This window comes from Schistocerca serialis, chromosome 8 (assembly GCF_023864345.2).
Source record: "Schistocerca serialis cubense isolate TAMUIC-IGC-003099 chromosome 8, iqSchSeri2.2, whole genome shotgun sequence".
NCBI classification, from domain to species: domain Eukaryota; kingdom Metazoa; phylum Arthropoda; class Insecta; order Orthoptera; family Acrididae; genus Schistocerca; species Schistocerca serialis.
This window is the reverse complement of record NC_064645.1, coordinates 23518052-23662230: the sequence shown is the minus strand read 5'-3', so window position 1 is coordinate 23662230 and position 144179 is coordinate 23518052. Positions and strand designations below refer to the sequence as shown.

Sequence of the window (144179 nt, the reverse complement as noted above, 5' to 3'; positions counted from 1 at the left end):
TTTTCCCCTTTCTCTGCTGTATATCTTGGACACAAAATTTCCATGAACAGTTTTTTTCGTTTTTTTTTTTGTGGTTTTAGGGCGCACAACTTCAATGGTCATTAGCGCCCAGACTACGTTAAGAATGCACCGCGAGGCACAAGTTTAAAACAACAACTAAAAGGGAAAACACGATAAAAGACAGACTGACAGGCATAGGATTAAAAAAACAGCATAATTAAATGTCCTTAGAGAGGTTTGTCAAGTTGATAAAACGAAGAACGCAAGCAGCTGCTCTTGGGTCATCTGCTAAAATGACATCTAGAGTACATGGCAGGCCAAGATCAAGACGCAGTGTGTTAAAATCCGGACAGGACGTTAAAATGTGGCGGACCGTCAGCAATTGCCCACATGGGCAGAACGGCGCCGGCGCAGCCGTCAGCAGATGGTGATGGCTGAACCGGCAGTGTCCAATTCATAACCAGGCCAAAACGACCTCCCGCCGAGAAGGGCGGGAGGAGGACGTCCAAGCCGCGGGAAGAGGTTTCAAGGCCCGAAGCTTGTTGTCCGTAAGTGCAGCCCAATCGGCATGCCACAGCGATAAAATGCGCCGACAAATTACCCTGCTACAATCTGATGAAGGGACACAACAAGAAGCTGTCCGAGGCTGGACGACCGCAGCCTTAGCCGCAGCATCTGCAGCTTCGTTCCCAGGGATACCGACATGGCCAGGAACCCACATAAAGCTAACCGGAGAAACGACGTCCACCAGCTGCTGAAGAGAGCGTTGGATCCGGTGCACAAAAGGGTGAACCGGATACGGATCACTGAGGCTCTGGATGGCGCTCAGGGAATCGTAGCAGATGACATAAGCAGAATGTCGGTGGCGGCAGATGTAAAGAACAGCCTGGTAGAGGGCAAAGAGCTCAGCTGTGAAGACCGAACAATGGGCATGGAGCCGGTATTTGAAACTTTGTGCCCCGACAAAGGAACACCCGACCCCGTCATTGGTCTTTGAGCCATCTGTATAAAGGAAGGTCATATTAATGAACTTCGAACAAAGTTCGACAAAACGGGAGTGGTAGACCGAACCGGGGGTAACCTCTTTTGGGAGCGAGCTGAGGTCAAGGTGAACGCGAACCTGAGCCTGGAGCCAAGGTGGCGTGTGGCTCTCACCCACTCGAAAGGTTGCAGGGAGTGAAAAATTAAGGTGTTGAAGGAGGCGACGAAAGTGAACTCCAGGGGGTAGCAGGGCAGAGCCATACAACCCGTATTGACGGTCGAGAGAGTCATCAAAAAAGGAACGATAAGACGGGTGGTCGGGCATTGACAGTAGCCGACAGGCATACCGACAAAGCAGTATATCGCGCCGGTAGGTGAGTGGCAATTCACCAGCGTCAGCATGAAGACTCTACGGGACTAGTATAAAATGCTCCGATCGCAAATCTTAAACCCCGATGTTGTATGGAGTTGAGGCGGCGTAAGATGGATGGCCGTGCAGAGGAGTATACGAAGCTCCCATAATCCAGCTTGGAGCGGACGATCGACCGATATAGACGAAGTAGGACGGTTCGATCCGCTCCCCACGACATACCCCTGAGAACACGGAGGACATTTAAAGAACGGGTACAACGGGCAGCCAAATATGACACATGTGGAGACCAGCTAAGTTTCCTGTCAAATGTAAGACCTAAAAATTTTGTTGTCTCCATGAATGGGAGAGCAACGGGACCAAGTCGTAAGGATGGTGGGAGAAACTCTTTGTAGCGCCAGAAGTTAATACAGACCATCTTCTCGGCAGAAAAACAGAAGCCATTGGCGACACTCCAGGAGTAAAGACGGTCAAGAGAGCGCTGAAGACAGCGCTCCCGGACACGTGTACGCTGCGCACTGCAATAGATGGTAAAGTCGTCCACGAAAAGGGAGCCTGATACATCAGCTGGGAGGCAATCCATTATTGGATTGATCGCTATGGCGAAGAGAGCGACGCTCAAAACTGAGCCCTGTGGCACCCGATTCTCCTGGCGAAAGGTGTGACAGGACAGAACCCACACGTACCCTGAACTGTCGATCCATTAAAAAGGAACGAATAAAAAGAGGGAGGTGACCGCGAAGACCCCATGTATGCATGGTGCGGAGAATGCCCGCCCTCCAACAGGTGTCTTAAGCCTTCTCCAAATCAAAGAACACAGCCGCGGTCGGGCGCTTCCGCAAGAAGTTATTCATAATGAAGGTCAACAAGGTAACCAGATGGTCAACAGCAGAGCGGCACCTACGAAATCCACATTGTACATTGGTAAGTAGGCGTCAAGACTCGAGCAGCCAAACCAAACGAGAGTTTACCATTCGCTCCATCACTTTACAGACACAGCTGGTAAGCGAGATGGGTCGATAACTGGAAGGCAAGTGCTTGTCCTTCCCCGGCTTAGGAATCGGGACAACAATAGACTCGCGCCAGCATGCGGGAACATGTCCCTCAGTCCAGATGCGATTGTAAGTACGAAGAAGAAAACCTTTACCCGCAGGAGAAAGGTTCTTCAGCATCTGAATATGCTGAGAATAAGGCCCTGGAGTGGAGGACCGTGACCGGGCAAGTGAGTTTTCGAGTTCCTGCATGGTGAATGGGGCATTATAACTTTCACGATTCGAGGAGCGGAAGTTAGGTGGCCTAGCCTCCTTTGCCCGTTTGCGGGGGAGGAAGGCAGGGTGGTAATGAGCGGAGCTCGAAACCTCTGCGAAAAAGCGGCCGAAGGCATTGGAGACATCCTCCGGGGCCACAAGGACGTCATTCGCGACCATCAAGCCAGAAACTGGTGAGTGGACCTTAGTGCCAGATAGCCGGCGCAGGCTACCCCAGAGAACAGAAGGAGTAAAACTGTTGAAGGTGCTTGTGAAAGCAGCCCAGCTGGCTTTCTTGCTTTCTTTAATAATAAGACGACACTGCACGTAATCGTTTATAAGTGATACAATTCGCCACTGTAGGGTGGCGTTTAAAGGTGCGTAAAGCACGTCGTCGAGAACGTAAAGCGTCTCTACATGCTGCGGTCCACCAGGGGACCAGTACGCGACGTGGAGAAGAAGTAGGATGAGGGATGGAATATTCAGCAGCAGTGAGAATGACTTCTGTGAGGTGGGCGACCTGACGATCGCAGCTTGTGAAGGTTTGATCCTGAAAGGTCATCCTGGAAGAGAAGAGCCCCCAGTCTGCTTTGGAGATGTTCCAACTAGATGAGCACGGGGAGGGGGTATGCTGCAGGATATGGATAACACACGGGAAGTGGTCGCTCGAATATGTATCAGAAAGTGCATACCACTCAAACCGGCGTGCAAGTTGGGGAGTACATATAGAGGTCTAAATGGGAATAGGTGTGAGATGTGTCCGAAAGAAAAGTAGGGGCGCCAGTATTGAGGCAGACAAGAGTGAGCTGGTTGAAAAGGTCTGCTAACAGGGAGCCCCTCGGGCAGGATGCTGGAGAGCCCCAAAGGGGATGGTGGGCATTGAAGTCTCCAGTTAACAAAAATGGGGCAGGTAGCAGAGCAATAAGCTGCATCATGTCTGCCCTGGTAACGGCAGATGACGATGGAGTGTAAACGGTACAAATGGAAAATGTAAAAGTGGGGAGAGTAATGCGGATGGCAACTGGCTGCAGGCCGGTTTTTTTTTTTGTAGTTTTAGGGCGCAAAACTTCTATGGTCATTAGCGCCCAGCCCGTGACGTAGGAAACAGGAAAAAAACGAAATTTAAAATCAGCAGCAATGGGAACAAAGTCATAAAATTTGAGAAACTAAAGGCAGAAGGAATGCTTAAAAATCCACTATAGAAAGGGGTTGGTTGTCCCCAAAAAAAAGCTTCAAATGACTGACGTCATTTCACTGTCACTAATAAACTGTAGAACGCGGTCAGCTGAGCGCGTGTCATCTGCTAAAATCAACGATAGATCAGGCGACAGCAGTAGACTGGAGCGTAACGGATTAAAATAGGGGCATTCAATTAAAAGGTGTCTGACCGTCCACAGCTAAGAGCAGTGGGGACAGAGTGGGGGAGGAGCACCGCTTAAAAGATGTCGATGGCTAAAAAGAGTGTCCTATCCGGAGTCTAGCTAAAATTACCTCTTCCCGACGACGCGTTCGGGAGGAAGAGGTCCAAGCGCAAGGAAGGGCTTTCACTTCCCGCAATTTATTATGGGGAAGTGTTGACCAATGCGCATGCCATAAATGAGCAACTTGGCGACATAAACCGCTCTGTAGATCGGTAAAGGGAAGAGACTGAATAGCTGGCCGAGGAAGAGAGACTGCAGCCTTGGCCGCTATATCGGCCGCCTCATTCCTACAGATACCAGCGTGTCCCGGGAGCCAGAGGAACGCCACTGAGACGCCCCCCAGGTGGAGCAAGCGCAGACAGCCCTGAATCCGGTGGACCAGAGGGTGCACAGGGTAAAGAGCTTGGAGACTTAGGAGAGAGCTGAGAGAATCTGAGCAGATTACGTACTGTATCCGCTGATGGCGGCGGATGTAGTGGACAGCCTGGAGAACAGCGTAAAGCTCCGCAGTATAAACCGAACACTGGTCGGGCAGCCGAAAGTGATTTGGGGTGTCGCCAACAATATAGGCACTCCCTACACCTAACGATGTTTTCGAGCCGTCGGTGTAAATAAATGTGGCGTCCGTCATTTGTGCACATAGAGCAGCAAATGCCCGACGGTAAACAAGTGTAGGGGTACCACTCTTGGGAAATTGACATAGGTCTCTGAGCAAGTCGATCCAGGGACGGAGCCAAGGCGGTGCTGTACCGCAAGATGTCAAGAAGGTTTTAGGAAAGCGGAAGGAAACAGAATGGAGCAGTTGACGGAAGCGGACTCCCGGGGGTAGTAGGGAGGAGGAGCGGCCTGCATACCTGACATCAAAGGAGGCGTCGAAAAAAAGGCACTAAGGCGCGATAGAGGCAGAGAAGGACCACTCGGTCCGCTCCCCAAGAGGTACCATTCAGGACACGGAGGGTGTTAAGGGAACGCAGACAGCGAGCCGAAAGATAGGAAACGTGGGAGGACCAGCACAGTTTTCTGTCAAACATAAGACCCAAGAATTTAGCGACGTCGGAAAACGGAAGGTTGACAGGACCTAGATGTAAGGAGGGCGGAAGAAACTCCTTACGTCGCCAAAAATTAACACAAACGGTCTTACTGGGTGAGAAACGGGAGCCGGTTTCGATGCTCCACGAGTGGAGGCGATCGAGACATCCTTGAAGACGTCTTTCAAGAAGGCTGGTCCGTTGAGAGCTGTAGTAGATCGCAAAATCGTCCACAAAGAGGGAGCCCGAGACATCAGGAAGGAGACAATCCATAATTGGATTAATGGCGATGGCAAACAGTACAACACTGAGCACGGAGCCCTGGGGTACCCCGTTTTCTTGGGAGAAAGTACGGGAGAGAGTGGTGTTCACCCACACCCTAAATGTGCGCTCTGCCATAAATTCGCGAAGAAAAAGGGGCAGCCGGCCTCGAAAGCCCCAAGAGAACAGTGTACGGAGGATGCCTGTCCTCCAACAGGTATCGTACGCTCTCTCCAGATCAAAAAATATTGCTACCGTTTGGCGTTTCCGGAGAAAATTGTTCATGATATAAGTGGAGAGAGCAACAAGATGGTCAACGGCAGAACGATGCTTTCGGAATCCGCATTGGGCTGGTGTTAAAAGACTGCGGGATTAAGGCCACCAAGCTAAACGGTAATTCACCATACGCTCCAAAACCTTACAGACACTACTCTTGAGAGAAATGGGGCGATAGCTAGAGGGGAGATGTTTGTCCTTTCCAGGTTTCGGAACGGGAACGACAATAGCTTCCCGCCATCGCCTGGGAAAGGTACTGTCGGTCCAAATTCGATTATAAAGGCGAAGGAGATAACGCAGGCTATGGGTTGATAAATGCAGCAACATTTGGACATGGATACCATCCGGTCCTGGGGCGAAGGAGCGAGAAGAAGAGAGGGCATGTTGGAGTTCCCGCATGGAGAAAACAGTATTGTAGCTTTCGTGATTTTGAGAGGAGAAAGCGAGATGTCGCACTTCCACTGCACGTTTCTTCGGGAGAAACGCTGGCGATTAATTTGAAGAGCTCGAAATCTCAGCAAACTGCTGACCCAATGAGTTAGAAATTGCGACGGGGTCCACTAAGGTATCATGCGCGACAGTGAGCCCAGAGACCGGGGAGAACCTAGGCGCGCCTGAGAACCGTCGAAGCCGACTCCAAACTTCCGAGGAGGGAGTGAAGGTGTTAAATGAGCTAATAAAGAATTTCCAGCTTGCCTTCTTGCTATCGCGGATGACGCGACGGCATCGCGCACGGAGCTGCTTATATCTGATACAGTTGGCCAAAGTTGGATGGTGACGGAAAATGCGAAGAGCACGTCGCCGCTCATGTATTGCGTCACGGCATGCCTCGTTCCACCAAGGAACTGGGGGGCGCCGGGGCAATTCGGAGGTGCGTGGTATTGAACGTTCCGCAGCTGTGAGAATAACGTCGGTAACATGTGGGACCTCATCGTCGACGCTGGGAAAGCGACGGTCATCGAATGTCGCTAGAGACGAAAAAAGTGTCCAGTCGGCTTGGGCAAACTTCCAGCGTCGCGAGTGCATATATGGCAGTTGAGGCTGCAGTCTAAGAACACATGGAACGTGGTCACTCGAGTGTGTATCATCAAGGGCGAACCATTCGAAGCGCCGAGCTAGCGGAACAGTACCGACCGCAAGGTCCAAATGACAAATTTGTCGTGGAGGCAGACAAAAATGTGGGGACCCCAGTGTTGAGGCAGACTAGATCCGCTTGGTGGAAGACGTCTAGCAATAGTGAGCCACGTGGACAAGGATGTGGAGATCCCCAAAGCGGGTGGTGGGCATTGAGGTCCCCAACCAGCAAATAGGGGGGTGGAAGCTGATGAAGAAGATGAAGAAGATGAAGGAGATCAGCTCGTGCCATTGGTGTGGACGATGGAATGTATACCGTACAAAGAGAGAACGTGTATCCAGAAAGGGAAAGACGGATGGCGACAGCTTGGAAGGAAGTGTTTAAGGGGATTGGGTGATAATGGAGAGTATCATGGAGCAGAATCATGAGTCCATGGGCTGGAGTGCCTTCAACAGAGGGGAGGTCATATCGGACGGACTGAAAATGAGGGAGAACAAAGCGATCATGGGGACGCAGCTTTGTTTCCTGAAGACAAAAGATGACCGGCGAGTAGGATCGTAAGAGGATTGACAATTCATCCCGATTGGCTCGAATGCCGCGGATATTCCAGTGGATAATGGACATAGGGTGAACAGAAAATGGAGGAACGTGACCAAGGGTGCTGTCAACTCAACGACTGCTCAGAGCTTGCGACCGACAGCATGGAATGGCATTCAGTCGAAGGCAGAAGATCCTGATCCATAGGTTGGTCAGGAGCAGCTCCTGCCACCAACGATCAGCCAGTTGACCAGCCACCAGCAGTGCGCCTCGGCGACACAGAAGATGGCCGAGGGCGATTTCCGCCAGGTGGTGCTGTAGATGGGACACGCCTTGGCGGAGAAGGAGAGGAACTGTGTTTCTTCGTTGCCTTCTTGGAAGTATGATGTTTAGATGAAGGAGGAACCGATGGTTGTGAAGTTGAGGTACGTAAAAACTCTTCACGAGAATGCTCTTTTTTCGAAGACTTTGCGTCTGACTTTTGGGCTCGAGATTTAGCAGAACCCGACGAAGGGTGAGCCATAGAGTGGGCAGGCGAAAGTGGTGAGGTTGAACGGGCGATCTTTGCGCTGGCCGATCTGACGACCGTGGTACTAAAGGTGAGGTCGCAATTCTGCGTGGCCGCCTCCTTTGTTGGCCGAGGAGAAGCAAGGACAGTGCTGTATTTGCCTTTCTGAGGCATGGTGGGCTGTCGACTGGCGAGTAACTTTCGAGCAGCAAAGGTCGACACCTTTTCCTTCACTGATTTCCTGGATGAGCTTTTTGTCCTTAAAAACGGGGCAATCTCGAGAGGAAGCAGCGTGGTCACCCATACAGTTGATGCAGCGAGTGGATGGAGGTGGACAAGAACCCTCATGGGCATCCTTGCCACATGTAACACATTTGGCCGAATTGGAACAGGACTGGCTGGTGTGATTGAACCGCTGACATCGATAGCAACGCGTCGGGTTTGGGACATAAGGGCGAACGGAAATGATCTCATAGCCTGCTTTGATTTTTGATGGGAGTTGACCTTTGTCAAATGTCAAGAAGACAGTGCGGATTGGAATGATGTTCGAGTCAACCCTTTTCATAACCCGATGAACAGCCGTGACGCCCTGGTCAGACAGGTAGTGCTGAATTTCTTCGTCAGACAATCCATCGAGGGAGCGTGTATAAACGACTCCACGCGAGGAATTTCAGGTACGGTACAGTTCCACCCGGACAGGGAAGGTGTGGAGCAGAGAAGTACGCAGCAATTTTTGAGCCTGGAGGGCACTGTGTGTTTCTAACAACAGGTTGCCATTCCGTAATCTGGAACAAGACTTTACAGGACCCGCAATTGCGTCGACACCTTTCTGAATAATGAAAGGGTTGACCGTGGAAAAGTCGTGACCTTCGTCAGACCGAGAAACAACAAAGAACTGTGGCAACGATGGAAGAACCGTCTGTGGCTGAGACTCAGTGAACTTACGTTTGTGAGCAGACATAGTGGAAGGTGAGGAAACCATTGCGGAAGAATCCCCCATGATTACCGGCGTCTCCGATGGCGCGCTCCTCCCTTGTGGGGGCCCTCACCAGATGTTCGGCTACCAGCGGTGCGGCCAGGCGAAACGGATGACGGCCTGGGGCGGCAACCGCTGGGTGGCGCAGGCGAAGAAATGCGCCGTGGCGGAGAAGGAGAACTGTGCTTCCTATGAGCCTTCTTGGAAGGACGTTTGGTGAAAGTACCGGTCGAAGGCTGGGAGGTCGAGGTACGTAGGAAGTCTGCACGGGACGGTTCCTTCTTGAAGGCCCGTGCATCGGACTTCTGGGTCTTCGTCTTGGCAGAAGCTGATGAAGGTGCTTGTGGCTGAGGGGTGACAGGAGGAAGAGGAGACGTTGACCGGGCGATCTTAGCACTGGCCGAACGGACGACCGTGGTGCTGAAGGTCAGATCGCATGTCTGGGTTGCCACCTCCCTGGTAGTCCGAATAAAGGCGAGGACACTACTGTATTTCCCCGCTGGGAGCAGCGTGGCCTTCCTACTAGCCAATAGCTTGCGAGCAGCCGAGGTGGACACTTTCACTTTGACCTGAATATCTTGGATACAGCGTTTTTCCTTATAGACGGCACAGTCGCGGGAGGATGCGGCATGGTCACCCTGACAGTTCAGTTCACACAACGAGGAGACGGAGGTGGACAGTCACCCTCATGGGCATCCCTGCCACAAGTGACACATTTAGCCGCATTGGAACAAGACTGTGGAGTGTGATTGAAACGCTGACACTGGTAGCAGCGCGTAGGTGTCGGGACATAGGGGCGAACAGAAATAACCTCGTAGCCCGCCTTGATGCGCGATGGCAGCTTAACACTATCGAAGGTCAAGAAAAGTGTCTGGGTCGGTACAAGGTCATTGTTGACCTTTTTCATGACCCTATGGACAGCCGTCACGCCCTGCTCAGCGAGGAATGATTGAATCTCCTCATCAGTTAATCCGTCGAGGGAGCTAGTATAGACCACACCACGAGACGAATTCAAAGTTCGGTGAGCCTCCACCCGCACAGGGAACGGGTACAGGAGTGTGGCCCGAAGCAGTTTTTGTGCCTGAAAGGCGCTCTCAGTTTCTAGTAATAAGGTACCGTTATGCAACCTGGTACAAGATTTGACAGATCCGGCTATGGCATCTACACCCTTCTGGATAACGAAAGGGTTGACAGAGGAAAAATCCTTTCCGTCCTCAGATCGAGAAACGACAAGGAACTGTGAGGCAGGCGGTAGTACTTTTGTCACTGGTGGCTGGCCACGTTTCCGTTTTTGGGCAGAAGTCGAGACAGATGGACTGAAATCCATTGCGGAGGAATCCCCCATGATTGCCAGCGTCTCCGATGGCGCGCTCCTTCCTTGTGGGGACCCTCTCAGAGGGCACTCCCGCCTTAGGTGAATGTTTACACCTCAGGTCACACCTCCCGAGAAACAGACGGAGGGACCAATCGGCATGCTCAGAAGGTATCAGCTCAGGCAGTCACCCCTCCCCGGGCCTGGCCTTTACCAGGGGGTACGCGCGTGCCTTACATGTCTACCCAGGGCGGGGAATTACGCGTTACCCCGTCACCGGCTATGCGTGCGAACGCGTGGGTCGGCCTTCAGGCACGCACAGGGAGGAAGGAAGAAGAGGAAAAAGGAGAGAGAGAGAGAGAGAGAGAGAGAGAGAGAGAGAGAGAGAGAGAGAGAGAGAGAGAGAGGACAGACTGTCTCAAACGCCGAGAAGGAGACCAGAGGGGGCAAGGAGAAGAAGGCAAGGAGAAGAAGGCAATGAGAAGAAGGCAAGGAGAAGAAGGCAAGGAGAAGAAGGCAAGGAGAAGAAGGCAAGGAGAAGAAGGCAAGGAGAAGAAGGCAAGGAGAAGAAGGCAAGGAGAAGAAGGCAAGGAGAAGAAGGCAAGGAGAAGAAGGCAAGGAGAAGAAGGCAAGGAGAAGAAGGCAAGGAGAAGAAGGCAAGGAGAAGAAGGCAAGGAGAAGAAGGCAAGGAGAAGAAGGCAAGGAGAAGAAGGCAAGGAGAAGAAGGCAAGGAGAAGAAGGCAAGGAGAAGAAGGCAAGGAGAAGAAGGCAAGGAGAAGAAGGCAAGGAGAAGAAGGCAAGGAGAAGAAGGCAAGGAGAAGAAGGCAAGGAGAAGAAGGCAAGGAGAAGAAGGCAAGGAGAAGAAGGCAAGGAGAAGAAGGCAAGGAGAAGAAGGCAAGGAGAAGAAGGCAAGGAGAAGAAGGCAAGGAGAAGAAGGCAAGGAGAAGAAGGCAAGGAGAAGAAGGCAAGGAGAAGAAGGCAAGGAGAAGAAGGCAAGGAGAAGAAGGCAAGGAGAAGAAGGCAAGGAGAAGAAGGCAAGGAGAAGAAGGCAAGGAGAAGAAGGCAAGGAGAAGAAGGCAAGGAGAAGAAGGCAAGGAGAAGAAGGCAAGGAGAAGAAGGCAAGGAGAAGAAGGCAAGGAGAAGAAGGCAAGGAGAAGAAGGCAAGGAGAAGAAGGCAAGGAGAAGAAGGCAAGGAGAAGAAGGCAAGGAGAAGAAGGCAAGGAGAAGAAGGCAAGGAGAAGAAGGCAAGGAGAAGAAGGCAAGGAGAAGAAGGCAAGGAGAAGAAGGCAAGGAGAAGAAGGCAAGGAGAAGAAGGCAAGGAGAAGAAGGCAAGGAGAAGAAGGCAAGGAGAAGAAGGCAAGGAGAAGAAGGCAAGGAGAAGAAGGCAAGGAGAAGAAGGCAAGGAGAAGAAGGCAAGGAGAAGAAGGCAAGGAGAAGAAGGCAAGGAGAAGAAGGCAAGGAGAAGAAGGCAAGGAGAAGAAGGCAAGGAGAAGAAGGCAAGGAGAAGAAGGCAAGGAGAAGAAGGCAAGGAGAAGAAGGCAAGGAGAAGAAGGCAAGGAGAAGAAGGCAAGGAGAAGAAGGCAAGGAGAAGAAGGCAAGGAGAAGAAGGCAAGGAGAAGAAGGCAAGGAGAAGAAGGCAAGGAGAAGAAGGCAAGGAGAAGAAGGCAAGGAGAAGAAGGCAAGGAGAAGAAGGCAAGGAGAAGAAGGCAAGGAGAAGAAGGCAAGGAGAAGAAGGCAAGGAGAAGAAGGCAAGGAGAAGAAGGCAAGGAGAAGAAGGCAAGGAGAAGAAGGCAAGGAGAAGAAGGCAAGGAGAAGAAGGCAAGGAGAAGAAGGCAAGGAGAAGAAGGCAAGGAGAAGAAGGCAAGGAGAAGAAGGCAAGGAGAAGAAGGCAAGGAGAAGAAGGCAAGGAGAAGAAGGCAAGGAGAAGAAGGCAAGGAGAAGAAGGCAAGGAGAAGAGTAAGGAAGACAGTGAGGTGGAAAAGAGCAAAGAAAGGAACCAAACAAAGGAAGGAAGAAACGAGAAGTGAAAAAGCAAAATGACCGCAAATAGAGGTCGTGGAACCGTCCGTCTCCAGACGCAGGTGCTAACGACCCCCTTGAGGGGGTGGGACTCCTTTTAGTCGCCTCTTACGACAGGCAGGAATACCTCGGGCCTATTCTAATCCCCGGACCCGCAGGGGGGGATGTTGTTAGTGACCGGAGTTTGTGGTAAACTACTTTTCTTAGGTTGCCTTCCACGTATGGCAAAACTGATGCAAACTCATGACAAGTCAATTTGAAATGAACTTCGTACCCCTCTATCATATTGTTGATCAGTATGTTCAATACATCCTTATCCTCTCAGTTCAAAAGTTTGTAATATATTGCTAGCTACTTTCCTGCTCTCAGTGATGGATTGGGAGAGGGTTTTAAGGTAGAGCATTAGAATGGCTACTATGGTTTCTGGAGAGATAAATAAATGAACTAAACCAACTGCAGTGAAAGCTGTAGCTTACATTATGTTTTATTAGTAATAGCTAACTACAAACTCTTATGTATATTTCTGTCTATTTTACAACCTTTGAATGCATAATGCCTTGCTACACCAAGAAGAAATGCAGATGATAAATGGGTATTCATTGAACAAATATATTTACTGGAACTGACATGCGATTACGTTTTCACACAATTTGGGTACATAGATCGTGAGAAATTAGTTCTCAGTACAACCACCTCTGGCCATAATAATGGCCTTGATATGCCTGGGCTTTGGGTTAAACAGAGCTTGGATCGCATGTACAGGTACAGTTGCCCATGCAGCTTGAACACAATACCACAGTTCATCAAGAGTAGTAACTGGCATATTGTGACGAGTCAGTCGCTCGGCCACCATTGACCAGACGTTTTCAATTGGTGGGAGATCTGGAGAATGTGCTGGCCAGGGCAGCAGTTTCACATTTTATGTATCCAGAAAGGTCCGTACAGGACCTGCAACATGCGGTCGTGCATTATCGTGCTGAAATATAGCGTTTCACAGGGTTCGAATGAAGGGTAAAGCCATGGATCTTAACACATCTGAAATGTGATGTCCACTGGTCAAAGTGCCATCAATGCAAACAAGAGGTGACCGAGATGTGTAACCAATGGCACCCCATACCATCACGCCGGGTGATACGCCAGTATGGTGATGCAAAATACACATTTCCAATGTGCATTCACTGCGATGTCGCTGAACACGGATGCGACCATCATGATGCTGTAAACAGAATCTGGATTCATCTGAGAAAATTATGTTTTGCCATTCGTGCACCCAGTTGCTCCTGTCTGTGATTCAGTGTCAAGGGTAACTGCAGCCATGGTCTCCAAGCTGATAGTCCATGCTGCTGCAAAGGTCATTGAACTGTTCATGCAGGTAGTAGTTGTCTTGCGAACGTCCCCATCTGTTGACTCAGGGTTCGAGACATGGCTGCACAATCCATTACAGCCATGCGGATAAGACGCATTTCATCTTGACTGCTAGTGATACGAGGCCATTGGGATACAGTACGGCATTCTGTATTACCCTCCTGAACACACCGTTCCATATTCTGCTAACAGTCATTCCATCTCTACCAACGTGAGCAGCAATGTAGCGATACGATAAACCACAGTCATGATAGGCTACAATCCGACCTTTATCAAAGTCGGAAACGTGTTGGTATGCCTTTCTCCTCCTTACACGAGGCATCATCACAACGTTTCGCCAGTCAACTGCTGTTTGTGTACGAGAAATTGGTTGGAAACTTTCCTCACGTCAACACGTTGTAGGTGTCGCCACCTGCGCCAACCTTGTGTGAATGCTCTGTAAAACTAATCATTTGCATATCACACCATCTTCTTCCTCTCGGTTAAATTTCATGTCTGTAGTACATCATCTTCGTGGTGTAGCAATTTTAATGGTCAGTAATGTATGTTATTGTACATGTGTGCACTTTCACAAAAGTGTCCCACACTTCTAGTAACAAATGTGATATCTACATAGTTGTAACAAAAGTTATTCGTGGTACAAGAAGATGACCATTGATTAAAAGTGAAACAAACATACAGCTTTATTTCAGGTGTAGAGTTGGAAAGCAAGGTAAATTGTGGCCTCTACACCTATGTTGCACCCCAATTTGTCTAAACTGAATGCCTGGATGCATTGAAACGGCTTTTTCATTAAGTTTACTGTGCCAATGATGTGAACCCACAAATCATACACAAGTTTGCTATTTTTGCATGGTGCCTCCCTCGAGGAAAGGGGTCAGTCAACTTTAAGAGGAACAGGAATATTCAATACCATGATATTCCATTTGTCATTCATGTTGTGGTTCATTGCAAAGGATTGCCAGTTCCAGTTCCCTGACGTGCACCATCATTGAGCATTGATAACAATGACTCTGAACTGACACAGACAAAAAAGTGTGATCATCCACCAATGACAGTCACCATAGTCACCAGGAAACCACAAAATCCTGTAATGTGACCTCAATGATCTGATTAGGGATTTAGATCTTCCAAAGCATAATGCTGAACTGTTGGCATTATGACTGCAGCAGTGGAATCTCCTTGCTGACTTGGGAAGGCAAGCCAACATTACATTCTGCAGTGACTGAATTTGTTTGATGTCCTGAACATCATATAAATAGGAAAAGTGGAGACCTTTTTTATAGACAAACCTGAAGGCACTGCTGTTACCCAATATTAACAAAAGGCCATCCACCGATATTCATTATAAACTACATTAATAACAATAAGCACTAACTCTGTAAGTGGGACAGGCAGACATGATAAAAACAACATACAGGGAATGGCCTCCATGAGCAGTTCTGGTGCCTTGGTCAAAAAATATTGGCAAAGAAGCTCTAGTGAATCCAAACAATATTGTTCTCCAATCACTGAACATTACACGGACTTGACAGCATTCAGTAAGGCTGTGCACAGGAATGAAGCAGGATTTCAGCACTTGTGTGAGAAGTTTCCATGACTAAGAACAGAAAATATCTGAAAGTGGATATTCATTGGTTCACAGATATGCCAGCTGTTGAGGGTAACACACTGAGTCCACTACCCCCGATCAGCTCCACGAATGGCGTTGCTCTTGGCAAACAGGAGACCTGAAAATTACGTGGTCATTATGGATGAACTCATTCATGCTTTAAAGTCACTGGCTGCAACATGGCACTGGAGATGCACTTCCTTTACTTCCACTTTGATGTGTTCCTAGAGAACTGTGGTGTATTAAGTGATGAGCACAGAGAACAGTACTATCACAACTTTTCTCTCATGGAACAGCAGTACACTGGATTGTGGGCTATGGCTATGTTGGCCACTACTAACAAGGGGAAGACAAAGAAGCGGCACAAATAAACTAGATAAGTTCAATTAATGTAGACACTAATCAGCGAGAGCACTATGCCCTCCTACCAAATAACTGGTATGTCCATCTTTGGCACAGGTAACCACAGCTATGCATTGTGACGTGGAAGCAATGTGGCCTTTAGACGGTTGCTGGAGGGAGTTGGCACCACATCTGCATGAACAAGTCACCTTATTCCTGTAAATTAGGAGGTGAGGAGGGGCACGAACTCTGACACCACGTCCTTTCACCTCACAGATGTGTTCTGTTTAGTTGTGGGCCCAGTGCATGAATTGGAACTCACCAATGTGTTCCTCTAGCCATTCCATCACACTCCTGCCATTGTGACATGGCACACTGTCATACTGGAAAATACCACTCCCACTGGCAAACTTGACTGTCATGAAGTAGTGCACATGGTCTGCAATAAGTGTGTGACACTCCTTGGCTGTCATGGTACCTTGCATGAAAGCAAAGGCAAAACTGAACCAAACTTCAGTGATTCCCTTAAAGAAGGAAGGAAACTGTCAAAAGACTAGTTTTGTAAACAGCTTCCTAATGGACAAAAGGTGTGCTGATTTTGGTTAGCATAGAGTAAATTAAAAAATTTAAAAAATTAAAAATGGTTTGTTTTGCAAATCATGCAAAATATTTAACAATAACTTATTTGAGCAAACTCTCTTATGGTTAAGGAAGTGTTGAAGGTTACACAAAACAATTCCAGAGTAAAAAAACGAATTGAGCCCCAAAAAATTGTTTTGCTCATGGTGAACATTAGAGGCATCTCTACGTACTGGTTGCATTAAACAGTTGCAACAACAAATATCAGATAAGAAGGATTGTAAATCAGTTTTAGTTGTCACTGCCAGTATGATTCTGTATTTGGCATAACAGGGCACCCATATTAAAGCTTTAGATGAAATAGCTTGACACTGGTGCTCCAAGTTAAAGGAAGTTCTTAAGCACCATCAACAATGTCTCATCACACCAAACTGAGGGAGCTGTAAGGTTGTCACAAAAAAAATGTCAAGTCAACTACTTGTCATATGGCATCCAAGATGAGTTTTTGGAAACAATTATATGCAAAATAAGGAATAAATAGTAAGTAATAAACAAAATACTTTTCAATCATGTTTGTTTGGACTCCTAATGGAAGTAATGTTTAGCACATATCACAAATTATCAGATATGTGAGATTCAATGGAACAGGTGCAGAGATTTGGAAAAGTGCCATTGAAACTTTTTAGCAATTTCTGGAAAGACAGGGCAGGCTCTCTCTGAAGTAATATTGTAGAAAATCAGGAATGATGGGCCAGGATTAAAAAACTATCAAGGCCCAATCTTATAACAAGGGGGCTAATATTACTGGAAAGTGCAAAGGTATTCAGCCTCATTGACACGCAGATAAGTGCATCATGTGAGGTAGAAACTTATTTTGGAATACTAAACATCTTCCATTTGCTCTTCGTATTGTCTAATAACTATTGGGAGATTTAGCTCTGATGATACAATATTTAGAAGAATGATTTAAAAATTTAAAATACATATTAACTATTTCTTTGTTGCTGTGTGGGTGTATTTTTATTTGTTTATCACTAGTTGAATGATCCACCCAAAGAGAAGTTCACACCATTTACTTTTAGGAATTTGTAGGAATTTAACTAAGGCTCAAGTCTAACTTCAAGCATTACTTTTTTCCTTCAATAATGGAATGCTTATGTACAGACAATATTGGTATTTGAAAATTAGAGCTTATGTTACTCAGTATTTATTCTTTTATTTTACATCAAATATTTTGCATTGTTTAAAAAATGCAGATCAGGATAGTTGATTTGTAAGTTAAGCCTAGGTATGTTTTCTTTTATTTATTTTTTGCTTTATAATTACTTTCTATATATTTACATCTACGTCTCTGTTACAAACGATGGCATCAAGCAAACTACCAGGTAAAAATGCAATACGGAAAACAACTAATGATTTGAAGCTCCTGTATACAAACCATCACAGTACAACAGTTAAAAATAATGCCTATAATGGCCAGAAGTGTGTTAATAATTCAAACACAGTTCCAAGTGAAAATACTGATCAAAAGTGTGTACACCATTCAAACATTTTCCCTGTTTCTCAAGAACTGCCTACCAAAGCGAGTAAAAGAAATAACCTCTCAACAAAATTCATAAAAAAACAGTCTTGTATGCACAAATAAGTTCAGTGTTTTATCAGAAGACCGCAGCAATTTTGTTAACATTGAAAATGAGCATTACATCCAACAGGAAAATCGAATTAAAATGTTAAAATGGCAAACAGTAAAATCAAAATCACTGGCAATCATAGGCAGCAGGCAAAGAAATGCAATGTGCTTTTTCTAGCAGACAATGACAGGAGAAAGCTAGCTACTATTTTACAGGAAGTGAATTCAGATGTGTGTGCAACTGGCATTCTGAAACCCAGCACGATGACCAAAAATGTTACTGAAGGTTTCTCAGAACACATGAACACTCTGAGAAAGAGTGACATCTTTGTTTGCATGGCAAGTGTCAACGACGTAGCTCATAATGAAGCCAGAAAGTGCATAACAGGTTTGAGGGATTTTTTAAACGTAAATATGATGAAAAACACTGTTGTTGTGATACCTCAGACAACCTCATGTATAATGCATGTGTGAATAAAGTAATTTCCAAAACCAACACTAGAATAAAAAACAATTATGCTCGACTTCCCCAAAGTGCAATGTAGTAGATATTAACAGACTGGTGAGAAATATGCACACTGAACATGGTGAGCCTCTAAATTGCCATGATAAAAAACTTCACTGTCACGAGATAAGCAAAATTGTAAATGAAATTCAAGAACACAACTGCAGTTTTAAAAGACTATTTCTGGCATTTTTTAGGCAATACAACGTTACAGGGGACGGAAGGGTAGAAACCACTTTAGAGGAAAACTGCAGCAAAGTAATTAATTCAGAAAACTTGTTTTAGATCAATCAATGGAAATTAATGAACATGCAAGACCTTGTGACATCAAAATACCTTTCTGTGCAGATAATGTTCTCCTTCTACATATAAATGTACAATCTCTTCGTGATAAAATCAATGAACTGCAGTACTGGCTTGATAAAATTGACTGCAGTATATTGTGTAACAGTGAACACTGGATGAAAGAGTATGAAATAGACTTGTGTGTTCCTCTGGGATATTTGCTAGTTACTAGCAATTGCAGAAGGATCACTTCACATGGAGTCTCCATCTACGTTAAAAGAAAATTAGATTTAGATTAATCAGTAGTAGATCTTAGCAAAATGTGCCTTTAAGGCATATTTGAAGTAGCAGGTATGGTAATACACGCACAAAAAATTGTAATTGTGTCAGTGTATCGAACTCCAAGATCTGATGAAATAATGTAGTAGATACTCTTGAATGTGATGTAATAGAATCAGCAATATCAGATCATGCAGGACTATGTCGTCGAATCGAAAATTCAAAACACTAAAGAAAGACAAGGGACATAGACTACTAGGAGAATCCAATGTAAACAACATGACTAATGTGTTACCGGAAATTGACTGGTCTCATAAAATTAATAATAATAAGGCAACTGATAAATGCTTTACTATTTTCCTCACAGAAATTAAGCACATTGTAGGAAAGTCATGCCCCACTGTAACCAAAAGACAATATCCTAATAATACACATAAGCAATGTCCTAACAAGTGGCTCACTTCAAAACTTACCGAACTTAGGATACTACTTCTAATTCTGAAGGATAAGTCTAATAAAAGTGATCGAGACAAGACAAATTACATAAATATGAGAAAACTTACAAATCAGAAATAAAAGGGGCTAAGTGCAACACAAATGATGAATACATTTCGAAGTTCAAATATAAATGTAAAGCAGCCTGGAATGTCATAAAACAGGAAATTAATAACATCAATAAAGAAAACATCCCAATAGACTGTGATACACTCAATCATTTTGTTAATTGTGCCACTAAAACTCCACTCAATAATTCTACCATAGATGCAAAAGCACTACTCATCCATACGAAACACATTAGTGAGAAATTTACTTGGACCCCTATCACTGTAAATGACATTTGCAAATCAATAAACAAACAAACAATTCCAAAACAGAAGACTATTATAGACTCAGTAATTTCATCATAAAGCATATAAGAAAGGAAATCAGCTTCCTGTTTTTTCCCCTTTTTGACGTGAACTGAAATTAGTTTTCTCATCTTTCCACTGTAGTTTTTCCTATCTCATTTTTCCTAAGAATGAGCACCTCTCTCACTCTGTGTCTCTGTCTTTGTGTGTGTGTGTGTGTGTGTGTGTGTGTGTGTGTGTGTGTGTGTGTGTGTGTGTATATATATATATATATATATAGACATCGTGAGCTACTGTTCTACAGTGGGGCCACCAACCAAATTGAAAATATTACGTTATAATTGAAAAGTGAGTAACTCTAGGTCTCTTCTATAATTCACTCAATTTCCTACGAATCGTGAACAAGGGAAGACCGACATAAGCAGGTGCGAAACATGGTACCATTGGCTTCTACGACGTGTGGTCAAAAAGTAATGGTAATTTTTGGTTTCCTTAAAGAATGTTTATTTTTTGATCAACTCAACCTTGTGCCCTTCAGAGCACACCCCTTCAGAACACATATGCGCCAGCCCTTGTTCCAATCTTGGAAGCACATCTCCAGCTCCCTTTTCCTTACACCGTTCACCTCCGATTTTATCTGATCAGTGGTGGCAAAACGTCGTTTTATGGTTCTCTTCCGCCCCGGAAATAGAAGTCTCATGGGGCCACGCCAAGTGAAAACGCTTCTTGAGGAAACTATCGATTTTTTGCCAAAAAATCACGTATTCCTTATTGACCATACGACGCATTGTAATCGAATAGATCAGTGAAAGGAACCCGCACATGTGATCGTGATTGAATTTTTTTTTCAATGTTTGCTCTTCAGGCTGTTTGCATTGGGACGGTCTGGCTCCTATACCCATTTTTCGTCACCTGTTTAATCTTCTTTAGAAGTTTTGTATCGTCGACTTCTTTCACCAACTCCTGAGCGATGTCAAAGCGACGTTGCTTTTGGCCGAAGTTCAATTTTGGAAAAACTTTGCTGCTAAACGTTTCATGCCTAAAACTCCAGAGGGAAAAAAAAAAGCATGAGCCGAAGGATATGCCGACGTCGTTAGAAACCTCTCTGATCGTAATTCGACTGTTTTCCAGAACCATTTTCTTTACTTCTTCCACATGTCTAATTTATGTGCTAGGTAGTCCAACACTGTCTTCGTCTTCATTGTCTTCTCGACGCTCTTTGTAACACTTATCCCACTCGTAAACTCTTGTCTTACTCATGGGAGACTCGCAGTCAATATTTCGGATGCGGTGCTGCACTTTATTCCTGTTTTCAAGCAAAATTTAATGCAAATTCTGTGATACATCTTCAAAAGCAAAAATTCGCCCAGCACTCCAAAAGACGTGTAATCTTTTGGATTGTCATCAAACTAAACATTCAAAATAGTGACGTACATCAGGATCATGTCTAACAACAAGACAACAGAGTTTGAAAACCGTATGTCTACAGCCAGCGAAATTAAAAAATTCGTTATTTTTTATCACACCGCATATAGGGGGCTAATTCTTCGAAGGTAGAAGATACATTAGCACAACTCTCTGAACATGAGAATAAATATGGCCATGTGCTTAGAAAAAAGAAAGCCATTTGCCGCTGGTTTGGGTAAATTAACCATTTACGTTAGCTCGGTTACGAGGCAGCAGATGTAATACAGAACGGCCTTTCGGAGGTTGTGTCGAATCCCTATGCAGCATCATTTTTTTATTTTGCAGATAGGCCGAAATAATGCTCACTGCATCATATTTACGAGTATTGATATTTTGATCAAGGCATGAAAAGCAAGGGCAAAGGAAAATTAGGAATTGGAAATAAACTTCCAGGAAGGTATATGCAATTAGATACTTCATTTTACAGTTTATTTACACGTGTTCTGGTGATATTCAACGTGAAAAGAGGGATGCAGTAATTGTCTCGGTACCTTCTACGAGTCATACACGCCACATTTTTTACAAATTGGGCTACATGGTTGCCTTAAAGTTTCTGTAGACACACGAACTTTTACATTCATCGCACAGTTTGCCAACAAAGTGTTACCAATTATTTCGCCCAATTTTGATGAAGATAGTTCGTGATGGGGAATTTTGTTTTAGGATTTGTTTGAGGGCGGAGAAACAACTGAGGTCATAAGAGCCCGTGATGTTGAATGAAACATATTTTGATGTAGCCTTCTCGGTCTACGATTTCTTTTTCACTCTGGATTGGCCGATTTTAGCTCACTGGGGACACAGTGAGCGTGTGCATTTGCTGAGCGCTGTTAAATGCCAAAATTAAACTAATGGAGTACTAAGTCCTGTAGACTTTAACTACGATTCTTTCTTGGTAAGTAATTTGCAGTGCCAAATTTTCCTTTGTCTCCTTTTCATGCCTTCCATGATAATAAACAAGATACATTGTGCATTATTCCGGTTGTTTTGCAGTGCCAGCAACTTTTCATATGAAGACTCGACCCTGCGACTCTCTGATTACCTTCCGCTGTGCCAATCGTTACATGAAACGTACGTTAACAGACGGCTGATGCATCGGCCGACCTGCGCTAAAAATGCAATTTCTTCTGAACACTTGGCCATAGGGAGTTCCTCCCCCTGTTTCACTGATTGAGCACCGTATATACCATAAATTTGGGAGGAATCGAATGACTATGGGCGGTCCCCTGATATTGTATTACAGTCAGATTACGTCATCTGAACAAATATAAACCCTCGAAGCAAACGAACAACAAAAATTTAGATTTAGCGAACAGAATAAAGGGAAAATTTTAATTGCGTATTCACTGTTGATACGCTTTATTATTCCAAGAACCGTACAAAAAATTTCAAGAATGTATAGTCTACGGTTTATTGTTGAGATCCACCTGAATGAGTGTATCGACTGCAATTGAAAACAGAAATCCGTTTCGTGTTACCAAACATTTTTATTTGAAGGGTTGACTGCCCCAAAAATCAAAACAGATTCTGCACTGCAATTTAAAACGGCTTACTTTTGGATTAATGAATTTAAACGCGGTCAGATAAACACCGTAGACGTCGTGCGCTCCATCATCAAACTGTCACCACAGAGTAACCCCCCCCCCCCCCCCCCCCGGACAAATATCCACGATACGGTAATGCAAGGCTGTCGAATAAGAATTGCTGACTGATAGGTATCTGAACTGAGCGAGTGCGTAGTATTCTGCACTGCGAGTTGACTACGAAGAAACTGTAAGAGATGGGTGGCTCGATTTGCTCACTGTTGAACAAAAGCACATCCGGCACAATATTTCAACATAATGTCTGGCGATATCTTATCAGAATCCGCGAGGCTTTTTACGCAGATTTGTGACTATTGATCAAACATGAAACGATCAGACCATTATACTCCAGAGTGGAAACGTTGGAAATAGGCTAAGGTGTTAGCCGGTGTTTTTTGTGAATCCCAAGGAATAATCTTCATAGGTTACTTCGTGAAAGAATCAAGGCTGGACCCTGTTACGGTTCATTGCTGGATCGTTTGAAACTTCTGTTGGCTGAATAAAGATCAAGGTTGGCAGGCAAAACGCGTTGTTTCACCAGGCCAGTGCACCATTCCCAAGTACCGGTGCTGAATATGCTGGAAGTGCACGAATTGGGGCAAAGTCTGGTGACTAAATCCAGTTCGAAGCCCAACTGACTTCTTCCTGTTTCGAAACTTCAAACTCTGGCTTGCTCGGAAGAAATTTAAATCAAATGAAGTGAGTTGCAGTCGACGAGTATTTTGAACGGTTTGACAGAATATATCTTTCCGCTGTGATCAATAAGTTGGAGGATCGCTGGACCAAGTGCACATCTCTCACAGGAAACTGTCGAGAAGTAAGGTGAACTGTTTACGAAAAAAAAACAGTTTTTATTTTCTTTGCCAGACCGATCAAACCACTATCATATACAACAATACACTGCGTGTAAGCGATGATCTTTTACAACGTGCTATCACTGAAAAATATGCAGCTACACCAATAATTTCTAATAATCAATATTTTTTGGTCTTCATTGACAGAATGGTTGTTATGCACCGGCTTGCCTGTGTACTTCAAAATGTACAAGAGATGTTTATGTAAATTTCGTCTCGCAAGATCGCTCAAGGCAAACAAACATAGCCTTCGACATTTTGTGCTCGAAACTCAAGTTGACATTTGTTTCATCACCGAAACACGGTTAAAACCGAACGAATAGTTCGCACTCCAGGGCTACTTGTCATTAGAGAAGACAGACGACGCGGTGCAGCGTGGTTCGTAAAACAAGACAGCCACTTTTGCGTTGTCAATCCGGGAACTCGGCATGACCCACTGCAAACGGTGGGTATCCCTCTGCCGACCAACTACCTCCCTCTGAATTTGATCTCTGTACTCGAAGCACCTAATGAAAGGCTCTCCAGACAGCAGTTAACAACGACCACTGGCTCCCAGGTGGCTGTAACGGCCACCGTGCACTGCGGCGCTGCAGAAATGCCAACGCAACGGGGAAAAATGCTAGTGGATGTACTGGACTGGGAAAACCTTGCCGTACTAAATGACGGCTCACCCAAACGAACAGTCCGACCAAATGAAGTTCTGACGGCAGTGGCCTTTAGCACAGCATCAACTGCACTGTGTACCACGGCGACAGGTCCGGATCCATTGCCTATTCAAATTATGATAAACGCACAATCTACGGAGACTGTCAACCTCGCAATCACCGGGAAATTGAACACACAAAGTCAATTAGAACTTACTCGAAGTACTACTGGAAGAAAACGTGGGATCTATCACTTTTACTGAGAATCGTGAAAGATACTGTGAGGTCTTTGCGTCGCTTATCGATGAAGCAGGGGTAGTCTCGGCACCTGGAAAACTACATATGCCGACAACTAGTCACCCGTCACCCCGATTGCGTTCCTTAAGGACTGCGTCAGATTCTGAATCGCACAAAGAGGCATTAAGAAAATACAAAAATATCTCTAATGATAAAAGCTTCTTGTCCTTAAGAAAGCACAAGCTGCAGCACAAATATTCACGTACAAAAACCGAAAATCGAGAATTTCTGCACTCCATCCGGCGAAGAATCTGCATTAACCTGGATCTGGAATGTAACACAGAACATTAAAATCTGTCAGACAACAGACATCCGACTTTAAGAATCGTTTCTGTGTACGACAGCTAGTTTTCGGACGCAAAAGATTAAAATCCCCTTACTGAAAACATGTAGCGTGTCCCCAGCCACAAGTCGGGAAAAAGATCTGATAAAAACGAGTCAGATCTGCCTTTCATCATCATACTGTGTTCGACGAAGGTAATGGAAAAGATTAATACGGCGCTTAGAATGGCGGTGTGAAAACAAGCTATTACCGGGAATCAACTTTGATTTCGAAAAGGAAAGGGGACAACTGAAACCCTTTTACTGTTCTTGACATACAGCTAAATTTCTCTCTGGCTGATTATATGATATTGCGTTGATAGGTTTCATTAGAGCATACGACAACGTCTTCTTGTCAACCCTTTGAGAAAAAACTGTAGAAACTCCAGATTCCAAAACCACTCGTGCATAACGTATGCTTTCTGAGCAATAGGAAGGCAATCATTTTACAACACAGAATTACACTGGTACCAACAAAACTAGCAGAAGGCTCCCCTTTTACTGTCTCTATACCGCAGACCTTCACGACCGCTCTGCCAGTCTTTTACAATATTACAGTACGCAGGTGACGTATGCATATATTTTGAGGCCAGTACTCTTCAGTCCTGCCATCCGAAAATGCACGCCGCGGTCGTACGTGTACACGAGTGAAGTGCAGGAAGTGGCCTCGGAATCTGATAGCAAGTCCTCTCTTTCGATCTCTACTAATCACAGGATTCCACTTCCCGTAACGGTGCAACTGCGACGACACTTTTCCAGTTGCGAAAGCAACTAAATATCTTGGGACGATTGATGATAAGCTTATATGGGCTCTTCGTAACTGACACGTAGTTACGAGATGAGAAAACGCCTACGACTGGACTACGGTGGGGCTGTGATCAGCAGCAGGCAGCACGCTTCAAAGACCTGTCCCCCTGTCCCCCTGTCCCCCTGTCCCCGAGCACTATGGGACTTAACATCTGAGGTTATCAGTCCCCTAGAACTTTGAACTACTTAAACCGACTGAAGCGCCTAGCGTCGTGATGGTATCGATGAATGGCCCCCCTTGGATACCTGAAATTAAAAAAGTAGATGCCCGTGTAAAGCAAATATTTCTACATGGAGCTAATGGAGCTAGTACACATATGAAAAGCTCCCTCACAAAGATATGATACCCATGCTCACGAAACGGTTGTCTTCGGACTGGTAAGAGGAATGGTCGCAGACATCTAAAATCAAAGGCGACCACTACTCGTTAGTTCATGCGACAGTTCCGCGAGTTCCGTGGTATCATAGAAAACAAATATCAATGAGCTTCACAACAATTACAGTACGGCTGCAATTTAATCATTGGAAGTTCAAAAAACACTTGTATCGGTTGGACATAAGCGTCATCCAACCACAATTCTAGAATGTCCTCGGGGCACTTGTCACATCAACGTCCTTTCAAGTAATTTTCGGGGTCTTTGTCATGTGTTCCCAAGCAGCCTCCGAACCTCGGTAACATCTAACGCTGTAGCAACGTATAAACTACCGCACGAGTTCGACAGCAGTGGCGACACGAAGGTACAGCTCCCAGCTGCTAATTAATGCTTCGTGTACTTAGAATGCCAGAGGAAGACGAAAGCTCAATTAACTGACGGTATCCCCGTGTGCTACTCTGCAGGACATGGAATACTCAGTCTCTGAATTCATGTCACTGTGTACTTTCTATGTGTACTTGTCTGAATACTGGTGTATCTATGCGTGTAGCTGTAATGCGCAACTCCAGTTCTTGTGAACTGTTTTGTTCTGTGTAGATTGTACTTACAGACCTGTACAAACATTCAGTTTGTAATATTAGTAATTTTCGCCTCACAAACATTAATATACGCTCAATAGTAAACGCCTGATGGCCTAAAGTTATCGAACAACTGTAAAGTAAAAGAAATGAATCATCGCATAGCAGCGACAGAATCTATTATTCTTTATCTTTGCCATTCTTGCGCGGTGCCAGTAAATCTATGTACATGTATCGATTAATGGTATAAAAAAGAATTCTGTTGTTTCAAGACAAATGAGGCTTTTGGCGCCTCACCTTTTACTGTTTGTATTCCATGAGAGGCGGACGCGTACTTGCTGCGTTCCACAACTGTATTTTATATTTGATGTGAAAATATTGAGTGAATATGCTAATTGTTATTTTTTCCAATCAGAAAAGATGTAGTTTCTTGTAACTGATATCTAACAGACAGCATCAAGAGGACATTTTGACTGTTATGTATAAAGTATTTAACCACAATGGTCATCTATTGTAATTTAATATGAAAAGGTACGTAGCATTAAAAAAAAACGTGTGTTAAAGATAAGTGTGCTTATTTTCGTAGATTAACCTTGATGAGTCCATCTCCTTATTTACTTAACTGTTAATTATTTTGTGTTACTTCATCATCAGAAATTACGATCACGCTGATGGGCCGAACGCAGCATGAGGCAGAAGGAACATCGTTTTCCTATTATTTCTGAACCAACTTTTTTTAATTGTGTAGTGTTGCATTTCTTTTAAAGTCTATAAATCTTCTGGTCCCTTAGTGTTGTTCCGGGTATGACTGTATCGCGACTATAAAAATGCACAGAAATGGTAATGTTTCTTCCGAGCGATCTCAAATATATGTATCAATATGCTGCTCTTATTCAGGTATTTAATGGTCAACGTATGTTATTATAATAGCGTAATAAATCCCTGATTCTGTTGCCAAGTGGCCCACCAAAATATTCACTTTTTCGACATTAAAAAGTAACAATTCTTTTTATTATTTGTCCCCCAAGAGCCACTCTACACTTGGCACCCGAACAGGGACTTGATCAAAAATCATTTCATGTATGTGTTTTTTAATTTTTCAGTGCTTGTTCTAATAACTTTCATTTTTTCATGAGGATGCAATTCAACCGAGAAAGAGAAGTGGGAAAACCTTTTAATTAATTCAGAAGAACGATTGATGAAATTACCAAAAAACGCGAGTATCCAGCTGTATCATTATCAAGACAGCCATAGTAAGTCAAATTTTTATACGCAGTAGCCAAGATTTCGTAGTGACGTGGCATCTTTCGAGTTGATCAGAACGTAAACCTGTCTTTCCTTGCCTTGAAACAGCTTTATTTCAATTTGTCCATAGTCCATTCTTACGTAGTTAAATTCAGTGAAAGTGTAACATTGTTGTCAGTGCATAAAAAAAATTACGATATGGCGGATAACTACGCTCAAAACTTGTAAAACGTGTGATATTTCATTTGTTTGTAATTAGTAGGAACCATCTTGTCTTCTTGGCGTAAATGAACGTCAGTTGTTACTTAGAGTTAAAATTTCATCTTAGGTCCCAGTAAGCCATAGCACTACGTCACAGACAAACGACTGACAAACAGTATCTGTAGCATTTTGACATTTGACAAATAATCCACGACCATGGCTGACGGTAAACAGCGCACACAAACAAAACCAGACGACAGCGGTGATGCGAATGGACCTCACTATCCATTACGATCACGCGCGATAGGTACACGAGCGGAGGCAGAAGCAGCCTCGACCGAAGTTTTAGAAGCTGGTCCTAGTGTGCAAACTATTCCCGCTTTTGAAAAAAATGACTTGGCTGCAATGATCGAAGCAATAATGGAACGGAAGTTCGAATGCCAAAAACAGGAAAGATTAGATGAAAAGGTGCGCGAAGAAAAAGAGAAGGCCGAAAGACGGCATAATAAAAATCTGGTCCTTACAAATCTGTGCAACTCGGTAAAAGAAGACAAATTCAGTAAAAACAGAAATAAATTCGGTAAAAACAGACAAATTCAGTAAAAACAGATCTGTAAACGGAGATAAATGACCTAAATACACGGTTAAATTCAGTAAAGGCCGAACTAAATTTAAATACTCTGTGTGTAATGTCCAAAGCCAAATCAGTAGTCAGATTACGATCATGAGGCTAGAAATTGACACACAAGTAGAGTCAAAAATAGAGGATGTTTCAAAACGGTTAGATGAAAAAATCGAAGCAGCCAAGGGAGAGATAAATTCAAAAGTGATAGAATATCAGAAACAAGCTGCGATCTTAAAAGAAGATTATACTGCAATCTCTGATGAGGTCAAAGGAGTTAAAACCGCAGTAGACACGATCGAGAATGTTGTTGTTGATCTTTCCAAACAGATTGAGACTCTTAATGTAGAGGATCAAATAAAGAATACTGTTAAGGCACATGCTGAAGCATTGTCCGACCACTACCAAGAGTGGATTAAAAACAAAAACGGATTCATAGAAAACAAGGTCAAGAACGAACTCAGGGAAACGGTCAAAAACGTGGCCTTTGAAATATTGGCAGCCCCTGGAAAAACAGGAGACACGGTGATGTCAGAATTAGGCCAGATAAGACGAACGTTAGCTCAAGATTTACCTGATTGGCGTCAACAGATAGTTGATGAAGTTCGTACACTAAAATGTCAAGTTGAAAATTCCCCACCTCCCGTGTCAGGAAACTGGAATAATTCACCACGAAGTAATTAACAACAGCAAGTACATTACCGTTCACCATTTGATAACGCTCAAACTCATAGTTATATAGAAGCACAAGTTAACCAGACTACCAGCCCACCCACTTGTCAGTTTGATGCAGGAGGAAAGCGTGATCAAACGTCGTATTTTTCCGACCTTTCACCCACTGAAAAGGAATTCATCCTATAGTGTTCCTCCGAAATTTTTCGGGAATTTTCCCGAATAGCTGGAGTGACCGCCAGCGAATTCAATTCGTTAGTGGATTTATCGTAGGCGATGCTGCCTTATGGGGAACCGAAATGGTCGACTCTTGTAAAAGTTACAAAGAGTTTGAACAGATGTTTTTAGCTAAATTCTGGAGTTCTGGTGTGCAGCAGCGTCTGAGAAAAGAGGTTTACAACGCCGAAGTGTTTAACAGTAAGCGCGGTAGTTTGAGAAGATATTTTGAAAAGTATTTAGCGAAAATCAAGTTCTGGGATTCGCCGATCACCGCCAAAGACGTTATTATGATTCTAAAAACTAAGCTACCGATTGCGATCAGAGAAAAGTTAGTAAACGTGTCTGAGGACGATACGGACACTTTCTTATCTGTGTTAGACTCGTTAGATCTGATTTACGAGGACGCTAGAGTTGATGTTGGCAACGCCCACTTCAGTGCAGGCGGCCAGCACAATACAGAATACGTAGGCAACAATGGTGGCCGAGCGAAAGCGCGTCACAGCCACAGCCAGTACCAACCCCACAACTGTTTCAAAAATAAACACACTACGTACTCCAACAGCAAATACAAAAATAAGTACAATAACGGCCAGAGATACAATCCAATATATAATTGGTCACCACCTCAGTACGAAAATGCACATTATAACACACAGCCCCAGCAATATGGAAACACGCAACCGATCAACGGGAATTATCAAAACGATCAGTCTTACGATTCAAATCGACAGTGGAAAAGAAATAAATGGCATAATCAAGGTGGAGACCAATGTACACCTTTCACTAACGGTTACAATCAACACAAGCCACAGCAAAATACTTTTCAGCCACAAGCGAACGGACCTTCGGGAACTCTGAAGCCTAAACGCCCGCATAATACGCAAATTTATTATGTGCAAGCGAATACGCCAGGACAACAAAATCCGTTTCCAACCGAGTTCGTACCACAAAACCAACACCAGTTCCAGACGGAAGAAACTTTAAGAAATATAAATCAGCAGGAAAGTAAGCGTCGAGCGGAAAATTAAAAGCAGCACCTTTGAGCCTCCTAGAGGATGCTGCAAGTTTGAATGGGGGCACCCTGTCCCTTAGTCCACACGAAATTAAAGCAATTAGGTATGACCAAGAGACAAACTTACGGGATGATCTAGTAGCAGACACTGAGACTAAAGACAATGATGACGTATGGGACGAACAAGTTCAAGCTTCCATAAGAGTATCAATTGCCAACATACCAGTAAAAGCCATTGTAGATACAGGAGCTAATATAAATGTCTTATCTTTATGTTTATTTAAGCAAATATCCTCTGTATGCAAAGTTTTATCACTTCCAATTCAAGGTTGCACCGTATCGGGAGCAATTGGTCCACTAACACAACGTGTAAATCTTCAGACTCAGCTTCAAATCCAGATAGAGTATTTCAGTAACGTGCATTTTTCTTATTGTTAAAAACCTATCAGTGCCATGTATCCTGAGTATGGAATTCTTCAGGCAGACGAAAGCTAAAATTGACATCGAGTGTGGAATCTGTACTCTAGTAGCGAGCCAGCAACAAGTAACTGTAAATTTGTTAAGAAGTAAGGTGAAGACAAACTTTGGGGTGCTTCAAATAGCAGTACGGCCATGGACTAAAAGACAACAGTACAGTCAGACAGAAGACATGACAGATCTTGAAAGTGTTAATGACGATGAGTATAAAGACCTAATTCCCGGTCAGAATGAATTATACGGTAAAGCTAGTGAGTCCATTGAATTATCCAAACAGAAGGATGAGCTTTACAATTTGTTAACAGATTACGTTCAAGTATTTTCTAAGAAACCTCGACTAATAAAAGGCTTTGAATATCGAATGGATGTCCTGCCCCATTCAACCTACTGTAGAACAAGCTATTCCATTCCATATGCGAGACGCGAAGCTGTCAAGTGCGAGATCAAGAAAATGTTACGCTGGAATGTGATAGAAGTATCTCATTCACCTTATTCGAGTCCTTTATTGTCTGTGCTAAAATCAGATGGTAGCGTAAGGCTAGTCCTAGATGCAAGATTAATCAATAAAATTATAGTACCCATAAGAACGAGACCAGAGGCTCTTGAAGAGCATCTGCAGAAGTTTCATGGAGTTAAGTATTTGAGTACCCTTGATTTGAAAAGCAGTTACTGGCAAGTAAAACTTGCGCAGGAGTCTAGGAAGTACACTGCGTTTATATTTGCAGGTAGATCTTACCATTTCAAAGTTGTACCGTTTGGACTAAATGTGAGTTCCGGAATTTTTATTTCTACCCTTGACTATGTACTAGGTCCTGAACTTTTAGATGAGGTAACAGTATGTGGATGATGTTCTTGTAGCATCGAAAAATTTGGAAGATCATGTGGCCCTTCTGCAAAAGAAATTTCAACGATTCAGAGAGTATGGTGTTACAGCAAATCTTAAGAAATCCAAGTTTGGAAAAAGTGAAATTAAAATTTTAGGACACATCATCACCCCTGAAGGAATTAAACCCGACTCGGAAAAATTGTCTGCTATAAAAAACTTTCCAACCCCTGTTACAAAAAGGCAACAGAGGATTTATCGGTCTTGTCATTTTTCAGACGTTTTGTTCCCAATCAGGTATTGAACAATCCCGCTCTTCACAACCTTTTAAAAAAGAATTCACATTGGAATTGGACGCCGGAATGCCAAGACGGATTTAAGAAAATTAAAGACAGTCTGGTTAACAGTAACATTCTCCATCCTCAGATGGAGAAGGAATTTTGTATTACTGCAGACGCTTCCTTTGTGGGTATCGGCGCTTGTCTTTTCCAGATTCAATTAGTAAATGAACACGAGCAAATCCAAGTGATCAGCTTTGCGAGTCGAGTGTTATCAGAGTGTGAGAAGTCTTATTCGGTTACGGAGTTGGAGGCACTTGCCGTAATATGGGCTTTTAGGCGATTTAACTATTATATCTATGGAAGAAAAATTAAAGTCTATTCAGACCATCAAGCCTTATCATTCCCCCTTAAATGCAAGTTGCAACACCCTCGTCTTACTCGATAGTGCTTATTCCTGCAGGAATATGACTGACATTGTATATATAAAAGGTAAAGATAATGCTATAGCAGACGCACTTTCTCGCTCACCTGAGGGCTTACTAGAAACCAGCGAACTGGTGGAACAAATGTCTAATTATAAAGTTTTGTTAATGAAAGATCCAATTCACAGAAAGTATTTTCTTCAGTTATGTAGGCAGATTCAGATTCTTCAAAATACAGATCCAAAATGGAAAAAGGTTAGACAAATTCTTCACGAAAATCCAGCCCACAAGTTGTCCAAGTTTTATAAAGTTCATAACCAAGTGCTATTTCATAAGACGTCTGAGTCATCTGAGAGGTGGTGTGTTTGCATCCCTCGAAATTTCATTGAACATCTGTGGTACACTCACATTTCATGGGGTCACTACGGACCAGAAAAATGTAAAAGGAAAATCTCGACTTACTGTTATGTTCCGAATCTACACCAGAGAATTCATAAATTATTGAGAAACTGTGTCATCTGTCAAAAGGCAAAATCCTTAAACATTTCCACTTCAATTCCATTAAATCCAATAGTTGCTGAAAGGCTAAACCAGCTTCTTAGTATTGATTTAGCAGGTCCACTACCCACCGGTAGGGGAGGCGCTAAATACTTAGTAGCAATCCTGGACAATTTTTCTAAGCACATAAGACTGTACGCAGTAAAATCTTCTTGTGCAAATCCAATAATTCGTCGCATTGAAAATGATTATTTCCCACGATTCAGGGTTCCAGAATCAATCTTGTCTGATAATGCTTCAAATTTCACATCACGCCCATGGCGTGCATTTCTTGCTCGCCATGGAATCAAACAAATTTTGATATCCCTGTTTCGACCGCAATCGAATCCGACAGAAAGAATCTTCAAAGAATTTAACAGATTTATAAGGACGTACATTCCGAATAAGGAATCTAAGTGGGTAGACTTCGTAACACCATTCGAACAGATTGTAAACCACCTTCCTCATCTGTCGACCGGATTCACGCCACATGAGAATGTCAAGATCAAAAGAGAGGAATGAATGGATAGACCCCCTTCCAAAGTTACAGGACAACGAATTGGACCTAGACGCAAAAATCAGGCAAGCTCTCATATCATTGACAACGTATGCTAACCTCCGAAAAAAGGCATTTGATAAGAAGGTAAACAGAGTTATAGATTTCAAAGAAGGAGAAAAGGTATTGGTCAGGACTCACTTTAAACCATCCCTGTTGTTAAAGAAGAATCGTAAGTGGCAACACATTTATGAAGGTCCCTTTGTGATAATGAAGAAACCACACATTGGTAGCTATGTGTTATCTGACCCTGCCACGAATAAAATCAAAGGATTGTTCCACCATCAAGATTTAAGAAAATTTTATAACGCCAGGAATTAAGTTAATTTAAGCTGTAAGAAAATTCTAAGGTATTGGAGATCAGGATTAACCAATGAGTAACAAGAACGGAACTGAACTGACTACGGACGTTAACCGGTGCTGAAAGGAAACCTTATGTATTAAAACAACGCGTCTGGAAAATGAAATACAGAATAAGTTGTAGACAAGGATTTACATGAATAATCTTTATGCAAACAGGAGGACATGTCCTAGAGGCGATTTTCAATTTTAGTTATAAGTTAGTATGTAAGGAAAATGATGTACTCGAGAGGTATTAATTAGCCCCGAGGTACTAAAATGAGGAAAGAGGAAGGAGCGAACAATGCACTTCTCTCACTAAATAGTAATATGAAAATGATGATTATATGTGCTTAGTATTAGTAAGTGAAATTTAATCGAGGACAAATTAATGACTTGTTTTTAAAGGAAATACTTAAACGTCCAGACAAAAGAGGAAAGTTGTGAGAAAGATTCGATTCCATGAGGTTATTCCCTATTTTCAAAGGTGACGTAAATAAGGCACCACCTGTTAGCGTAAAACAGTCGGTAGATTTAACTTGTAAATTCCAGCACAGTGCTGTGCCAGCGATAAAATAACATCTCTTTGAAGTGAACAGATACCTAGGATTAAGCATGAACAGATTGATAACGCAGAGCAATTGTTCTAAAAAGGCCTGACGTTAACCTTAAGTAAAAGCGTGATGGAATAAAAAGGAAGTTTATTATATAACGCAAAGTAAGACGAGTCCAGACTAGAAACAAGCCGAGTAAAAGAACATATGAGTAACATGGTTTATTATGCCAACTTCAACTTCACGGTACTATTGAGCATTAGCGATACTGCAAATTCACAAGCTAGCATTACATAGAATAAGGATCTCGCCCAAGCTTCACAGGTAGCGACAGCAGCAAACAACAACACTCTAGTGAGAGGCTTATATATATAAATAATTAATACCCAAATGCGTAATGTATAAACTTGACTTAGTCTAAGATATGAGCAAAGAGTAGTAAGCAAGCTGCAGCAAGATACATATTAGATATAAATGCTTGAAGTGATAGATTTTATTTTAAGTGTGCACTGCAATATTTATAGTTTTCTGTGATTATGTGATTATTGAATCCCTTTCCTAAGTGCAAATCCTTTAAGATCCTTGATCCTATCCACTCCTCAGGATCAACTTGTAAAGATGCACGTGTGCTTGGGAAGTGAGGCACTACATATAAAAATGAGTAGGTTCGCGACGCGCATATTGCTTTTGTAATGCGCAAGCTAAATTAAATTTTCGACCTGGTTGAGGAGTAATTTAAATTCTGTCGACGATCAGCGAGTAGGCCCGCTTTTCCCACCTTTCTTTTTTCGACTGTTTGTATTTCTACACGAAACTCAGAGGCGGAATTGCTATTTTCAAATCTGTCCTCGAACTTTCTTTAAAGACAAGCACATACGAAAAAACTTTTGACATAAATGAAGCTCCCCTCACAAGTCACTAAATAAGACGAGCACTAAAAAAATGTATTGGTCCTACAAAATGAATAAGCAAGCGTGATAAAGATTACTATGAATGAAATTAATTTGTAAAGGAGATTGGAATGTATTTGGTCAAAGAAAAAGGACTTATAATAGCCTACCTGTGACCGTAGGCATAAATAAAAAAAAAGACTAATTAAGAAACAATTGTTTTGATTCAAAGTGGTCAATTAGATTATTTATCGATTTAAATGAACTCTTGTAAATATTAGTATGTAAATCAACTTGTAAACACCGTGTGATGTTATGACGCGAGAATTTCTGTTAATACACCGTTCACGCAGACGCTCACCACAGTGCAAGTGAAGTTTTAAAGTTCGACGATTTTCAGTGGCAGTATTCTACTGCACCATATGTGTGAAAATTTCGTTGATGTGTGCAGTGTGTAATAATCAGTGTCATTCCACACATGCAGTTGCAGCGGTAGCTACCACTCACCTGTGGATCCGTAACTGGATAGTGGACAGGAAGTGACGTGAGGCAGTTTCGGTGGCAGAAGCTCCCTCCAGCAATCTAAAAAGCACAAAGTCACGATCCGCCGAACAAAAGCGACGCACGGCACCTCAAGCGCGAAATCATCGCTCTGCAAGAAAGCTCCGGTCACGTGCGCGCGCACAGACTGAATTTCAAGATTGCTCGCAACAGTGGAGGCGACAGCCACCATGTGACGAAATAATGTAAACGTACAACCGCCAACGCAGTTGCTGTGCGCTACATTCTGTAGCAAAAACATTCACACCCAGTACTGAAAACCTTTTTGTATGTATCATATACCTTCTGAGAGACTCTAAAATAGAGAAGTTAGCATAATTATTATAATGACTGATTGTGCACAGAGACAAGTCACAAGATCACCTCTGAACACCGTTGAAATGTAAACTTTGACGAGAGGTCACGATACGAATGAAAATAAGCACACAAAAATACGTCAAAGGATCCGATCCTTCCTATATCCCATTCCACATGTATATAAAATTAGTTTTGTAAGCTATTCTAATATAAGATATTTTATCTGTTTCATATGTGAAATAATTCGGAGAGCCACACTCGAGCCCTGAAAGTGAAAGATATGGACTTCCTTGTCGAAGCCATCACCAGTGGCCGCTCTACAATCCAAGTCTATCATAAATAGTGTTTGTGCGACGAAAATAAATGTATAATTAAGTGCGACGACGGACAAGGCAATCAATCGACAAGACGATGACAATATAATGAATACTGTCAAAACAGAAAGTTGTGTACCTGTTGTGATAGTCAAATTACTTTTGCAACGATGAAAAATGAAGTGACTATTTCCTTATAAATTTTGTAAATGTGTACTTATAGCCTTAATTTTAAGAATCACCAAGATAGACTGAATCCATACAAACACTGATAGGAACACAGAACAAATTCACAATGATCCACCGTCAGTAATTACAAATTGAAACGTTAATTCTTTTATTATGGAATGAATATGAAATGAGACTTTTAATAACCTGTATGTTACATCCGAAAATTACAAATATTCCAATGGGCATGAGGATGAAAGTGATACCTTCGGTATTCCTCCCTCCTCATGGGAGGCAGTGTAATATTAGTAATTTTCGTCTCACAAACATTAATATACGCTCAATAGTGAACGCCTGATGGCCTAAAGTTATCGAACAATTGTAAAAGAAATGAATCATCGGATAGCAGCGACAGAATCTATTATTCTTTATCTTTGCCGTTCTTGCGCGGTGCCAGTAAATCTATGTACATGTATCGAATAATGGTATAAAAAAGAATTCTGTTGTTTCAAGACAAATGAGGCTTTTGGCGCCTCACCTTTTACTGTTTGTATTCCATGAGAGGCGGACGCGTACTTGCTGCGTTCCACAACTGTATTTTATATTTGATGTGAAAATATTGAGTGAATATGCTAATTGTTATTTTTTCCAATCAGAAAAGATGTAGTTTCTTGTAACTGATATCTAACAGACAGCATCAAGAGGACATTTTGACTGTTATGTATAAAGTATTTAACCACAATGGTCATCTATTGTAATTTAATATGAAAAGGTACGTAGCATTAAAAAAAAACGTGTGTTAAAGATAAGTGTGCTTATTTTCGTAGATTAACCTTGATGAGTCCATCTCCTTATTTACTTAACTGTTAATTATTTTGTGTTACTTCATCATCAGAAATTACGATCACGCTGATGGGCCGAACGCAGCATGAGGCAGAAGGAACATTATCGTTTTCCTATTATTTCTGAACCAAATTTTTTAATTGTGTAGTGTTGCATTTCTTTTAAAGTCTATAAATCTTCTGGTCCCTTAGTGTTGTTCCGGGTATGACTGTATCGCGACTATAAAAATGCACAGAAATGGTAATGTTTCTTCAGAGCGATCTCAAATATATGTATCAATAGGCTGCTCTTATTCAGATATTTAATGGTCAACGTATGTTGTTATAATAGCGTAATAAATCCCTGATTCTGTTGCCAAGTGGCCCACCAAAATATTCACTTTTCCGACATTAAAAAAGTAACAATTCTTTTTATTTTTTGTCCCCCAAGAACAACGCTACAAGTTCTCTATCCGAAGCTTCTAAAACAATTCGAGGACAGACAAAGAAAATTTTACTGTTGATTTAGATATATAGGCATTAATGGGAACTGACCTTGGAATATCTCAAATGTGTACCATAGGCGATTTATCATTTCTTGTGTTACCAGTAGGATTTTTATAGTATACTAGCACCATGTGTTTAGTCATTTTCGTCCTGTTCACTTGTTTTCGTGTCTTGCTTGTAAATCTCTTTTTATGTCGAATCCTACCTCTGTTAATCCCATGTTATATCGTACTCTGACACGAATTCAAATAATGTCCAGCACCAACTGTCTAAACTAACTGTAATACCATTTCCTGTACTTGGTTGGCTGTATGGGCACGTTCCAAAAGCCAAGAAATTAGAAAAATTATAAAGTTACGGCTCTTGTACTGTCGGCTTTATTCAATTCACTCACTTGCTGCGGGAACATGCAGGGATCAGGTAATGTTCTATCATTCTGCAATGCACTTGTGTGGGCCTAAAACCTCCACTAGTCTGCTGGTCATTTGTGAACGGTGGAAAGCTCCCGGCAAACGCCAAATCCAACGTAAAGCAATTTTATTGCACTTTCAAGGTTTTCGATTCAGTCAGTTCCGTATAACATGACCTTTACAAAAGATCTTCCGCAGATTTATGGTGTAATGCAGGTATAAGGGTGGCACACAATGCGAGAGTAACCTAACCACAATGTGTGAAACCCGTGAGCGACGAGATGGGTCTCTCTCTCTCTCTCTCTCTCTCTCTCTCTCTCTCTCTCTCTCTCTGTGTACGTCATTCGCACCGACTACAGGCTAATACACATTTATTTAAATGGAGACTGTATTTTCCAGAAAACATTCACTGAGGACACATTTTACATTGACGACGAAGCAATTGTGGAGCAAGTAGTACACTTAAGGAATAGAAAGGCAGTTTCAAGTTGAGACGCTTTTGAGTATGTCGCAAAAGCAACTGGTGCGAGGACTGGCGGCACCAGCACGGAGGCACGTGGCTGTGTGCCAGTCCACAAGCGGGCTACTGGTTATCCATCGGCACTTGGCTACAGGCGGTTCATACAGAACTCTGATGCACCGCTAGTCAACTGTAGGTATGAAACGTTTGCAACAGTCTTGCAAGGGCTCGTGCAATTTATTAGTTTAGTTTGAAAAGCCAATCAAATCTCTATGTAGATATTTTTTGCAGAGCAAAAGTACAGCGAGAGAACTACGACTTCATATATGCGACTCATTTAAAAGATTTCTGGGACACTAAGAGCAATTACAAAACGCCCGGAATAAAAGAACAGTTGACAAGCTGGTGTATATAAAGGGGGAAACATGTGAAGATGCTTCAGGAAAGTTCAGAAATGTAAAAAATCTACGCTACATACATTTACGGTTCACTGCTGCAGTTAAGCAGAAAATTGTAGCACCAGGACTGTCCTCTGTCAGCTGGACAGCTTCAGGTACAATACAACCTGTGTACCTGGCCGGAGATGCACCTACCACATTTATGAAATTTGTTCATCTCTCTCTCGTGCGCCCCCTTCTACGTTCCGGTACGTCAACAAATCGCGTCTGTCTCGAACACGCGCCATTTTTTCTGCCTGACACGAAACACAGCGCTCCGGCTAGCCGGCTCGCAGCGGGCGTTCTCCGCCGTCGTCGGGTGACGGCGGCAACACCTCGGGAACCGCCTGCGTCGTCCCCCTCACGCGGAAATGTTGCGGAGCCATACCGCAAAAAGGCCGCGTGTTGCATCCACATTGCTGCACTCTTACCGGAAAAACGGTTTCGGACGGACACACTGCCGTGAAATACGGGCCGTGGAAGCTTCCTCTGAACACCGAACGCTGCCCAGGGATAGTCCCGATACAAACTATCACGACAGTGACGCGTCCGCAACTGTGTACTCATTCGCACTACACAAGTCGGCAAATGTTACAACGATCTCTCTATAACTGTGTTTAAACGGCAAGTATCAAACAGTAACGACGACGCTACGATATTTTATATGCGCCCAAGAAAATATTAATTTACTTAATACGTATACGCGTAATTGATAGTCGGAATTAGAAATGATACCAGCGAGTACATAGATAATTCTTATTTCTCATCAGAGTACACGTGAAAGGTGAGTGGAACTGGATGAACGGGACAGGTCGCAGCCCATACGCTAGTAAGGGAACTACAGGCTGAAGGTGAGAAGCGAGCCGGGACATTTCTCCGACTGACGAGCGGCGAGTGCGGTTTCTTTTAGACTCAGTTCGTAACGAGACAAAAGTGAGACGAGCAGTGACGGTTACCTGCCGCTTCATTGCGAAAGCTGGGACAACCTCACCTTACAATATTTAATCACTTCACAAGAACCGTCCATTTGAATGTACTGCTTTCCACTAACAATTAGCACGTTTCACGTGATTCGTGCGGCTAGCTACAGTACCCGTGTTTGCACAATCGGTAGGATGATCAAAGAAGCAGCTGCGGGGATCTGAAAGCCGAGTATCTGCACGCAGTAATGTCAACATCTAAGCAAGCCATTTGACTGGAAAAGAAATAAAGCTCCCTATTTATAATGAATTCGAACGCCGGTAATTCCTCATCGTCATTTTTGAAAGTTACTGTTCTATATTCGCTTTGTCGAGTAATACGTGTTCATTACTCTTTCAGCTACGATCAAAATACAAAAAATTTACGGCTAAACATGCGTAACAGATTTCTGAAAACGCAGTTGCACTACATGAACTTCCTGAAAATAATTAAATCTTACTGAGAGTTCTTTCTCATCGAGAATGGCGGTTTGTTACTTTTCCAACAAAGCACATAGGACTGGCCACAGAGACGGCGCCTACTCGTCACCACAGATTTCGTCTACATTTATGGTGTATGCAGGGCTTGGCCTGAAAGGAAAAGCACAGAAGTGCGAGATAGAGATGGTCAAGCGTTTAGAAAAAAGAAAACAGGATGCACTCTGCTACTGCAACTCTGTGACGTCTTTCTTATTGCAAGGTAAAGAATTTGATCAAAAAGCTACAAAACTGCTCTTACCTCACCGCGTGACAAAAATACACCACGTTCCGAGAATGTTGCATCTTTGCGCATCACCAGCTATACTCGCCAATATTTGGCGAAATGATACGTTACGCGCCAAACTGTGCGGTGAGAGAACCTTTCACGAATGTAGACCGAGTCTGCTTCGCTGTAGAAACTTTAAAGTAACTGTGTGGCGTTAAAATGAGGCGTTCGTAACGTGTGCAAGATACTGAGAAAATAAGTGCTACCTCGTTTTTACGACGAGTATCACCTCAGCAAGTGTGAATCAGTAACTGTACAGTAGTGAAGTATTCAGTTTTTTATACCGAGTTCTCGTGTACGCCTTACAATCCTTTCCTGGAAGCGTGCTTGCAGTGCCACATGGTACACTGCTTTCTCTTGTCACGCCTTTTATGAAGATATTAAATACAATATATTGACCTTCACTTCGGTTTATTTGCAGTGCAAGTAACGTAAAATTTAAAGGAAAAATACTGTTTCACATACGAACCCAGCCCCGCGACCCTACGATTACCGTTCTGTACTACATACATCGTCCGACCCGCACCAAAAATGCTTTTTTTTCTGAACGTTCGGTGATCTGGACCTCCCATCTCCGTCACTTTAATTTCTGGGCACGTTCTGCATACGTCACGTATCTGAACGAAATCTGATGTCTCTGTCGGTCCATTACGGCCGGGAGACAGTTCAATAAACGTTACCTACAGCCGTATACTTTACGTTATTTTATTTACTTTCGAACAACCAGTTTCGGCAATTCATTTTGCCATCTTCAGGCCCAATACGCATTTTTCGAACGAACGAGCTTATCGTATAGCGCTATAAAACTGGAGACCGTGAATCCCAATCGTCGTGCAACAGGTTCGACGAAAGCGTGACACCGACAACTGAAGTATACGGCTGTCGTGAAAGTTTATCGAATTGGAAAGTCGGTGAGCAGCCGGCGCGGTGCCCTTGTCATTGCGGCGGCAGATTTCGAGAGAAGCTGGAATTTCCCCCTCCGTCTCGGCGCGCTGCGCGGAAAAGCACGATGAGAGAACAAGCTCGACAAACAGTGCGAGCTTTTTATAAATGTAAACGGTGGCGTAGAACTGTTCTTTTCGAAATGACAGATTCAAACTACGAATATATTTGCGTTGACTTTGGTTGCAATGGGTGAATATCTGGCAGAGGGGTCTTTTCTAACAGTCCTTTGTTTAAGGAGCTTCACCACTGAACTATTCTCCTGTCAAACGCCTCAGGAGTATTCCAGTTCCATGAATTATAGTCAGGGATGATACTTCCGAAGTTAAGTCTTTCTTGCTAAAGCCAGGCCCTTTTAGACGTCAACCAGTACCAGAGCGCGTTTTCAACTGCCGGCTCTAGTGAAAACAGCTTTGGCATCTTAGTTATCAGGTTAAGGGTATTCAGAAAGCCATTGCACTTTGATGCTGTGTCTGGGTTAAACACTCCTGACTACATGCGCAGTTCATAACTTCTTACTGGTTCGAAACGAGTCCTCTTGTATGGCTAAGGGGATGCGTGACTGACGATTCGATAAACAGAGATCTCGTGCCAAATCCCCAGCGTGATGAAGGTAATACAGAAAAGTTTGTTTTTCCTCTGCAACGAGGGAAACTAAATAACGCGGCAGCATCCCGAAAAGATGGGAGAGGGCGCTTTCAGGAACTGTTTCATTGCTATTAAAAGTGAACAGTGTTGTCAGCCAGCCAAGAGCTGCAAGCTTTCTGGCAATAATGGCTTTCGGGTGACAAACAAGGCCAAATCCTCCTGTGATTTTTGTCTTGTGTTTATCTACTTTCTCGGTTTCTTATATTATTCAGTTCATCATCGGTCTCACAATGGGAGCAAAATGAGGTTTAGCGTGTTTACTACCAATACCGACCCTGTCCTCAGTGTAGTTTAAATAAAATGAAATGCGATAATTCGCGAACTGTGTAGCTGTCTCTGAAATGCCCCGTAGAAAACAAAAATTCTTCTCCAACTACCTCCTGAGCTTCATTTCCTTCCTTATGCAGAGTCAATAAAAGAACCGCAAATTAACGCAAAACAATTATGGACTTATCGGCGTACCATAGAGAGCAATACAAATTTTTACGGCATTGTTATGCTATATGCTGAAAGTTTAAGCTATCCTCTGATTTATTTCCAAACATGTTATAGTTTCTTAAGGAAAGTCGTTGTCCTGCGTACGCTGTTTTAGTTTTTAAACAAACGCGATTAATCGCTATTAGCTAATTTTGCCACATTAGTCATTTTCTAGCTACCTGGTTGTCACATGACGGAAGTTACTGCAGCTTCAAGAAGAGAAATGAGCTAGAAATGCATGTAAAACATTCTACGAACCGCCATGACGGCGAGAAACTGTGGTCACATATCTTGGACACATTTGTGTGAAGGAAGCTCGGTCTAACCGCATCTTTAACTCGCCTACGAAAGCGGTGGTGACTGGCACAACCTGCAAATAGATCACTATATAGCACAGTCCACATAAGAATATGTAAAAATATTAATTGAATGTGATATCACCGTCAACTGAAGTTACAAATTTCACAGATGTTAAATCCGTGTGTGTGAAGTCATGAACTGCAGCCCAGCCCTTATACGGGTCTGCCGCTGTTCCACCACACACCGCATTAAAATCCATTGGATCGCACTTCAAACAGACCGTCCTACCAGTAACACGCAACTTTACGATTCTTCCTGCCACATGCATTATACGATTCCCAGACGCGTGGGAATTCCTCTCTTTACAATGTGTCCGTACCTCCATCCGTAGTTTACCAAAGTATTTTGTCTTAGTTTCGCATATCTCTTATATAAACACTTCAATTACGAGATTTTCTGCGTAACAGTTCAGGCATACGTAGTAATAAGCTTTTCTTTTGTTTAAGCTTTTATATATCTCTCACGACACACTCTTGCATTTAAATTCGCTGAAATGGGTCATTTAATTTTCAGACATTGACAGTGTCATGTGAAATTTTATTTGAAATGCGAGCTAAAGAAGTTTAATGTGCTTTTGACTGGCACAGCGACAAATACCAGTCGTTCCGACGTGAAACCACGGTTTTACTAATTTTTAATTACCAGTAGCTTTGGCAAGAATTCACCGATGCTGTGGCAAGACAGACCTTGTACAGATGCAATCCATTTTATCTACAGGTTCGATGACATAATTAAGCAGACTGGTTCCAATTACAATGTACTTTAAGACTAACATTGATGTCAGCTCCAGCGAATTACCTATCACGAAACTCAGCTTTATTAACTTGATACAGTCGTTACAATATGCCTTCCTTGAACACCAGGGTCTCAGCTTCTAGATCTACCTGCATGCATTACGCAATAATTATCAAGATTGCTGGTAACACTTGTTAAATAATGTGGACTTCCCATTACTCAACAGGTAGAATACAGAACAGCTCCTACAAAATAACAAGAACTTTTGAAATGTAACAAGCTTTTGAATAACAGTAAGATCGACTCTCCCTCTAACATTAAGATAGATAATGAGGGATTGGATACACTATCACGCGGAAGGGTAAGATACACGAGATGAGCTTTACACCGCCGCGCGGATTGAGACGCTATGTCACTGATTGCGAGGCCCCTCCCGCCGGAGGATCGAGTTCTCCCTGGAGTACGGGTGTGTGTATGTTGTTCTTAGCGTAAGTTGAAGTAGTGTGTCAGCCTAGGAATTCACACACTTTAACATTTTCTGAGCTTTACACCATTCCTGTGACATACTGATTCGTGATACTCATTAAAGAAGTGCCGACAGAGCCGACACACACTGAGTAGAAGGAATGACAAATTCAGACTTCCAGCCAACCTTGTTAAATATGGGCAAAATAGTCGTGACCTAGATGTCCTGTACAAAACAATGAAACTGCCTAATATCTACTAAAAATTTAACAGTGCAAAACGCTTAAAGCAGAAGTTTCTAACCTTGGGAAACAATGCTAACATTAACGAAATACTGGAATCCACTAACGCAAGCGAACCGTTGTTAAAACTGATTGGGAATCTGGAGGCAGCAAACTATTATGCCTAGTACAGTACGGCAGTATGATAAAAGAAGCAATATGTACCCATTTTGATAAGCATTTCATATCACCAACAGAAAATGCAATACCGGCTATTGACATCCACCAAGATTACCACATCGTATCACTCAAAACCGTGAAGTTCAAATTTGACGAGGTCAAGGAGAAATAAATAAGCAAGGTACTCTTAACATTAAAAAACAAATACTCGGATGGTATGTCGAGCCCTGAAGAAAATGCATGGAAGGAACCACCAATTTACCTCGAATTGTATTAAGGAAAACATCTTAGTAGCCTAAAAGTAAGCAGGTAAATCAGTGCATAAGAGGCAAGTAACCTACAACAAGGCTTCAAACTACAGCCCATTATCATTGTTCCCTACCTTGGGCTTTCTGCTCATTTTACAAAAAAAAAAATGCAGCATGGCTTTAGGAAAGCCTGTAGACCATCCTGGATGAAGGAATGAGGAGAACAGGTATAATACTACATCTTTCCAAAGCCTCTAATTTAGTCAGTCGTGGGCTGCTCATGAACAAATTTAAGGCATACAACATCAAAGACTCGTCTATGCAGTCGCTGCCTACTACTACTACTACAATAATGTGTGAGTTCTTCCGCTCACATCTGGTAAGCTACGCTGATGACACCACCCTTTTACTTCACCAGCAAAGCTGAAATATTACAGTCGCTTGAAACTGAAGGAGTGACAGAAGCAATCACGTATTTTCTACATTGAAACCTGAATCCTGAAGTCAGTCAAACTCTGCTACTAACATTAAAATAACTTTCTCTGATGACTATGAAATAATGTATGTGATATTACGTAAGAAGACAAAGGTAACTAATTTCTTTGAGTCCATCTGAACAAAAATCTTCGTAAGGTAAACCACATTTATTCTGTATGCGGAAAAATTAGCAGTAGCTTCCATCTGATAAGCGAATTGGCAAAAGCAGTTCCAGCTCAAACCTGAAACATGGAATCATTTCTTAATTACGGTATTTAAGCGTGGGGCTGCGTAGCAGTCCTACACCTGAATACAATGGTGATATTTTAGAGAAGAGCAAAGAGGTTAATGCACATACCAGGGTCCGGAGAATCCTCGTGGGAAATCGTTGTCTGCCAAATATTTAACAATGTATTCCTTATATCTGTGTTAAGTTACTATAGTTCTTTGTGAATAGTAAAAACAGAGCATGCAAGTTCAGTGATATTCATAATTACGACACTAGAAGTAAAGGATGGCAAGTTCATGCAGAGGAGAAAATTAAATGTAACAACACACTATACATTAATGAGTATGAATGGTTCAACAAGCTGCCACACACTGTAAAAACCTGTGAAACAAACATGTTCCACAGAGAGTTAGCTTTCCTAGTAAACAGGCGTCTGCACTCAGTGAATTCTAAGCTGTAGGCCCTCGACTGCAGTATGTAATATAAAAAGATGAATGTATTATGTATCGCTACCGTATGTAAGTACTATTTATAAAAATTGATCCCTCAACTAACGCATGACGTTTCGAAAAGTGACCAGCTTAATGACGCTAACAGCACTTACTCTAACCAATACCACATCGACAGAAGTTTAGAGGAATGATTTCTGAACCATTCCGGCTTCAGACTAAGTGACAGCTGTTACTCTTCAAATGTGCACTGGAGTATGTTACGGGCGAATGGTACAAAGATAATCAAAAGAAAAGAATTGCATGTGCAACAAATTCAGCAAGTCTAAGCGGCTTGGGACTTGGCAATGCTCTTCCTCACCTAACGAACAATACTCAAGATACCATACAAGTTAAATCGCTACGAGAAACAGCACAGAAAATTGGTCTGAGCGTCATTTGAAAAACAACGTTAGGCTGACTTATCTGAATTGCAAATAAAATTACAATATAATAACAGGGAATCGAAACTAGGTTAAAGTTACGTATTGGACACCTTCCCTCCCCTGAAATCGTGGCCATGGTGACAAGGATTTGTAGCACAGTCCTTAGTCTGGGTTACGTTCTAAGATGGCAAAGCAAAGTAATGTGGAAGTAGGAAATATGGTTGTGGTAACATATTGACAAGACGCAAAGACTAATATATACATCTGTGCCATATAGAAAAATGGATGGAGCGGTCCAATACGCACCTTTTACGCAGAACTGTAGATAAATTTTAATATTTAGATGAAATCGTAATAAACAAATGAGAACGGAAAATGACAAAATAGAATAACTGAAGAAAGAAAAATACACTTCTAAAAAAACAATAAAAGACCTGTCTATATATGCTAAACAAACGCTATGAAACAGTTTCACAACCAGAAATAACATATGCAGCTGAAAAATATTCAGAGCTAACAGCAGAAATGGACCGAGGACACAAAGAATAATTAGTAAACACACAAACAATAGCAAGTAAATGGGCAATCAAAAATATACATACACCACACACAAAATCATTGGAGAATAGATCCAAATGAAACCATATAAAAAAAATAGAGCCATCAACGAGCACAATCAATAAGAACCGCGTATCATTTTCTGGACATCTCACGAGAACACCAGAGAACAGAATTTGTACAAAAGTAATAGAAAAGTTGTGGAACAGTAAGAGTAATATTAAATGGCTCACATAAATTAAGGAAGATACAAGAATTCCAAATTTTAGAATTAAAAAAATTACGGGAAGACAGGCAAAGCAGACTGCAAACTGAGATCATGATAACTACGGCAAGACTCATCTCACAAGAAGAAAAAGTATCCGAAAGAATGGAGAAATATTGACCACACGGGTGACTAAAACATCGTTTGTGTAACAAATTTTAACACTTTGTACAACCACTGTGTTATTAATCGCCTTGTTGAATTATTACTGAACAGTTATTGCAGAAGACCGACAAATTCTATAAACCTTTGTAAATTTAATGGGGGTAGTTCAATGAAGTCTAAAATAATAGTAATAAAAACGAAATAGCCGATGAAGCCGGTCGAATATGGAAATAATTCGTGTAATCTCAAATTTTTGTGCAGTGGCAGAAGAGAGTGCAATGAGCAATGTACTAAACATTCTGACAAGGGGGAGGATGAAGGAGCGAGCGTGAGGAAGGGAGTGTAGTCAGCCTTTCTGTAGCAACACGAGAACAGACCACTAGCAGAAATGCGTACCATTAAAAAATTAAACAGCATGAAATACACTACAAAAATGTTGTATTCATTTTTCTTGTCTCTGTTTGCACGGAAAGAGCGAGAGAATGTTGAAAAATCTCGCGTGATGAGCAGGCTATGTAGCTTAGGTGTTTCGTGTAGGCCCATCTGACTGAGGTTAAAGCGCGGTATTGCCGGCACACTCCTCTACCCTACCCCCCCCCCCCCCCCCCCATATCTTCGTTGTGTGGTGACAGACCGATCCGTTTCACAAAACGAGCTGTAGGTTAGGTTCCAAGGTCACAATTTGATAGAGAGCTGGCGTAATCGACGAATTTTAAAGGCAGATAGAGGTTGTAACAAATGACCGGTAGCGAAACCCCGTGTTTATATCCGCTCCATACTGAAAAATGGAACAGGTTGCAGTAAGTAACATTTACCGGTAAAGAGGCAGTTCCCGTGCTTGGTTCACCGGAAGTCGAATTGTTCGTCTCGACTTGACGTACACCACTGTAGTACGTTGTGTAAGCTACCGTTTACAGTTTACACCCTGCGGACCCCGCAATATGCTAGGCGTCCGCGAAAGGGAGGGGCGGTTACGGGAGAGGCATTACAGAATTCTCACTCGTTTACCACCGACTGCGCTTGAGAGGCTTAACAAAATCCAAATTATCAAGTCACTGTTTAAGCCGTAATATTTCCCATCACGGACGACAATACTACAACTACGTTGTAGTAAGGATGTTCCTAACCTGACTAATTATCCGCTCAGGCGTAAGATTAAATTTTTTGATGGGTAGAAAATAAAGGTTCTGCCATATCTAAATCACGAAAATAAATTACTACTATTATTGTTACTATTATAAATACAGCAAGTTTCTAATACTGAGTAGTTCCAACATTTTTTCAAATACTAGCATTAATGAATGACATACTGGTAGTTATTAGTTTAATAAAACACTTACAAAAATGAAATACAATTTAACTTTCGTGATTTTAAACAAAATTGTTCAAAGAAAATTTGTATGGTTAGTCTCTAATGTGGCTGCTGATGTATGAGGTGGGGGGGAGAGGAGTTACTAACATCAGTTTGCATTCGTGGGTAACATAGTTCTGAGATGAATTCTTTGCTAATAGAAAGTCTGCACCCCAGATTCTAGTAACTACTCGAGACGGTGACATTTTCCTATCACTGGGTAATTCAGGCTATGGGGGCGATGATCAACGTCAGTGGAACGTTACGGCACCTCTCAGCATATCCGTGTCCAAACAAGTTGCGTTATGCAACCAGTGGCCACACAGCTGTCCAAACAAGTTACGATAGGTAATCAAAGTCCACGGAAGCACTCGAACGAGCGAGGTGGCGCAGTTGTTAGCACGCTGGACTCTCATTCAGGAGGACAACGGTTCAAACCCGCGTCCTGCCACCAAGTTTTAGGTTATCTGTGGTTTCCCGACATTGCTCCAGGCAAATGCCGGCATGATTCCTTTGAAAGGGCACGGCCGATTTCCTTCCCCATCCTTGACACAATCCGAGCTTGTGCTCCGTCTCTAATGATCTCTATGTCGGTGGGCCACTAAACCTAATCTTCCTTCCTTCCAGAAGAACTATTGCACCTCTGTCACATGCTTCGGGCAGAATAACAGTGAATGAATGAAAGAAGCGTGTTCAGGGCGGTAGGGCCCCTTGAAGTCTCCCAGTCTGCTGGCGCAACATTGCCAACCTCGTTGTAGTGAAAGAAGGGAACGAGAACCGTCAAAGAGAAGATAGGATTTCGGATGGCACTGCAACAGAAATGAACCATAGTCCTCCTTCGCTCTTATTTATTAGTGGCAAGACCGCGAAATTCGTAAGGGCAGTTTACATTTATTTCCGCGCTTGCGCTGTGATAAATTCGTTCGCCTTCCACATCCACACTACCCAGCGCGTACTGCCTCCTACGATATCCCTCCCCGCCGCCCGTGTGGCCGCGCGGTTGTAGGCGCTACAGTCTGGATCCGCTCGACCGCTACGGTCGCAGGTTCGAATCCTGCCTCGGGCATGGATTTGTGTGGTGTCCTTAGGTTAGTTAGGTTTAAGTAGTTCTAAGTTCTAGGGGACTGATGACCACAGCACTTAAGTCGCATAGTGCTCAGATCCATTTGATACCCCTCCCCCCTCCACCGCGTTCGATCCGCCACTACATTTCATTAGGCTATAATGCCCTAAAATAAACATTGATGTCCGTTCCCTGCCTTTTCCCGAAAAGCTGAAAAAATATTAAGCCACGTTTACTCTGTTTCGAAACTTCCGTTCTCTCAGCCTTCAACACAGACCTTTGGAGTTGGATGGTTAAGAAATTGGAAGTCGAATGACGGAAAGAAAATCTCTAAACCAAAAATAAACAGCGCAGCCACTGCCAACTAAACAAACAAAAATATCAACCATTATCGAATCTGAACTGTCAAAAGAATATCTTAAAATGTACTTTGTTTTTTATACTAAATGTCCAAGAAAACGTTCGCAATGAAACCGCTATTAAGCGTCTCAGAAGGAAGTTTTAATGAGTGAGGAATCTAGACATTGCTCGATTTCCTTTTTTCTATTCATCACACGTTCAAAACATCAACTAATATGTGTACTCTGTCACTTGGGCTAAGAAATTTAGCTATTCCCAGAATTCCCATATTCCATTGGGAATTTGAAAACAGTGCAGACGACAATTTACAAGAAATATAAGTGAGTTCACTTACTGTGGCTGCTAGCTCCAACACCACCACCAGCAACAACATTCACTCCAAACACCACACTCCAAAGAAAAAAAAAAAAACTTCAGCAGCGAAACCAAGCACTTCTATACTCCAGCACCTGAGTAAAGCAAGAAGAATGAGTCACAGCTCTTCCTTCCGTCGGTCGTAGCCGTCAGCCTGATCACGTGACTCGCCAGCAGCGCCTCTCGTGGCGCCTCACTCTCCGACCGTCCGACAAATTGGCCGACCCGTGTGTCGGTGTTTTGACCGACCGACCGACTGGCGAACTTTCACTGTCGGGCGCGTCGCACCACTCGACAGCCGACCCAACAGACTGTGTCGAGTGTAGCGCGATCGTGCCAACCGCCCTACTAAAATTCATGTTTTGACACAGGGCGCGAAATTGAATACTGTTCTAATATACGTGTCGATGTCCAAGGTGGATCAAGGTTTAAGGACAGAGGTTTTAAAGAAATTTGCTGATGTATGCGCAGCACGTGGTGCGAGGAGTATAGCTATGAAATGAAGCACTTGTTTAATTTTTTAACGAACACATAAGGGTTTCTCTATGTGCAACACGACGTTAAGTCTGTCGGCCATCTTTACTTCTGTTTTTAGGTTTTATTTCCGATATTTACAGGAAATGGAATCTAAAAACCGAAATATCGACATTCCTTGGACGTTAATTCATAAAATGTACTTGCTTCATTGTTGTCAGTATTGAAAAAGTCGAGCCTATATCCACGCCATCTACTATGTAGAGCAGAGGGTGGGATTAATTTTTTTTACAATTCTAACAGTTGCTAAATGCTTCATTTCTAACGCATCTGTTGTACTTTTTAGATGACGCGCGCCGCCACCATGTGTAGTCTTTGTTCTTCGAATATAAAACGAGTCTCTGAGATTTGCAGGTTATCTTGTTTTAATTGATAATGTTTTTACGAACGTCTTTTGTTTTATTTATTTTGCCGTACCACGATGTATTTTCTCAGTCAATTATAAATGACGTTGCACATTTCAGAAATAATTTTAGTTAATAACTGTGGCGATAGAAAAGCACTGAATTTTACGTCTGCTGCCATTGGCGAGAAATCGTAATATACGTAGCTAACAGTCTCTCCTCGGAGTTTACAATCTCTCTCAGAACTGCATTATTTTTCCTTAAGAATGGTTTTAAGATGTTCAGCAGTTCCGAAATGCACGATTCACCCATTCATAAATAATACTAAAATTATCGGCTCCCAGCCTGAAGGTGGGTGGGTGAATTTCTGCCCTTGCGTTCGCCACTTTTTTTCCTTTTTACCTTTAAAACTGCGAAAGCAAACCCCGTTTTTGTTTCTGTGAAAAACCGAGCGGGATCTCGTAGGACATAAACTCAATGAACTAAAGATAAAATAAATTTCGACAATAGGCCCGCAATAGAATCTCTGATTGCAGTCGGTCGGGACGCGTGTAGGCTGTCACGGAATTGGTCTTCTGTCAGCCGACAAATTGGTGCGTGTGTAGGGGCCTCGTATACGCCTTAATCTACGCAAATATTGTTCGTTTATACTTGAAGCAATGACAAATGCGACTTCCCTGCTTTCCCACGCTGAGATGCCTCTGTTTCCTTTGCCTGGTCTCTGATGACAGCCAAAGCAGCCGGATAAATGTTTTCGTCCTGGCACAAATTTTAATTGTCCGCAGATCATGGTCGTGCGGTAGCATTCTCGCTTCCCACGCCCGGGTTCCCGGGTTCGATTCCAGGCGGGGTCAGGGATTTTCTCTGCCTCGTGATGTCTGGGTGTTGTGTGATGTCGTTAGGTTTAAGTAGTTCTAAGTTCTAGGGGACTGATGACCATAGATGTTAAGTCCGATAGTGCTCAGAGCCATTTGAACCATTTGAACAAATTTTAATTACTTCCGGATGAACGATGGAGAATCGTTCGCAAAGTATGGCGCACAGGTTCTTAGTGACACCAAGTTCCGTGGCCAAATTGTGGTATCCATAGATCTGGGCAAATATTAATTCCAATTTCGTAGTTGGAGGAGTAGGAGGTTAAAGTTTAACGTCCTGTCTACAACGAGACGTAGCACAAGCTCGGACTATGGAAGGATGGAGTAGGATAGTCGGCCGTGCCCTATTAAAGGAACCATCCCGGCATTTGCAGTAACCAGTTTAGGCAAATCATGGAAAACCAATATCTGAATGGCTGGGCGCAGGTTTGAACTGTCAACCTACCGATTGCGAGTTCAGTGTCCTAACCACTGCGTTATCTCGCACGATAATTTCGTAGTAGTTTCAAGAAACGGTTCTGAGGCTACAAGCAAACCGCGACAGAACGTGCTCAGCTGCCCAACCGAGCTTGTCTCAAACATTGCCAGTAATTCTCCAGTGGGTGTGGCCAGTGAGCTGTCGTAATGTCTCCATCGCTATACTACATACTTGGCAAGGTACAGTATCCAAATCCTTCAACGCTGCAGTCAGAAGCCCGTTATGAGATATCGGAATCTGCTGCTGCGAAATCTTGTTTTTCGAGCCCTTTCTCTCATTCAATTATTCTCAGAGACTCATTGTCAGTAAAGGATCCTACACATGCTCCGGTTTATCGTCCGAACGATAAACTGTGCGTGTGAAGATTGTTGGCCGACCGACCGACTAATTGTACGTGAGTAGGCTTGTCGGTCATAAGACCGACCGATGTTTCGTTGCGGTCGGTTGGTTAGGTACGACCAGCAAACAGCAGCAAGGCCCGCCCCACGGCCCCATTCCGCCTACAAATTACGTGGTGTGTAGTCTGTCGTGCAAACCGCAAGACAACAGTTCCTTTGCACTCACTACGCGCGGGATTTAATGCCGTCCAAATGCGGCTAACGTGACAGTGTGCGAGGCAGACGAAATTTTGATAACACAGTTTCTGGAAATTTTTCGAGACGTCTGTGGGACGCGTCGTGCGAGGAGTATAGCAATAGAGTTGCAAGAAATGAAGCGATTCTTTCAATTTTAACGAATCCATAATGGTCTCATGTATCAACCAGAGAAAATAAAAGATACACACCTTTGTGAATAACTGTCAGTCGTCTGTCTGTTTGAAATTAAGTCTGAAAACCAAAACAGACACAGATTAGATTTTTATTTCATTCCCGATACGTATCGAAATTAGAACCAAAAATTCGAATTATAGACAATCGGCGGACTTTTATTCATGAAATACCCTCGGTTCGAAGTGTTACAAAAATCCAACATATCGCCATCCCTCCTGCTTTGACTGGCAAACTGAAGGGCTTTCCCCAAGTTCTAACAGCTGCTGAGTGCTTCATTTTTTATAAATACGTTGCTGAATTTATTACATAATGTGCGCCGCTCCTATTTGCAGTGTACCTTCTTATAATTTGAAATGAGTTTCTTGAACTTACAGGGGATATCATTAATATTACATAAGTACATAAGTTGATAAAGTTTCCACGAACATAATTTATTTAATTTTCGTTTTGATCTTGCTTTATCACGACATTTGTTCTCAGGCAACTATGAATCACCTCGCAGGATTCCAGAATCGTTTCAGATAATAACTGTGGGGGCCACTCGCGCTGCATCTGAGGTCCACGTAACTTCCGCCAGTGGCCAGAAATCGTGATGTACCTATCGTTTGACGACGTTAAGAAGCTCCGAAAAGCATTTTTCATCCAATCTTAAATAACTCCGAAAATCTTCGTGTCCCAGCTCCATAAGTAACACAGCGTAGGTGCATTTCATGCATTGCATTATCCATTTGTTTGCCCACAGCTTTTATCATGGCTTTTTTCTGGTCTTGTTAGTTCGAAAACAGCCAAGCCACATCCGAATTCTTTTCCTGTTGGATACTAAGCGGTATCTCATAGAACAGAACGTCACAACCAGCGCTAGGAGCCGGGCGGCGCACAAGTAATTGAGTGTAGTCGGCCAGAACGTGCGTTGTGTAGACCACCCTGAAATCTGTCTGTCGGTCGATAAAGTGTGTGTGTGTGGAGAAAAACGTTTAAAGAACTGTGGCTCACGTTTAAAAGAAAAGTTGACCAAGCATTTGATCGATATGTAGGTAGTGGAACATTTGATGATCGGGCAGGCTAGTCCTGCATGGCCGAGTAATCGAGCACAGAATGCGAGCCGTGCTGAGCACAGCCTACCCGCACATCCTGCCCGCACTGTTTGCAGTGGCCGAGCGTAGAGGCCGTGGCCGAGTCCCGCACAATGTTTGACTCCAAAAATGTTAAACGCGTCTTTATCCCTGCGCGATTACCTCTAGCGCAGGCTTCTCATTCGTGGTGTGTTCGTAATCACGCAGAGTGAGGAAGTGCAGTAACAAGTAATACTGAAACCAATGCGTAAACGTAGAAGAAATAGGAGAGTCTAAAAAGCGAATTAAGGAATAAATATCTGTTGTAAACTAAAACAGAAAGTCTACAGAATATGTGTCGTGCGTAAACTGATCGACGTTACTGTGTTTCTAGTCGAGAACAACTCATTTAAACAAATACTGTTGTAAGACATCCCACTCTGATACATCTTCAGAAATGTAGGTAGTAGTAAAAAACAACAGCGAAGTTTGTTGCAATGTGTGCTAAAGAGATGACACCTTTCAGACGTTAGAGGTGTTTCTGATGAAGGTTTCAAACAAATAGACCAAGAATTAATTCATATGAGTGCACTTTATCGAGAAGTCAGCGTTTCAGACGTTATGTCAACTATTTCTGCTGTAAGTAGACAAGTCAAAGAAGGGGCTTCTTGCAGCCCGAAACCGAATAAGGCCTTCTGCTATTAAGCAAGTTATTAATAAGAAATTGTCTACGACAGTTGATATGCGGACTGGTTCGTATGAAAGGTGCATTACTTGACACTTACAGCATATTACATAAACACAGATTGGTCTCTTTTGAATAATGTTTTATTTATAACCGAATTCCCGGACGTTAAGCTGACGGACGTTAATACTATGAAAGACCCGCAAGAGAGGATGACTGATACGAAAATTTCGCCAGACATGTTGCATAGTTTTGTTTTTGTCTCCGACCAGGGTCCCAATACAATAAGAACTTTGGAAAATCACGAAAGCCTCCTCTGTAGTGCTCATTGTACAACAGCACTCAGCCACATTTGCGATGTTAAATGATAGAAAGAAAAGTTTCTTCTGTTCGTGCTTGGAGCCAAAGTTCCGCACACGCTGGTACAGTTTGTGCACTATGCTAGAGTCCGTGCACACACTGTGTTATGAATTTGCTGCTTTAGTGAAGGATAAGAATTACACTTACAGATTACAGGGGTATGAGAATGAAGCCCCTCGTGAACCATGGACCTTGCCGTCGGTGGGGAGTCTTGCGTGCCTCAGCGGTACAGATGACCGTACCGTAGGTGCAACCACAACGGATGGGTATCTGTTGAGAGGCCAGACAAACGTGTGGTTCCTGAAGAGGGGCAGCAGCCTCTTCAGTAGTTGCAGGGGCAACAGTCTGGATGATTGACTGATCTGGCCTTGTAACATTAACCAAAACGGCCTTGCTGAGCTGGTACTGTGAACGGCTGAAAGCAAGGGGAAACTACAGCCGTAATTTTTCCCGAGGACATGCAGCTTTACTGTATGGTTAAATGATGATGGCGTCCTCTTGGGTAAAATATTCCGGAGATACAATAGTCCCTCATTCGAAGGTCCGGGCGGGGACTACTGAAGAGGACGCCGTTATCAGAAGAAAGGAAACTGCCTTCTACGGATCGGAGCGTGCAATGTCAGATCCCTTAATAGGGCAGGTAGATTAGAAAATTTAAAAAGGGAAATGGAGAGGTTTAAGTTAGCTATAGTGGGAATTAGTGATGTTCGGTGGCAGGAGGAACCAGACTTTTGGTCAGGTGAATACAGGGTTATGAATACAAAATCAGATAGGGGTAATGCAGGGGTAGGTTTAATAATGAATATAAAATAGGAGTGCGGGTAAGCTACTACAAACAGCATAGTGAACGCATTATTGTGGCCAAGATAGATACGAAGCCCACGCCTACTATAGTAGTACAAGTTTATAAGCCAACTAGCTCTGCAGATGATGAAGAACTTGATGAAATATATGATGAGATAAACGAAATTATTCAATTAGTGAAGGGAGACGAAAATTTAAAAGTCATGGATGACTGGAATTCGATAGTAGGAAAAGGAAGAGAAGGAAACGTGGTAGGTGAATGTGGATTGGGGGTAAGAAATAAAAAAGGAAGCCGCCTGGTAGAATTTTGCACAGAGCATAACTTAATCATAGCTAACACTTGGTTCAAGAATCATAAAAGAAGGTTGTACACATGGAAGAAGCCTGGAGATACTAGGAGGTATCAGATGGATTATACAATGGTAAGACAGAGATTTAGGAGCCAGGTTTTAAATTGTAAAACATTTCCAGGGGCAGATGTGGATTCTGACCACAATCCATTGGTTATGAACTGTAGATTAAAACTGAAGAAACTGCAACAAGGTGGGAATTTAAGGAGATGGGACCTGGATAAACAGAGTTTCAGGAAGAGCATAAGAGAACAATTGACAGGAATGGGGGAAAGAAATATAGTAGAAGAAGAATGGGTAGATTTGAGGGATGAAGTAGTGAAGGCAGCAGAGGATCAAGTAGGTAATAAGACGAGGGCTAGTAGAAATCTTTCTGTAACAGAAGAAGTATTGAATTTAATTGATAAGAGGAGGAAATATAAAAATGCAGTAAATGAAGCAGGCAAAAAGGAATACAAACGTCTAAAAAATGATATCGACAGGAAGTGCAAAAGTGCTAAGCAGGCATGGCTAGAGGACAAATGTAAGGATGTAGAGGCTTACCTTGCTAGAGGTAAGATAAGTACTGCCTACAGCAAAATTAAAGAGACCTTTGGAAAAAAGGGAACCACTTGTATGAATATCAAGAGCTCAGATGGAAACCCAGTTCTAAGCAACGAAGGGAAAGCAGAAAGGTGGAAGGAGTATATAGAGGGCCTATACAAGGGCGATGTACTTAAGGGCAATATTATGGAAATGGAAGAGGATGTAGACGAAGCTGAAGTTGGAGATATGATACTGCGTGAAGAGTTCGACAGAGCACTGAAAGACCTGAGCCGAAACAAGGCACCGATAGTCGACAACATTCCATTAGAACTACTGACAGCCTTGGGAGAGCCAGTCCTGACAAACCTCTACCGTCTGGTGAGCAAGATGTATGAGACAGGCGAAATATCCTCAGACTTCAAGAAGAATATAATAATTCCAATCCCAAAGAAAGCAGTTGTTGACAGATGTGAAAATTACCGACTATCAGTTTAATCGGTCACAGCTGCAAAATACTAACACAAATTCGTTACAGACGAATGGAAAACCTACTAGATGCCGACCTCGGGGAAGACAGTTTTAATTCCGTAGAAATATTGCAATACGTGAGGCAATACTGACTTTACGACTTATCTTAGAAGAAACATTAAGGAAAGGCAAACCTACGTTTCTAGCATTAGTTGACTTTGAGAAAGCGTAGGACAATGTTGACTGTAACACTCTCTTTCAATTTCTGAAGGTGAAATAAAGGGAGTGAAAGACTATTTACAATTCGTACAGAAAGCAGATGTCAGTTACAAGAGTCGAGGGGCATGAAAGGGAAGCAGTGGTTGGAAAGGGAGTGAGACAGGGTTGTAGCCTCTCCCCAATGCTATTCAATCTGTATATTGAGCAAGCAGTAAAGGAAACAAAAGAAAAGTTCGGAATAGGTATTAAAATCCATGGAGAAGAAATAAAAACTTTGAGGTCCGCTGATGACATTATAATTCTGTCAGAGACAGCAAAGGACTTGGAAGAGCAGTTGAACGGAATGGACAGTGTCTTGAAAGGAGGGTATAAGACGAACATCAAGGAAAGCAAAACAAGGATAAAGGAATGTAGCCGAATGAAATCGGGTGATGCTGAGAGAATTAGTTTAGGAAATGAGATGCTTAAAGTAGTAAATGAGTTTTGCTATTTGGGGAGCAAAACGATGGTCGAAGTAGAGAGGATATAAAACGTAGACCGGCAATGTCAAGAAAAGGATTGCTGAAGAAGAAAAATTTATTAACATCAAGTATAGATTTAAGTGTCAGGAAGTCATTTCTCAAAGTACTTGTATGGAGTGTAGCCATGTATGGAAGTGAAATATGGACGATAATTAGTTTGGACAAGAAGAAAATAGAAGCTATCGAAATGTGGTACTATAGGAGATTGCTGAAGATTATATGGGTAGATCACATAACTAATGAAGAGATGTTGAATAGAATTGGGGAGAAGAGTTGTTTGTGGCACAACTTGACAAGAAGAAGGGACCGGTTGGTAGGACATGTTCTGAGGCATCAAGGGATCGCAAATTTAGCATTGGAGGGCAGCGTGGAGGGTAAAAATCGTAGACAGAGACCAAGAGATGAATACACTAAGCAGATTCAGAAGGGTGTAGGTTGCAGAAGGTACTGGGAGATGAAGAAGCTTGCACAGGATAGAGTAGCATGTAGAGCTGCATCAAACCAGTCTCAGGACTGAAGACCACAACAACAACAACGAGAATCAATTTGCAGGAAGTATTGCAGGAGGCACATATGAATTAGAAGGCAAAAAGTAATCTACAATCCAGTTAGTTCTTCTTTGCTTTTACAAACTGCAGAAAATCTGCAGCGTCAAAGAAGTGAATGTGAGGTAGCTGAATTACTGCAGTTACAAGTTCTGTTTCATCACGATACGACGAAAAAATAGATTCGTAATTAACTAGTGCAGCTGATTATTTGGCAGACATGTATTTCTTAAGAAGAGGAACAAGGGATTAAAAATGAGGTCCTGACTTTTCACGTCCAACCGTAAAATTGCTACATTCGTTTTGCTGTGTTATGTTGCCTCAATATGTTTAACACAAATGAAAAATACGAACTTCTTGGCACTGTGTGACGAATGTGTGGAAGCAGTTCAGGTGCAACGTGCAACAATAAACGTAGTCATTTTGTGTAGTTGGTGTATAGTCTCTCGTAGCGAAACGAAGAAGAGGGCGCAAATTAAAGTACAGATGCTCCCAGAGTCACAGAGTCAGGCAGCAGTAGCCGCTCGCGAAACAAGCAGCGAATTTTATATCATCATCTGTGTGTTTTAATAGTTTACTTTCCTGTGATTCTGGGTGTTTATCTAATATTTAATAGGCACAGTTCTCGTGTTTTCGTTTGCGTCGGAAAGCAAATCGATTTTGTGACATATTACAAGTTCCTAATCGGGGGCGAATTATTTAGTTTCACCTGAGTGCATCGGTAGTTATGTTTTTGAATCTCTGCGTGTTAATCTAATTTATTAGACAGAGTTGCTGCGTTTTCGTCTGGGTCTACAGTAGAGTTGCGCAGCACGTGTCGATAGTCCGTTTATGTGCATACTTAAATTTTCCACAGTCTTTAGTATGGACAGGGACTACGATTGTTCTGTGCGGATGTGAGCCGATTTGGCGACACTTAGCTCTGTGACGGCTCTTCGGTTACACAGCCTGAGGCAGCAGTGGATGGGCACCACTGTTGAGGGCCGGCCGTGGGGATCCGACGGACGTCCAGGCGAGTCCTCCCATCGGTCCTCCCCGGTGGACAGCCCAGTTACTGCTCGCACTGAGGTCGATCCCTCACCTGTGGTCGAGTGGGAGGTCGCCCCGGGCTAGCAGGCCTCACGTAAGGCCTGCCCGGTCTGTCTGACAAACAGGTTCCACGTGCTGTCTGTCGCTGAGCCACATGCTGTCGCCTGTCCTGTTTCAGAGGAAACCTCTCGGCCTGCAAGATCTGGTGGGATTGTTGGTAGTTGCGAGCTCCGACGGTATGATCGTTATGGGGCCCCTCGGGGACATGGCTGCCATGAAGGGAAAGAAAACCAATGTGCACTCAGTGTGCAAACCGGGTGGAGTCATTCCAGATGTGGAATGGGTCCTCCTGGATGTACAGGGTGCAGCCAACTGCAGGTGGTGGCTCACGTCGGTACCAATGATGTGTGTCACTTTGGATCAGAAGAGATTCTCTCTTGTTTCGGCTAACAAAAATGGTAAAGGCTGCCAGTCTTGCTTACAAGATGAAAGCAGAGCTGACCATCTGCAGCATAGTCGATAGGACAGATTGCAGACATCTGGTACAGAGTTGAGTGAAGGGTCTCAATCAGAGGCTCAGACGGTTCTGCGACGGTTCATCGACTTGCGCCAGATGGTGGTTGAGTTTCGGGTTCTACTTCAGGTGCCCGCTATACGCAGGAGGCGGCTACACAGGTAGCAGGGGCTGTGTGGCGTGGACTGGGCGGTTTTTTCGGCTAGAGGGTCTCGGGAAAACACAAGACGGCTTCAGTCACAAAGGGTGCAGGCCGAACACAGGGGGAACGTAGATACAGGAACCATCAGTATAACAGTTGTAATTTGTTGGGAAAGTACCAGAGCTCCAAGCACTAATAGAAAGCACTGATGCTCAAATCGTTATAGGCACTGAAAGTTGGCTAAAGCCGGAGGTAAGCTAGGCCGAAATTTTTGCGAAGAACCTAACGGTGATCCGAAAGGATAGGCTAAACACGGTTGGCGGTGGCGTGTTTGTTACTGTTAGAAGTAGTTTATCTTGTCTCGAAATTGAAGTAGATACTTCCTCTGAGTTAGTATGGGCGGAGGTCATTGTTGGCAACCGGAATAAAATAATTGGGTTCTTTTGCCGACCTCCCAATTCAGATGATTCAGTTGCTGAAACGTTCACAGAAAACTTGAGTCTGATTTCAAACACGTACATGACTCTACGACTACAGTCGGAGGTGACTTTAATTTGCCATCGATATGTTGGCGGAAATACATGTTTCATTCCGGAGGTACGCATAAAACATCATCCGAAATTGTGCTAAACGCATTCTCTGAAAATTATCTCGAGCAGCTAGTTATGAGCCCTCGCGAATAGTAAACGGTTGTGAAAACACACTTGACATTTTAGCAACAAATCATCCTGAGTTAATAACGAGCATCAAAACTGATACACGGATTAGTGAACACAGGGTTGTCGTAGCGAGACTGAATATTGTAACCCCCAAAACCTTCAGAAATAAAGAAAGATAACCTATTCAGAAAATCAGATAAAAATTCACTTGCCGCCTTTATGAGGGACAATCTCCACTCCTTCCAAATTAATGATGTAAGTGTAGACTAGGTGTGGCTTAAATTCAAAGAAATAGTATCGGCAGCAATTGAGAGATTTATACGAAATAAATTAACAAACGTCGGAGCTGATCCTCCTTGGTACACTAAACGGGTCAGAACATTGTTGCAGAAGCAACGAAACAAACATGCCAAATTTAAACAGATGCAAAATCCCCAAGACTGGCGATCTTTTACAGAAGGTCGAAATTTAGCGCGGACTTCAATGCCTATAACGAAACTTTGTCTCGAAACCTGGCAGAAAATCCAAAGGCATTCTGGTCGTATGTGAAATATGTTAGCGGCAAGAAACAATCAATGCCTTCTCTGCGCGATAGCAATGGAGATACTATCGAAGTCAGTGCTGCGAAAGCAGAGTTACTAAAAACTGCCTTCACAAAAGAAGACGAAGTAAATATTCCAGAATTCGAATCAGGAACAGCTGCCAACGTGAGTAATGTAGAAGTAAATATCCTCGGAGTAATTAAGGAACTTAAATCACTTAATAAAAGCAAGTCTTCTGGTCCAGACTGTATATCAATTAGGTTCCTTTCAGAGACTGCTGATGCATTAGCTTCATACCTGACAATCATATACAACCGTTCGCTCGACGTAAGATCCATACCCAAAGACTGGAAAGTAGCACAGGTCACACCAATATTCAAGAAAGGTAGTAGGAGTAACACATTAGATCACAGGCCCATATCGTTAACGTCGATATGCAGCACGATTTTGAAACATATATTGTGTTCAAACACTATGAATTACCTCTAAGAAAACAGTGTATTGACACACAGTCAAGATGGGTTTAGAAAACACCGTTCTTGTGAAACACAGCGAAACACATGCGAATAGCATGAAGTGTTGAGTGGTACTGACAAGGGATTTCAGATCGATTCCGTATTTCTGGATTTCCAGAAGGCTTTTGACACTGTACCACACAAGCGGCTTACAGTGATATTGCCTGCTTATGGAATATCGTCTCAATTATGTGACTGCATTGGTGACTTGGTGTGAGAGAGGTCACAGTACATAGTAACTGACGGAAAGTCATCGAGTAAAACAGAAGTGATGGCGTTCCCCTAGGTAGTGTTATATGCCCTTTGCTATTCCTTATCTATATAAACGATTTTTGAGACAATCTGAGCAGCCGTCTTCGGTTGTTGCAGGTGACGCTGTCGTTTATCGACTAATAAAGTCATCATAATATCAAAACAAACTGCAAAATGATTTAGAAAATATATCTGAATGCTGCGAAAATTGGCAGTTGTCCCTAAATAACGGAGTGTGAGGTCATCCACATGAGGGCTAAAAGGAATCCATTAAACTTTGATTTCACGGTAGACCAGTCAAATATAAAGGCTGTAAATTCAACTAAATACCTAAGAATTACAACTACAAGGAACTGAAATTGGAAGGAACACATAGAAAATGTTGTGGGGAAGGCTAACCAAAGACTGCGTTTTATTGGCAGGACACTGAGAAAATTTAACAGATCTACTAAGGAGAGTGCCTACACTACGCTTGTCCGTCCTCTTTTAGAATAGTGCTGCTTGCATCACTCATATAAAATGTTCGTTAGTAACGGAGAACGCCTCTTACAGGGAAACCAACACATATCAGCCGTGTTTGACATGCGAAATTAAGCCGTCACTAACTCTATAAATAGGACATCTGTCTATCAGATGTATATACATGGGGATTCAGTACCTCACAAATACGTGTCTCTAACTTTACAATCACCGTAGATATGAAACTGAAGACTCGATTTTATGACCAAGATGTGGCAGATGAATTGAGTGCGTCGCATATGTCTTGGTCCGCCTAGAGGAAAGTGCCGAAACAGGATGGGCATCACTCAACTAGAAGTTTACTCTGCAGCAGACGTTTGCTTGGCATAAATCCCACTAGGCACACTGCACAGATACGCCAATTCACTCATTATAGTAACATTAGATTGGTAATCAGTTTATTTTAAAGTTCTACTGATAAAAAACCTATTTTGTGGAGTTCTGAGTGAGATATAGTATATTAAATTTTTGGTTTTATTACACAATAATCCATTAGAGGCGCTGAGAACCATAAAGCACATCATCGTCAACTGGAGACTAGCGTTTACTCACGCTATGGTGGGTCAGGTTTACCTGTTCTGTAGGCCCACATTACACTGTATCTGAACATCCGCTAAAATCTGTCTCACTGGTTCCTCTGATATTCACTTAACTTTGGAGGCCGAGGACATTGTGCTTTTGGCCCCCGTGGCTTTCAGCGCCTCATTTGTATTCTGGTGAAGTGACCTTGCTGGTAGGTAGCACTTCTTGACTTTAATAATTTCCGCAAACGGTTCTTTGTATTTGGTTGTTTACTGTGCAGGAATCGGCTTTCCTGTGCAGTGTCAACATTAACTCTTTGATGAAACTGTATTAAGCGCTAACAGAAAAAAAAATTACTAGGAAAAGTTAGCCGCAAAGGAAGTGGGGCCTCTCTGACCACATTAGGGATCTAGTACAATTTTACGAAAAAATAAGAAAAGAACGACAACTCCTACTCACAGAAAATGGCGGAACGGAGAGTAGCGAAAGCCTAAACATTATTTCGTTCTTATCATAAACTGTACTTTATTGCGTACAAAACAACAAAATTCCACAGAAACTGTTCCTTCTTTTTTTCAGACAAGTTATGCACATTATTATTATTATTATTATTATTATTATTATTATTATTATTAATATTATTATTATGGTCAGCAACGGAAGTTGTATAGATATGTTGATAAGCATAACTGTTGTACAGCAGGCACTATTAATTTCGCGCTGGTCCCGGCGGAGGTTCGAGTCCTCCCTCGGGCATGGGTGTTTGTGTTTTTCCTTAGGATAATTTAGGTTAAGCAGTGTGTAAGCTTAGGGACTGATGACCTTAGCAGTTAAGTCCCATATCGTTTCACACACACATTAATTTCGCACTCTCATATTTCTCTGAATTTCAAAATTTGTGAACTTCCAGAATGTACACCAACGAGCCGAAACTGATCAAGAGATTCCGGTACTATGATATAATGAAGATACAGATATTCGAGAAGAACTTTGTGGTTATTTTAAATCGCGCATGCAAGAAAGATGAATTAGTTGGGGCAGCACTGGATGGTGCAGTGGAAAGCGTACCCACGACAGTTGTGTTGGACACAGATGCAGGTGTTAACGTCCATGACGCGCATTGTTTTAAAATTGTAATCAGTGAAACTCGTGTACGGACAATGCCACTCCAAAACTGTACAGTCTCATGTGCTATTGGCGCCAAGGGGCAATTAGTTGGGTGACTGTGGAATGTGAGGACGGAAGAGTAGCATGTACAGCCCGCGCACAATACGGTAGCCGAAGCGCAGTGACCAGTTTTCGTCCAAAGTGGTGGGAAAGTTCATTTGTTTGTTCCGAAGGGGGTGTCCACTGTCTTTGTCTCTTTACGTCGGCGAAACAGAATAGAGGCGTACCGATTTTACTTAAGCTATTCGGTAAAAAAGTTCATTTTTGCGTTACTTATAGCTTATAATTGTGTCAGCTTCATGATAATGTGCACATCATTCGTTGATGGTCATAGTTATGGTGATATTTGCACGGAAGTAAGACACTGCGCGAATTACGAAAAAGTCGCTACGATTTTACATTTGGTAGATATTACGTTATATGTTTCGCTGTATTAAATTTAGCTAAAGTACTGAATTTGTCTTTAGACTTAGGAGTTGGTCTCCATCTGTCATTGATCTCGAAAAAGTTGATCTGACATAGCACACTCACTTACGACCCGCTAGCAATAAAGCCAGGGCATAATATGGGCAACATTCCTCATATTTCCTAAACGGTTTGAGATATCGAAATGAGATTTTGGCAAATGACAGCACGCGAAGAGGAGACTATTTTTCCATACGGTTGTCAGGCAGAACTGCATCATTTACCGTGTTATGCCACTAACCACAGACGCAATTTTTAAGGGCCATCGATAGCTGGTGAAAGGAGAAATGCTACAGGTTTTGAAACAATATAAGTGAAGATATTACTTGTTTATTTTTGTACCGAGGCTGTGCTTTTTCGTAAGCTACTGACTTTCCTGTTCCTCACTTCCTTAACAAACTTCGTAAAACTCTGTTTCAGAACACAGGGTAGCGAGATGAAACTGTAAGCTCTGCCGTGTTTTAGGAAAAGAAGCAAAAGTTAAATGTGTCAGTTTTACTCAAAATTCGCCACTCGTGACGCTTCTCTGAATGTTACAAATCGTTAACAAGCCAGGCGAAAACAAATTCAGCGGAGTTCTTTTTAACTACCAACGAAAGCAGTGGTGACAGATCTTCTTGAATGGTCGCCATACAAGTGTGGGCTCCACTGAATACTTAACAAAAGTTACGGCCGTACCCTTCAGTGTAGAAGGGCGCTACCCCTCCAGCGCCTTCCACCACCACCACTCACTCTCTCCATACGTTATTATTCTGCGCGGACTCGACGTTTCTCGCTGTAAAGAATTTGTCTCCTGTCTGTTAGGCTCGGAATTTCTGGTTGGAGGTTACGCAAAGATCGACTTTCCAAACGGAACTTGGCATTTAGTAGTAGGTGGTAGGAAATTAGTTTTAAGTTCATTAAGGATCTCGTGGCACTTAGTGCGAGAAAGTGAAGGTCAAAGTCTCAAAGTGATAGGAACTAAGGCGCAGTAGGGCAGTACTGTGTTCGTAATGCACTGGAACGTCAGAACATAGAGGCTCGCATGAGTATTTTTTCCTGTATTCAAACGAAAATAACACAATCCTAGCATTTAACAGAACAACAAAAGGCTCAAATACTTAATTTGCTAAATAATATTCAAATGTGTTCTCAAATGATCCTCGCATTATTAAGGAGTACCAATATCACTTGCAGGTAGTTCCATATCAAATGTATTATTCGCGCAAACTGAATTGACATCTGGCGCAGTAGCGACTTTAAATGGGAAATGCCTTTAGGTCACTCACCGCGCGCCATATTAGTCTGTACACACTGTATCGTCATGCGAGCTATTCCATTCCCTGGGCCGGACGGGCGGTGGTGAAAGAAATGCACGAGGAATATCCAGTATTTGTATATAATTTCACTTCATACGTTACTTGCTATGATTGGACTTATTATGAATTAAGTCTGACGAATTCTTCTTTTAAGAATGAAAGTGCTTCTGTAATTTTTAAGTATGCTTCTTCAAGGATGAATGAACTTCTCGTAATTAAGTATGGAATCTAAATATTTGTGTATAATTCTTGACAGTCACAGACAGATCCAGCTGTGCTAATCTCACGGACTAACGTACATATGCAAACATATTTGAATAAGAACTGATTAAGATTTGGACACAAGCTTTGAAGCGGTAGAAGTGTTTTGTTTCATAGACTACACAGTGGCATGTAAAGCTATGATCTGCAGACACGTCCTGAACAATAGGCTACAATGGTTAATCCCAAATAATTTGGAAAGTACTAATTTATGACAGAGATACGTGGTATGTGAATGAATATTAAAACGTGTAAAACATAAAATGATAATTTCCCTGTAAGCGCAGCCAGCATGAGTAGGATATACTGCCAAGCACAGAGAAGTAAAAAAGCGTTTGCTACGCAAGCAATGCACAAACCTTAAGTTTTGTTTATTATGACAAACGCTTTGTGCAGGAACAAGTAATTAAGTACGTTTCTAGTGAATTGTTCTGTTTGAATGAAGCAAGATCATAGTACTAGTTGAAAAATCTAGCAATGAGTTGCTTATCGCCATGTCTTGTCAATCTCTTAACTAGGCAAAATTTCTCTTTGTGTATCGCTGGATGCACATTATTCATTCGCGTACGCGGTGGACCACGTTTTGCTCTGGTAATTTAGCTTCTTTCGTAGACACCATAATTTCTACGCAAGTAAAGTGCGAAAAGTGGCGCCCTGAACGACGGAAAACACGACTTTATTTTATGAAAGACATCTCACAGGTAAACGTCAGGCCACTGAACGGAGCCACTAAGTACATGACCCATTATTATGACAGTATAAAAATCTTGTATATACAACTCCACTGCAAATATCGCAAAAGAGAGATATTAAATGTGTAAATAATTTTAGAGTTGTATCAAGTTTCACGTACTGTGATAACAAAATATTTGAACAGCAACTATTTGATTGGCAAGGTAGATAGAAGCTCCTAAGAAAAGAGACGCAGTGATTCTGTATGTACTGCAGTTTAAAACCCACTATGAAGCTCACGACACTCATTTAAGTGATGCTGAAAGACTCCACAAGCATAAGCAGATAACACATTTGAAAGCCCGCAGTAGTACGTGAATTTGTACTCACCTCTGCTGCGTCGGATTGTGGAAGTAATCGGCTGACGAACGCTTTTCATCCAGTGTGTCTTCATAACTTTTGTTGCGCGAAACCACAAATAAACACATGTGATGAAGGTGGTACCGCGGAAACCAACTGACGTCTGCCGTATTGTTACTCGGTAACAGTGCTTAATGTGCCGACTATTGTTGTCAGGTACGATTGTGTTCGTTTAACGCGCAAAAACTTTAAAGACCAAACATACGTGTGTCCTACAAGAACGCTCAACTACTGATTGTGGAGGACACTTTCGTAATATGCTTCGCTGAGTACTGAACTACAAGCAACACGCTGAGAGAGATTGTTTAGTGAGAGCCATGCGGAGTTCTGACAGGTGACAGTGATGCCAACGTACACGTAACAAGAAAACGGAAGTTCTCACTTCACGAAATGAATGAACAGGAGTAACTACGTATAACCTACATTAAACTTTTGACAAGACAAGTACACTAAGCAAAATTCTTTTCAGGGCCGCAAGCGCGTAACGAATGTGTTTCGTCTCCCTGATGCTGCCCTTAATTTGCTTCGTATAAACGATGCTGAGCTGCGAAGCAGAGCGCAGCCCCCGACACGCCGTGGCAGCCCTGGTGCGAGCAGCAGGCGTTTGTTCGTATCAAGCAGCTTGTGTGCAGGCAGAGCTGCAACAGATGACAGAGGTCGGCGACTGCCTGATCTCCGTATCAATTAGATAGAGCAGAAGACTTAATTGCTGACGAGGGTCACATTGGTCTAAAGTTTAAGAACTTTATTACAATTTGTAAACTGTGGAACCAAAAATAGCTCAGATTTCAAAACAATCAACACGATAACTTTGATAACACAAAGCGAAAAAATTAAGTACGAAATTCTGTTTTTTGTAACGGTACCTTTCGATAAAATTGTAAATATGGAGCAATTTTTTTATGTTAAACTGAGTAAACTGGATGGAAATTTTATCCCTCGCTGCGTTTCTTTTTTTAGAGGTGGGGGGTGGGAGGGAACGGGGGCTTTTTTCCCGTCTGCTGCACCCAGGGGCGAGGGATGGAATCAGACAAAATGAAACGCCACATAAACACAACTGTTCACTTGTGCCTCATAAAGTCGAAAGTAGATATAGTAAAAACGTCTAATCCAAGGTAAACCTTCAAATAAAGACTGATAATTTATCGATCAGCGCACAGATACCAAATAATTCGTACTTTATTACATGATTAAAGCAAAACTAAAATATTTTTTAATATAGTTTACTATCAGAAAATCAAAACTAAATCGTTTAAAAAGAACAAAACTCTTTTGCCAAATATTTAAGCGAAAATGTGTCTACTAGTTGGTAACTGTTTGAATGCCCAAACTATGTTCTGTTCATTACATAACTTCGTGCACTCAAGGGGCCCCTAAAACGTTATACATGATTGTTATTTACGAAGGACATTTATGCATCGCCCCCACAGTGATTTCAAAACCATATTTATAGAAATCTATTAATACTGTATTTTATAGTAAAATAGTATTTTCTTCTTTTTCACATAAAGAAATAAGATTTTTAATTAAAATCATTTGGCTAGAGGCATTTGCTAAGTGAACGAAGCGGAAATGAAAAATGTATAGTGTCGGTAAACAAATAAGCGATCATTATGTACTTCATTTATTCTGGCACTACGGTGGCGCTTATATCTGTCGGGTATCTCATAGTGTAAGCATCTGCTCGTATGTTCCTCTGTATTTACTCAAACATATGGTATTTACCGGAAATCTGTGAGTCGAGTTTATTTAAAAAGCAAACCTCTCTGATTTTTGTGATACAACTATTACTATGTATGAATTACTATTACTATGTATTTCTGTTGACAGCCAGTAAAGAAAGGACTATGACGAATTGATCGAGGGTAGAACCAAGGTATATAGAAAATGCAGGTAGGCCATTCCGGCCCCAAGCGAGTAAAAAAGTCCCAGACGCCCTTGCGCGCCTTGACGTCACGGAGAGGACGCTGCAGTGCTGTGAATTCAGTGGAACACGGGAGTGGCAGAGTGCATCCCAAAGAGTAGTTTGTTTTGAGACAGTCACTGTAACTGTGCCATGGCACATTGCAGTAATACTGCTCGAACGACGACGGACGTTATTTATCACGTTTTTCGCAAGGATGAGCACTTGCAACGTGAATGGACAGTTCGATGCAAACGCAAGGACAAAGTGAACGTGAAAACTGCACGTGTGCGTTCAGCTCATTTTCGGCTTGAAGATTGTGAACGGGATCTGAGAAATGAGCTTCTAGTGTTACCTTCAAGAAAGAAGTTATTACCAACAGCAATCCCCTGCATAAACATTCCGAAATGACATGGAGAAGAAATTGCGGAAAGCAGTGATGCAAACGAAAGGGTAAGACGTCTGCACATACATAACACTGTAAATAATTGAAACTGAAAAATTACCGTAATGCAAATGAATTAACATAAATGCAACGCTTTTTGATGCATTACTGTACTGCTTTACTGGAGGGAATGATTATATTGTACAGGCAATAAATAATGTTGCTCAGGTGTATTTGCTTTTCCTCCTGGATATAATAGCTTCATTTGTCGTAGAAATAGCCCTATTTTTACGTATTCTCGATATGTTAACTATTTTAGAGCTAGTATATAGTTCAAATGACAAAATCAGCATATTTCGCGTAACTTGTTTAGCTTTACTTCTGTAAGAATATGTGATAGTGACCAGTTGACTTCGTAGTGTAGTCGTATGGTTTGTGATTCCTGTGTTGGAGGCTATTGGTTCGTTTGACTGTATATCCGCAAAAAATTTTATTTTTACATTTTATCAAATTAAGCTATTGTAGCCGCTTATGCCACTGATATTTAATCACTTTTGTCAATTTATCTGATTTTTAGTGAGAAATAATGCAGTTGCCTAGTACTCAGTAAATTTTTTTAGAAATAGTAGGCCTTCTCGGTAAATAATTTTAGGAATAATAAAATTAAAATTAAATTCATTCGTTAGGGATGCGCAAGTCGTGCACAACGCTGTGGAGCAAGAAGTTTGCAAAAGCGAGCTTTGACGACTTTAGAAACTGTGTCACCGAAAAAAAAGAAAGTCGACTGAACCACATGTACAGATTGCGCTCATGAGCTCACTGAAGTAGTGAATAAGGATTTGGAAATTAAGGAACTGAGGGCCGATATTGAACTTTACAAAAAACTGAATGCACAGAAAGAAGTGGCACTAAAAAAATGTGATGCAGCCTCACGAAGTAAAACGAACGATCTCTGACGTGTTCTTTCGTTGAAGCGGACAGAAAGTCATCTGGCGCGAAAGAAAAAGTCAAATTTCTCAAAAGCATAAATAGTGTATTGTCAAAGTGTTTTACACCGGCGCAAATAAGATGCCTATTAAATGAAAACAATGGGTAAAAATGGTTCAAATGGCTCTGAGCACTATGGGACTTAACATCTGAGGTCATCAGTCCCCTAGAACTTAAAACCACTTAAACCTAACTAACCTAAGGACATCACACACATCCATACCCGAGGCAGGATTCGAACCTGCGACCGTAGCAGTCTCGCGGTTCCGGACTGAAGCGCCTAGAACCGCACGGCCACCACGGCCGGCAAAACAAAGGGTAAAGTGGAATTCAGAGGACATTGCCTATGCATTGACTTTAAGAGTCACACACAGTTGGGTGGCTTGCGGAGTATAAATGTAGATGTAGACGAAGAGCTCTGTCACCTAAAGCATACACTTGATCTGCGAAAGCGAAAAATTCCTTTGCCATGCAGGGCAACCCTTCAGAAATGGACGAAGGAATTTAAATGCAGACCGGGTATTCTTGAAGATATCCCGTGTTTATTGAAAGCCAAGTCACACACTTTTACTACTCAAGAGAGACTAGCAGTTCTGATATTTGACGAAATAAGTGTTGATGGCCGCATATGGTTTCGTCTGAAGACGTAGTAGTCGGACCACATTCCAATGTACAAGTTTGCATGATATGTGAGTTGCGTAAACAGTGGAAACAACTAGTTTACTATGATTTCGACACTGCGATGACTAGTAATTTGCTTCAGAGCATCATTAAGGCAGTTCCTGTGACGTGTTATATGGGCGGGAAAAATATAAAAGTTTGGAAGGAACTGTCTGTCGATGCAGAGAACTTATTTCGTAAATCCAGCAGACGACACAAGGAATGTATGGGTTTTCTTCGATGTACCACATCTGTTAAAGTTATTACGGAACCATTTCTTGGATACAGGCATTACGCTACCTGATGGATACAAAACATCTAAGGCAGGAGTTTTTAAAGCATCAAAAGAGTGACTCGACGATAACACGCCACGCTACTGAAGCGCACTTAAACGTAACTGGAAGAGCAAGGCAGAATGTACGGATGGCAGCGCGCCTATTTTCACGACAAACAGCTCAGGCTTTGAAGGATGTTCTTCATAAAGACGTTGAAAGTAATTTTGTTGAACTCGTTAACGACATCTTTGATGTCTTGAACCCTAGAGTTGCAAAAGATGAATGCTCACTCCTGCGTAGTGGGTTTGGAATGAATGTCAGAATTCAAGAAAATACTTTGAAGAGATTCTTAGATATCTGTTCAGCAATGCGCGTTGGTGACAAAGAAAGAATGTTGCCTTTCCAAAAAGGTTTCATAACTTCAGTAAAATCTCTCTTTGGTCTTTTCGAGAGTCTGAAAAGTATGAAAGTTAGGTATATATTAACTTGTAGACTGAATCACGATTGCCTGGAAAACTTTTTTTCTTGGGTACGAGGATTAGGTATATTTTATAACAGTCCTACGCCTTTTGACGTAAGGAACAGGATACGTCTTCTTATACTGACGGGTAATCCAAGTGATATTTCTTTCTCTGGGAACACGCCAGTTACTAAAGAATTAAACACAGAGTCTTCCCAGTGTGACGTCGACCCGGATTCTGCATCCCTAAGCTTCATTGCCAGTGAGCTGTGTGTAAATGTTGTTGACGAAGCGCCGCTACGAGAAATCCCAGAAACTGTGAATGTTGAAGAAAATTTACTGACAGATGTGGTAACAATGGGGGATGACTCTGTAGTCTCACATGTTCTTCCAGATGCGGTAAAATACATTGCAGGCTATATTGCATTTAAGTGCCACAACACTGGTAAATCACTAAGCCTTGCAGCAGCAAAAAGTGAAGGAGATGATGCTGCACAATGGATATCATTATATCTCGTGGTGGTCTTTACAATCCAACGCCAGGATGGGAAAACAGAGTGTTGCAGTTTGAAGAAGAATTTGCTGCTTTTCACAGAAATGGTGTGTGTAAACAAAAAATGTCTTAAAGTCTCTGTGGTCTATTTTAAAACAAAAGTTTCCTGCAGTTCGTGAAGCATTTATTACTCTTTACGTAAAAACGAGAACATTTATAAGGATTAGGCATCTCAGTCGAGGAGCAAAGTTGGAAGCAATGAAGAAATGTGCCGCAAAGAGGAAGCAGTTACGGATTGCATCGTCGTCTGGTAAACGGAAGTAGAAACAGACAGGATTTGCTTCTTCATCGAACGAGTGAGTTATTCTTCATGTTAATTATCATTTATTTACTCCTAATGTGTACAGAACCCGTCAGGCCCCTCGTTTTTACTTGTACAGGTGCGTATCGAACGAAACCGAAAGTAAAACGAACGAGTAACACGGCACGGAGTCTGCGGTGCGGCGCATTTGCCGCGTAAGCGTGCGGCTGCGCTGCGCTAGGGTCCTCGTCGTGACGTGACGGCACTCCACCCAATAGCGAGCGTTTTCGCTTGAGTGACCCTTCCCGGTTAGAACGACCAGATGCATTACGCGTTCTTCCTTCACTTATATCGATGTCCCTAGGTCGAACCACTGCGAGATCAAATTGACATTCATTTCCTTCATTTATTGCGTGTACCTCTGCATCAGAATAATGTCAAGCAGATCGGTCCACTATCGTCGAACAATGACGTTGGCAGTCGTTTGAGAGACCTCTGGCTGAGGATATTATGGGAGGGTGACGCAAACAGACGCTCAGTTGGCATCTTTTATCAGAATCAATTAATTTCTTTTGTGTTGTCTCGTTGTCACCGTAGACTTGTACTGTGGAGAGCGAGGAGAGGATGTTACTGGTGGCCAGTACCCTCTTTCTATAAAACAACTGCACACAGGTGTTAGCAGGGTTCGTTATTTATCAGAACAGAAAATTACTCAGGAACGTTGTCGCGTTACGAGCTCTTCCGTAACGGCCCACGTTAGCCTCACTGCTGACGGAGCACACGTCCCGCTGCGCACACTACTCCGGTCGCCAGGTGCCGACTGAGCTACGGGCCGAGGTGGCTGCGACTGCGACTGCCACCGGGCTGCGACCGACGACTCGACTCGTCGACTCACCGGACGACCGAACGGGATCGACCGGGCCCTCCGGTCCGCGGCAGCGATCTAACTACCGGGGGCGAGAGGGCATCGGCCTCCCTTCTGATAGGCTCGCTTGCCCCGGCGTCTATTATCTGTCTTCCCACTACGTCTTTCCCGCTAGGAGTGCTGGCGCCAGCTTATGCTAGCACATCCCCCCCCCCCCCCCTCCTTCCCCACGAGATGCCGAACCGTTGTCGTGTAGTGTGGCTGCGAATGAAAAGTGGAGAAACGTAAAAGTGACTTTACTTCTGTTAACTACAATCATCACCTCAACCTTTAACTAATTCAGCGCAAAAAAATTTCCCAAAGACAACACGAGACTATGTGGCACCTGACAAGAGTTAAAGTTTGACTAATAAACATATACATCTCACAAATGGAATAATATGACACTGAAATAACACATTTCATATTCATTCCACAGTGGCAATGTTTCAGATTCGTGAGCAAAAAACCAGATTCAAATTAACTTTCTCCTGCTTCCTTTATCATGAACTATGTGCATCTTACAGAAACACTTTTCATTACAGTAATACTGATTGCCCATCCCACTTGATATTAATTATCTTGCAGTGCTTTATAACCATTTGCACTGACAATATACCTAATTAACTTCAAAATAATTTCAAGTTAGAGGTAAATTTCAAATAGGATGAAAATTAAGTGCTTTACAACGACACTTGTGCAGCAAGTGATTTTAACTGACCGCATTTATGTTCATTAGTCCTAACACTTTGGCATTTTCAAAGTAAAATCAGTTCATAGCAAACTGAAGCTTCTCGCAAGTTTAATATTATGTGCCTCTTTTACTACTTGTGAAGCGAACGATTTTAACTGTCAACATTTATGCTCTTTAGCACTGAAACTTTGGCACATTTAAATTAAAAACAAATTATTAGTTCTTCACAAACAAGATACTCGATCTTTAGCACTTATAGCATAGGACGAAGTGGACAATTTCAATGGTGAAACACAAGTTTTTCAACATTTGAATTATTACCGCAAAAAAAAAACACTGGTTCACACCGGTATACATATGTTTTCCGAAGTAGTTGAAGCAGTGGCGCAATAGTGGTGGCAAGCAAGTGACAAGTATCTGGTCTCTTCTCTGGCGGTTTAATACTCTATTTCATTTCTTCTTGGCGGCGAGTTAATCATTTTTAGAGCAATTCCAAATGCGGGAGCACCATTTTACAGCCGACACGGCTCGTGCAGCGAGAAGTCGTTGTACCGTCGTCGGCAAAGCAGCAATTTGTCGGTTCTGAAACTGAAAAGCCTGTGTTAGATCAGTCACATTGGCCATCTGCGGCTGAGGCGCGGGGGCTGGGGGTGGAGGGGGCAGGGTAACCATTGTTTACACAGATACGTTATAGCAAAAAAGCAAGGAAAGCCTCTGAAAAGAGAAATTTGATTAGTTCTGCTGATCCCCTCCTGGAATACATGCAAGAAGACAACAACAAATTAGCAATGTGAAATGAGCACCCTTGCAAGCTATAGCACGAGAGAAGCAAGCAAGATCTTGACCGAATTATTCCCGTCGCCAGTTTTTGTGTCGTCTCTTTGTCACTGTGCGGTTGTTCCAGGGGAAGCGAGGAGAGGATGTTGCTGGTGGCTGGTATTTACTTTCTGCAACACAACTGCACACAGGTATCAACAGTGTTCTTTATTCTTGAGAACAAGAAGTTACTTAAGATGGACCACGTGTTGTGGTATAATATATTTCGTAACAGTCCACATTAGCCTCACTGCTGGTGAAGTACACTGCTCTGGTCGCTACGCCCTGCCAATCTCAGAGCCGGAGGCCGAGCTAAGTGCGGCTGCCGCTGCCACCGGGCTGCGACTGGCGGCTCAGCGGATGACGGGCTGACCGGCCGCACCGTTCCGCTGTGGCCATCTGAGTACTGGGGGCCGAGAGGGCGTCGGCAGTGCATTTCCTGCGAGTCTGTCTTTGGCCTCCTATCTGATAGGCTCCCTCACTCTGGCGTCTGTTATTGTTCTCGCAACCTCTTTGCCGCCTGGAGTGCTGGCGCCTTCTTACGCAAGCAGAATTTAATTTTTTCATATATTTTGCTCAAGTTTCTCGTCTACAGACGTTTGTCCCGCCCGTCACGTAAGTATACGGCAGTGACTAATTTTCTTTGCTGTGACATACTGGGAAAGCTTTGCTTAATAGTTACCTCCTACAATATTTTCGTGCACTATAAATTCATAGAAAGAATGTGTGTGAGAGAGAAAAGCTTCAATTCCTTCAGTCTTTTCATCATCTGTGGAGGGAACGCTTATGTGTGTTGAAAGCAGGAAGGGTTGCACGTGACGGAGGGGGTATCGCGTTAGGCCTGCGAGGAAGACTACGAAAATAACGCAGAATAATGTCGAATGCAAACAGATTCTGTTAGGGCAAGAATTTCCGTGCATACGAGCTGAGACATCGAGAATGTGAGCGTTACCTGTTTCTTGGACAATACACAATTTCAACAAGGTCGACTCGGTTCTTATTTTTACATAGTCATGCGACATCAGTATAATGTTGACAACATTGTTAGATGCTCTTCCAATGATCGCCCCCGTCTGTGCTTAGACAGTTATCTATTTCCAAACATGGAGAATGCCGATTAAGGGTGTTTTTGCAAGCGTGCACATGTGCACGGGCCACCTTGCAGCGTCTGTGCTTTGAAAATAGGGCTTCGCGCCCGTACGATGGCATCATCAAATGTGCCTAGGTGATGACGTATTTGGAGGGGAATTTCTCAGGTGTGTCAAGTATGATGGGGATGCCACCACCTCATGCGTGCAGGACCCGAACGGACGTCTGCGTGCGGTCTGGCAGCCACGTCACTTCGGCGGGAGTGCCCGGCTGCGGCCGGGGTGGTGTCGGGTCCAGGGGGGCAGCGGCGTCCACGTGTTCTGTTTAATCGTGGCCAGATTTCTGTTGCACAGTCTGTATCGTCAGTACGAGCTTGACCCTGTGACGGCAGTAGCGCATGTCGGACATGTCCCGTTAGAATGGCGACAGAGACGAAGCGGTTGAACAGGTGACGTCAGGGGCGAGAGCGCCCTCTGGTGCCAGTACTGTATACTAGGTCAGTTGGAGTCTGGATCTCGTGGTGGAGACACTGCCTGCAAAATAAAAAGCACAGGCAGAGTCGTTTTATCACCATTTACACCCACCATCTAGGGCTACGTCATGCGTTGTGCACGTTAGTACACGTCAGTGCACATTAGTGTACATTAGCCTGACAACATGGGTGGGTAAGGGTAAGTGGTGTCCTGGCGAACACACTGGGTGGTGCAGCTGTCTATAGTTGTTTAAATAAAGACTGGTGCATGATTTAGATAGTTGATGATTAGGAAGCATGTTTGCAGAGCGATTTAGATGAATTATTATTTTGACAATTTGCGAGTTGTTTGGCAATCTGGACGTAAATTATTGCATTATTTACGAGTGATTTGTATGTCTGTAGGCTGTGAATGCGTTATTTTGACGGTTTACAATTAGCAGGCGTGTGTGTAGAGCATTATACCTGAGTTACTTAGGAGTAGTTTGCAGGTCTCCAAGAAATGCAGCATGTCAGAGCGTGTGTTCTGTATCACTGTGATAAATATACTCCATCACTAAGTAAATTGCTCTAAAATAAATAAAGTACACTGCTTCCTCTCTCCGCCAGCCCAGTGCAGGCTGAGTCCTTTTCCCACCAATCCGTAGGGAGAGATGTTGGTCGGGTGACTAAGGTCAGTGGAGGTGAGCTTTGTTTCCCGCAGTTTTCTTAGGTTGACAGCGAAACCCCAAGTCACCTCTCTTTACTGCCAAAATTCAAACTTGGCGCCAGTTTGTAGGAGTAGGTGGCGGTCGGGTGACTGAGGTTAGTACAAGTGTCTTTCTTTCTCGCGATTTTCTTAGCTTAGTAGAGATAACCGTGGTGTGGTGCATGATCCTGTTGTAATTTGAACTTGCCGCCATTTTCTGGGGAAGGGGAGTTAGGTTAGTGGAGGTAGGTGAATTGATCTTCTTCCTGCCAATGTTCAAACTTCCTGCCAAAATCCGCCATATTGAATGACGTCATGACCACCATCTTGGATACATCTGGCAACAATGTAGGGTGGCAAAGAATGAAATTTATTCCAATACTGTGGTTTCCATTGCCTTCTGCATCCTCATGCCATTGATCATTGCTGATTCTTCCGCCCTTAGGGGTAGTTCCCACCCCAATGGCAAGAGTGCCTCGAACCTCTTCCTCTTTCCGCCATCTTTTACAAAGTCGTTGGCTGAATGAGGGGTGACTTCCCGTGCAGGAAGTCTTTGACCACCACTGATGATAATTTTTATTCAAAATTTAAGCGTTGTCTGGGTTCGAACCCCAGTCGAAGATGTTGTCATTGCCAAGCAAAGACGTTACCCACTTCAAATTTTAACAGAATGCGAGTTATAGCAAAATAGAGAGTTGCAACCATCGTACCAGCTGCTCTGTCCTCTGTTTCAGGAGACAATGAATCAGTGCGGTTCCTGTGTTAAGATTTTGTGCGACCGTTTACTTAGTTCCTTACAAGTTTTAAAAGCGTTTTGACAACCTTCAAAAAATATCCCTACTGGAATGTAATCGCAGTTTTGAATACAAAAAACCATCAGCTACGAATGCGACCAGCACTCGAGCCCTAACCGCTTCTTTTTCCACGAGCGGTCGTCTTACCAGCTTAGAAGTAAGAAAGTTGTTTTTTATTTACACTTCAAGCACTGCTTCATTTCTTTTATTATTTTAATACAACGAAATGGAATGGCAAGTGGCTATCGTCGTCAGGGGCGGGAGTCAAAAGACAACAGTCACCTGTGTCACACTCCCAGCAGCACACGGTGATGTATCATTAAATCTTGCGTCCAGCGGATTAAACTTAATTATCCCTTCTAGTGGGGCTGCACCCCTGTTTCGGGTGGCGACTATTTGGTGGAACTTTACGTGTGTCGATATATCTGCCTACCATCGTTCGTAGGATTCGCAAGCATTATCCAGTCGTCTCATTCGTGGGACACCCGAGCTGTCGGGTGGATTGTGGAACAGTCTTCCCAGATAGTAAGTTCTACATTTCGTGTGACAACTATAAGCTCCTGATGTTGTAGGTATATCCAATAAGCCATCACGGACAATACATCTGGCGCAAACACGTATTGCATCGAATGTCCAGCGATGCAGTTGACTACATGCGTCTCTTATTTCGGAATGAACGTCGTGTCTGGTAAAAACAAAAAGAAAGAAAGAAAGTAAGAAAACGCGTGAGCATCCAAACGTCCTCCGACACTGCGGCCATACGAATGGCGCACAGCCGGTCCTGTCTCACAGTTTTTCGGCTGATGAGGATACACGTATGGCGATGACGCAGCCGTTGGCAGTAGCGGCGGACACACTGCGCGCTGCCAGGCTACAGTTGGGTGTCTGATATCCATGACGTCGCGCCCGTGGAGACTCATCCGGTAGCGATAGATCTCCCGAGTCGTGGGCGTTCCCACGGAAGATACTTCCAGATGAACATTACTGTAATCCACAAAATGTGTGAAATTGCAGCCGAGATTTTGTCCACCTCTATGGCAGGTTCGAACGACGGCGGATGAGATTCGTGTACCAGAGATGACGTAATGGTGTCTTTTCGCTGTTGCCAATTCCGAAGTACTGCTCTCAGATTAAGCGCCAAAGCTTTGATGTGCACTTTCGTAAGTTTGAGGCCACAGTTCCGGAACGGTAGTGAAACGTGTCGTAACTGATCTTAAATAACATCCCAGTGCTGACATATTACACAAAGGAAGCCGTGCGGCAGTACGCGATACCCTTCGGTATCGGCAGGATCTGCCCTAAATGTGGCGGCCGTGACGCGAGGTGAACGGCTGTCAACGAAGCGTTACGTATGGACAATCGGACATTACGAAACCGCCGCCGACAACTCGCCTCCGCTGACCGGCGAAGAGAACGAGTAAATGCGATCCTTAGGTATAGCAGCGTTTCCACCGTGCGCAACGGTCGCGGTACGTCTTCCGTGCCTCGTACAGTGTGTAGTATTCAGGAGATTGTAACGTTAACGTCACCACCTGCCGCCATCATGTAAGTTCTGAGATGCCCGACAGCCTGTCGCACTTCGTGTCCTGAGCGGACGAGGAGTATCAGGTGGCGTGCGCAGACACGGCAGGCGAATGAGCTCTCGTGCAGCGTTGTTCCACTGAGACAGAGTCGCATAACGTGCGTCGGTGGCTCCAGTGCTATCGCAGGGAGCACCACTGAAAGCGGGCGTCGTAGTCGGACTGAGTTGTCAATCTGAGACGAGCCTGCTTCGCGACAGTTTACCATCATCTTTGATGCAGCTCCTAACTACGGAGATGAAGACTGATGGAACCGCCATTTGGCTCACAACTGACGATAAAATATAGTGTAGTGAAATGTAACACCTACAGCCGTCGTTACGATGTTATTTATTTTGTGGCTACCAGTTTCGGTGCTTCAGAGGACCTTCTTCAGGACTTAGCTGACTCTGACGGGGTTAACACCATCCGTATACACGATGCATCGGCGTCCGACGTCTATAACTGGTTATCTCAGACTACCTTTAACAGCAATGTCGTCTCCGCGACCATCAACTATGAACCCCGTGAGCCGTCGGTGAGTCGGCAAAGAGGTGGCAGAAATGCTCAAAAAATCCAACCGAAATGTTATCAGTTGAGGTCCCTCTGACTCACGAAGATCTGTGACTAATGATCGGCGGTAGCGTTTGTGTTCTCGCGACACATGGTACGTCGAGGCGCGTTCCCCAGCGATGTTGCCTAGACACCTTGCCCGGATCACGCTGACTTGGCAGTCGTCGTCACGCAAGGACGCGTGCCTTGGCGCGACGAACGTCTGCATGATATTCTGAAGAGGGATCCTGAAATGACAACTCACGAAGCATTGTGCAATAATAATCAAGAGTCTCCTGCATCCCCCTCGTCTTATCCCGATCGTACTGTATAAGAACTCGTGGTATCATAAGTTTAACACATTCTGACCACAAGAGACGCACCGAGGGGTATGCTAGAACCCGGTGTTGTCACGTCGCCCACACATCCTCGACTTCCTGACGACATTCGGTGTCCGCCAACAGTGACGAACTGAGCTTTCGTGTGCCGCGGCTTCTCCACACGTGTTGTTGAGGATGGGAGATGATACACAGATAAACTAGATAGTCAATACAGGCAGTGGCTATCGTTCAGCATTGACCTCCTTATCGCGTAGCCCACCAGAAACATCGAGTCGACTCGGCTAGTGAGTAGTAAAAAACTTATATCCCTCGCGAGTCTCACGGGTTCTGCCCCTAGTGTTGTACAAGTCCATTTCCCTTTACATTGCTCGAATTTTGGCGCCAATACACAACTAAAGTCCCCCTCCACCAGTAAATGATCGAATTCGCCAGTAAAGAAGGACACGATCGCTTCCCAATAATATTTCGCACATGCTCGTCTGTTTTCTGTGCCGGATGGGCGTAAACGTTGACAATACAGATACCACTTACTGTTATCGCCAATCCTTGTTCCGAAGGTGTATAAGCCAGGATCCCCTCTCGGACCAGTATCGCCCTTCCACTCTCGCTGTTGAGTTCGGCACTGTGTAGGAGACGTAGCCATCTACTTTCTGGAACGCGGTAGTACAGATTTGCTGCATCATCACCATATCCACATCTGACGCATACAGAATGTCGTTTAAAAGCTGTTGTTTCACAGTCTAAGTAATAGTATTAACGTTATCTGTCGCTAATTGGTGTGCCTGGGTCCGAGCATCTGTCACCCTTGCACAATACCCGACAGGGGAAGTTCCAAAGCCCGTCATCTCACTACAGGTACTCAGAAGACAGCCCCTCCGACGTCTTCCCGGGCCGTCAGTTGCGCTCAGTGGTGGAAGAGGAATGCGAGTGTCCACCAGGGGGAGCAGCCACGTCGGTGACGTCGTCGTCCAGCTCAGCCCAGTCAGTTTCCACTACCGTGGGGGCTCTACCGGTATGCGGCGTCCGTGCACTTTCCGCAGCACCGTCCTGCGCTGCCGGAGAATCGACGGACACCCGAGAGGACGCCTCGTCGGAACGAGACGGCACCTTTTCACTGCCCAAATGCGAAGTCCGGTGTCTGGTGATGAGGACCTGTCTGACACGGACCAGCAGAGTTATCTGGTGTCTCAGTACGAGGAGGGGCCGAACCTCCAGAGTGGAGGCGGCGCTTCTTACGACGCTCCGGCGCGTTCGAATCCTGCAGCTCCTCTCGCATCACCGTTGCCACAGCGTCCGTCGACCCCTCCACTTCAGTTTCCGCGTGTTTCGTCGTGTGGCCGTCCTCGCGGTCTGTCAGCGGCAGCGTCTGGGGCCGGAGTGCAGTAGGAACCACCTCGGCAACACTGTGCCCTGAGCGCCCCTCAGTCGCCTGCGGCGTTGACCCGAGCTCGGCTGACCTCGTCGCGGGGCGCAGTCGTAGTGTCAAGGCCGGTTCCCACTAGGGCTGCCGCGCGTCAAAACGGCGCGTCAGCGGCGTGGTTGCCATGGAAATGGCGTCAGCGGCAAGGCGCGGCGGGCTCTGCGTCGCGGTTTGACCATGTCGAACCGCTTCCGCTGCCGCGTGCCGCGCTCCAGGTGCGCGCCGCCAATCACAGAACGCGCTGAGCGTGACGTCAGGTACGGACTCCCGGGCCACACGAAATTTCGCCGAACCGCTGGCGCGGACGCGGCGGCAGTTATGAAATACTTATCATCCGATTCCAAGGAAACTATTCGGTAGAAAAATTTGATTCTTGGGCATGTTACAGCCTGATATCTTCTCTCGATAAAGGACCGAATGTCTTTTCGTTATTCGTCGTGGTTACTTGCTGTATGGCATTTACGTAAACCTTTACACGAAATTTTAATGAGTGTGCAGAGGTAAAAACGCATTGCGTGGACTTTGCGTACAGTTCATTTTAGGTAATACATTATTGCGTATGAAATTTAGTCAACATATCGAAATTGTTTTTAAAGCTGAGAGCAGATCGATAGCTATCACCGTTCTCGAGATATTGACTGATATGTCGGCGGACGGGCTATGCCGTGACCGTGCGCGGGTTGCTCGGCGGCGCGACCGGTACTTCGTCCTGCTCGTCGTAAACCATGTGGTTGTATCAACCGCAAATTTCGTAAACGGTTCAAGAAATCGAATTGGTTATTTTTTTTTTTTTTTTTTTTTTTTTTTTTTTTTTTTTGCAAACGATAACTTGTGAAAAGTCATGTATTTCGTCGCATGATAAATATCCTAAATCTGTTTATCTACCAAGATATGAAAGTAACTACAGTTTTTCAGAAGGGATAGATGAATTTTTTTAAATGGCATTAATAGCATGTCGAATGAGAAGTTAAACCGAAACTAATTTGCTGGTATGTCATAAGATGTAATTTACTAAATATGGAGAGCTATTGATTATTTCCTTTCTTTTTTCTTTATCCAGTGTACTTTACAGATTCAAGACGCGTTTCGCCTTTTACTTTAAGGCATCTTCGGTGGAATCTAGAATGACTCAGTTTTGTTTTGATCTGTGATACTTGGAGATTATAAAACAGTTCACATCTTTTTTTACGTGAATGACTGATTACTTACAGTGAATTGAGTTTTTGGCGGACATATACGTTTCCCCTCACCTGCTCACATGCTGGAGGTTGAACTAAAACTTATATTATGGAACATAAGCACATTTTCATGTTCGCTCTTTTTTCTTCTGTCACTAGCAGTAGACGTTTTACCGAAAACTCTGATTTAAAGTCGTAACTACAGTGTGTTCACCTCATGTCCCTTCCTGTCTGGTTTGTTTATGTACATGTTGCCAACCTGCAGAATTATATGCTGAAAACTAATGTTTGTTTATTTTTGTTCTCCTTATATCTGTATGTGTGTGTGGCTAGCCAGTGATAGTTATAGAAAGTTGAAAGTGAATCCAGTAGTTGTCAGACAGTGGTTGAAAGATTTGGTGTTCAGCTGATTTCAGTTTTGGTTTAAATGTTTTAAGGAGTGCATGGAAGAGTAAATTCACTGCTTACATTAATAGATAAAATAGTAGAATAGTATTTCAACAGATGATTATTATCAGAATACTATCACCGAACCCCTTTGTCCTCACTCTTTGACGCCCCACAATACGCCCTGTCAACTAACCCCTATTGTCGTCAAAGTTGTACTGTAATTTCCTCTTCCTCCTCTATTTAATTCCGTACCTCTTCTTTAGTCACACGATCCTCGTATCTAATGTTCAGCATTCTTATGAATCACCACGTTTTGAAAGCGTCCATTGTCTTCTTGACAGAAGTGTTCATCGTCCACGTTTCACTTACATACAAGGCTGCACTCCACACTAATACCTTTGTAAAATAGTATCCAACCATTAGCATTTATATTCGGTGTGAACAAATTTTCTTTTTCAGAACGCTGTTCTTGCTATTGACAGTCTTCAGTCAGGTTTGCGTCTGCACCAGGAAATGCCTTACAATTTAAAATCTGGTTTCGAAAACTGTTCCAAATATATATTATTCTTTCGTGATTCTTAAGCAAGGTGCTGGCGATGATTACATTATGCTCTGTGGGAAATTCTATCAGGTGGCTTCCACTTTCATCCCCTCCACCTAGCCTTTGTGTTCTTACTGTTTTCGTGTACCTGCTACCGTACCACATTTAAAATTTTGTCTCGCTTAACTATCTGAATAATCTCTCTTGTTGTACATTGTTTCACTGTGTTAGGAGATAGTGAACAATCGTGAACGGTAGTCATGAAATCTGTTTATGGTGAAATGAGAAAACATGAATAATGAAGTATGTGAAAGAGCACATTGTACAGAAAATGAAAAATTGGTATGTCTTCACCCAACTTCGTCTTTCCTTCACGTAGGTGTAAGATATAGTTAATCAAACGCACCGCGCGTTTCAGTGGGTCCTGCCCCGTACCTCAGTGGCTGTCCGTCATTGGCTACCGCTAACGTCTGCCGCTTCCAGATGGGAACGCCAATTCCGCGATCCGCCGCGTCAACGCGGAAAACGCTTGCCGCTGCCGTTTCCGCACGCCGCGCTGCCGCGCTCTAGTGGGAACCGGCCTTCAGCGGTAGTGAGGCGGCTCGGCGGGCGTCGGTAGGCTTCCGCTGGATAGCTGCTCGAGACTCCTCTTTGTGCACTCAGATCGAAGATGTCCTTCCCCACCACGTCCAGAGCACGTCGGGGGTTGGCCATTGTAGATAACCTACAAACGCCTATATTTCATTAGGAGGGCACATGCTCTGTAAAGATGATTCGCACCTGTTGAACATTGTTGAGCACTGGATACGTGCAAAAACTTGCCCAACGTTCGGCTGTATGACTAGATTCTCTGCCATATGTCTGTAATCAGTGATTCAGGTACTTCGAAAGGCACTTCGAACATTCGAATACTGTGCGCGCCAGGTTCCACACTAGCCACTAAAAGAACATTAATATGACCATCGACGGTCTCGAAACTGGAATCCTCCTTTGGCGGCTTCTCTAATCGTTGGACACTCTGTGTCGTCCACCATTTTTACATAAACAGAGCTGCACACGATTAATACATAAATTCCAATGAGTTCTGTGTAATTAATATGCACCTCATCTCTCGAGAAAAGTTCTATTTCAAATGCTTACGGTCTTGCGTATTCATTAGAGAACGTAAACTTTACCGTGATTTTTCCAAACTTACCTACCAATTGTATTGTTCAAACAAGTAACACACGCGAGTACCACTGGCGTAAACGTCGCCGCTTCCTGGAGCGGTTTGCAACCGCGACGTAAACACGTCCCAGCTGCTCCGCTGCTAAAGGTAGATTGTCGCTGAGCTCACAGTAACTCTCTCTCTCTCTCTGCCCTACCTTCCTATTCGTAATGCATCCTACTCAGTTATACCGTCTTCTCATGCTGTCGATATTTATATTCATCTGACCAGAAATTCTTGTCTTCTCTCCATTTCACTTCACTGGCGCAGTCTGTACCTAGACCCAGCCTTACCATCTAGCTTTTCAGATTTTCTTACTTCCCTACCACGTCCAAAACTCGTGACATCCCACGCCCCGACGCGTAGAACGTTATCTTTCCGTCGGTTACTTAATTTTTTCTCATGGTCACATTCCCCTCGGCAGTGCCCCACCGCAGGTCTGAATAGGGGAATAGTCCAGGACCTTTTACCAGTGGAGAGATCATCATGACACTTAGCAATTACAGGCCACGTGTCCTGTGGATACACGTTACGTATCTTAATGCAGTGGTTTCCATTGCCTCTGCCATCCGCATACAAGGTCAGTTTCTCACACTGAGCCCAAGAGAATGCCCATAAACTCTGTCCGCTCCTCCACCCTCTCTGACAAGATCATTGCCAAAATGAGGACGTCTTCTTATGCTGGAAGTCTTCGGGCGCCATTGCCGATGACTGTTGTTCAAAGTTTAAGGTGTGGATGGCTTCGAACCCGGTATCTAGCATGTTTTGATTACCAACCGTAGACGCTAACCCGACACCGAGGTTGTACAGGTTGAAAAATGTGTGAGATAAGTAGCGGTATCATTTGATTGAATTGGACTTAGAAGCTTAAAATTTGTACACTGCCAAGGGATTATAGACCTTGATACGAGACAGAAATTTGAACTTGATTCATCTATTGATTCATGAGAAAAAGGGTTGTTAAGGGTCGGAATGATAGACAGACAGAGAGACGCAGATGGACAGCTAAGCGATCCTCTAAGCGTTCAGTTTTTGCAGATTGAGGTACGGAAACATAGCTATAAATGTTCATCATGTAGCTACGTCCCGTTTAGAAATCAGTCAGCGACGTGAATGAAAAATGACTCGTTCAAAATCGTTACGATTTGTCGTACAAAATGACCCTTGCAATTTCCAACTAACTAACCTTCTTGCAGATTAAGTTTGGGAGCTAGGAGTGGAGGAATGGAATCTAGCGGCCATAGTATCGCAGCAACTCGCAAGAGTAAAAATTAGAAGACGTGCATTATGGTACTTGTGATTGACGGGCACTTAAAATAAATGCACCTGCTCGGTTTCTTCACCCAGTCGTAAGTCGGGCTATGCACAAATTAGCTTGTCACCCTGAACCTTTTCACTTTTCAGAACGTTAATGAGGGACAAGCTGTATCCTGGTACGAAGTGGCATAGGCGTACACTTGTACACTTGTCATGTAACGCCATGCAGGTGATTTTCGTGTCGGTCATGACGTTACGAGAGTAAGGGCATTTATTTATTATTTATTTATTCATCAAGTAAAGGCGTGTTGCCTTTGTTAATAGCAGGTCGTATATTATGTCACCTTATATTTTATACATTGCAAATTCAGTATTATTACTATTGCAGATTTTCTTTTTTGAAAATTTCACGAAAGTATAAAATATTATTACATTATTCCACTCACAAACAGCGCGAGGGAAAAGCGAGCACTTAAATATTTCTATATGAACTCCAATTTCTCCCATTTTATTACGCTGCTCATTTCTTCCTACGTAGATGGGCGCCAATAAAATACACTCCTGGAAATTGAAATAAGAACACCGTGAATTCATTGTCCCAGGAAGGGGAAACTTTATTGACACATTCCTGGGGTCAGATACATCACATGATCACACTGACAGAACCACAGGCACATAGACACAGGCAACAGAGCATGCACAATGTCGGCACTAGTACAGTGTATATCCACCTTTCGCAGCAATGCAGGCTGCTATTCTCCCATGGAGACGATCGTAGAGATGCTGGATGTAGTCCTGTGGAACGGCTTGCCATGCCATTTCCACCTGGCGCCTCAGTTGGACCAGCGTTCGTGCTGGACGTGCAGACCGCGAGAGACGACGCTTCATCCAGTCCCAAACATGCTCAATGGGGGACAGATCCGGAGATCTTGCTGGCCAGGGTAGTTGACTTACACCTTCTAGAGCACGTTGGGTGGCACGGGATACATGCGGACGTGCATTGTCCTGTTGGAACAGCATGTTCCCTTGCCGGTCTAGGAATGGTAGAACGATGGGTTCGATGACGGTTTGGATGTACCGTGCACTATTCAGTGTCCCCTCGACGATCACCAGTGGTGTACGGCTAGTGTAGGAGATCGCTCCTCACACCATGATACCGGGTGTTGGCCCTGTGTGCCTCGGTCGTATGCAGTCCTGATTGTGGCGCTCACCTGCACGGCGCCAAACACGCATACGACCATCATTGGCACCAAGGCAGAAGCGACTCTCATCGCTGAAGACGACACATCTCCATGCGTCCCTCCATTCACGCCTGTCGCGACACCACTGGAGGCGGGCTGCACGATGTTGGGGCGTGAGCGGAAGACGGCCTAACGGTGTGCGGGACCGTAGCCCAGCTTCATGGAGACGGTTGCGAATGGTCCTCGCCGATACCCCAGGAGCAACAGTGTCCCTAATTTGCTGGGAAGTGGCGGTGCGGTCCCCTACGGCACTGCGTAGGATCCTACGGTCTTGGCGTGCATCCGTGCGTCGCTGCGGTCCGGTCCCAGGTCGACGGGCACGTGCACCTTCCGCCGACCAATGGCGACAACATCGATGTACTGTGGAGACCTCACGCCCCACGTGTTGAGCAATTCGGCGGTACGTCCACCCGGCCTCCCGCATGCCCACTATACGCCCTCGCTCAAAGTCCGTCAACTGCACATACGGTTCACGTCCACGCCGTCGCGGCATGCTACCAGTGTTAAAGACTGCGATGGAGCTCCGTATGCCACGGCAAACTGGCTGACACTGACGGCGGCGGTGCACAAATGCTGTGCAGCTAGCGCCATTCGACGGCCTACACCGCGGTTCCTGGTGTGTCCGCTGTGCCGTGCGTGTGATCATTGCTTGTACAGCCCTCTCGCAGTGTCCGGAGCAAGTATGGTGGGTCTGACACACCGGTGTCAATGTGTTCTTTTTTCCATTTCCAGGAGTGTAGTTTCCAATTCGAAGAAGAAACTTACTGACCAAAATTTCATGAGAAGATCCTGCGCCAACGGAAAAAAGGCTTTGTTTTAATGGTATTCTTCCCAATTCGCATATCATATACCCGTGGAACTCTCGCCCCTGTTTCGCGGAAATGCAAAACAAGCTGCCTTTCTTTGAACTTTCTCGAGGTCCTCCGTTAATCCGATCTGATGCGGATCCCGGGCTGCACGGCAGTACTCAAGAAGAGGGCGTATAGGCGCAGTGCAAGCAGTCTCTTTAATAGATCTGTTGCATTTGCTAAGTCTTTTGTCAACAAATAGCAGTTTTTATCTTGCTTTCTCTCCCACAACATGATCTATCTGATCGTTCCAATTAAATTTATTCGTAATTGTAATCCCTAAGTATTTACTTGAGTTTATAGTCTTTAGATGTGAGTGATTTAACGTGTAACGGGAATTTAGAGGATATCTTTTACTACTCATCTCAGTTTTTTCCTTCAATAAAACAACAAATTAGACCGTTTTGCACACGAGGCCAGATTCGATGTTACATTGACAGTTTCTTGGGTCCAGTCTCTGAGAAACTTCTTCCTGATTCAGATTATATCACTCGCGATGACAGCACCTCCGTAATCTCCAGGGATGGGCTCACTTCCCCTTCAGTTGACTGGTTCAATAAAATAATCATGTTTGAAGTGATATTTTGCAGTTTTCATGGGCGACATGGGACGGAGTGATGCAAAAGATAATTTCTACAATATCTTGAAAGTTTCCAGAAATGCGTCACGACGTCGTTTCCCTGTTCGTCAGGCCAACAACCTTCGTCAGAAAAAGGCACATGTGCACACAAGTTAAAACAGGGAACGTGTAAAATTCCCTGTGAAGAAACATCTTTAGTGCTCTTCCTGTTGTTACAGCGAGTATTTATGAATGCAGCAATATGTTCTAGCTCTTAATATTACGTCTTTGAAGGTGGTTTTTATTGTAACATACAGCTGTTTATTTATTATAATTTTATATTTAAGAAATGCTTAATAATGGGCATCAGCACTTAACAACATACAATTCATGAGGCTGGTGTTAAAACTCTCCCGTACCGCGGTAGAACAATATACATCAAGAAAACCTATTCAAAAGTTAATTCTTCTTATCCTGCAACTAAAAATACTAAAATTATTCTTTGTCTTTTTACAAAGCGAGCACTTATTCCACGGCGCTTTTCAGCTCCAAAATGTACCAGCTACTGAAAGTCATGAATCATAAACATTGAAAGTAAAAAAGTTTAAAGATAGGTGTTTTTAAGACCGGTTTTCTCAACACGAGTCCAAATTGGTGAGCAAACCAAACTATCAGTCCGGACCAAGGACAAAATATTTCCACACTTCTGGAACGAATCACTAAATGCACAAACGTTTTGCGCTCAATAGTCAGTTTTTGTTAACTTGTCCGTATGTGTGAACGAAGGAACCTGTGCGTAATCTAGTCAAGTAGCCACCCCGATTTCAGCCTAATGCTAGAAGTGAGATTCTGTTATACGGTAGCTTCCAGAATTCAGAAGGTCACTGAAGGGTATCTTATAGAAGGAAACTTCAAAATCTTAAAAACTCTTGTATCGCAAGTACTATACAGGGTGTTACAAAAAGGTACGGCCAAACTTTCAGGAAACATTCCTCACACACAAACAAAGAAAAAATGTTATGTGGACATGTGTCCGGAAACGCTTAATTTCCATGTTAGAGATCATTTTAGTTTCGTCAGTATGTACTGTACTTCCTCGATTCACCGCCAGTTGGCCCAATTGAAGGAAGGTAATGTTGACTTCGGTGCAATCACGTCATCAACACGGATTTTCTGTGAACGTTTGGGCAGGCATTGTTGGTGATGTCTTGATTGGGCCCCATGTTCTTCCACCTACGCTCAATGGAGCACGTTATCATGATTTCATACGGGATACTTTACCTGTGCTGCTAGAACATGTGCCTTTCCAAGTACGACACAACATGTGGTTCATGCACGATGGAGCTCCTGCACATTTCATTCGAAGTGTTCGTACTCTTCTCAACAACAGACTGGGTGACCGATGGATTGGTAGAGGCGGACCAATTCCGTGGCCTCCACGCTCTCCTGACCTCAACCCTCTTGACTTTCATTTACGGGGGCATTTGAAAGCTCTTGTCTACGCAACCCCGGTACCAAATGTAGAGACTCTTGGTGCTCGTATTGTGGACGGCTGTAATACAATACGCCATTCTCCAGGGCTGCATCAGCGCATCACGGATTCCATTTGACGGAGGGTGGATGCATGTATCCTCGCTAACGGAGGACATTTTGAACATTTCCTTTAACAAAGTATTTGAAGTCACGCTGGTAGGTTCTGTTGCTGTGTGTTTCCATTCCATGATTAATGTGATTTGAAGAGAAGTAAGAAAATGACCTCTAACATGGAACGTAAGCGTTTCTGGACACATGTTCACATAACATATTTTCTTTCTTTGTGAGTGAGGAATGTTTCCTGAAAGTTTGGCCGTACCTTTTTGTAACACCCTGTATATAATGTCAATGATTAAGTAACGGATGTTAATGAAAAACTCAGAGCCTATATGTATGAAACGTTAAAGGAAACCTCTGTAGGAAAAAATAAATTAATTTTTCGTAAAAACCAGGTGGCTTTGTAAAGAAACGAAGACTTTGTCTTATTATGATTCACTTCTGTTTTGACATTCGATGTACTAAGAGGTAGGTTGCCGAAATCACTATGCTACATATTGTTTATGGAATAATAAGATTATTATTGATAAATATCGGCGTCTGCAGTTATTGTAGTGAAGCTTTTCATATTACCACATTAAATTTCTTTAATGATTTTATGTTTTTGAGGTAGATGTATCACGAAATGGCGGTCACGTTATTTGAAAGCAAAATGAACGACTGCTTATCGCGTTGTGCCTGTTAAGTATGTTGTTCTCCACAGGTCGGACCTGGAGATCCGTTTTTATAAAGACCGGTCGATAATTCACAGTAGTGTTTTACAGTCAACGAACCTTCAGACAGTGCTTGTCGACAGTGTTCAATAACAACTGGGGTCTCACACATCGAAAGAATGTAACAGCGTTGGCCTGAAAGTTAAAATATAGTAATTGTCCAGTATACTAAAAGGATTATTTAGATGTATGTAGATGTGCGTATGGATACTAACCACACCGTGGCATCGTATTCGTAACGTGTCCTTCCGTGGCAACCTAATAATAATTCGCAGAATATTTTTTTTATTGATTTGAATATTTCTTTCACTTTTAACTACCCATAAGAAGAGAAACGTTACAGTGGACGCTAGTCTGCCATCTTCCCTGCTTAAGTGGAATATCGCATTGATGAAATTGCCTTCACAGGTTAACTGAAACTGTTTTCCATAGCCCAGGGAATTGCTACACCTAACACCTCATTCATAACTTAATAAGCTGCACAGTGCCAGAAACTAAGACTCTTCATATTAAAATGTACATATTAAAATATACAATTATGACTGGAAAGTCTGCCCTGAGAGTTCCCTACCGACATGTATGTTGCGAGTCTGTCTGATATCGAGAAGTGATCCGTGTCGATTGCTGGTACGGAGTCGATACACGCGGTATCTGTCACACGGTGCTACCCCATTAACTCTCGTAGCACTGAGTGCCTCACTTCGGGCTTGTGGCGTGAGGCTTTAGTTTCAGTTGGGAGTGAAAGCGGCAGTACCACAGTTTACGGTCAAAAGTGCGTATTTTGGACGGGAGTTCCATTTCCGGTGTTGGGCCGCCGTCTGCGAATCATTTCATTCGACCGCGATCCGGCGACTTGCGCGTAGGTGACAACGAAATGGAGGCGAGGGCGACAGCTACGGAGGCGGCTGTACGTGTTGTGCGGGCGGCGCCCTGGGTTCGTATCTCGCCGCTGTCGACTGCCTGACGGCTGAGCTGGTAAGTACGAAACACTCTTTGGTGATACCCCGCATAGTGCTGTTAAAGAGTACTGACTTTTTAATAGGCGCGCTACGAAAAAGCTAATCCGGGATGTCAGTACATGCTGTGTAACGAACTTTGGGCCACTTTAATTGCTTAAAGTGTTCTCACTTAGTTGGAAAAAGATGAAAAGTCAGTTGCTTCAGCGTACTCGGAGTACCTAAATGAAAATGGTTAGAACAAATGTTAATTCGAGATTTCTGGCGGTTTGTGTAGTAACTGCCTAGGGAGACTTAGCTTCGTAGTTCAGCTCTGTAGTCAAATTTCGTAGAATTTGCTCACAGGAAAGATCGACCACAACTGGCAAGTGTTGGAAGTCGGGCGCAAAGGGTGTTCCATAACTGGAAGTAGCTAACCATGTACATGTTCACTGTTACAGCTTTCACCAATAGCTATCGCGTGTCAGTTTGTGACGGGATAGTGGTTAGACTACAGTAGCGTGAAGACGCTGCCCCCCCGTGCGGTAGCAACGGATGTCAGACTTTACGATATCTAATAGACGTAAAGTGTATTTTTACGGTCTTTAAGCATATATCGTGTTTTGAGAATTTTTTGACGAAAAGCTAGACAAGATGCCGGATGTTCAAGTTTCGCCACATATCTCAAGTGAAATAGTTTCATTAGAATTCATCTCACTGTATCGTGAGTCTCCACAAGTATGGAAACTACAATCAAGGGTAGAAACGAAGTAGCACTGTCAATTACCAAAGTGTCAGTGCTGTATCTTTTAGGAATGGGTTAAGATGGGAATATATATCGTACCCATAGTAGAGACGGAAGCGCAACGAAATAAAAAGTAATAAAAGTTCACGGGTTCTTCAACGCGCGACGTGGGCTGCATATTCCAAAGTTTAAGCAACTGTCATAAAAGGACGAAATGAGCATAAATCTTCGCATCCCTGTTCCACTGAGAGCGAAGTAACATTAATAGTTACATGTTTCATTGACAATTGGAATAAAGTTCATGTAATCAGACTTGGAGAGAAACATTTCCTTTCGAGGAGTTTCGTAGGTAAATCACTCGCATTGTAAGCCATTCCCTGAACCAGCGTCTTTTTGTCATTTGTAGACGGCGTCGAAATCGAAGCCACAGCTTCTTTATCTGCATTAGTGGCCTCTGTCAAAATACGGGCAGGGTATGCTTCAAAGAGAGACAAGTGATAAACTCGTACCTGTTCGTGTTTCTTAAACTTGCCCTTTACTGGTTTCGGATTCGTCAAAGTTTGGTCGTTTATGGGGGTGTCAACTATCAGCACGAGGGATCGGAGGTACCTGTGACAGTGATTAATTCTGCCTTCGGAGAGCCACCGCACCTGTTGCAAGGACTAAATTCACATTTCCGCTCGCGACGAACTGCTATTTTTGTCGTCGTCACTATGGGTGGGATTCGTGGTTACTGAGTCATTTGAAATTGTGACCACGTATGAAGTGCAGAGAGATTTTGCGACCCCTTCCCCCCCCCCCCCCCCCCCCCCCCCCCTGCCACGGCCCCTGGAATCTTGGTTGTGTGACAGATCGGTCTGCAGCAGGGCTGCAGGTTTAAATTAGGTTGAAAGGTGAATTGGCGTAGCTAATGGATGTGAGTAAATGCCAAAGGTTGTGGTAAGACCGCTGTACGCGCGCCGACAAGTCGACGTATAGAACTTGTGTAGGCGTCTCGACCGACAAACTTTTCTTGTCGGGATATTGGGCGGCTGTGCCAACCGCCTGCTAGACGTTTGTCTTCAGTCAGTGTTTCTGGAGAGATCTGCACATGTTTGTGGGACACGTCGAGGAGTGTATCAATATACATGCAATAAATTAAGCTCTTTCCTCAGTTTTCAACGAATCAATAGTGACTTCGTCCAGAACAGAGCAAGTCGGCCGACCTTCCGTGTTTCTGTTTTTGTCTTTTATTTCAGATTCTTCGTTTCTTATGTATGTTCTATTTATTAGATTTGCTGCACCGCTGTGTAGTGTTTTCCAAATAAGTTTTAAACTTGGCTGCGTACATGAATTCAATGGTGGCGAAGCGTCCATGAAGGTTGAGGCCGAGCCTACCAAAAAAAAATCAAAATAATTCTCCGATACTGAATTTAAATGTTTTCAAATATTTTACGTTTGAACTTCATATATACACCCACAAGTAGAATGCATCACTAGCAGCAGTATAACCAATAGCAGCTCGAAATTCTGTGCTTCTTATAAACATGCGCAATAAGCCAGTTTCTTTTCCGTGATGGACTGGAGCTTCTGCAGCGTGGATACGGTTTTTAAAAGCTGACGTCATATTTTTCTGCTTCTCGCGAGCAGATGGATACACGCCTGTGTAACGTCTTTTTCGAGTTCTCTAACAGAGCACTACTTGGACCGGGAATACACTATCATTTATCTTTGTCAAAAATATGTGAAAGAAATTTGATGGTGTAATAAAGAACTTTGTCAAAACACGCGTGTCGTCAAATATGATCAAATCTTGGGCCTCCCCGTAGATTTGGTCATAGAAGTCGTTCATATTCTGTTCACTGAAATGTTAAATGTAATTGCTTCGTCGCTGGCGTCGCCACAGCTATTTGACGTCTCTTTAGTGTTTCTAAACATTGCTTCGAAGTCAGTTTCTGAGACTTTTTAAACAAACTAGCTTCGGCTGTAGTAGTGGGGGGGGGGGGGGGGGGGGGGGAGGAGACAGACCCATAGTGCCATAGTAGATGCTATCGATTGTGTTGATGGGAGGTGGAATACGCTGCAGGCGACTTCATGTCCACAAACACAGCTACAGCCGTCCAACTCTGCATCTGGAAACGTACATGCAGCAAGCCGGAATAGAGGATGTGGTCACTCAAAAATTCTTGTTTATCTTTCCTTTCTACTTCGTCCATTTTTGATTTCTGGATGCGACAAGTTAAAAAGCTCTTAATCTTTCGTACTATTATTAATTTTGTAGTTGTGGGTACACTAATTCCAGTAATTAAACTATTCAAAATTGGAAATTGTTCTCATAGTCCATAAAGTGTACTAAACGTTTTTACCTTCACATATTCCCCTTCGTTGCTTTATAAATCGTTTCACTCGATTCTGGAATTATTTTGATTGTTGCAATGTGATATTAGTGTGCTCGCGTGTATCAGGAAATCAGTGACACATTTTGTCTTCTGGACGTATAGCATTTCTAAGAGTATTCTCTTTTGAAACATGAGAAGCCACTTCACTGAGGAAATACTTACTCTCATCCATTTGTAAGAATTTTATATGTTAAGACTTGACTTCATACACTTGCAGCTGTCGTAACCAATTTTGCTGAATGTTTTCACTATCTAGAAGTAAAACCTAGGGCTTCATTCAAGTGTTTACTCTTTCTCTACCGCTTTTCTTCCAAATACACACACAATGCAATTGCGGTACTAGCAGCTGCAGCGCGTAAGTTACCGTCTGCCATCTTGAAATTTGACGAAAAATATGACAGTGTAATCCACTTTTTAGCGCCACGTCCAAGATCTTCGACGAATATTTGATATTCCTTTGTCAAAGAAATACGATGGTCTAATACTGGACTTAGCAGCGTCTTGCACGCCAGCAGCAAGTATAGAATAATGCGAAACACAAAGAACAAAAACACATTTATAATTAGTCTAAAATGTGAATTCATCATTGGATGTTGCTGCAAGATGACAGCTCGTGACAGACGCAGCTCGTGTTTTCATTGTTCCTCAGATTAAAATTTAGTAGCCTTACATATCCCATACGATAGTAGTACTGCAGAGTGTTCGTAGTTTCTCAAATCAACATAGGCATGCTTGCAGTGAAACCTCTAACATGAATTAAGCGGTAAGCAGTGGTGGTGATAAACCGACTAGTGAAGTATGTTTCGGTGTGTCCTGTCAGGTGTCAACAACAATGTCTTGACACGTTTGTCGAAAGAAAAACGGTAAGATGTGTAATATTTAAATCATTGTTGCAAAGCATGCTATTGCCGTCTACGTCAAACTCTCATGGACGCGTTTTTCATCACAAGACGCGCAAAAGTTTTTAGTTGAAAACCATGCATTCTTTACTTGTATCTCTGGATGAGTGTAAAAACGAAATCTGAAGCAGTTTCTCTTAAATTTTAGGGAAAATTTGTAAGAAGATTCCACACAATAGTAAAATTCAAAACGATGGTTAGGTGGCAGCGTTGTAAGGAACTACTTGTTTCGTTCGTACTGTGTGATGTTTGGAATGATTGACAGTTAATGGAATAAGTGGGGACTAGGCGAAGGGGCTTCAAAATTTTATTTCGGATGCTAAAAAGTACCAAGATTCAATTTGACATGCCACAGCATCTGTTAAATAAGAATTGCCCATGCTCTTTCAGAAGCAGCACGAACTATGAAACACGAGAAGGCTACCGAAACAGAAGTATAGTAGATGCATTACGACTATCTGCTTTTCAGCATGGCAAAAGTTATCTTCTGATCACCAGATTCGCCTTTTTCTACTGCAGCTGTAGAAATAGATTTTCCAGCATACAAGTATCTTGTTCGACATCCTGCAAGGTAAAACTTTGGACTTACGAAGCTGTATGACTGAAACAGAAAACTGCATTAAGCCTAGTGACACTGTGTAAAACGCGAAGTGGAAGGTTAGAAACTTATAAATTCTGCAGGAGTATGTATTCAGAAATGAAGAAGGCTAGTATTAGAGGTAATTGACACAGTAGTAGTAAACACGGAAACTAGATTACAGGACAACCGTGAAACAATTTCCCTATACGTAATGTAAAAAACTACTTAAAATATATCCTTTGACAATGAAAAACTGAAGACAACAGTTTCTGTACAGCAGTTAGGATAAACGTCTGGAGCTCCAGGACCTCCTTCAATCCATTATAAACAATTAATTAAAGAAAGCGTTCTCTGGATGAGTGAAATGACTGTCGTTGGTTCTTACAATTCCACGAACCACCGTGTCTTGAAGAAATAAATAAGCGTGAACGCTGAAACGCGTTAAAGCATACGTTCACAACACATTGGCAAGTGACATTGTCCAGCTTGACTGTGTTGGCTGTAGAGAAGGGAACTTGGAAATAAATTCGGCAGGATTTCATATCTCTCGTCACCGGTTTAAGCCCAGGAAAATGGGCTGGATGACAGAACAACTTTATAAATAGGTTAAACTCTGCATTCCTAAGTATTACATCTTGATGAATGTGTACGTGTTCAATATTTCTTGCGTTTATTTATAAAAAAATTTGTAGTTTGCCTTAGTGGAAATGACTTATTTTTAGTGTTTAAGAATAGTTCAGATGCGTTCGAATTAGTGATTCTCAACCTAATCTACCAAAAATGTCACGTTTCGCCATTGGAATTACAACGTTTGTCAACGTCTTTTATTTTGCTTAACCGTGCTGTATTTCCTCGGTCAAGTGTAAATCGCTTTGCAGAGAAATGAATCATTGAGTCAATAATTGTGTGCATACAACAGCACTGAATCTGAAGTCCGGTTAAATCCTCCCAGTGGCTAGAAATCGTAATGTAGCGAGACGCTTCTCCTCGCAGCTTACAACCTACGATGTATTTATTTTTCGTTAAGAACGGTTTGATATTCAGCAGTTCTCAGATATTACGAAAATCATAAGCTACCGTCTAAGTAACAAAGTAAGTCAACTACTTTCCTTCTGTTAGCCACTTCTTTGCCAGCATTTATCTTGGCTTGTCTGGCCTTGTTACTCTTCAGACAGCCAAGACAGACTCCCATTTCTGTTCCTGTGTAAAACCAACAGGAATCGCGTACACACTTATCATATCAACAAATCACAACACGGGGCACTGTGATCGCGTACTGCAGTCGGTTACGAAACTGGTTCGTTGGTCGACCGACACAACAGTACGTGAGGACCTAGGTCTCACCTTAACACAGAGTGAGGTGGTGCAGTGGCTAGCACACTGGACTCGCATTCGGGAGGACGACGGTTCAATCCCGTGTCCGGCCATCCTGATTTAGGTTTTCCGTGATTTCCCTAAATCGCTCCAGGCAAATGCCGGGATTGTTTCTTCGAAAGGGCCCGGCCGACTTCCTTTCCTAATCCGTTGAGACCGATGACCTCGCTGTGTGGTCTGCTCCCCGAAAACAACCCAACCGACCTCGCCTTAACAGAACGACTCACAGTGCAGCCCAGTGTTTCCGTTCGCGCCATATTTACACGTCTTTCGCCGTAGTTGCCACACCAAGCATAAAAACCAAAGCCGCAAGGCAACCGGAGACCCCTGCGGGTCCGGGGATTAGAATAGGCCCGAGGTATTCCTGCCTGTCGTGAGACTCCTTTTAGTTGCCTCTTACGTTTCACCCTATATTTGACGATTCCCTGTAGGGTTTGACCTCCATTTTTGAAAACTTTCCCGAAGAGCGAGCCAATTTGGGAAAGACGCCTTACATGGTGCATAGTGTCAATGTCCTGAGACACCTCGCATCGTTCATTGATGTAGATCGGCACATCTGTTCATTCTCCAATTGTTGGGTGAGGTCACCCACCTGGGTAGGTATTTTTCCATAATCTGTGCAGTATGTTTTCTCCATTGACGATGCTAATAGACTTCTTTGCTTGGTTGCACCTGATATCCACCACAGTAGCCAGTCTGTTGTGGTGAGGCCACCATGTACCCTGTTGGTTTAGCACCCTGACCACACAGGGTTTGCCGGCTGCAGTGGTCTCGCGGTTCTAGGCACTCAGTCCGGAACCCTGGGACTGCTACGGTCGCAGGTTCGAATCCTGCCTCGGGCATGGATGTGTGTGATATCCTTAGGTTAGTTAGGTTTAAGTAGTTCTAAGTTCTAGGGGACTGATGACCTTAGAAGTTAAGTCCCATAGTGCTCCGAGCCATTTGAACCACACAGGGTTCGGCCTGCTGATGCCTGCGCCGTTAACTCTCCATGTATGTGGTGAAACACCACCAGTCTCTAAGTGTTCACGAGCTGAATTCAATGCAAAGAAGTATGAACACCAAATCGTTCCTTCCCTGACCATACCATGGGAGGAGTGTCATAAGGATGGTAGCGAATCTTACTCGCCCCAGTACCTTGTATGTTCGAGAGCTGATGGGGAATCTTTCGTGACGATGAAGCCTCAATTTTTTGTTGAGCATTTCGAGAACAAGTTTGGGGAGGTGGAGGACTGGTCCAAAGGTTTACACTTCGTCTTGCGTGTCCACTGGGGTCCAAGGGATAATCAGGTTGCCACCAGTGCCTTCATCTTGGCCTTTTAGGGTGATACATTGCCCGAGGACGTCAAGGAGATAGTTTACCACTGTGATGTAAAGCCCTGTATCGCTCCCCCGCTGCAGTGCTTTAAGTGCTGTAACTTTGACCATATGTCTACCCACGGTACTTCCAGCATCATTGCATATGCGAATCACATCCCAATACTACATGTGCCCTGCCTCCCATCTGTGTCAACTGCAGAGAGCACCATTTGCCTTGCTCACCTGACAGCAGGATTCTCCAGAAAGAAAGGAAAATCATGGAGTGGAAGACCCTGGACCAACTCACCTACACTGACTCTAAGAGAAAATTTGAACACTTGCAGTGGCATAAGACGATGACATACACACAGGATGCAACAACAGTTCTGGCACCATCAGCTCCACCAACCCATGGCACATCTCGGAGCTGGAAGACTATACCTGCCCCCTTGATGGTCAGGTGCATTTCCCTACCTGTTGCTCCTGCACCTCCCACTTTGGGAGTAACACCCACCAACCATAGGGGACATCCATCCCCATTTCTAAAGTGGAGGAGTGCAAGTCTTCTTTGCTTCTCCCACTAGGAAAGGGTCTCTTGGGTCGCTCCCTTCCCAGGTTTCTTCTAGTTGGAAAGAAGACACCTGCCAGTGGCTGAAGAGCCCAAGAGCAGCTGGTGGTAGAGCTCCATGCTCATCCTGAGTCCCAGAGGCTGAGCCAGTGAAGTCCTCCCAGCCAGAGAAACCCAAGAAGCAGCGAGAGAAATCAAAAAAGAAAACCCCTAAGACCAAGGAAATTGCTACATAAAAGCTCTGCAGCTGAGGATGTGGCGGAGATTTTGGCATCCTGAGGACCTAGATCTCGCCACACCATCGGACACAATGGGTACAGACTGCTCAGGCAATAAATCGGTGGCAGCAGGTGACTGAGGCGTAACCTCCCTCATTGAACGTTCCATACCCTCCCATTCTCAAGATGTCAGCCTGCAGTGGAAGTGAGGCGTTTTTTTCCACTGCCAGGCTGAGCTACAGCAACTGTTAAACTTTACACCTGCTATCTCGTTTGCTGTCCAGGAAACCTGGTTCCCAGTAATGCGGCCCCTGACCTGGGTGGCTATAAGGGATATTACAGGAACTGTAGCAACTATAATCAAGAGTCAGGTGGAATTTGCATTTATATCCTAAATGGTCAGTAGTGAACACGTACCACTTAAAACCCCTCTTGAAGTTGTGGCTGTCAGAATGACGTGGGAAATAACTGTCTGCAATGTATATCTTCCTCCAGATGGTGCAGTACCCCTGAATGTATTAGCTGCACTGATTGATAAACTCCGTAAACCTTTACTACTTATGGGAGATTTTAATTCCCATAACTCTGTGTGAACTGGTACCATGATTACTTACTGAGGCAGAGATAAAGAAACTTTACTTTCGCAATTCAACCTGTGCCTCTTAAATACTGGGGTCGCCACACATTTCAATGTGGCTCATGGTAGTTACTCGGCCATTGATTTATCAAATTGCAGCCCAGGACTTCCCCCATCTATCCACTGGAGTGCACATTACGACCTGTGTGGTAGTGACCCTTCCCCATTTTCCTGTCACTGCCCCAGCATCAGGCACCTGGACGCCTGCCCAGATGGGCTTTGAACAAGTGGGACTGGGGAACTTTCACCTCTGCTGTCACTGCTGAATCTCCCCCACACGGTAACATAGATGTGATAGTTGAGCAGGTGATTAGCACAATGGTTCCTGCAGTAGAAAACGCTGTGTGTCCCTATTTAGGGTGCCTGAGGCATAAGGCAGTCCCTCGGTGATCTCCAGAAGTCGCTGAAGCCATTAAGGAGCATCGGTGAGCTTTACTGCAGCATAAGGCTGGACCACATCATAGCCTCTAAATGGCTTCATGCCTGTGTTCACTACTTTATCAAACAATGAAAGGAGTGTTGGGAGTTACACATCTCCACCATTGGGTTCCACACTTCACCTTCCGAAGTCTGGCCAAAGATCAAACGTCTTTTCGGGTACCAGGCCCTAACGACTGTCCCTGGTGTTAACATAAATAGCGAGTTATGTACCGACGCAAACGCCACTGCGGAACATTTTCCTCAGAGATTCCCCCCCAAGCCTTCCCCCTATGGGTCTGGGGTAAGAAGAGGCCCGAGGTATTCCTGCCTGTCGTAAGAGGCGACTAAAAGGAGTTTCAACCATTTCGGCCTTCCATGTGATGGTCCCCCTTGGGGTTTGACCTCCATTTTTCGAAATTCTGCACAAGTACGAGCCTTTTGGGGAAGGACACCTTAGGTGGTGTACCACTGGTCCTCAGTGCACTAAGACCTTGGCACTCAGTATTGTACCGGCGTTGTAACCATACCCATTATTCCTCAAATTGGGCCTAAACGCCTGATGGGTTGTACAAGTTACGCCCATAGTGCGTCCCCATCTGCATCTACGATCATGATGGACTTTCCATAGCACCAGAAATCCAGCATGGTAGCCAGCCCATTGTGGTGGGGTCGTCATGTACCCTCTAGGTTGTAGCTCCCTGACAACACAGGGATCATACTGCCGATACCTGAGCTGCACCCTCCCCATGTCGGCCAAGGAGTAGATGCCCGTCTCCTTGGGGCATCAAGACTCCCGGCAACGGTCATCCTGCCAGGTGGCCCTTGCTGAGGCTGGGTGGCGCCTGTGGGGAGAGCCCCTGGTCGGAGTGGGTGGTATCGGGGCGGACGTTTCGCAGATGAAACGTCAACACGTATCAGGTCGCTCTGCGGCCGAGTCTTTAAAAAGGAAAGGTACTGTTTCTAGTTCTGGTTCTCCTGCCCTTTCCCCCTTGGCCACTCCCTGGGAGGAGGGACAGGCCCGCCGGCTTGGGGCGAAGTACTTCCCCCGCTATTTGGTCTGTTCTCGAACCGATGGGGAGACGTTCGCCACCTCCAAGCCCATGTTCTTTGTTCAGCACATTGAGGACATCTTCGGGGAAATCTAGGCTCTTAGTAAAATGCTTTCGGGGTCCGTTCTTATAAAGACCACCTCCGCCACACAGTCGGCGGCGCTCCAGGCGTGCGACTGCCTAGGGGACATCCCAGTGTCCATTGTCCTTCATCTGGCACTAAATAGGACGCAGGGGGTTATTTTTCATCGGGACCTCCTGCTGCAATCTGATGAGGAGCTCAGGGCCAACCTGGAGCGCCGGGGCGTGCATTTCGTCCGGCGAGTCCAGCGTGGCCCCAAAGACCGTCGCATCGACACCGGGGCCTTCATCCTCGCCTTTGAGGGGGACGTTCTCCCGGAGAAGGTAAAGGTGATGTGCTACCGGTGCGACGTGCGACCTTACGTCCTGCCTCCTATGTGCTGTTTTCGGTGTTTGCGCTTTGGGCACATGTCGTCTCAGTGTGAGGCTGAGCCCCTTTGTGGCGACTGTGGATGTCCTCTTCGTGAGGAACATACATGCACCCCACCACCTCAGTGCATTAATTGTCCTGGCATCCACTTGCCCAGATCCTCAGACTGCCCCGCATATCAGAAGGAGAAGAAGATACAAGAACTCAAAACTTTGGATCGGCTCTCTTATTCTGAGGCCAGGAAGAAGTATGACCGCCTCCATCCAATACCATTGACCACTTCGTTTGCCTCAGTTGTGTCCACTCCTTCCGCGGTATCCTCACCCCTATCCTGTCCCCCCTCAGCCTCCTCCCCCCATCCGGGGTCTCTGCCTCTGCCTCCCAAATCCTCCTCACCCTCCTCCTCACCCTCCTCCTCACCCTCCTCCTCACCCTCCTCCTCACCCTCCTCCTCGCCCTCCTCCTCGCCCTCCTCCTCGCCCTCCTCCTCGCCCTCCTCCTCGCCCTCCTCCTCGCCCTCCTCCTCGCCCTCCTCCTCGCCCTCCTCCTCGCCCTCCTCCTCGCCCTCCTCCTCGCCCTCCTCCTCGCCCTCCTCCTCGCCCTCCTCCTCGCCCTCCTCCTCGCCCTCCTCCTCGCCCTCCTCCTCGCCCTCCTCCTCGCCCTCCTCCTCGCCCTCCTCCTCGCCCTCCTCCTCGCCCTCCTCCTCGCCCTCCTCCTCGCCCTCCTCCTCGCCCTCCTCCTCGCCCTCCTCCTCGCCCTCCTCCTCGCCCTCCTCCTCGCCCTCCTCCTCGCCCTCCTCCTCGCCCTCCTCCTCGCCCTCCTCCTCGCCCTCCTCCTCGCCCTCCTCCTCGCCCTCCTCCTCGCCCTCCTCCTCGCCCTCCTCCTCGCCCTCCTCCTCGCCCTCCTCCTCGCCCTCCTCCTCGCCCTCCTCCTCGCCCTCCTCCTCGCCCTCCTCCTCGCCCTCCTCCTCGCCCTCCTCCTCGCCCTCCTCCTCGCCCTCCTCCTCGCCCTCCTCCTCGCCCTCCTCCTCGCCCTCCTCCTCGCCCTCCTCCTCGCCCTCCTCCTCGCCCTCCTCCTCGCCCTCCTCCTCGCCCTCCTCCTCGCCCTCCTCCTCGCCCTCCTCCTCGCCCTCCTCCTCGCCCTCCTCCTCGCCCTCCTCCTCGCCCTCCTCCTCGCCCTCCTCCTCGCCCTCCTCCTCGCCCTCCTCCTCGCCCTCCTCCTCGCCCTCCTCCTCGCCCTCCTCCTCGCCCTCCTCCTCGCCCTCCTCCTCGCCCTCCTCCTCGCCCTCCTCCTCGCCCTCCTCCTCGCCCTCCTCCTCGCCCTCCTCCTCGCCCTCCTCCTCGCCCTCCTCCTCGCCCTCCTCCTCGCCCTCCTCCTCGCCCTCCTCCTCGCCCTCCTCCTCGCCCTCCTCCTCGCCCTCCTCCTCGCCCTCCTCCTCGCCCTCCTCCTCGCCCTCCTCCTCGCCCTCCTCCTCGCCCTCCTCCTCGCCCTCCTCCTCGCCCTCCTCCTCGCCCTCCTCCTCGCCCTCCTCCTCGCCCTCCTCCTCGCCCTCCTCCTCGCCCTCCTCCTCGCCCTCCTCCTCGCCCTCCTCCTCGCCCTCCTCCTCGCCCTCCTCCTCGCCCTCCTCCTCGCCCTCCTCCTCGCCCTCCTCCTCGCCCTCCTCCTCGCCCTCCTCCTCGCCCTCCTCCTCGCCCTCCTCCTCGCCCTCCTCCTCGCCCTCCTCCTCGCCCTCCTCCTCGCCCTCCTCCTCGCCCTCCTCCTCGCCCTCCTCCTCGCCCTCCTCCTCGCCCTCCTCCTCGCCCTCCTCCTCGCCCTCCTCCTCGCCCTCCTCCTCGCCCTCCTCCTCGCCCTCCTCCTCGCCCTCCTCCTCGCCCTCCTCCTCGCCCTCCTCCTCGCCCTCCTCCTCGCCCTCCTCCTCGCCCTCCTCCTCGCCCTCCTCCTCGCCCTCCTCCTCGCCCTCCTCCTCGCCCTCCTCCTCGCCCTCCTCCTCGCCCTCCTCCTCGCCCTCCTCCTCGCCCTCCTCCTCGCCCTCCTCCTCGCCCTCCTCCTCGCCCTCCTCCTCGCCCTCCTCCTCGCCCTCCTCCTCGCCCTCCTCCTCGCCCTCCTCCTCGCCCTCCTCCTCGCCCTCCTCCTCGCCCTCCTCCTCGCCCTCCTCCTCGCCCTCCTCCTCGCCCTCCTCCTCGCCCTCCTCCTCGCCCTCCTCCTCGCCCTCCTCCTCGCCCTCCTCCTCGCCCTCCTCCTCGCCCTCCTCCTCGCCCTCCTCCTCGCCCTCCTCCTCGCCCTCCTCCTCGCCCTCCTCCTCGCCCTCCTCCTCGCCCTCCTCCTCGCCCTCCTCCTCGCCCTCCTCCTCGCCCTCCTCCTCGCCCTCCTCCTCGCCCTCCTCCTCGCCCTCCTCCTCGCCCTCCTCCTCGCCCTCCTCCTCGCCCTCCTCCTCGCCCTCCTCCTCGCCCTCCTCCTCGCCCTCCTCCTCGCCCTCCTCCTCGCCCTCCTCCTCGCCCTCCTCCTCGCCCTCCTCCTCGCCCTCCTCCTCGCCCTCCTCCTCGCCCTCCTCCTCGCCCTCCTCCTCGCCCTCCTCCTCGCCCTCCTCCTCGCCCTCCTCCTCGCCCTCCTCCTCGCCCTCCTCCTCGCCCTCCTCCTCGCCCTCCTCCTCGCCCTCCTCCTCGCCCTCCTCCTCGCCCTCCTCCTCGCCCTCCTCCTCGCCCTCCTCCTCGCCCTCCTCCTCGCCCTCCTCCTCGCCCTCCTCCTCGCCCTCCTCCTCGCCCTCCTCCTCGCCCTCCTCCTCGCCCTCCTCCTCGCCCTCCTCCTCGCCCTCCTCCTCGCCCTCCTCCTCGCCCTCCTCCTCGCCCTCCTCCTCGCCCTCCTCCTCGCCCTCCTCCTCGCCCTCCTCCTCGCCCTCCTCCTCGCCCTCCTCCTCGCCCTCCTCCTCGCCCTCCTCCTCGCCCTCCTCCTCGCCCTCCTCCTCGCCCTCCTCCTCGCCCTCCTCCTCGCCCTCCTCCTCGCCCTCCTCCTCGCCCTCCTCCTCGCCCTCCTCCTCGCCCTCCTCCTCGCCCTCCTCCTCGCCCTCCTCCTCGCCCTCCTCCTCGCCCTCCTCCTCGCCCTCCTCCTCGCCCTCCTCCTCGCCCTCCTCCTCGCCCTCCTCCTCGCCCTCCTCCTCGCCCTCCTCCTCGCCCTCCTCCTCGCCCTCCTCCTCGCCCTCCTCCTCGCCCTCCTCCTCGCCCTCCTCCTCGCCCTCCTCCTCGCCCTCCTCCTCGCCCTCCTCCTCGCCCTCCTCCTCGCCCTCCTCCTCGCCCTCCTCCTCGCCCTCCTCCTCGCCCTCCTCCTCGCCCTCCTCCTCGCCCTCCTCCTCGCCCTCCTCCTCGCCCTCCTCCTCGCCCTCCTCCTCGCCCTCCTCCTCGCCCTCCTCCTCGCCCTCCTCCTCGCCCTCCTCCTCGCCCTCCTCCTCGCCCTCCTCCTCGCCCTCCTCCTCGCCCTCCTCCTCGCCCTCCTCCTCGCCCTCCTCCTCGCCCTCCTCCTCGCCCTCCTCCTCGCCCTCCTCCTCGCCCTCCTCCTCGCCCTCCTCCTCGCCCTCCTCCTCGCCCTCCTCCTCGCCCTCCTCCTCGCCCTCCTCCTCGCCCTCCTCCTCGCCCTCCTCCTCGCCCTCCTCCTCGCCCTCCTCCTCGCCCTCCTCCTCGCCCTCCTCCTCGCCCTCCTCCTCGCCCTCCTCCTCGCCCTCCTCCTCGCCCTCCTCCTCGCCCTCCTCCTCGCCCTCCTCCTCGCCCTCCTCCTCGCCCTCCTCCTCGCGCTCCTCCTCGCCCTCCTCCTCGCGCTCCTCCTCCTCCCCACCGCCTGAGAAGCGATCATCTTCTCAGGCGTCCATTGGGAAAACGTTCCGGACGCCAGCTTCCGAGGTCCGGCGTTCGAAAACGGACCCCGCGCGTGAGGACCTTCTTCGGGTCCAGCCCACCATCCCTGTGCCTCCTCGGCCTTCCAAGAAGACCTCCAAGAAGAAGTCTCTATCCCCCTCTCCACCCCGGCGCGTTTCGTCTGACGCTCCATCCGTGAGTTGCTGCTCCCGGCCGTCCTCAGTTTCGCTGGGACGCTCTGCTGCCAGGTGCTCAGCTGGCCTCTCGTCGGCAAATGATGCTGCCCCTCCTACACAACCAGGGACAGCGGCCGCAGCTGGCGACGACTCGATGGAACAGGATCTGCCTCCCGCTGGTTGTAGCGTTGTTCCCTCGAAACCTGGCCCTCCGTGGACGTTGAGGTGACCAGCTCTTCCCCCGTCTCGTTCCTCCTCTTTTTTGACTAGTGATGACCTTGTTACATTGGAACATAAGAGGTATTCGATCTAATCGGGAGGAATTACAACTGCTCCTCCGCCTGCACTGTCCGCTCGTCCTTGGTCTCCAGGAAACCAAGTTGCGCCTGACCGATCATATTGCCTTTACCCACTATACCTCGGAGCAGTATGACCTCACCCCTGTGGACGGTATCCGAGCTCATGGTGGAGTCATGTTGCTCGTTCAGGACGATGTCTATTACCACCCCATCACATTGACCACCCCACTCCAAGCAATAGCTGTCCGTATTACTCTTTCTGCTTTTACTTTTTCAGTTTGTACCATCTGCACTCCATCGTCATCTGCTGTTAGTCGGGCTGACATGATGAACCTGATCGTTCAGCTTCCCCCGCCGTTTTTATTGTTTGGCGACTTCAATGCCCATCATCCCCTTTGGGGCAATCCTGCATCCTGTCAAAGAGGCTCACTCTTGGCGTATGTCTTCAACCATTTCAATCTTGTCTGCCTCAATACTGGTGCCCCGACTTTCCTCTCAGACTCTACTCATACCTACTCCCACTTGGACCTACCGATCTGTTCTACCACTCTTGCCCATCGGTTCGAGTGGTATGTCCTTTCTGACACCTATTTGAGCGACCACTTTCCCTGTGTCGTTCGTCTCCTACACCACACCCCATCGAGCTGGAACATACCGAAAGCTGACTGGGTACTTTACTTCTCCCTGGTGACCTTTCCGGACCACGATTTTTTCAGTTGTGACAGTCAGGTCGAATACCTCACGGCTGTTATCATCAATGCTGCCGAACGTTCCATTCCTCGTACTAACTCTTCTTCACGTCACGTCTCCATCCTCTGGTGGAACGAGGCTTGTAGAGACGTTATCCGTGCTCGACGACGTGCTTTACGCACCTTTCGCCGCCATCCTACGTTGGCGAATTGTATTGGATACAAACGACTCCGAGCGCAGTGCTGTAGAGTCATCAAAGACAGCAAAAAAGCTTGTTGGGCCTCTTTCACCAGCTCCTTTAATAGTTTTACTCCCTCTTCTGTCGTCTGGGGTGGCCTGCGCCGGCTGTCGGGCATTAAGGCCCACTCCTTGGTACCTGGCCTGACCTCAGGTAATTAGGTCCTCATTGATCCTGTGGTTGTCTCCAACGCCTTCGGCCGGTTTTTCGCGGAGGTTTCAAGCTCCACCCATTACCACCCTGCCTTCTTTCCCAGGAAAGAGGCAGAAGAGACTCGGCGACCTTCCTTCCACTCGGAAATATATAATGCCCCCTTTACTATGCGGGAACTCGAGCGTGCGCTTGCACTGTCCCGGTGTTCTGCTCCGGGGCCAGATGACATTCACGTTCAGATGCTGGCACACCTTTCTCCAGCGGGCGAAAGCTTCCTTCTTCGTACCTACAATCGCGTCTGGACCGAAGGTAAGGTCCCCATGCGTTGGCGTGATGCCGTCGTTGTTCCTATACCCAAACCCGGGAAGGATAGACACCTTCCTTCTAGTTACCACCCCATTTCTGTTACAAGCTTTGTCTGTAAGGTGATGGAGCGCATGGTTCATGCTCGGTTAGTTTGGATTCTTGAATCTCGACGGCTACTTACCAATGTCCAATGCGGCTTTCGTCGCCGCCGCTCCACTGTTGACCACCTTGTGACCTTGTCGACATTCATCATGAACAACTTTTTGCGAAGGCGCGAAACGGTAGCTGTTCTTCGAATTGGAAAAGGCTTATGATGCCTGTTGGAGAGGAGGTATCCTCCGCACTATGCACAGGTGGGGCTTACGCGGTCGCCTGCCCCTTTTTATTGATTCCTTTTTAACGGATCGAAAGTTTAGGGTACGTTCGGGTTCCGTATTGTCCAACGTCTTCCTCCAGGAGAACGGAGTGCCTCAGGGCTTTGTCTTGAGCGTACCCCTTTTTGCCATCGCGATCAATCCAATTATGGATTGCAAACCACCTAATGTCTCAGGCTCTCTCTTTGTCGATGACTTCGCGATCTACTGCAGTGCCCAGAGAACATGCCTCCTGGAGCGCTGCCTTCAGCGTTGTCTAGACAGCCTCTACTCATGGAGCATGGCAAATGGCTTCTGGTTCTCTGAAGAGAAGACGGTTTGAATCAACTTTTGTCGATATAAAGCGTTCCTTCCGCCATCCTTACGTATTGGTCCCGTTGTCCTCCCATTCGTGGAAACATCTAAGTTTCTAGGGCTCGCGTTGGACAGGAAACTGTGTTGGTCGCTGCATGTCTCTTATTTGGCGGCCCGCTGTACATGTTCCCTTAATGTCATCAGAGTTCTTAGTGGTTCATCTTGGGGAGTGGATCGCACTGTCCTGCTTCGCTTGTATCGGTCCATAGTCTGATCGAAGCTGGATTATGGGAGCTTCGTCTACTCGTATGCTCGGCCATCCCTCTTACGCCATCTCAACTCCATCCACCATCAGGGGTTACGTTTTGCGACCGGAGCCTTATACACTAGTCCCGTCGAGAGTCTTTATGCTGAAGCTGCCGAATTACCATTGACCGACCGGCGCGACATACTGCTTTGTCGGTATGCCTGCCGGCTGTTGTCCATGCCTGACCACCCCTCTTACCAGTCCTTCTTCACCGATTCTTTCGACTGTCAGTACGGGTTGTATGTGTCTGCCCTGCTGCCCCCCAGAGTCCGCTTCCGTCGCCTGCTTCGACAATTGGATTTTGCCCTCCCTACCACCTTCAGAGAGGGTGAGAGCCCGACACCACCTTGGCTCCAGGCTCCGGTTCATATTTATCTCGACCTCATCTCACTCCAGAAAGAGGGTACTCCGGCTGCAGTGTATTGCTCACGGTTTGTCGAACTTAGTGCTCGACTTGCCGGTCACACCTTTATTTTCACCGATGGTTCCAAAACTGACGATGGTGTCGGCTGTGCCTTTGTCGTCGGGGCCGCCACCTTTAAATACCGGCTCCTCGACCAATGTACCAGCTTTACGGCCGAGCTTTTTGCTCTATCAGGCTGTTCAGTATGCCCGCCGCCACCGCCATTCGTCGTATGTACTCTGCTCTGACTCACTCATTGCTCTTCAGAGCCTTGGAGCTCCCTATCCGGTCCATCCCTTGATTCAACGGATACAGCAGTCCCTCCATTCTTTCGCTGATAATGGTTCCCCTGTCAGCTTTCTGTGGGTTTCCAGACATGTAGGAGTGCCTGGGAATGAGGCTGCGGGTGCTGCAGCCAAGGCTGCAGTCCTCCAGCCTCGGCCAGCCTCCCATTGTGTCCCGTCATCTGACATCGTGGGGATGTTTGTAAGAGGCTTGTGTCGTTGTGGTGGGATGCTTCGTCATCCCTCCAAGGAAACAAGCTCTGGGCAGCAAAACCGATCCCAACTGCTTGGACAACCTCCTCCCGACCATCTCGGCGAGAGGAGGTCCTTCTGACCAGGTTGCGGATTGGGCATTGCCGGTTTAGCCACCGCTGCCTGCTCTCCGGTGACCCAGCCCCGCAGTGCCCTTGTGGTCAGGCATTAACAGTGCGCCATGTTTTATTGTCGTGTCCCCGCTTTAGTCAGTCTCGTGTTGTCCTGTCCCTGCCATCTACTTTACCGGATATTTTAGCTGATGACGCTCGAGCAGCTGTTCGTGTTATGCGTTTTATAACTTTGACTGGCTTGTCCAAAGACATCTAACCTTTTTACTTATTTTATCTGCATATTTGTCAGGTCTTTCTGGTGTCCCCCCCCCCTCCACTTGAGTTTTAATAGATTCCATGTGCGATAACAGTGACTGGGCGCTAATGACCTCAGTAGTTTAGCGCCCTTAAACCCCACCAAAAAAAAAAAAACAACCCAAGCCTTTCAAGCGGCTAGAAGGGAATGTCCTTATATTCATTACACATTGCAGTGAATCCTATAATGCCCCATCTACAGGATGGGAGCTTCTCAGTGCCGTTATACATTGCCCCGACAGCTCCTTGGCCTGATCACATACACAGCCAGATGATTAAACATCTTTCATCTGACTACGAGCGACATCTTCTCGTGATCTTCGACCGGTTTTTGAATTCTTCCCGTGGTGTAATTGACATCAGGTCTAACAGAGGCTGAAACACAATCTTACCTCTCTGATCAGGGTGCCATTGCCGTTCATTGTGTAATGAAAAAGATAGATTCCTGCTTAGTGCCCACCTGCACTCTTTGTTACCTTTGGTAGTGGTGCTTCTGTAAAAGCTCAAAGTAGGTTACGAAATTATAACCGTCCAGCCATACATTTCGAACCTAATGCACTGCACCCAGTGCAATTATTTTAACCACACTAGAACGTCTTTTGTCAAATGTCACCAGTGGTAGGGATGAGCACGAGGGCGATTTTCCACCTCCTCTCCCTCGGCAGCTGCTGAGGTGACACCCCTACATCTTCTCATCATGACTATTCACCAGTGGAATGATCACAGCCTTTGGTCACACAAGGGATTTACAGCTGCTTCTAGCGCTGCAGCGGCCCTCTGTACTCTGCCTTTAGGAAACTAAATTGCGCCCTTGCAACTGCTTCGAGGATTCACATTACTTACTGATTCGTTTTGACCTTCCACCTGAGGTTGGCATTCCAACTCGTGGGGGCGTCATGCTGCTCATATGGGATGACCTTCATAGTCAACCCATTTCCCTGACTATCTGTCATAATGCTGTTGCAGTTCACCTCCTTCCCTGCCTGTCTTCTTCCCTGTGTACCATTTGTCGCTCTGTCATTCGCTGTCACCAGGGCCCCCAGGGGCTCAGCATTCATTTGCTGAGTACGGGCTTGGGGACCCCGGGGTCCTAAGCTGGGGACTGGTCGGTGCCGCCAGTCTCCTGTCACCGTAACCCCCAGACATGCTTCAGCGACCACCGTATGGCGCGGCGGTGGAATGTTGTGTGCTGCGGGGAATGGTAATCTTGGCTTGACCGCCTGGATTGTGAGGAAGGCCGACCTCTCTAAAAACCCCTCAATCTTCCGGTGTGCTCTGCGCCTATGAGATGCATGGCTGTTGAGGTGGAACAGTCGCAAGCGGGCAACCTCTGAAGCACCTGCCGCACCCCAGTTGTATTAGGCTTACTCAGGCATGCGGGGCCCTGTCTGAGCGGACCTTTAGTTCCCTAGCTGCTCGTGGGACCGCAATGGACCCTTCGACCTCTACATTTCCCCCTGCCAGTGGCTTGGGTGGGCCACTGGTAGGAAAACACACCCCATCGAAGAAGCGACTTCGTGCTGCGAGTCCTCCAGCGCCTAGTGTTGATAGAGATTTGTAAGACTGTCGTAACAGAGCACATGCTGATAATCAGAATGTGTTTTTGATTATTAAACGGAAGGAGGGTAGCTTTGAGAGGGTTTCTCCCTTTTACATCCACAAGGGTCTTGAGGGAATTGCAGGAACACTTAAATCTGTGAAGCGACTTCGCAATGGGACTCTGTTAGTTGAGACATCTAGTTCCCGTCAAGTCGCTTCTCTTCGGAAAGCAACCTGTCTCGGTGAGTACGCTATCGAGACCGAGCTTCACTCCACTCTGAACTACAGTAAGGGTGTTGTGACATGTAGGGACCTGGTGGATATCCCCACAGACGAGTTAAAATCTGAATGGGCTGATGAAGGTATTGTTGACGTGCAGCATATTATGAAAAGAGTCGATGGGGACCTAGTCAAATCCGACTCGTTTATTCTCACGTTCAGTTGCCCACGACTCCCAGAGCATGTTAAAGCGGGGTTCTTACGTTTGCCAGTAAGGCGATATTTCCCCAACCCAATGCGCTGCTTTAAATGTCAGCGCTTTGGGCATACTACGTTGGGGTGCAATGGGATAGCCACTTGTGGTAAATGTGGTCAGCCTGCCCATGAAGGAGCTGATTGTTCGTCGCCTGTGAAGTGCGTGAATTGCTCTGGGATTCACCCTGTCTGGAGCCGGGTCTGCCCCATCTATCTCGACGAACGGAAGATACAGGAGATTAAAACATCTAAGCGCATCCCCTATGGTGAGGCCAAGAAGCTCTTTAAGGCCATGCAACCTCCTGTGTTTACTACATCTTTCGCTTCTGCTCTGAAAAAACCGGTACAAATGGCCACTGTTGCTACGCAAACGGAGGTTGCTAGTGTGAGAACTAATACCTGCGTTTGCCAGTGCACTTGTGCTGCTGCAGTTGTTTTGCAACCTGCGGCTCTCCCCGCAACGTCGGACAAGGCTGTGGTTGCTGACATTGGGGTACTTCCTCCCTCTCCCCATATGGGGCCTTCTGCCCAGGCGAGTAATGCTCCACTTGTTGACAAGGCTCTGCCTTCTAAGCCCCCCAAGACGAAGACGCCGAAGCTGAAGGTTTTGCCACCTGCGGAGACTGGTCAGGGGCGGTCCGATGACGAGGCCATCGTACTGTCTGACGTCTCCCGTGGGTCGTCATCGGAGCTGATGGACATTGACGTCGACCGGGGGCGATCTTCTCGCCCCAGGAATAAATCTCCAGCCAGTACGGGCTCTCCTCCAAAGCACAGAGGCAGGGTGAGAGTTCAGCCCCCCTAATCACTGGCTCCCATATTACAGTGGAACCTGAATGGGTTCAGGACGCATGTGACCGAATTACAGCTCCTTGTACGAGAGTGCCCTTTGTGCTTATGTCTCCAAGAGACACATTTTCGGGCCACTGATGCTCCTTCTTTACGGGGCTATACCGTCTATTGGAAAGATGATCTGACGGGGGAAAGGGCGAAGGGTGGTGTTGCGGTTTTTGTCCGTGACATGCACCCCTCCTCTGAGCTCCCTCTCGTTAGACTTGCAAGCAGTTGCAGTTGACCTTCTTGTGGGTCGGAGGCTCATGGTCTGTTCACTATACTTACCACCTCAGGATGCGATAGACTCTGAGGCTCTCACAGACCTTATTAGCCAACTCCCCCGCCCATTTCTTCTTCTGGGGGACTTCACTGCTCATAATGTCTTATGGGGCTCTTCGACTACTTGCCCCAGGGGTCGCATTCTGGAAAGCCTCATGATGTCTGAACTGTGCATCCTCAACTCTGGTGCTCCCACTCATTTCTGTACTGCTTCTGGGTCGTCATCAGCTATTGACCTTTCCTTTTGCTCTCCAGCACTCGCGGATTCTGCTCTGTGGGAGGTTGCTGCTGACCTCCATTCTAGTGACCACTTTCCCCTTTGGATTCGCCTCCTGGATGAGGCTATGGCATTTCCGGTACCGCCCCGGTGGCACCTCTGCAGGGCTGACTGGACACTTTACAGCCAACTGGCTGTTTTGGAACACCGTGCCAGCGTCCACGAATGGGTAGACCATGTTACAGCCGTGATCTCCCATGCTGCTGAATTGTCAATCCCACGGTCATCCGGTCATCCCAAGAGGCGTCCTGTCCCTTGGTGGACCACTGAGTGCCGCTCAGCTATCCGAGCCCGCCGTGCAGCTCTGCGCCGCTTCAGGAGCCGTCCCTCAGCTGACAATCTTGCGGCCTTTCGGGTGGCAAGGGCCAAGGCGCGGCGAGTGGTTAGAGAGCAAACGACGGTCCTGGCAATCGTTCTTGAACTCCATCTCCCGCTCCACTAGTTCTACGAAAGTATGGGAAGCCATCAGTAGAATTTCCGGGAAACTCGGCCAGCTACCTGTCATGGCATTGCTGCATCAGGGAAGTCTCCTCACGGCGCCGAGAGACATTGCCCAGACACTGGCCATGCATTTTGCGGAATCTACCGCTACTGTTAACTGTGATCCGGATGTCGGCCGGTACCGCACTGCCATAGAGAGGGGTCACTTGGACTTCCGGTCTCCAAATTCTGAACCCTACAACTGCCCCTTCACAATGTGGGAACTGGATTCGGCCCTGTCTGAGGCTCATGATACTGCGCCTGGCCATGATCAAATCCGGTACAGCATGCTGCAGCACTTGTTACTGCCTTCCAAGGAAGTTCTCCTGACCTTTTTTAATATGATATGGTTATCTGGCACGTACCCTGACTTGTGGAAGGAGGTGATTTTGATCCCCCTCCTCAAACCGGGGAAGGACCGAACGCATCCCAGCAGTTATCGAAGTATCGCTTTGACGAGCTGTGTCGGGAAGACGTTAGAACGCATGGTCAACCGTCGCCTGGTTTGGCTGCTCGAAACCAGGCAGCTCCTTAGCGCCTCGCAGTGTGGCTTTCGGAGATGTCGTTCAACTATAGACAACTTGACCCTGCTTGAGGCGGCCATCCAGCAGGCCTTCCTCCGTAACCAGCATTGTCTCGGTGTCTTCTTTGACATTCATAAGGCGTATGACACTACTTGGCGCCGCCATATCCTCAATCAACTCCATGAGTGGGGTTTTCGTGGCCGTCTCCCCATCTTCCTTCGGTCCTTTCTTTCCCACCGCCTCTTTCGATATAGGGTTGGTAATGTGCTATCTGATTTGTATGTGCAGGAGAATGGTGTTCCTCAGGGAAGCGTTTTAAGTGTCACCCTCTTTGCCGTCGCCATTAACAGTATCACGTCCACTATCCGGAGTCCTGCCCAATGCTCCTTGTTTGTGGACGATTTTGCTGTTTTCTGTTCTTCCTCCAGTCTTGTCACTGCTAGTCGGCAGTTGCAGCTTACGATACAGCGATTAGCGGCATGGACTGTGAAGACGGGTTTTACCTTTTCTGCCGACAAATGTGTGTGTGTTCATTTTAGTCGTTCTCGACGTCTTTTTACCTCCCCTGAATTGCGTCTGAGGGACACCATTCTTCCTTTTAGCGACACTGTGCGGTTCCTGGGCCTCACTTTTGATTCCAAACTGTCGTGGTTGCCTCACCTTAAAGACCTCAAGGTGCGGGCCCTGAAGGCACTGAATATTTTGAAGTGTCTGAGCCATCGGTCCTGGGGAGCAGATCGGGCGCGTCTGCTGCAGTTTTATAGGGCTTTCGTCCGATCGCGTCTTGACTATGGTTGCACCGTGTATGGGTCAGCAAGGCCTTCGTATCTGAAGATTCTTGACGCAGTACACCATGAGGGTATCAGGCTGGCCACTGGTGCCTTCCGTACTAGCCCCATCCCCAGCCTGTGTGCTGAGGCAGGGGAACCGCCGCTCGCCATCCGGCGGCAACTCCTCATGGTGCGACGGGTGTGTCAATTTCTTGCCTGTCCTACATCCCTTGCATACCCTACCGTTGCCCGACTGCCTATGGAACGTCTCTTTTCCAGTCGTCACAGGGCAACGAGACCATTTGGGATTCGTGCCAAGCATTTGCTTGAGTCCCTTGGTGTGGAGCGTATGGCCCCCCAACGACAAGGTTTTACTCGCCTGCCTCCCTGGTTGCTCCAGAGGCCCTGCGTCCTTTTAGACTTCTCGGAGTACCGGAGAAGCTGCACTCCTGCGTTTGTTTTTACCGCCTTATTTTATGATATTTTAAACCAGCATCCCGACCATGTACCAGTATTTACGGATGGCTCTAAACAGGGGGACTCTGTTGGTTGTGCTGTTGTTTTCCCTGATCGAGTCGTCAAGTTACGGCTTCCTGCGGCGTTTACCATCTTTGATGCCGAATTGTTTGCGATCTTGCGGGCATTGGAGCAGATGAGATGTGTTCCCAGTCGTAAGTTTCTCATCTGTTCTGACTCCCTGAGTGCCCTTCAGACCATGCAACACTTGTACCCAGCGGATACGGTCGTCCAGAACATCCATGATGCCCTCCTCCACCTGCAGCGGCAGGGGAAGGAGGTTTCCTTCTGCTGGGTGCCGGGGCACGTGGGTATTAGGGGAAACGAGTTGGCGGATGTGGCTGCCAAAGATGCATGTTCCCTCCCTCACGTTGTTGACTGTGCCGTCCCCCTCCATGCTGTTACCTCCCTCCTGCGTTTTCGCGTTATGCGCCAGTGGGAAGAGGAGTGGCTGGCAGTCGGTGAAAATAAGCTGCGTCTGGTCAAGGCCACCACGCGGCCATGGCGTACGTCCTACCAGTCATGCAGGCGGGATGAGGTTCTCCTCACTCGCCTCCGCATCGGGCACAGTCCCTTCACACATGGTTTTTTACTCCGGCGGGAGGATCCCCCAATCTGCAGTGCTTGTGGCGTCCAGATTACTGTCCGCCACATTTTACTTGACTGTCTTTTATTCTCTGACCAGAGGGCGGTGGTTTCTTTGCCACCGGATTTGCCCTCTATTTTGAAAGACGACGCAACGTCTGTGTTTAAGGTTTTACGGTTTTGTGTCCTGTCCAGTTTGTTGCCACGGCTTTTAGGGAGAGGTTTTTATTGTGCTGCTGGATGACTGGCTCACCCAGATTTTAGGTAAGAGGTCAACCAGTCACGTCTACCTCCTTGTTTCCCTTCGGTTTCTGTCCTTTCCTTATGTTTCCTTTCCTTTTTTAGTGCACTCCTTCTCCTCCTGTTTTGTCTCTGTCTGTGAGGATTTGGCACTGCGTCAGGTCTGTGTCTTTTAGCTGTTCCCCTTGTTCGTTGTTCGTCGTAGTCCCTTCACTGCATGTGTTCCTGTTTTTATGCGTTTGGGCGCTGATGACCCCGCTGTTTAGCGCCCGTAAACCTCAAACACACACACACACACACACACACACACACACACACACACACACACAGACACACACACACACACGCTGTCACCAGGGCAGTCTTCATTCAGCTTATTGGGCAGCTACTTCCCCACTTTAGCTACTCAGTGGCTTTAATGCACATCATCTCCTTTGAGTTTCTCCCAGTACCTGTCAGAGGTGTCCTCTAGGCTGAAATTCTTAACCAACTTAACCCCTTCTGCCTTAACACTCCAGCACCCACTTTCCTTCCCTCGCACACCTATTCCCATTTGGACCTATCATTCTGCACTGCCCAGCTCGCTCGTCGTCTTAAGTGGTCCGTTTTTTCTGACACATACTAGAGCGCCCATTTCCTGTGTGCTCTCCATTTGCTGACTGCTACCTGACTTGTGTGCACACCAAAATGGCAGCTTACTATGACTGACTGGCAGGCCAATTACCCTTACTGCTGCAGAACGTTCCATTCCCCACACTTCGTCTTTGCGACGTGTTGCAGTCACTTGGTGGACCGAGGCAGGCCTCGATGAAATTCACGCAGAGAGACGTGCTCTCAGCGTTTTTAACAGCCACCCTACGCTACCCAACTGCATTTGTTATGAACAGATGTGTGAAAAGCGTCAGAATTCTTCAGGATAGCAGAAGATCTAGACGTATTTCATTCACTAGTAACAATTCCACACCTTAATCTGTTTAGTGGACCAACCTCGGACGGCTCTCTGGAACAAAGATTCATTCCCCAATTTCTGGCCTGACAGCTGGCAATGTTATCGTGGACCCTACTGGTATCTCCAACACCTTGGGCCGCCATTTTGCGGAAGTCACGAGCTATTCCCACTATCATCCTGCCTTCGTCCATCAGAAACAAGCGAACCTTTAACAAAGCTAATACACAATTTGAACATAATTTTTGGTTAGTGAAAGAACAGCATTAGAAGAAGAGTACTGCATCGTAAAATATTAATAGTTAGAAAAAATTGGCTTTAAACTTCTAAACATCGATAAATACACAATAAATGCATGATTTACACCTGATATTCATTTTGTAAATGGCGCAGTCAAATAATCGCTGCTTTGTCAGTCCGTTCCTTCTTAAAATTAAATGTTCTTGCGTGTGCGTAAGTACATTATATCTACACCCGAGTTACCGAAATGTTTGTCCGTAGTTTCACATAGTTTTTACACAAAATAAAAATACAACCCGTAGCAATGCTATGAAGTACGTCTTAACATATCGGCGACCAAAAGTACAAAGATAATGGTCTCTAGAATATTTCTTAACGAAAGATAGATTGTTCTTGCGTTGTCAGCTCCTTGCTATCAAGCGCTGAGGCAATGATTTTAAATATCTGCGCCCAGCGGGGCATAGTGTTTATTTAATTTAAACGCTGGGCGCGCGTTTTGGTACAGGCGCATATTAGAAAAAAATTCATGTCTTTACTCTCGCACTGTGATGCTTAGCATCTTTACGAACTACAGCTCGTTGGCTGTCCCTTGCTTTAATGACAAATATCTCACATGCGAAGTAGCTGAAATCCAATAATATAACAATATAACTGCAAATTTTGGAATATTTCAATATATATATTATGTTGCCATTCCACAAATGGTAAACATTGTTTCAGAATGGAATAACTGTTCTAGTGTGTTGTAACAGGGACAGAAAATGCATGTAAAAATGTTAGGTAGGGCAATGAATAACGTAGTTGTGGATGAATTCAGTGTTTCACATCATGAAACACTTGAACTCGTGATACAATCGAAGTAAGTGATTCTCTGTCGCTTTTGTGGCTATCCATCGAAGATACATTATATGTTCTCCACGAGACTGATGGCAGTAAGAGATGTGTATCCAGATGGTGCTGATGAAACCAATGCCGTTCTGGCTAGACTCGCTAGCACGTGAACAAGTATACCCCATATTCCTCTCTTTTGACAGTGATGCTGAAGATTATTTTCCTGAAGAAGTGTCCGTACAAGGGACGAAGAAGCTGCAGGAAAGTCTGAACTTCTCTGGAAGAAGGGGACGTTGCTCCAGTCACAGGACTAATTGTTCCTCTTCCTGCATCAGCTGCTGCTGAGCTAGTAACTCTTATTGAACATTTTAGAACTCAGGAGGTGGATGACATGCTTCACAACTTGGTACACCAGTCAAATCAGTATAGCATACAGAAGACCGGAACAGTGGACACACAAAAGTTGGAACTGGAACAAATGTTAGGCATGTATCTTAGAATGAGACTTCATCAAATCTTAGCTTTCGTTGCTACTGAGAGACCCATATGACTACCCATTGATTCGTACCATTATGTCAGGAAACAGATTTGAAAAACTGTTGAGCGTCCTCAACTCCGAAAATTCATTAGTGGCTCACAGCACTAGGGCAATCCCTGGAAAATAACCCATGACTGAATCAAATCAGAAAAAATTGTTTGAAAACTTTAAAAGCAACCATTACTTAGACACTGTAGTGGTGTTCTTGAAGTCAAACGCACCATGAAGCAACATCCGCAAAAACAAACCTATGAGGTAGGGATTCAAGGGGTAGGGCACGAAATTCTGGCTACTTACACGACTGACATTTCTCAGGGTGTAGCAGGAAAAATATAAAATGCAACAGAAAAGCAGGGGAAGGACTCCCATGTTAAGTAGTCGTAAAATTCACACGTTGCCAGAAAACTAAAATTTCAAGGTACACCCCGACAAAGTCTTTACGAATGACACACCTTAGTACTTGCTGAATAGAGGCATCTTTCCCATTGGGACATTAAGAGCAAATAAGCTGAAAAATCGACGTGCCCAACGAGAAGACATGAAGGATGGAGAACGAGGAGCAATGGCATGTCCAACAAACGATGCAGGGAGATTCATTGTAGTGATACGGTACGATAACAAACGTGTTACTTTGTCAGATTTCGTTGGTATAATACACACGTAGACCATATCACAAAGACCGAGGGAGGTGGCGCAGTGGTTAGACACGACTCGCATTCGGGAGGACGACGGTTCAATCCCGCGCCCGGCCATCCTGATTTAGGTTTTCTGTGATTTCCCTACATCTCTCCAGACAAATGCCGGGATGGTTCCTTTCAAAGGGCACGGCCGACTTCCTTCCCCGTCCTTCCCTAATCCGATGAGACCGATGACCTCACTGTTTGGTCTCCTTCCCCAAAACCAACCAACCAACCATATCACAAAGACAATACGTGCAAGTCGCAAGAGAAGACGTTATTGCGTCCTACAATACGTGTATGGGTGGTACTAATCTGACAAATCGTCACTATACAAATAAAACAACATCGATGAGGTAGTACTTATACAGCTTCCGGCACACAATTAAAATTGGGGTAGTCACCAGGTTACTCGAATATAGTAAAGACTGCAGGTTTCTTAAAGAACGGCACATTCCACTGCGTCAATTAAAAACGCAAATTTCGGGTAGACTATTAGCTGGAAAGAAAAATGAAAGCGAGGACGCCCAAGTAAAGAGGACATGTGAAAGAGCTACAACAGTTCTGCCAGTTGTAGACTGGCAACAGGAAAAGTACGATAATTGGCCTGTATGGGAGGAAACAAGAGGACGATGGTAGATGAGTTTCAAGATGGTATCGCCTGCATCTGCATCTATATCCAACAAATGACCGTGAGGTGCATGGCAGGGGTTACGTCCCACTGTACCAGTTACTAAGGTTTCTCCCTGTCCTATTCACATGTACAGCGCAGGAAGAGCGATCGTTTGAATGCCTCTGTGCGTGCATCTTATACTAACGATTTCAGTGTGGGCAATACGTAGGGGGTTAGGCAGTAATCGCAGAGTAATCAAAGCCGGTTCTTGAAATTTTGACAGACTTTGTCGGGATAGTTAACTCTTATCTTGGAGAGTATGTTCCTTCAGCATCTCCCCCACGAATTAAACCTATGACAGTTCGTGCTGCCCTTCTGTGTATACGTTACATATCTTCTGTTAATCCTATCTCGTATCGGTCCCACATACTTCAGCAATATTCTAGAACTGGTCGCACGAGTGATTTGTGAGCCATCTACGTTGTACACAGATTGAATGTGGTCAGTATTCTCTCAATAAACCAGTGTGCCGCCTGCTTTACCCACTGCTGAACCTATAATTCCATTTCATGTCCCTGCACAGTGTTAGACCCAGGTAGCTGTATGAGCTGTCCTATTCCACCAGCGACTCACTGATGTTATAGTGAAAGGATACCAAGTTCCTAGTTTCGTGAACTGCAAAATTTCACATTTATGAACATTTAGAGCAAGTTCCCAATCTCTGCAGCATATTGAAACCTTAACATTTTACTGAGTATTTATGCAGCTTCTCTCAGATAGTAATTGATTATAGAAAACTGCAGAAAGCCTGATTTTACTACTAGTGCCGTCTGTAGGCTCATTAATGTACAAACAGCAAGGGTCCCAATACACTTCCCAGGGCCACACTGGTGAATGTTATTTCAGCTGGCGATGTGTGTCCATCCAAGTCAACATGCTGTGGCCTCCCAACCAAAAGTTCCTGAAGCCAGTCACAAATTTCACTTCATACTCCACATGATGGTACTTTTGACAATAAGTGTAGGTGTGATAGTTCGTCAGATGCTTATGGGAAATCAAGAAACACTGCATCTGCCTGGTTGCCGTGATGTCATCTAAGAAGTGCAAGCTGGGTGGCACATGATAGTTTCCGAAACCCATGCGAGTTGGCATTGAGGTGGTCATTCTGCTCAAAACAAAGTACCCATTATGTTAGAGCTCTGAACATCATCTAAGATTCTACAAAAAGTCGATGACAAAGATACTGGAAGGTAGAACTCTGCTTCATTTCTATACGTTCCTTATAGGTGGGTATGACCTGTGCGTTTCCACAAGAACTGGGTACAGTTTCATGTTCAAGGGATCTAAGATAGATGATAAGAGGGCTAACTCAGCCGCAAATTCAGTATAGAATCTGACAAATAACATGGGAGTCTGAAGCTTTGTTAAATTTAAGATTTCAGCTGCTTCTCACGCCACTGACATTAGTACTTATTTCATTAATCTTTTCAATGTTATGAGGAATAATTTCAGGAAATTCTCCTTGATTTTCCATTGTATTGGAGCATTTGGAAACGGAGTAATGCATGTCAACCTTCTGCTTTTTCTACCCTCACTTTCAGTCCCTCTCATTCTCTAGGGACTGGACCCTAACACTGGTGCCACTGGCAGCCTTTACATATGACCAGAATTTATTTGGGTATTATAAAATGCCATTTGACAATATTTTGTTGCGGTTGTCATTGAAGGCATCACGCTTTTCTCTGACAAGCAAACGTGTTTCATGCAGCACCTATCTATAGCCCTACACTTTCACACCTATTATGCAGTAATGTTCCTTTAGAAGTTCTTTTACAGCTACTCTGTATCACGGAGGTTATCTCCCATCATGAACTGTTGTACTGGGTACATATCTATCAAGCACATAGTCAATTACCCTTTCGAACTTGAGCCATAATTCCGATACATGCTCCTGCCCTATGCTGAAAGTTCATTGGCATAGGACGCCTCTGATTTTTATCTAGTTCACAGAACATACATATCTCGTTCTGCTTGTTTTAGTTGACATCTGTACTTCAGTAACCATTGTTGCCACAACCACATCATGGTGGCCGATATCAGTTTCGATGTCGATATCCTCAGAGTTCAGGTCTGTTCCTTGCATTAAATCCAATACATTTCCATCATGACTGGGGTTCTTAACTATCAGTTCTAGATAATTGTTGAAGGCATCTAGTGAACTTTCACAGGACGTTCTACCACACCCACCACTAAAAAAACTGTAATTTTCCCAATTGTTGGATGATCGAAGTCTCCACCAATGATTACAGTATGATTGGGGAACTTTCTAAGAAGTGAACTCAGGTTTCCTCTAAAGTTTTCAGTTACATCGGGAGAAGAGTCTGTCGGGCGATAGGTTAGAATTATACCCAGTCTTGCTCAATCACTCACATGCAGCTTCAATTTCTCTCTGTGGATTTGAGTTACTCTGCGACAAATACACCACCTCCATCTCTCATTTGGCTACACTTTCGATATACACCTAAATTTTCCCTAAAACTCTATCAGTTTTGAGTTTGAACCAGCTTTCTGTAACTACCACAATGAGCTTCACTGCTTTTCGTGAGCACTTCAAACTGTGGCACTTCGCTGAATATGAACTTCACCATTAGGATTTTAATACTCCCACATGTGGGATGCGTTTCTTTTGATCTTGCACTGGCACTTCTGGGTTTCCTACAGTGAGTGTTATCTGAATGTATGAACACCACCAGGTAATGAGGTTGATGAAACTGGAATGCCTACATGCACTATATCACATCTGATACAGTAGTGCTTCTGTCAGATCAGGGCAAGCTAAGTAGTTCATCGCGTGCCACATGAAAAGCCCAATGAGCTGCTACTGGTGTCTACATTCCAGCAACACTCAAATATCTTGCCGAAATAGCCGAATGTATTACTTGTGGTAGGGATGTTCATGCAGGCAATTGCCTGCCACCTTCTCCCTGCTGTATAAACTACAATGGCGACCATGCAGCCTCATTTCGTTAATGTCCTGTGTATCTCCATGAGCAAGCTGTCCAGGAGATCCGAGAGAAGGAAAAAGAGCCTTATCCTGTAGTTACCAAGCTGTGTTGTCCTCCATCTGGTACTAACAGCGTCATTCTTCGTACTCCTTGCTCCACAAACGAAATCGCCACACAGACATGTGACCTCCAATTTAGCATTGCAGTTGTAAAATCGCCCAGTATCATGTTAGTATCTCCTCCTCCTCCAACTGTGCAACAAGCCACCAGATCTTCTCTGGTGGCAAAATCACCTACTACACAACCAGAAGGCTGGAAATCACAGACTGAGTTGCCTGTGAGGGTTTTAAACTTCCTGCAAGCCAACACACACCTGAGCCTTCATCTGCTAACTGCAAAGGCTCAGAGATACCAAAGGCAAACGTTCTTCCCCTTCACTGACTCGCAGGTCCTGATAAGCAGTGTTGTCGCATGATACCCTCCTGCCCAGCCTCTGTTCTGCCAGTGCCAACCTTTCTCCTGCCATGGAAGTTACACACTAAGTGAGAATGCCGACACTTCTGTAGATTGCATGGAATAGGTGCCTCCAGCCACTGCACCCTATAGCAGTGAGGCTTTGAAGGCGGACACCCAGCCACTGAGGTGACAACCAATCATTTTCCCTCCTCCCGTTTCCCTGTCATGACTTCCCGCCAGTGGAATGTTTTTCAATACATCCAGCAAGGAGGAATTAAGCTGCTCTTGGAATCGTAGAATTCTCTTATCTGCCTCCAGAAAACAAAATCGCCCTTGTGACGCCAAAGACTTCTTTCATTTCTTTCCAGTCCACGTCGACCTTCCCCCCAAATGATTGCTTTCCAGCTCGTGAAGGATTCATGCTGCTCGTATTGGGTGACGTTCATATTCAAACCATCTCACCGAACACTAGACTGCAGGTTGTTGCAGTTCGCATCTTCCTTCACTTCTTCCCCGTCCTATTGTTCACATCACTCCAGCATGTGGGGTTAGCAGTGTAGACCACCTCCAGCCTTTGGCCAACGCCCTCACCTCTTTCTGCAACTTCGTGACTTTAATGCACACCATACACATTGATGCTCTTCAAGAACCTGCGAGACGTGCGCTATCTCAGCCGACCTTCACTATAAACTCAACCTCATCTGCCTTAACACTGGAGCACCCACGTTCCTATCAGACTCCACACACAGCTATTCCCAGTTGGACCTCTCGTTCTGCTCTGTGCAGCTTGTCTCGAGTGGTCCATTCTGTGACGTGTACTCGAGCAACAGTTTCCTGTGTGCTATCCTTTCACTGACGCATACCCCTACGTACATGTAAAACGGTTGGTAGCTTTCTAAGGCTGATTGGAGGCTTTACTCCTCCCTGGTGACCTTCAATGAAAAAACTTCCACTAGCGCTGAGGAGGTAGAATAACTTAAAAACGTACCCTTGCTGCCGCTGCACATGTCATTCCTCGGACTTCCTCTTTACTGCATTGTGTCCTGGCTCTCTCGTGGACTGAGGCGAGCCGCGACGCATTTTGTGGACGGAAACGTGCTCAACGCGTTTGTAACTGTCGTCCTACGATGGCAAACTACATTCCTTACAAACAGTTGCATGCGCATTGGCGCTGTATTCTTAGAGATAGCAAAAACGTAGGTGAATTTAATTTACTAATTTTAAGTACCACTCGCTCTTTCATGTGGGCCAAACTCACACGGCAGTCTGGGAGAAATGTCCTTTCTCAAATTTGCGGCATGACAGTAGCAGATGTCATAGTAGACTCCACTGCTATCTACAGTACCTTGGGCTGTTGTTTTGTGGAGGTTTGGAGCTCTACACATTACCACCCGGCCTTCCTCGATTGAAAACAAGTGGCGGTGGCTCGGACAATAACTTTATCAGAAACGTGATGGCCACAATGTCGCCTATACAACGAGGGAGGTGTATGGTGCTCTCACTTCATCCTGATCCTCTGCCCCAGGGCTGGATGATGTTAACATTCAGATGTTGCAGCACCTTTTCTCGCAGGCAAGTGTTCTCTCCTTCATATGTACAATGTCTTCTGGGTGGAGGGAAAATTTCCCAGATGCTGGACTGAAGCCACTGTCAAACACAAGCATATAAGCATGGTAAGAACAAGCACTCTTCTAGCTACTGCCCCATTTCCCTCAGCAGCTGTTTTCAAGGTGATCTAACATAAGATTCATCACCAGCTGGTACAGTGATTAGTCCTGCAATTTACTAACCAGTGCCCAGTGTGGATTTAGTGCGCCATTCTCTTGTTGACAATCTCGTCACTTCGTCCACCTACACCGTGAACGGCTTTCTACGGAAACCCCAGGCAAGCTATACTTCACGATTTGGAGAAAGCCCACGACATCTGTTGGATGACTGGCTTCCTCTGTACCCTCTACTCCTAGCTTTCCTGTTCCCCTCCACAATTTTTAAAAGATGGTTTCAATGTGTGTGTGGGCTGCGTCTCGTCAGACACCTTTATCCAAGAAATCGGCGTACCTCAGGATTATGTCCTCAGTATTGTCCTCCTCGCTACCGCCATTAACGCTATAACGGTCTGTCTCCTGCCAGGCCTCTCTGGCTCCCTTTTCATTGACGATTTTGTCATCTACTGCAGTTCTCCACGGACCTCTCACATAGAGCGACGTCTTCAGCGAGGTCTCGAACTTCCTTGCTCATGGAGCATCGACAACTGTATTCCTTTTTCCACTGACAAAACAGTTGTGTGGATTCCTGGCAGAGCAGTCCGTTTCTCCCACCATCTTCACATCTTTGGCCTGTTGCTCTTCTGCTCGTTGGAACTACGAAATTCCTGGGGCTCATGTTCGATAGAAAACTCTTCATTCTCCCATGTGTCCTACCTGGCATCCCACTGGTATGTGGTTCCTCGACTTCCTACGTGTCCTCTACTGTACTTCCTGGGAGCAGATCGAACCACCGTCTTCTGTTTGTACTGGTCCCTTGTCCATTCGAAACTAGACTACAGGTGCTCTGTTTATGCATTTGTCCGTTGTACACGATCTCAACACTACCCACCATTGTGGCATCTGTTTGGCCACTGGCGCCTTTTAGTGTACACTGAAGATGCTGAACTACCACAGTCATACTGATGATATTCTCCTGAACAGATACACATGGAGTTACGCTGCCATGCCTGGCCACCCATCGTATGCCTCCTTCGATGACTCCTTTCAGTATAGGGCCTATCCCTTTTCAGTTGCCTCCTGGAGTCCATTTCCAGTTCTTGCTCCAGCAGCTGAACTTTGCACTGCCTGCAACTCACCCAGTTGGAGTGAGCCCTTCAGCACCTCGGCTTTGTGTGGCGGACCATTTTCACCTGAGCTTTAATTTGCTTCCTAAGGACACTAATGCTGCCTCGCTCTATTGCCTTCACTTTCACTACCCACACAAGGGACTTCGAGATAGCACAGCCAGAGCCATCTGTGTACAGAAAGGTACTATCAGGTGTGCCTTTGTCATTGGCGCACAAGTTTTTCAGTATCAGCTTCTGCAACACTGCTCAATATTAGCTGCAAAGCTCTTCTCCCTTTATCAGGCCAGAGTACATCTGGTGACACAGGCTTTCCAACTGTCATCTGCTCAGACTTAGTGCCCTTGTCTTTGTGCACTGTACACTGCCCACCCCTCTGTGCAATGAGTCCTGGAAAACTCACTTGCTCACCCTTGATGGAGCCGCTGTGACATTACTGTGGGTTCCTGTTCATGTCAGCCTGACAGGAAATGAGCCTGCTGAAGCTGATGCCAAGACTGCTGTCCTCTTACCCCAGCCTGCTAGGTCTTGTACTCTTTCAGGTGATCACTGTTCCAGCCTGCCAGCAGGTGGTGCCACTTTGTCATTACCACATGTCCTCCATTCTAGGGAACAATCTCCAGGTTATTGAGGCTCTCCCAGTGATATGGACAACCTCCTCCTCTGCCCTCTCGACGTGAGATCATTTTAGCTAGGTTTCGTATTGCGCACTGTCCTTTTAGGCATCGTCATTTGTTTAAAGATAATCCCTCACCAGTTTGTACTCATTACCCTCAGTCTCTGACGGATCGCGACATCCCGACGGAATGCCCTTTTCTTAAAAACTTACGTTCTCATTTAAGTTTGCTGTTACGTTATCTCACGCCTTAGCGAGCGACGCAAGGACTGTCGACCGCGTTTTGCTTTCGATCCGTCGTAGCAATACGGTGAAAGACATTTAATATTCAGTTCAGGACCTCCATTGTGTCTATGGCGTATTTTATGGACCTTTCTCAGTCCTTGTTTTTAAGCTCTTTCCTTCCGTCGATTGTTCTATGGTTCTGACTTGGGCGCGTAAGACTCAAATTTTTGCGCCTTACAAAAAAACCGCAAACTGTCTGGAATGATGGTAGCCACTTGTCCAGAGTCCCAATGCTCCTGGGACAGGCGCTACCTACTCCTTTGTGTGCACTGAGTCAACAGACTGTGTATCTGTTGTGCTCCCTGCGTTGTCAGAAGTCACGTTTTAGTACGATTAGGTGTAAGCTCAAATGGCTCTGAGCACTATGGGACTCAACTGCTGTGGTCATCAGTCCCCTAGAACTTAGAACTACTTAAACCTAACTAACCTAAGGACATCACACACACCCATGCCCGAAGCAGGATTCGAACCTGCGACTGTAGCAGCAGCGCGACTCCGGACTGGAGCGCCTAGAACCGAACAGCCAACGCGGCCGGCTTAGGTTAAGCCTCAGTTTACACAAGTACTGTCAGTGCAGATAAATTAGATGTCGTAACGTCTTCGGTATTCTAATAAATTTTGCCTCATTCCTATTACCCAATCAGCAGCGTAACCAGATTTTACAAATTATTTCTGGCGCATCCACGATGTAATGCGTAAGTAGCATTGAGACTGATATAGCGCTGTCAGGTGAGCCATTTTGGAGGAATTCCTAGCTACTGATTTTATTTACTACAGTGCTCTGGTATGTCACAAGACGTGCTTTCAACAAGCTTTAACCTTTTGAATTGGGATTTCATCGTAACATGGTACTGTAGGCCCAGTCTCCAGATGATACTCTAGGCTGCTAACAAATAAAAGCCAACGCGGTTGGCATCATCTTCTGAAGGTTTGCATTCAAAGTCTTGGCCATCACATACAGAAGCACAGTTTCGTATGGGGACAAAAGCTGGCTGTTTGTGCATTTTTTGGAAAATCCTAACTATCAGTTCATTCCAGAAGCCTAAGGAAAGTGGTGATAAAGTTAGTGCGTTGCTGCTACGTGCCTGGAACAGTCGGTAGAGCACTAGAACACTAAACACAGAGGTCCTTAGCTGTAGTCTGTCCAGTACAGTTTTATTCTGGCAGTAACTTCTAATTCTAGAGTTCCTCGCATTTCTTGTCTCAGCCTGGAATATATTCTTTATATATCCTCAGGGTATATGCATCTTTGCTGTTGCTGTGAACATCACAAAGCTTTTCTTGTTACCAGCAGAAAGAGGAATTCAGTCCAGGCATTCATCGTTTTACAACAAATCATACCAATCAACTGTTTGCAGGTTCCCTTTGTACAGAGGAATTACCATTATCAATGGAAAAGTTCTCCTGAGCGACGTAGTATTGAATGAGGGAAATCTGACAAAATTGAGTTGTGACAAAGCGATGGTGCCCGTCAGCAGTGCCAAACGCAGGTTTATGTCGTTCTCCAGTTCCAAGCTACTTAAGTGATGGCATCGGTCTTCAGCATTGAAAACAAAATGGATGTTGTTTTCTACTGCCTACTTCACAATGTTTGAAGAACACGTCGGCCAAGGAAAGAGATTGTAGATACCAGTTACGATTAGTTCACCAGTTTCGGTGGTTAATTAATAGTGTCGTGAGTTGGTTAGCAGGTAAGCATTTCTATTGAAGTCGGACTTCTTGGTTACTCGGTAGGCATGGTGTACGTCGCAGCAGCAGTATCGTATCTATTTTCTCCTCCAGAGCGTAGTTGATCTCCATCTGCACGGTTTCCCTGTAGGACATATCATTGCTTTTGAACAGCATGTTCGGTAGAATTTCTGCTAATGCTCTCGAATTTTCATTTGACATAAATAACTGCTCTCATTTTCCTAGAGATGTGACCCTGTAAAAATAACTTCCGATGTACTGCCGATTCATTCCTTCTCTGTCCAATAAGATCTTCGCGTACATCAAGGAGACATACAGCTGTTGTCTAACAAACAGGTGTTGCTCTCCTAGCGCTACACGGGGGTCACATGTAGGACACTTTCAGGTAAAACCTACCGATGTGAAGCTACATAGACCCCTGAAACAGCTGTCAACTGTGAAACTCCAAAGCTTCATTTTACCTTAGGTAAGCAGTCCGTTCACATGCCGCTCAACAGAGTAGCATAAGCGGCGAGAGACAATGCTGTAGTTGACTTAAGGAGTAATATTCAATGAGCTTTTGAGCTCAGTGGGAAGGAGATCAAAAAGTTCCAAAACAGCAAACTTAACGTCTCCACAGCAGTGACAGGTTACGTAACTTGTCATTCATTGATTTGGTGTTACACATGTGAAATGCTGAGCTGTGTTCAGACAATGGAGTCCTTGACAGCAACACATTAGACAACTAAATGTATTGAGAAGCAAACAACTTTAGCCAGCTGGGAATACTTCAGATTCTTGACATTACTTTACACACGAATATACTCACTTTACTAAGCAGTGAAGATAGTCAGGGGAAGAGAATAGGCGGCCCAGAAGGTAATTAGGTTTCTTTTCATAGAGTGCACAGGAACAAACTAAGCTGCTTTTGTGACCATTTCGTCTCCAATATGAGAGCTTTCTTGACGCAAAAGAAGCTGATCACATTTTTTTCTCTGTTGGATGAACGCCATGTTCCCAATGTAGTTTGCAGTTGGCGCAAACGCCCAGAAACGTGATGCTACCAATTCACCTGCTGGCTGTTGACTGTCATTGTGGTAATCCGGCTTTTTGTGGCCTCATCTAAATTGCACAATACTTACCTTGTTTAGGTTGGCTAAAAAGGAGTTTCCAGCAAAGCATACCAAGTGGTACCTGGAGTATGGACACTGTCTCAAAAGACAGAGCAACACTTCAAAACGTTTATTAATACTAAACATTACTTTCCAAAAATTTACATCAAGAGAGATGAATTAAGAATATGAAACTGAAAGAATTCTCAACAATCGTACATTTAACAAACATACATCCTTCAAATTTTGCAAATTCTTGGAACACCGAGACAAAACTTTCTTAAATCACTAGATAATTGTGCAAGCAAAGTCAGTGAATTAGACATGCAGGTCAGAAAACAATGAGGAATGAATTTACACGCCTTGGACCAAAGGGAATATTGGAATGTATGAGGCAGCAGATGCAATAACAGATTTGAAACACAGGAAAAAACTAGGGTTGAAAGAATGCAATGTAGTTTCCTCTGGCCAATCCTTAGCCACCACAAGTTGCCACAATCCACTGCAGGGTCCAGTATTGCTAACAGCCGTTAACCTCCAGTCAGTGGCAACTGATACAACATTTCAGATGCCAACGTTTACTGGACCTCAAATGCCCATCCAAGCAAATGTCACACATTTTACATAATCTCAGATCAACCATAATTAGTTTTGGAAACCAACATCCGTAAAATTGATAGCCATAGCAAGGACAGTCACAAGGTAGCAATGACAGTATTAATTAGGCTATCCTAACTTTCAAATTCACTCCCCTTATCAATGACATGGCTATCTCCATCAGTTAATCACATTCTGCTACGATCTTCATGTAAACTCGCATCTCTATACAGTTACATCAAACCCATCAAAGTTTGGCAGCAATGCTTCAGTAACCTTCCATTCAATATAACTAGGGGTAACCTATGTTTAATGTACTGTCATGTTCTCTGTCCATGTGTCAATGGAATAAAAAAGGTTTGACTACCAACACTTCTCACACACAATGCCATATGCCATATCTGACAAAGATGTGGAGTGTTACGTAAAACTCGGGAAGGGTATTGAGAGATGAGAAACGTTTTAGGTAAAAAAACTGTCAAAATCTTGATACTGCCTCGAACAACAGAAGTTAATTCACATAGCCAATAGTCCGCCCTCTCTTCTACACTAGTTTTGAGCCACCAAAATGTAAGGTGTCTTTAATCACAATGGGAGTATAGCAATGTATAAGATGTGCAAGCTGATGCAAAGAATTAATCCTTAGCCAGACACAAGTAACACCATGTTAATCCGTAGGGAAGACCAATAATATTCAGTAATCTCTGCCTAAATCCACAATTGCAAGAAGTCTTATAATGCAAGTAAGGACATCATTCCAGGTAAGCACTGGCATATCAGCAGAATCAAGACAGTGCCTTTCATCAATTATTTCAAATGTGCCATCACTGCTCATACTGCAGACATCATACATAGTCTTGCCCCACCAGCCTCCACCAATTGACTCCACACTGCTCTCCTCTGATCCCTGTGTTGCCACCAGTACTGGTCAAGGAGGCTGTAATTTGCAGATTTGCCACACATTGTCCTAACAGATATTGTGTTATAATGCTGGTGGTCATGCAAAGTTTATTCTACACCAGTCACAACTGCATGCACATTAAAATAAATAGGATGAGGATGGACACAGAACTGAAGGCATTTTTTTCTGAAACACCATTCCACTGATGTTACTAAAAGGCTAACCAAATTAATGGCATGCACTACTAGTTTCATATTGCTTACAGGTATCTGATAGCTTCCTGGGTCAACAGAAATGTTATTTTTCGCGATGCAGCCAAATATATGTAATACTGAAAATAAAATTGCCAGAACTTACTCAGTAATAGGTATGAGCTTGCATCAAAGATTCTACACACAAAAGTATTTGTCATAAACGGTGTGTCGTCAGGCAGTGCAGGTAAGGATGCACAAGACTATTCATTCAATAATTTTTTTCATAATGTGGGGCCATAGTCATAATATATTTCTTTAAAATCAGTACCGCCATTAGACTGTTGTTTATTTGCAGTTTTACATTTACACTGTCATGATTTCGGCTTGAAAGTGCCATTATCAAGTGCTTTGTGTTACACAGTGCCTACGATGGCATACTCTCGTATTTAAAACATACTGTTAGACACATTGCCTAAGGCTCGATATTTCTTATAAGGCCTACTGCTTCTTTCACCAAGAATACCATCTTGACTGAATGACAGTTTGCTCTAAGGCACTGTATTACTCTTATAACACTTCATAATGGCACTTTGAAGCCGAAATCATGATAGTGTAAATGTAAAATTGCAAATAAATAACTCTAATGGCGATACTGATTCTAAAGAAATAGTCAGTGTTTCATAATGAGCGCTTAGTTGCTTCCAACAAACATTAAACGTAATTTCAAACATTTTCTAAATGCTTAACGGCAGATAGGTAAAGCATTATCATTTGCAAGGTATCAGAAGTTCAAAGAAACTGCAGTGAATAAAACAGCTTCAAATAATTGTAAGTTCAGTTAGCAGAAGCGATAATAGCAATTAGAAACAAAGTAGCTAACGTTTTTTCTCTTCGTTTGTATTTGACCTTCTTCCATAACATTTGCAAAGTATGCTTCAGCTGTAAGAAAAATCCTGGCCTATGAAAACCATATTACCAGTGAGGGATTTTAGCAGACTTACTTTTGAATTATATCATATTCATTTAAAATAAAGGCGTAAAACAACAAATGCATTAAATTTCTGATTTGTGTCCTTCAGCCTTTTCATTATACATGGTTTTTGTTACATGCTGTTAAAATCTTAAGAACATACAAATAATCCTAATAAGGTAGGACTCTAATTCCTGTCGTATTATTTAATAGGTCACAATCAAGTACAAGAGTTGAATGAAGAGTAATGACTCATTCTTCGTTATTTGGGTTTGGATGGGAATATTTTAATGCCTCAAACGCAGAAATAATCCATAGAATTGTTACAGTTATGTGTTTGTATTTAAGTGGCAGACAAAAGTTGGCAGCACTTCTGCTCTAGAGCCTTTGGAGAGACAAGCACTAGGAACTACGTCTTTGACGATGTGAGTCTTTGTGTGGCTGTACAATGTGAAATAAACGTAATTTTTAGTGAAGTACACAGATTCTTTTTAAATCTAAAACAAGTAAAAGTAACAGTTTATGGGCCCAGATTCGCTTAAGTGTTGTAAGTGAGTTAGACTCGAAACAGTGACGAAAAGTTAACAAAATACGATAACGCATGCTTGAGTGAAAACTGTTGTAAAACCATTTGCTGAACTGTGTAAGTGTAAGTAAGGGCCAAAAACGAAAGTTTTTATGACCAGTATAAAATACAGTAGTCAAAATTTGAGGTTAAATTGTTGTCAACTGAGTTTTGAGTGGAGTACAGCCAGCCGAGGTTCGAGGTCAGGAACATCGACAGATAAGTTTTAGGTTTTTACGATTAGTTTTCAGTAACCAACTTTCTGCCATATATTGTATTTTGAAGCAAAGATTCAGCAAAAATGGATATGTCAAAAAATATAAAACCAATCAACAGACAAATGGACTGGCCAATTTTGAAACGAAAAAGTCTCGATGGGTTACCATGAAGGTGCATTGGACATTATTGACATGAGGTTAGTTAAGCCCAAGCCACTGGAAGACGGTGCAGCAGATGAAGAAGCAAAGAAACACAAAGAACAGTTAGATTTGTATTGATGAAGTATATCAAAAGGTAATGGACAAGGAAACGGCTAGTGATATGTGGAATGCCTTAAAGCAGCAGTTTAAAGCTTCATCCAAGGATCAGTTGTTAAAAATCTGCACACACTTTTTCTCCTTCTGCTGGATACCAGGTGATGTTTCTACCCACATAGCAAAATTGAAGAGTTTGTGGAATGAGTTAAACAGTGGACTCAAAGCTAAAAACGAAAGTGTTTTACCAGACCTTAAGTTAGTGTGCAAAACATTGCATATTCTTTCAAGTGCATTTGAAGCTTTTCAATCAAGACAAAGGCAAGTTCATCAAGAATGACACAAGAAAAGGTGACATTTGCTATTATTGTAAGTGTAATGTCCACTGGGTAAAGGACTGCTAATGGTGGATTTCTGATGGAAGACCAAATAAAAATCGAAACTGAAGTCAAGAAAATTGTGCTTCTGTTAGTGCTGTGCTAATGTCTGTGAAGAGGCCTATACAGTTGAGGCAGATTTAGCACCATGGTGGATTGATAATGGAGCTACAAGACCTGTAAGAAACTGTTCAGTGTTTTACAGACTTTCTAAAATTTGGCACTCCATATGGTGTAATGGCAGCCGGAAGAGAAACTCTAATGGCAGTGGGAAAAGGCAATATTCAGTTATCATCTCTGACTGATGGACCAGATGTGATGTTGTTGGATGTGTAGTATGTTCCACAATTATCTAGATGATTGTTTTCAGTGTTAGCTGCACAGGACCAGAATCCTAATAGTGAATATAAGTAATCAACAAGTGTGTTGGCTTAAAATTGCTGACAAGGTAGTGCTGCATAGAACCCATGAGCCCTTTGGTACCTTGTACAATGCAGACATTTAACCAAATTTGCCCAAAGAAATTGCTGAAGTAAATGCCATTGAAGAAACTTCATTATTGCAACTGTATCGTGAGAGGTGGGAACTTCAGGATAAACACCATGTCAAAGGAATGGTAGAAAGGAATTGGGCATAAATGTTCCCTTGGAGAAGTCACTTTGTGAGCCATGCATTTATGGCAAAGCACATCACTTACCATTTGGTCACAGAAAGAAGTCAACCTGCCCTGGTGAGCTAATGTCAGCTGAAGTCTGTGAATCTTTCAATGAATCTTAGAAGAGGAGTCATATGGTTGTGTTCAGACAGCTACACAAAATTTCGGTATTGCTTCCATGTAAGGCAAAAGTCTGATGTTAAAGATGCATTGAAATATATTCCACATTCAAAGAAGCCGGATCATACAGTCAGAGCTGCTGAGTGACAAAGGTGGAGAATTTGACAGTAACGAAGTTAACGACATACTGCAAGCAGAAGGTGTTACTCGGAGGGTGACAGCACCCTACACACAACAAAGTGGTGGAAGTGAGTGGGATATGCTAACTATAGTTGAAATGGCAAGAACCTTAAAGTATTCAAATAAAGAAGCTAATTTCCCAGCAGCCATATGGGCAGAATTGGTTGGAGCATCAGTGTACATTTTGAATCGAACTGCAGAATCATCTGTGGAAGGAATTAGTCCATTTGAGCTGTGGTTTGGCAAAAAGCCAGGAATAAAAGTTACATATAATAGGCTCTACATGCTATGCCCACATACCAGACAAAGAAGATTGAAAATGGATGAAGCTGTCAAGGGTTATTTTGTGGGGTATGAATATGAGTGTTACAGAACTTGGGTGGAAGAAGAAAACAGTCATTCTCAGCAGAGATGTAATCTTCCATGAAAAGCCTGCAAGTTGTGAAGAAAGTCAAATTACCATTGCAGGATGTTGAGCAAAGTAATCAGGGAAACTATGCAGCTGAAGAAAAAGATAAGGTAAACTCCAACAAGGAAGAGTTTGAAGAATCGGAGACTGAAGAGAGCAGTGCTGATACCAGAGAACAGGAAATTATCCCTCCTCATCGACAACTGTGAAATTGTTCAACGTTATTGAAACCTTCGTGGCTAAATGACTTTGTACTATTTACAGCTTCTTCATATGACTCTGGTTCTTCATTTGTTTCATTAATCATCTCTTCAGTGAACATTACACTGTTCACTAGAAGCAAGCTATGAAAAATGAAATGAAGTCATGAATCACACATGGGAGCTGACTACTTCACCAAAAGAAGCAAGAGCTATACCATGTAAGTGGGTTTTTCGTGTAAAGACTAATCCTGATGGAAGTTTTGAGAAATACAAAGCAAGACTTGTCATAAAGGGATTTAATCAACGCTATGGTGTAGACTACAGTGAGACCTTCAGTCCAGTAGTTAAGTTGAGCACAATTCGTTCAAAGTTAAGTGTTGCTGCAGCTGAAAAGATGTATCCAATACACTGTGACGTGTCTACAGCGTTCTTGTATGGATAACTAGAAGAAATAATATTCATGCAACAGCCAGAAGGGTATAATGATGGCACAGAGTGAGTCTGCAAATTAAGGCGAAGTTTGTATGGACTTACACAAGCCCCAAGATTTTGGAGTAAACGGTTTGGAGCACTTCTGTCAGCAGGCTTAAAGACAAGTGATGCAGATCCTTGTTTACGTATCAGGGAAGAATGTGGCAAGAAACTGTTACTTCTTTATGTAGACGATGGGTTAGTTATGGCAAGCGATCAGCTGAGTGCCAGAAAGTTTGTTGAGGAGTTGAAGGCTGAATTTAAGATCTCAGTGAAACCAGCATCATGTTTCCTTTGCCTTGGGATAAAACGCTTTGATGATGGTGAAATCAAGATAAGCCTATGCAAAGAAGATTCTGGAGGATTTCAGTTTTCAAGAGTGCAAACCTGTCTCAATACCAATTGTCAAGAAACCAGATACATTACAGGTAGAAGGAAAGAATGCAGAGAAGTGTAACTTTCCCTGTCAGCAAGGAGTTGGAGCACTGATGTACCTGATGCTTGGAACGACACCTGACCTGGCTTACAGTGTGAGCTTCCTGTCTCGAACTCTTGCCACAGCGTCAACAGAAGATGTAGTGCGACTAAAGTGAGTACTAAGGTATTTGGCAGGTACATGTGACCTAGGCATAATCTATCGTCCAAAATTGTGCAGTGACATATCAGATTGCTACAGTGATCCAGACTTTGGAGGAAGCAACAAAACAGGATGGTCAAAATCTGATGTACTTATTACACATGCAGATGGAGCTATCTCCTGGCTCAGCAAAAGACAGGCAGCGACTGCAACATCTACAACAGAAACAGAGCTGGTAGCTGCAACAGAAGCTGTGAAGGAGATAGTCTGTCAAACTTAAGGACTGGAACTTCACTCAGCTTTCCCATTCCTCTAAAAAGTCTACACAATCAGGCAACAGTGAAACTCGCATCTCACTAAGCATATAAAAATAAAGTATTTCTTTGTCTGAGAAAAGGTATTGGAAGGAGACTGAGGCATTCAACAGATTTCAACTGAAGACCAGTTAGCAGATATACTGACGAAGCCGCTGGCAAAACAGACTGTTAGATATAAGATGGGTCTTTCATGTTGTGTTCCCTTTTATTTTTTAAACAAGGGAAAGTTACACTTACATGTTTGTATTTAATTAAGTGGCAGACAAAAGTTGGCAGCACTTCTGCTCTAGAGTCTTTGGAGAGACAAGTAACAGAAACTAGGTCTTTCATTGTGTCTTTGTGTGGCTTTACAATGTGAAATAAACATAGTGTACAGTGAAGTAGACAGATTCTTTTTAAACCTAAAACAAGTAAAAGTAACATGAATGTGATGTTTAATTACAAATATTCACTTTCCCGAATCAGCACCAGCTAGTTGGATACATTTCTGCCAACGATGAAAAAGTATTCTGAAGCTGTCGCAGAAGTCGACACTGTTCCCGCAACCACAGTCTCACAGTTCTCTCAACGTCTTCATCAGAAGCATAATGATGTCCCCGCAAATCGTCTTTCATTATCGAGAACAGACGGAGGTCAGACGGTGTTAAATCTGGACTGTATGGAGGATGCCATACAGTGGTGTGATTCAGTCTCTCAAGTTATGCTGAGGTGGCACGTGAAGTGTGGTGCATGTAAAGCAATAATATAAACCACAATTTCTTGTGAAATTCCGATTGTGCTTGCAGTTTTTCTGCATGATACGACAATCGTCCTGGATCAGTCTATCAAAATTTTGCTTTTGAAACTGTGGTTGCTGTCACAAGACGTCAAACTGTCATGCACCCCCCAGGGGATCCACAACTCTTTTGTGGATACGTGCGTAGCGAGCACGGGGCCCCGAGCTAATGTGGCCTTCCTTCCTTTCCGGGCTGCATACCTTCCCTTTCCGCATCCTTCCCCATCCCCTGTCTTCACCCCCCCCCCCTCACCTCTTGCTCTTTCCTTCACTTTCTCCCCCTCTGGGAGTATGGTTTGGGCCTACGTCCGGAGACGGACGCTTGTAAATGTACCGCATTCTTCTTCTTCCTTGCTTGTATGTCTTCTTCCTTCCTTTGTCCATCTCCTTTCCTTACCTCTTCTCTTTACCCTTTTCTCCGCTGCGGCGTTTGAGACCCCCTCTTCTTTCCTTTCCCTTTCTCTTTCTTCCTCCCTGTGCGTGTCTGAAGGCCGACCCACGCACTTCCATGCGTAGCCGGTGACGGGGTAACGCGTAATTCCCCGCCCCGGGTAGACAGGTAGGACACGTACGTACCCCCTGGTAAAGGCCAGGCCCGGGGAGGGGTGATTACCCGAGCTGATACCTTCCGAAAGTGCCGATTGGTCCCTCCGTCCGTATGTCGGGAGGTGTGACCTGAGGTGTGAACAATCACCTAAGGCGGGTGTGCCCTCGGTGAGGGCCCCCACAAGGGAGGAGCGCGCCATCGGAGACGCCGGTAATCATGGGGGATTCTTCCGCAATGGTTTCCTCACCTTCCACTATGTCTGCTCACAAACGTAAGTTCACTGAGTCTCAGCCACAGACGGTTCTTCCATCGTTGCCACAGTTCCTTGTTGTTTCTCGGTCTGACGAAGGTCACGACTTTTCCACGGTCAACCCTTTCATTATTCAGAAAGGTGTCGACGCAATTGCGGGTCCTGTAAAGTCTTGTTCCAGATTACGAAATGGTACCCTGTTGTTAGAAACACACAGTGCCCTCCAGGCTCAAAAATTGCTGCGTACTTCTCTGCTCCACACCTTCCCTGTCCGGGTGGAACCGCACCGTACCTTAAATTCCTCGCGTGGAGTCGTTTATACACGCTCCCTCGATGGATTGTCTGACGAAGAAATTCAGCACTACCTGTCTGACCAGGGCGTCACCGCTGTTCATCGGGTTATGAAAAGGGTTGACTCGAACATCATTCCAACCCGCACTGTCTTCTTGACATTTGACAAAGTTCAACTCCCATCAAAAATCAAAGCAGGCTATGAGATAATTTCCGTTCGCCCTTATGTCCCAAACCCTACGCGTTGCTATCGATGTCAGCGGTTTAATCACACCAGCCAGTCCTGTTCCAATCCGGCCAAATGTGTTACGTGTGGCAGGGATGCCCATGAGGGTGCTTGTCCACCTCCATCCCCTCGCTGCATCAACTGTATGGGTGACCACGCTGCTTCCTCTCGAGATTGCCCTGTTTTTAAGGACGAAAAGCTGATCCAGGAAATAAGAGTGAAGGAAAAGGTGTCGACCTTTGCTGCTCGAAAGTTACTCGCCAGTCGACAGCCCACCGTGCCTCAGAAAGGAAAATACAGCGCTGTCCTTGCTTCTTCTCGGCCAACAAAGGAGGCGGCCACGCAGACTTGCGACCTCACATTTAGTACCACGGTCGTCAGATCGGCCAGCGCAAAGATCGCCCGTTCAACCTCACCTCTTTCGCCTGCCCACTCTATGGCTCACCCTTCGTCGGGTTCTGCTAAATCTCGAGCCCAAAAGTCAGACGCCAAGTCTACAAAAAAAGAGCATTCTCGTGAAGAGTTTTTACGTACTGCAACTTCACAACCATCGGTTCCTCCTTCATCTAAACATACCTCCAAGAAGGCTACGAAGAAACACAGTTCCTCTCCTTCTCCGCCAAGGCGTGTCCCATCTACAGCACCACCTGGCGGAAATCGCCCTCGGCCATCTTCTGTGTCGCCGAGGCGCACTGTTGGTGGCCGGTCAACTGGCCGATCGTTGGTGGCAGGAGCTGCTCCTGACCAACCTATGGATCAGGATCTTCTGCCTTCGACTGAATGCCATTCCATGCTGTCGGTCGCAAGCTCTGAGCAGTCGTTGAGTTGACAGCACCCTTGGTGCCGTTCCTCCATTTTCTGTTCACCCTATGTCCATTATCCACTGGAATATCCGCGGCATTCGCGCCAATCGGGAGGAATTGTCGATCCTCTTACGATCCTACTCGCCGGTCATCTTCTGTCTTCAGGCAACAAAGCTGCGTCCCCATGACCGCTTTGTTCTCCCTCATTTTCAGTCCGTCCGATATGACCTCCCCTCAGTTGAAGGCACTCCAGCCCATGGAGGACTCATGATTCTGCTCCATGATACTCTCCATTATCACCCAATCCCCTTAAACACTTCCTTCCAAGCTGTCGCCGTCCGTCTTTCCCTTTCTGGATACACGTTCTCTCTTTGTACGGTATACATTCCATCGTCTACACCAATGGCACGAGCTGATCTCCTTCATCTTCTTGATCAGCTTCCACCCCCCTATTTGCTGGTTGGGGACTTCAATGCCCACCACCCGCTTTGGGGATCTCCACATCCTTGTCCACGTGGCTCACTATTGCTAGACGTCTTCCACCAAGCGGATCTAGTCTGCCTCAACACTGGGGTCCCTACATTTTTGTCTGCCTCCACGGCAAATTTATCCCATTTGGACCTTGCGGTCGGTACTGTTCCGCTAGCTCGGCGCTTCGAATGGTTCGCCCTTGATGATACACACTCGAGTGACCACTTTCCATGTGTTCTTCGACTGCAGCCTCAACTGCCATATATGCGCTCGCGACGCTGGAAGTTTGCCCAAGCCGATTGGACACTTTTTTCGTCTCTAGCGACATTCGATGACCGTCGCTTTCCCAGCGTCGACGATGAGGTCACACATTTTACCGACGTTATTCTCACAGCTGCGGAACGTTCAATACCACGCACCTCCGAATTGCCCCGGCGCCCTCCAGTTCCTTGGTGGAACGAGGCCTGCCGTGACGCAATACGTGAGCGGCGACGTGCTCTTCGCATTTTCCGTCACCATCCAACTTTGGCCAACTGTATCCGATATAAGCAGCTCCGTGCGCGATGCCGTCGCGTCATCCGCGATAGCAAGAAGGCAAGCTGGAAATTCTTTACTAGCTCATTTAACAACTTCACTCCCTCCTCGGAAGTTTGGAGTCGGCTTCGACGGTTCTCAGGCGCGCCTAGTTTCTCCCCGGTCTCTGGGCTCACTGTCGCGCATGATACCTTAGTGGACCCCGTCGCAATTTCTAACTCATTGGGTCAGCACTTTGCTGAGATTTCGAGCTCTTCAAATTACCCGCCAGCGTTTCTCCCGAAGAAACGTGCAGCAGAAGTGCGGCATCTTGCTTTCTCCTCTCAAAATCGCGAAAGCTACAATACTGTTTTCTCCATGCGCGAACTCCAACATGCACTCTCTACTTCTCGCTCCTCCGCCCCAGGACCGGATGGTATCCATGTCCAAATGTTGCTGCATTTATCAACCCATAGCCTGCGTCACCTCCTTCGCCTTTATAATCGAATTTGGACCGACAGTACCTTTCCCAGGCGATGGCGGGAAGCTATTGTCGTTCCCGTTCCGAAACCTGGAAAGGACAAACATCTCCCCTCTAGCTATCGCCCCATTTCTCTCACGAGTAGTGTCTGTAAGGTTTTGGAGCGTATGGTGAACTACCGTTTAGCTTGGTGGCTGGAGTCCCGCAGTCTTTTAACACCAGCCCAATGCGGATTCCGAAAGCATCGTTCTGCTGTTGACCATCTTGTTGCTCTC

At 45.1% G+C, this 144179-nt stretch overlaps 2 protein-coding genes across 2 annotated transcripts; both read left to right on the top strand.

The window, feature by feature from the left end:
- Positions 1–10469: 10469 nt before the first annotated feature.
- LOC126416534 (axoneme-associated protein mst101(2)-like) lies at positions 10470–69035 on the top strand. The gene is made up of 2 exons (XM_050084280.1): positions 10470–11948; positions 68817–69035. The coding sequence occupies exons 1-2, from the start codon at positions 10470–10472 to the stop codon at positions 69033–69035; spliced, it is 1698 nt and encodes a 565-aa protein (XP_049940237.1).
- Positions 69036–82641: 13606 nt separating this feature from the next.
- LOC126416533 (mucin-5AC-like) lies at positions 82642–139510 on the top strand. The gene is made up of 4 exons (XM_050084279.1): positions 82642–82965; positions 104586–107911; positions 137505–137921; positions 139309–139510. The coding sequence occupies exons 1-4, from the start codon at positions 82642–82644 to the stop codon at positions 139508–139510; spliced, it is 4269 nt and encodes a 1422-aa protein (XP_049940236.1).
- Positions 139511–144179: the final 4669 nt, after the last annotated feature.

Excerpts from the sequence above, each read along its gene's own strand:
- LOC126416534 (XM_050084280.1), top strand. The coding sequence starts at position 10,470 with ATGAGAAGAAGGCAAGGAGAAGAAGGCAAGGAGAAGAAGGCAAGGAGA. Across the intron at positions 11,949-68,816 it reads AGAAGAAGGCAAGGAGAAGA|GGCCGCAAGCGCGTAACGAA; the intron begins GTAAGGAAGACA and ends AATTCTTTTCAG.
- LOC126416533 (XM_050084279.1), top strand. The coding sequence starts at position 82,642 with ATGCGAGTGTCCACCAGGGGGAGCAGCCACGTCGGTGACGTCGTCGTC. Across the intron at positions 82,966-104,585 it reads GCGCTTCTTACGACGCTCCG|CTGCCTCTGCCTCCCAAATC; the intron begins GCGCGTTCGAAT and ends CATCCGGGGTCT. Across the intron at positions 107,912-137,504 it reads TCCTCCTCGCCCTCCTCCTC|AAGCCGGATCATACAGTCAG; the intron begins GCCCTCCTCCTC and ends CCACATTCAAAG.